The 119,575-nt window shown below is 47.8% G+C and overlaps 1 protein-coding gene, 2 long non-coding RNA genes and 1 other non-coding gene across 8 annotated transcripts in view; 3 read left to right on the plus strand and 1 right to left on the minus strand.

Annotated features, from left to right (window-relative positions):
* The first annotated feature begins 24,358 nt into the window (after positions 1-24,358).
* Positions 24,359-34,638, plus strand: PKDCC (protein kinase domain containing, cytoplasmic). Of its 2 annotated transcripts, XM_035000986.1 has the most exons (7): positions 24,359-25,155; positions 29,546-29,668; positions 30,278-30,549; positions 31,220-31,299; positions 31,542-31,649; positions 33,262-33,435; positions 33,661-34,638. In XM_035000986.1, the coding sequence occupies exons 1-7, from the start codon at positions 24,517-24,519 to the stop codon at positions 33,744-33,746; spliced, it is 1,482 nt and encodes a 493-aa protein (XP_034856877.1). In that variant the 5' UTR covers positions 24,359-24,516; the 3' UTR covers positions 33,747-34,638. The 2 variants fall into 2 exon arrangements, with proteins under 2 accessions (XP_034856877.1, XP_034856878.1); XM_035000987.1 differs by lacking the exon at positions 29,546-29,668.
* Positions 34,639-41,059: 6,421 nt separating this feature from the next.
* Positions 41,060-72,352, minus strand: LOC118007811. 2 transcript variants are annotated; one of them, XR_004678495.1, is made up of 3 exons: positions 72,230-72,352; positions 66,770-66,865; positions 41,060-44,593 (listed from the first exon to the last, which is right to left on the minus strand). It is a non-coding gene; the product is annotated as an uncharacterized LOC118007811 (long non-coding RNA). The 2 variants fall into 2 exon arrangements; XR_004678494.1 differs by lacking the exon at positions 41,060-44,593 and adding an exon at positions 59,240-59,324.
* A 23,082-nt stretch (positions 72,353-95,434) lies between these two features.
* Positions 95,435-95,565, plus strand: LOC118008327. The gene has a single exon (XR_004678646.1). It is a non-coding gene; the product is annotated as a small nucleolar RNA SNORA63 (small nucleolar RNA).
* A 9,248-nt stretch (positions 95,566-104,813) lies between these two features.
* The window catches only part of LOC118007812, a 28,940-nt gene continuing 14,178 nt past the window's right edge, over positions 104,814-119,575 (plus strand). The window contains exons 1-3 of one of the 3 annotated variants that reach the window (XR_004678496.1): positions 104,814-105,453; positions 106,162-106,230; positions 108,444-110,842. This is a non-coding gene — a long non-coding RNA (uncharacterized LOC118007812). The remainder of the gene's footprint in view (positions 105,454-106,161; positions 106,231-108,443; positions 110,843-119,575) is intronic. The other 2 variants (XR_004678498.1, XR_004678497.1) reach the window with 2 other exon arrangements.

The following is a 119,575-nucleotide window of genomic DNA, read 5'->3' on the forward strand; positions in this document are numbered from 1 at the left end:
CCTGCTTCTCCCTCTGACCCTCCCCCCTCTCATGTGCTCTCTCTCTCATTCTCTCTGTCTCAAATAAATAAATAAAATCTTAAAAAATAATAATAATAATAATAATAATAATATCCAAGACTGAGGGAAACTGAGTAAAAAGTACATAAGCCCTTGTACATTTTTCTGCAACTTCCTGTGAATCTATAATCATTTCAAAATTAAAGATTGAACGAATAATAATAGCACTAAAATGGTGGAGAGCCCTGTTGGCTTGGAGTTTGATTCGCGAACCCTTGCCGTCAGCCATCATCCCACGGCTCACAGGACATTTTGAAGCCATTGAGCCGGAAACCTTTTCTTTCCGCAAGGTTGTTATCATTCCAGTGGGCAATGTAGAAATATAGCCTCCAAACAATGACTCCACATTACAGACGTTTGCAGCCATTCAAAATTTGGAGTTTGTAAAATGTCTCCTTTCCTTCCATTTGAAAACTCCTGAGAGGGGAGAAATCCTTTTGGAAATCTTTCTCCCCAAAAGTGATTACACTGAAAGCCCTGGTCTTGCTCTACATTCTGTGTGCATTTTTGGTTCCATTTACATCAGGGAGTAGATTTTTTTTCCTTCCATAACTATGGTCATAGCACAAGTATGGAGATTTGTTAACAAATGTTCGTTTAGACAGTCTGAGTTTGCAACTGAGAGGGAAAAAATTTCTGAATATTGAAAATTTGCGAAAAATTGTCAAAAACGGTGCCATGTTTTTCTTTGGGGGCCATTAGCAGGGGACGGCCAGGGGGTGCCCTTAGAGTCCCTCAGGGATGCCTTCAGTTCATTCAGTCCCACAGGAAAGAGTCTCAAGTGCCATCCACGTGCAAGGCGCTGGACCCACCGCCAGGAGCAGCAATTAGGTTAAGAGACCCTATTCCAGTTCTGGCCCATGCCGCTCAGGACAGAAATCAGATGGTCTTCTGCTGGTCTCTCAGCAGCAGATCCCGATTAGCAAAATTCACAGAGGCAGCTATAGCAACAAGAGTACCAATTTATAAAATTAAGTAGGGGGACGCCTGGGTGGCTCGGTCAGTGAAGCATCCGCCTTCGGCTTAGGTCATGATCTCAGGGGGGTCCTGGGAATCGAGCCCCATGGCTGGCTCCCTGCTCAGCAGGGAGCCTGCTTCTCCCTCTCCCTCTGCCCCTCCCCCGTGCTTCTGCGTGCTCTCTTTCTCTTGCAAATACATAGATAAAATCCTTAAAAATAAAATTAAAAAATTAAAATAAAATAAAATAAAATAAAATTGACTTGGGACTGATGCCTCACACCCTCACCAGGGACCAGGAGACTCAAACCCCCATCCAAAACCACCAGCTGGGTATACAAGTGCAAGGAAGAAAGACTGAGCCCAGCTGCCTGGGTGCGAAGCCCAGCTCTCACTACCTATGTGACATTGGGTAAATGAATTAGCCTCTGTGGCCCTGTTCTATCATCTGTAATACCCAGATAAGAATAGTAACCTGTATCATTAGTTGTCAGGAAAATTAAATGAGATAACGCACGCAAGGGCTTATAAGAATGTTCTCTGTTATTGTTCTCGAAGTACTGAGAAAGGGCGCTCTCTTCCCCAGAAGCCTGTTTGGAGGGCCCAGAACCAGAAGAAAGGAAGTTTCCCTTCACTCAGGAGATGTCAGTGATACATCCCTCACCCCCAAAATAATGGGCACTCTCTGCTCACCAGGCTGCTCATGTTCTTCGCAGTCTGTGTTGATGTCCCCTGGGCCAAGCCAGAGAAGTTTGACACATCCTGCTTTCCCCAACCCCTCTTTCTATGGGAACGACCTCTTGTCTGGTGGCCCATTTTCTCCTTCTGTTTCAAGTGCAGTAAGATTGTTCTTCCCACAGTCCTGGCAGACATTATATCTCTACCCCACCCCCACCCAGCCCAGTGTTGACTCAATTAGAACCACTCTCCAAACTCGGGCTGGGGCGCCCAAGGTCAGAGCCCATGTGCAGAAATCACATTACCTTCCCTATGAATCACAGCCCATCATTTCATATTGGTGTCAGCAAGATTTAAATCTTTTAATAACAACCACCCATGCATGTTACAGTTGTATAGTTCCTGCTTTTTTTTTTTTTTAGCATAATTAGTTTAGGGCACACGTAATTTTATGTTAAGTCCCATTATTTTATTTGCCTCTCACAATGGAAACTATATATGTTTGTGTATTTTTTAACATGACAGATAAAGATGCTGAGGTAGCCCATGTTCACTCCTTTGATCTCAGTCTTCTTGCTTAGTTCAAAATCAACAACCTCCATTCTGAACATGATGTTTTCAGAAGACTGGCTTTGGAAACCTCCTGGCCTGGGCATATAACTACTGACTTGACATTTCCCCTCAGATTGCCAAAAGCACCTTACATTCAATATACGTGAGACTAAACTCATAATATTACCTCCCAAACTGGATCTTCTCCCAGTGTCCCTCCTCTGAACAACAGCACCTCCATCTATGCATCTGGACAGGCCTAGAACCTAGAACCCATTCTTGATGCCTCCTCTCCTTGCCCGCCATATGCAACTCATCTCAAGTTTTTAGCTCCTGAATATCCCCCAAATCCATCTCAAATACCTCAACCTGAGTCGAAGCCACCATTGTTTCTGAGCTGGACTATATAACCATAGCCTCATGATTGGTCTCTCTGGGTCCCTTCCTGATTTTCTTATTGATGAAGGAAGCACGTTCTATTTTCCAGATGGTCTAGCTGTAATTTCCAACCCTGGTGCACATCAAATCACCAAGCATCCTTGCTAAAAATGCAGCATCCACCTGTGGAGATTCTAATTCATTAGGTTTTATGTGTAATTCCAGGATCTGTATATGTGACAAGTCCCTAAAGTGATCCTGATGTGGCTAGTGTGTGAATTAACATTTGGGGATCACTGGCTACAGCTCACCAGCACCATACCTGACCCATTTTAGACATGACCAAATATGTCTCCAGCATGAATCAAGGGATGAGTACCCATCCGACATATATTTCTTTTTTTTTTTTTTAAGATTTTATTTATTCATTTGAGAGACAATGAGATAGAGAGAGAGCATGAGAGGGGGGAAGGACAGAGGGAGAAGCAGACTCCCTGCCGAGCAGGGAGCCCGATGCGGGACTCGATCCCAGGACTCCAGGATCATGACCTGAGCCGAAGGCAGTCGCTTAACCAACTGAGCCACCCAGGCGCCCCCGACATATATTTCTTGAGCCCCTACTATGTGCCAGGTTCTTCGAGCACTGGGGATACAGTAGTGAATAACTGACAAAAATCCTGTCGTCACGGGGCTTACCTTTTGGTTGGTGGGGACCAACAAAACAAAACAAAACAAACAAAATATATGAAATGTTAGATAGCAATAAGGGTCATGGAGGAAAAATAAAGCAAACTGGAGGATGGGGTGGAAAGAGCTGTGGCGAGGGGGCAGGTTGCCATTCAGAACAGGCTAGTCAGGCAAGGCCTCCCTGGGAGGAGGGTAACTGAGTAACTTGAAGGAAAAGAGGCAGATAAGCTACTGGGGGAAGGGCTTTCCTAGCTGAACTCCAGAAGGAACAAGCAATGTTTGCTCTTCTAGTGTCCTTCAGAGGAAAGAAATTCTCCACAGATTCCATGTTCAGGCTCCTAATCCTCAACTCCAAACTGGGGAAGATACTCCCAATAAAATGTGATATTTCTCACCTCACCATCATTGCTCAAATATCCCCTCTGCCTGAAAGCCTGCTCCAGACCCCTTAGCTCTGAAGCTTTACTAACTCTGCCTTTTTATGTTCCACTATATCTGAACATCCTTCTATCACAGCACCTAAGATACCGAATTGCTTTGTCTGGTTTATGTGCTTGTCTCCCCCTTCCCCAAGATCAGACTTCAACCTGGTGCTCTTTATCTACTATGGTATTTTCAGTGCCTAGCACAGAATTGGGCCAGAGTAGAATTGTAGATTCTTTTCTTTCTTTTTTCTTTTCTTTCTTTCTTTTTTTTTTTAGAGAGAGCAAGTGTGCGCACAAGTTGGGGGGTGGGGGAACAGAGGGAGAGGGAGAGAGAGAATCTTAAGTAGGTTCCATGCTCATTGCAGAACCTGAGCAGGGCTCAGTCCCACAACCGTGAGATTATGACCTGAGCTCAAATCAAGAGTCAGACGCTCAATAGAATGAGCCACCCAGGCGCCCCAGAGTAAATTCTTGATAAGTGGTAAGTGCAGAAAAGAAAGAAGGAGGGAGTTGGAAAGAAAGAACAACTAACTTCATGCTAAATGCCAGGATAGGTATTACATAGTGGTAGACGGGCAGACCAGGACACCTGCCAAGCAGTCCTGCGGAGAGTATGTCCTCAGTCTTCTACCGTCCCTCAGCAGTCTCTCTGGAATTGCCTCCAGGTGCAGATGAGTGATCACAAGACATGGTAATAATAAGAGCTGTCACCTGTCAGATGTGTGCTCTGTACCAGGCCCTACACTAAGTCCTTTACATGCATTCCAGCATTACCTGGCTTAATCCTCACAACATTGGGCCCTGCGCCGTAGATACAGTCATTATCCCCACTTTACACATAAGGTGTCCAGTGTCTTGCCCACTTCCCAGCTGGTGAATGACAGAACGAGTATTCAGCCCCAGGAAGTGTGACACCAGGGCCTATATGTTTAACTTCTGTCTGAGTCAACTGAGCAGTAACTTGAAGGGAACCCAAGTTCTGGGCTGGGAAGCCGGGGAAGGCAGGTGAAGAAGAAAGGAGGAAGGACAGTTTGGGCCCCGAAGAGAGGCCTGCTTTGGAGAGAGAGGGTAGGTCTGCGGGGTAGGCAGAGGGCTAGGGCTTCAGAAGCCCCACAGGCCTCTCAGAAGCTGAGGGGCTCTGTGACAAAGCTCTACCAGAGCAGAGGAAAAGAGGCTGAGAATCCCCTGAGGGAATTTGGGGAGGGTAGCTGGACTTGAGACTTGATTGAGCAGGGATCCAGAAAGCAGGAAGTTCTGAGGGAGATGTGTCTCTCGAGCTGGCCACAAATGGACCTGGGGTTGCTTGGCCCTCTGAGGCCACCCTGGGGAAGGTCATCAAGGCTGCCCACTGGCCAGGGCCACACTATTGCTCAGGTCCAGGAGCATCATCCTTACTGGGCTGCAAGAGGAGCTGTTTCTACTGGGTCAGCAGGCCTGAAGGGAAGTGGATTCAGTCCCTGTGTCCACAGGACTCCCTCACCCATCCCCAGAGTTACAGCCGGCACAGCAGCCATCCGTCCCCACTCTACCCCTCTCTCATCCTATATGCCCCCTCCTCCCGATAAAATCTTCCTTCCACGGGATTCTTCCACCACCTGAAGAACAAAATTTTACTACAGGGAGATTGGGACACAGGGTTGAAGGAGAAAAGACGCAAAAGAGGTGACATGGAGAGAGGTGAGGGGTCCAGCTTAAGCCCAGGCAGGGCCTCTGATTCTGGAAGCTCTGGCGAAACTTGATACCAAGGCCAGGTCCCAAGCCAGGGCGGGGGAGGGAGTAAACCATCTTCCCGGAGCAGGAAGTGAGGGAGAGAGCTGGAGTGAGCTGGGGCAGCACTCTGTTTTCTTTGGCCTCTGCCAGCCCCGGGAGGGCGAAAGGCAAGAGAGGAGGATGGGGCTTGTGTAAAGATCCAGCCTTTGTGTCCTACCTGCCCCCAGAGGTGGAGGTTGGAGGAAGGTGGGGGTTGGGGTGGGAGATGTGTAAGGGAGGCCAAAGAACCCTGGAATCAGAGGCCAGTAGGTGAGCACATGGGGAGCGGGGCAGGGTGGGGGGGCGGGGGGGGGGCCAGAGCTTACTATGTTGGAGCCATGGAACTTACCCAGAAGGCCACAGCGCATTCCCTACATTCTCTCCAGCCTTGATCTCCCTGGGCTCCCCTGAAAGGCCCCGACCTTGTATACTGCTCTCTCTACCCAATAGAGCCTGAGGGGGTGGAGGTCAGCCTGCTAAAAGCTCTGGGTCTCCGCAGGCCAGAGCACCCCCTCAGGAAGCTGGACTTACGGAGCCCCGCTGTGTCTCCTGAGTTCATGCTGGGAGGTAGTCATTCTACTCTTGATAAAAAGGCTTCCTTAAGGGCCACTCCATCCCCAACCCAAATTTTCCAGGAACTTCCATCCCAAACGTTGTCTCAACCCCAAGCTCAATCCTAATGCCCATGCCTCATGGGGACCCCAAACCAGCCTCAACCCAAACACTATTCAAAATCACTAAATGTAATCCCACCCTGTATCCTCATCCCAAACCTTACTGTAGCCCCAGCTCCACATTCTCACCCTGATCTGTGTAAATCATAAGCCTGGCCCACACAGAGGCTTCAGTGGTGGAGTGGGGATTAACAAACAGTAAGAGTTAACACACAGTAAGCACTGATGAGGTGCTAGGCACTGTAATAAGCTTTTTCTCTGTATTGCTGTATTCAGTTAATACCAGCCCTATGAGTCAGGCATTACTAGGACTACCATTTTACAGATAAGAACACTGAGGCTCAGAAAGATCAGTCTAGTTACCTAGTAAAGTGCCACCAGTCCTGAATGTGATTGATGGAGTCACGGCTCCCATCGGCTAGATTTCACGGGGTGACTGTGGAGCCTTACCAGGGATGTCCTCTGTCTGCATGGAGACCCTTATGGCTGCTGTAGAAGCCAAAACACACTCTATCAGACGAGATCCAAATCCAACTGAGAGCTGGCTCTCAGGTCACAGAGCCTGGAAAGCTATTGCAGAGAATCATAGCAGGGTTGGGAGGTTTCCGATCCAGAAGAACAACCCCACACCTGATAAACTCCCAGCAGAATCACTGAGGACTCCACCACCATGGCCCTCACCCCGCCACTTTGGGGTACACTTTCTGATCAGCCAACTCTAACTTGGGCTCAGCTGATACTCTGATACATCCTGGGGAATGCCATTCTAAGTCACAAGTTCCCGGAGCCTTGCAGAACACAGTGAAGGGAGTCCTCAATCAGGACAGGGATGACAACCTTCTAAACAAAGTGGTTTATTCTCCCCCCACCCCCAACACACACACACTTATAGATGGGCTTGTTTATACTCTCACATACAGCCCCATTCAAGACCTCTCCAGTTTCTTTTCTCTGCCCCAAGCCCTAGTTTCCTCTAGGCCAGTGAGGGAGGCCAAAGGGGGTCTACCTCCCTCATCCTGGAGGACCTCAGTCAGGGGACACTGACCTGCAAAGTTCCCAGGACACCACAGGTCTGGGCCAGTCCAGAGGAAAGGTACGAGCTCTCTGGAGTCCTCTATCCCTTCCTGAGTCAGGCTTTGTGGCAGGGTTTCTATGGCCAGGGTATCTGTCCAACCATGAAGGACTACATCAAGAATTGTTCAGTACGCCGCACCGCCCCACACCTCCACCACTCTCCTACAGTCTTGAAAAGGTAACCCAGCCAGGGAACTCGGGACATAAAGAAGCCGAATCAGAGGCTGGCTGGGACACCCAGCCTATAGCCCAAGGTGCTCTGGCTTGAAAGCCAGAAGTCCTCTCATGGGTCCTCCTTGCTCTGCCTGGAACCCAAGAGCCGGGAATCCATGACTGCAGAGAGGTGGGAGCCGTGCCCTCAACTGAAGCCCATCAGAGCAGCTCCTCTGGGCCTAGTGACATGGGGTCCTCCCCATCTTCCCCTAGAAACTGACAGCATCTGGGGCTGGGAAGCCACCGTCCACAGATCCCCTCCAGATTCCACAGATGCAGATAAAAGTCAGGATAGAAATAATGAGCTCCGAGAGGGGCGGATGCAGATGTGGCCATCAGAGCCCCAGATGTGTCTCAGCCATGGCTGCTGCGGGGCTGCTGTGACTATGAACAGGAATGCAGCCCCAGATGGGGATAGGGGGGTGGGGGGGGAGGAGACAGTGCACAATTCTGTACATTCTAGGCTCCAGGAGGGGTGCAGCTCTGAGGAGGAGAAGGGTCTAGCGTCTGACTTTGTGAAAAGGCTCAGCCTGGTCCTGGGGAACCTGGATTCCTACAGATGAATCCTCTGCCTTCATCTACCCAAGATTCATTACACTCTCTGCCAACTCCTGCTGCCCGGGGCCTCCAGCCACAGACTCAGCTTCACTGGGGCCCTTCTCCGCTGGTGGCCCTGCAGTTCTCCTTGAGCACCTCCTGCCACAGAGGGGAGGGTGGTAACGTGCTCTGCCTCCACAAAATGGAGGGAAATGCCAGTGTCAGCCCTGCAGGTCAGCCCCCGTCCTAAGCCCTGCTAATACCCAGCATTCCGGGCGCCATAAAGATGAAGGGGCCCATGGCCCTCCTCAGGGGCCCCTGCGCATAAACACCCCCAATGATACAGCTCCCTACACCATCGCTCATGAGGCCCATTTACTTTCCACTTTGTTCTGAATTTTCATCTCAGGAGGTTTGCAAATCGCTAACAGCAGGAACTTTCCAGAAGTTGCAGAATATAATCGGTGCATTCTCAGCCTTGCCACTCTCAGAGCACGCTAGGCAGCTGCCTACCACTGAGTGGAGGACGTGGGAGGCTGAGGGCAGCCAGCAGAGTCTAGGTAGGAAGAGGCCACGGAGGACCACCTTGACCAGCCTCCGCCTCTGGGTGAGTATAGCCTACACTCCAGCCAGCCCCAATCCCGGTCCTATTTGTGAAAATAAGATCAGCCCACACTCGACTATTCTGGGAAGATTAGCTATCACAACACAGAACTTCTCTCCTGGGCAGGAAGTTTGTCTTTAAATACACCTGAGCCCCTCCCATTGCAGAATCAACATTGCCTCTGGTCAGGCCTCCGAGGACGGGGGAGGGCAGATGGAGGAAAACAGCTGAGACCGTCCTCTGGTAGGGAGCCTGAGCCTCAGAACCAGGATTGCCAAGTCCCCTAACCGCTGTACTTCTCTCGGTGGAAGCCCTAGGACCAGGTTTCTCAGGGTCACCCTGTCCCATTGATGATCTCTAGGGATGGCCTATTGCATTTCCCACAGGAAACTAAACTTCTTTTAGTAAAAATCAACCCCTCCTTCAGTCTCCTCCAAAGAGTCAAACTAATACCTCCTGAGCACCTACTATGTGCTTCACAAGGTTTAGCACATCGAATTTCATCTTTACCACCCTACAAGTGTGTAAATACCACCATCCTTCTAAGACATGACCTAACGGGGCACCTGAGTGGCTCAGTTGGTTAAGTGTCTGCCTTCAGCTCAGGTCATGATCCCGGGATCCTGAGATCGAGTCCCGCATCCGGCTCCCTGCTCTGCGGGGAGCCTGCTTCTCCCTCTGCCTCTGCGGCTCCCCTTGCCTGTGCTCTCTCCCTCTGTCAAATAAATAAATAAAATCTCTTTAAAAATAAATAAATAAATAAATAAATAAAAATGACATAACAGCCTGAGAGAGGATAAAGAAATTCCCCTGAAGTCACATTGCGCACAGACCCCAGGACCAGACCAGGACACAACCCAGGGCTGAGTCTTCAACCTGTGCTTTCTCCTCCATGTCACACTCCACCAGAGAAGACAGGAGGCCGGACCCTGAGGGGGCAGAGGAAGCGCCCCAGCTGGGACTCACCTGGCTGCCTTCCTGACGGGCAAGCAGCCGGCCTTCACACCTGCACTCACAATTTCCCACGGACTGGACGCAGGATTCCCAGCAGCCGACAGAGGCCAAGGAGTAGCCGCAATCATTGCTTTTCCCTCTTCCGTCGGAGGAGAGTGGAGAGCTTCTAGAGTTCTACGTGGAATTAGAGATGGATAAGGATTATCAGGCTCAGGTGAGTGAAAGTCAAGGTGGACGCCTGGGAAGAGAGGAGATCATGGCCAGTTTCACAAGGAAATGAAATGCTTTGTGCAGAGAGAAGGAAGAAAACCCCAGAGCAGAGAAGAAACCGATCAAAGTTTGGAGAAGTGGACTGACCACCATGGGGAGTGGGGTGGTGCGGGGGGGAGCCCCAGGAATGACACACTCTGGGCGGCTCAGGGGCTGTCTGCATTTCTCCCATCCAGAGCTCAGAATCCCGGATCCTGGAGGGGGCTGCAGCAGCCCTCCTCATGTGGTCTACTCCACATTCCTCACATTCTTTACGCTCAATTAAGGAGAAATAATCAGGGGAGCAAGCAAGGCCGCAGCCGGGCAGCCATGCCCCACGTTGCCGGCATCACGTGTGTGCGGAAACAGCCCCCCTCGGTCCGGCCAGACCAGGCCTCAGCTGAAGGGGCCTTAGCGGGATGAGGGACACCGGCGGCCAGGACAAGAGTATCTCTCTGTGCTCCACAGAGACAAAAGAGTGTGGAGAAGGGGGGTCGGGGGCTGGGATCAGGAGAGAAAAGATAAGAGGGCGCCTGGGTGGCTCAGATGGTTAAGCGTCTGCCTTCGGCTCAGGTCATGATCCCAGGGTCCTGGGATCGAGTCCCGCATCGGGCTCCCTGCTCCTTGGGAGCCTGCTTCTCCCTCTGCGCCTCTCTCTCTGTCTCTCATGAATAAATAAATTAAAAAAAATCTTTAAAAAAAAAAAAAAGAAAATCTTTAAAAAAAAAAAAAAAAAGAAAAGATAAGAAGGCCAGGTCAGAACAGAGAGAAGATGTGCAGCCTGAAGGCCTCAGCCAGCCACTTCTAAATCATGTTACCGCTTTACCAAAATCACAGCATTGTGTCGCCATTACCATCCGCCATCATTATCAAATGCACTTTGAGACCCTCCTGGACGCTTAGAGTGTCCTCACCTTCATCAGTTTGGTGGCATGTGTTGATTAAGTGAGTCATGGGAATAGTACCTCTCTGCGGTGGTCCAAATATACCCGCGTAGTCTGCAGGGGGATGCCATTCTTCACCCCAGGGCAACGTGCGTGTTATTTCCTCCCCTTGGACCCAACAGGCCTGGTCATCCAAGCAAACTCCTACTCCCTCTAGCCTCTACCCAAGGGCTGCCTCCACCCCTACCCCCAAACCTCACCCCCACAAAAGCCTTCCCTGCTATCCCCAGCAGCCCCAGATCTCCTCTGGGCTCCTCCTTCACCTGGTACCTGTAACCAGGACAGATCTTATGCTGTTCTGTAATTTTAGGTATATATGTCTATATCCCCCCCAGAATGAGTAACAACTACATGAAGCATCATTATTTAATGAGCATGTTCTATGTGCCAGGCACTGGGTTAGCACGTGCTACATGACCTCCTTTAATCCTCTTAACATCCCTAGATCCCTAGAGGTCACACTCTGTGCCCAATTTACCTACGAGGAAGTCAAGATTTAGAAAGGTTAAGTGACTTGTCCAAAGTGACCCAGCTAGTAAATCAAGGTGGGGGGGGGGGGGGGTGGGAGGACCTGAACACAAGATCATAAAATGCCAAAACCCATGCTATTAATCTAACAGAGATGTTTGAGGACAGGGCCCATATTTGGCCTTGCTCACCACTATACTGCAAAGAAAGTAGGTGATCGATATAGGATGAATGGATGGACTATGTGGGCTTTGCAGTTTCAGCAGTGGAACTAAACCAAAAGCTCTCTCTTCCCACCTCCCTTATCAATGGATCAAACTTGCAAGACGATTTGTTAGACCAAGGACCCATTCCATGCTCTCTCTTGGGTCTACTGTTAGGACACACTCTGTGACCACTCCGGGGTCTCAGTCCGTGGCCAGAAGTACGGACCACTTTATTCTCAGGGCAGGACTCAGTCTGGGCCTAGCAGAGAGGATCGTCTGTGGCCGGTGTATGTTGGAGAGAGGTGTGTGTCAGAGGAAGAGAACACCTCTCTGCCAAGCTGACTTGCAGCTGAAGAGATAATGGACGGTTCTCGAGCCAGAGCGCCTTGTTGCTCCGCACTTAGAGGGGGAGAGATAATACGTGTGAGAGGAACTGAGTGGGTGTGTGGGATAGTGCAGACTGGAGAGTCCTGGGAACGGGGGTGAGGAGACGTGCCCCCTACACGAGCGTCGTGTACACTTTGTGAGTCCCACGTATGTGGGAGTGTGTGGTGTGTGCGGGGCGACAGGGGCTGGGTAGGGTGTGGGAGAGACAAGCACACACACCTGTAATAACATTGGCTTCAGACGCTAGGAGAGAAGAAATTCCCCCAACTGTTTTATCAGAGCCGAAGTTACTAAATTACATTGTTGTTTTAAATTTGAGCTTCTCTGCCTGCAAACGAGGGGATCTCAGGTTCACAAGCTTAATGCTTGGCTGGGCCTGGAGCTCCACTTCCCCACCCAACCCGGGCTCCCAGAGCTCCCAGGCCTGAAGAACAAAAGTCTTCTCTCCCAGGGCTTTGAAGTAGAAACACTAACTGCTCCCTTTAATTAGAAAGAAACCCCCTATTGTTCCTGCTTTATTACTGATGGATGAAGACATTGTGGGGGGGGGGGGTTCTGAAGAGCAAGGGGGGTGGGGGAGGAGTGGAAGGGAGACAAAAATCTCTATTTAGAATAGACAATCTCCACACTCAGTCTCCATGCACCAAGGCAGACCTCTTTGTCTACACCATCAACCAAGACTTTACAGGGCCTCAGCCTTTGATTAGATGTTACGGGAAACAGGCAAGATAGGGTCTCAGCCCTCAAAGAGTTTATAATCTAGGTAAGGGAGGGAGGCAGGGGGACAAGAAATAAAAGAGAATCAGTACTGCGAAACATAGGCAAGAAGAATTTAGGATACATGGAACGGAGAGAGAGTCCCATGAGACAACCTCCTAAGAAACTTCTGGGGAGGGGCAGTGGCCTACAGACTTGAGCTGGATGCTACAGAATGGAGAGAATTGACAGCGAGCAGGGGAAGCTACAGGAGAAGGGGTTCCCACCCCAAGCAGGGAAGTGGGCCCGGGAAAGGCACAGAAGCAGGAACTGGGACAACTTCTTTGGAGGACAGTATGGAAATGGGTCTGTTGGTAGAGGGGGCTGCGTGCAGGGGGACTATGGGAAATCAGGTGCATAGAGCAGATGTAACAGAGGAGTGGAAGACTTTGAAAGCACATAAGGGAGCAGGGCCTTGATGAGATATTAGGGAGCCATTGAGCTTTCTTGAGCAGGGGAGTGGCCTGATAAAAAGTGGCCCTTGGGGAGATTAATCTGGCAGCCCCTCGTGCAAGAAGGCATGGAGGGAAGGAGAGCAAAGGAGGGAAGCCAGCTGGGGAGCTCCTGAGGAAGCCCAGTAATGATGGCTTAGACGAAGGTGATGGCAGTGGGATCAGGAAAGAAAAGGTGAGTCTGGGATAGATTTCAAAGGAAGAAAAAGATGTGTTGACAGAATAGATATAAGAGGATAAAGGAGTGGGATGAGTCAAAGACACCTCTAACATCTCCAGTCTGGGAGACTAGGAGGGTGGTGGAGGGGAAAGAGGGTAGAAGCCCTCTAGGGGAAGTGTGGGGCCAGAGGAGTTAATAAACAAAACCCCCAAAAGCTTCATGCTCCCTTCCAGAGCCCAGAGATGTCCTGAACCTGGTAGTAACTCCAGGGCAAGAGAGCCCTGTTCTCTGACAATGGGAACACCATTAATGAAAACAACAACTTTTGTACAATCTTTTTTTCATGCACTTCAAAGCGATTCACACTTGCACCTTATTTGATCCTCAAAACAATCACAGTCAGTATCATTTTCCCCATTTTGCAGATGAAAAAACGGAGGCACAGAAAGACTAAACAACTTGCTCTAAGTCACACAACTAGTTAAGGGCAGAGCTGGAAGCAGAAGCTTTCTGGTTTTCGGCTCAGAACCCCTCCCAGTGCCTGTTGGCAGCCCAGGAGAGGGGTGGGGCCTGGAGCTGCATGTGCCCTGAGTCACTGGGGGCAAGGAGTCTGGGGTTCAGAGACAGGGTCCACCCCGGACTTCAACAGCACCTCCAGCCTGCTCCTCACACTCACATAGGGCGTAAGTCGGGAGCCCAGGGTTGGAAACGCCAAGTCTAATCAGACCTCACAAGCCCACAGATGGTTTGAATCAATGTGCTACCTTGATAGGAATAATGAGGAGTCCTGAAGACAGTCTTATGCCAGATCTATCCATCTGGACAGAGAACCATATCTTTCACAGGAGTTTCCCCATCCAGGGTCCCATCACCCTCCAGGCTGGGCAAATCCTTCATGGGGATGTCCTCTGGTCCCACATCATACCTGCTCCTCAGCCCCCACCAACAGAACCACCCACAGATTTTCCAAAAGCTTTGGCCTCAGGTTCTGATTTGACAAAATCTGAGTTCTCAGGCTTTTCTTGAGGCTGAAAATGGTTCCTAGGGAGAAACAGGTGACCACAGGTTACCAGGATGGGCAGGGGTTGTGAGGCAATACGGTAGGGTGGATGGACCTGGATCCAGAGAAATGAAGAACCAGACAATTGTCCCACCCACTCCCTGGCAGAAAGAGTATTCCCAATGTGCAATGTTTCATTCAATCAACATGATGGGATACCTGACCTAGGGCACCCAAATCTCATGGAGTTAATCAATCTATAAGGTCACAGACTCCCAGCAACAGAACCAGACCTACGATCTAGAAAAACCTCTCCTCTTACTGTGGGAGCCCATTGGAGCCAGGACCCCAGAATGGCAGCAGTGACCATTCCCCAGGGAAAGCTCAGGCTTAAGATCTCAAGCCCCCAAGGGTGGTCCTGTGGGCAGGGACCTACTTTAATGTAATTTGGTCCTGCCCCACCCCTTGCCTAGCAAAGCTTAATTTGAAGCTTAAAAAACAATGAAGTTAATTTTTAAAAACCTTTCATTGAGTTCCATGAGACCCCTATTAATTTTATTGTTTCAATAAAGCATTTATTTAATTGTCTCCAGAAGGGCCCTGTTAAAGGCACAGATGTTACCTGAGTCAGAAGGGAGGGGAGGGAGCTGGGAGCTTTTTTTTTTTTTTCACCCTCTCCCATTAGCACATTAGCAGGATTCTGTTATTGGATTAACTGATTGTCACCTTAAAAGTCACAAAGTAGAGCCCTGAGGGAATGAGACAGGAGGCAGGTAAATTCTGGGGAGCAGTTTTGGTCACAGTTGCAGAAAGCAGCAAGCCAGGCTCATGATAAAGAGGCTGGGTTTGGTTAAGACAAAAGGAGAGCATTTTTTTTTTTCTCTGCTGATGAGGAGACACTTGTTACTTAGCCTCTGGCACAAGGCTGATAACCCTGAAAAAGATCAGAGAATAAGCACATCAGTAGATGTGTGCTGTCCAAACCATAGGAGGGGATGGGCTCAGCTTGAGTCGACGGAGGATCAGGGGAACATCACATTCAGTCCCTCCACAATTATTTACTGAGTATCCACTATATGCTGCTACTACTTGGAGCTTCGAAGATACAGCCGTGAACAAAACAGGTCCCCTGCTCTCGTGGTGCATACATTCTAATGAGGGGACACGTGGACAACAGAAAATATAACAGACATATCAAGATCATTTCAGACAATAAGTGCTCTGGGGACAAAACAGAGTAATGTGGTAGAAAGTGGTCAGAGGAGGCCTGTGATAAGACATTTGAGCCAAGACCTGAATATAGGAAGGAGCCAACCACAGGAAGGTCTGAGAGAAGAGCTTTCTGGGCAGAGGGAACAGCAAGTGCAAAGATCCTGGGGCCCCATTTTGAGAAGAGCATTATGAAATGGTTAAGTAATCGAAGGAGCATGATCTGGGGAGAGACCCAGGAGACCCTCTAATGTCAAGAAATAATCTCAGAACAGAGAGTCCATCATTATCTTTTGTCCCTGGTTATTGCTTAGTGTTTAGCACAGAATAGGTGATCAATACATGTAGGTTTGAAGGAAGAAAGGAATGAGAGGAAGGGTAAAATTGAACATTTAGGCTTCATTTAGTCAGATTATTCTTTTAGTCAACAACCAATTAAAACAGAAAGAGGAGGAAAAAAGAGCTGAGTCTACACACTAGGTCATTCATTACCGAGCCAGGGAGTGCCCAGGGGAAGGAAGGCACGGGGCGGGGGGTTGGGGAGTATACATCTGCACCCATCGAGGAGATCAAAATGTAACTGAAGAAACAGTAATAGTAATCACTCATTATTATTATATTATTATAGGCCCTGATTATAGCTTAAGCGGTGCTTTTGTACACATTTCCTGTTTCTCACAGACTCATGAAATAGAAAATAACACTATTAGTCAATATTTAATGAATTGCCTATAGGCCTTGGCACCGTGCTAGTTGACGGGGATATACTGGGAACAGAAATCAAACAAGGCCCCGCTTTCATGGACTATATAGCCCAGAGTCGACAGACTTCAACCAAATGACACAAATGAGAGAAATGCCAACCATAATGAGTATTGCAATGGATAGGTACAAAGGACTGCAAGCACCCATACTGGGGGTGCTCAGGAAAGACTTCCTTGGGGAGGTGTCTTAGGAGCTGAGCTCTAACGAGGAGTGGAGTCAGTAGGTAAAGAGGGCAGACAAGAGTGTTCCAAGCAGAGGGAACAGTAAGTGAAAGGAGAGAGCAAGGTGCAAACGAGAAGCAAGGGAGGGTAAGTGTGTCCTGAGCAGAGATAAGGAGGTAGGGCACAGTGAAGGGGGTAGTGGGAGTGGATAAGGCTCTAGTATGGGGGGCCTCAGACAACACAGAAGAAAGTTTGTCTTTGGCCTACAGGAAACCAGAGGCCAATGGAGGTTTTAAGTTATCTTCAAAGACTCGAAGGGCTGTCCTGAGGAAGATGGTTTAGATTTACTACAATCAAATAATGTCTTGGCCCCCCGTAAGAAAGCGAGCTCATCCATCACCAGAGTGGGGCAGTGGTTGGCTATTTGAATGTCAGGGAGAGGTCCTCCTTTGGCCAGGAGCCTGGGCAGCATCAATGACTTCAACCTTCTCACTATCAAGGGTCCTTTTTACCTATCTTGCTGCCCCCACAAACTCCAGATTTTTTAGAGTCTACCTCCCAGGATACATTAACATAATTTCCCCCCATTTTTCTTAATAAACAACCAATGTCATCCAGAAGGACAAGAAACGCAATGCATGATATAGTTCTGGCCACAAGCAAAGAAATTCAATGTTTCCTTTGGGAAAACTTATCATGAAATATGTATAATTCCCTATAGGCTTTCTGAAATATTGACAATAGCTCCCCACTCCCCAGTACACTTACAGACTCTAGGAGATCTTCTGGCTCCAGGCTAGGAACCTACTATTCTATGGTCATACCCAAGGTCTCTTCCAACCAGGGTACTCTGAACCACAAGGTATAGCTTCCTTGTATTCAGGCATTTGGGGGAAGGAGCAATAAATGTGAATTAAAACAATCAGGGAAGGCTTGCAGAAACAAAGAAAGCCTTGAGATGGGCCCTGAAGGATGGGCAAGCTTTGGATAGGTGAGGAAAGTGTGTTGTCAGGCAGGAGCAGCAGAATGTTCTCTAAGAGTGGTGAAGCGACCAGCCAGGCTGCAGCATGGAGTCAGGAAGTATTTGTGGATACAAGAATAGAAAAAGTCGGTCGCAACTGACTTTAAATGCCAAGCTGAATTACCCTCCAAATGACGGGGAGTCATCAAAGATTTTAGAACAGGAAAATGATGTGTTGGAAGCAGTGTTCTTGGCAGATGAATCTGGTGCCCATACATGCTTCGAGGTGGGAGGGGAACTTCGAGGGGACCCGATCAACAGACCAGATGTGAGAGGAAGAGCCTGAACTGGGTAGGATGGCAGTGAGGAAATAAAGGAGCAAATCCAAGAGACATGGCTTTTTTTAAAGCCCAGGACTTGAATCTGAGTTTAGAAGCAGCAGAGACTGCGAGGCATCTTGGAACCTGCTGGTAGAAAAATGAGACAGTCACCAGGGGAAGCTCATGGGTCTGGGGGAGATGATGAGTGCATGGGGCATCTTAGGGAGTTTTTACTCCATCCTTCATAGCAGCTACCCCTGCAAGTGGGGTTGGAGGGGCAGGCAAGGTGGCTTTCACATCTTATGATATATAATCTCCTTTAATGGAGGGATTTTGTATAATTTTTACTTCCTTTTTGTGTGTGTGTGTGTGCTTTTTGAGATTTCTCAAATAATTATTTTAACTTCCAGAGTCTCGTTAACCCTTCGTAAAACATCACTCGTGATGGAATAATTCACAGGGTCTGCTGGGGTCTCTGAAAAACACATCAGAGGGGTTTCGTCTCTACTCCTGAGTCTGTGGGTTTCCCTATGGGTGAGTGGTGAGGACTCTTCCACGTACCTCTTTCTGCGTCTCCCTCCTTCTCTCCTCACTGCCCCCTGCCCCAGCAGAGCCTACCTCTGTCCTTTAAAGGCTCAAAGATCATCAGACAGCCGTCTTTCCCGCCAGATAGCAATGCCAGGCTTGGAAAGACTGACCTTGGCATTTTTACAGCTGAAATCAGCCCAGCCTGGCCCAGCCCATGAACAAAACTACAGGCAACAGGACCGAACCTAGAAGGCACGAGTTCTGCACGCACATCAGACAGCTGTGTCCAGATCCCAGCTCTGCCACCGGTTACCTACCCCATCAGTACGTCAATCTTCTCATCTTGAAAATTGGAGATAATGATAGTATTTATTTCCTAGAGGCATTAAGTGGATCAAACCACGATGAAAGGCATTTAGTAAGCGTGCTGTATCATTAGTATTAATATGAACAATAAAATAATAAAACTTTATGACCAAACTCTGTTGCCTGGAGGCAAAGATAACCTTAATACCCTTCCATCTCGGTTCCCACTGGTGGCATTTATTTGCCTCTCTCCATCTCCATGCCAACTGGAATTTTCTTTTCCCAAACCAACCAAGAGCAGAGAGAAAACCTAAATCAGGGCCCGAGTCGCTGCTTGCTCATTTCATGGTGGTCTGCTCTGCCCCTTAAAGATGTGTGTGACATTCGACAAATTCCTTAATCTCATGAGCCCCAATCCCCTCCTGTATAAAACAGGTGTGGCGATACGGACCTCACAGTGTGGGCCAAGAGGCTAGACCATTCCCGGCACACAGCAGGCTTTCAGTTCAAGATAGTTCTCCATCCGGGTTCCAGGTAGGGGTCAGTTCTTTCCTGCCGGCCCATCCCAGACCCTCCTTGCTATGAGTCCCTGATGGTTTGGAGGGAATCTTCTCAATTACACCATAAGCTCCTGAGGGCACATGCAGGGCCCAGGTCTTCCTCCTGTCTTCCTCCCAGGCCTTGGTCCAGGCCAGCCTCCTGGGGGCAGCCAGGGAAGAGGGAGAAGACTGTCAGCCTTCTAGAGGTCCAGAACCAGACACACAAACTCAACAGCCTCCCTTTTCGTCCCCTTTTCTCTCCACTTTCCAAACCACAGCCCTGAGGTTGCTTGAAAAGAACTGGTTCTATTTGACAAGGGCCTAGAAGGAAAGTTGCCCCATGCACCCTCAGGGTATATTTGGCCTGGTTAAAGAAGGTATAATGTGTCAGATCCAATCACCCAGCCCCTATGCTCCATTCCCATCCCTCTCTGATGCAAAGGCCTCTGGACAAAGGCAAAGGTCTCCCTTCACCACCCCCTGCCACCAAAGTCCATCCATCATCCAGTAGTGATCCAATGGTCAACTCTCCATTCATCTATTAGCCTCTTCATCTGCCCCAGGAACAGAGCACCTGGAGTTCAGCTCTAACAGAATCTCAGTTCTGGGCTGGGTCCAACACCAAGGCAGCCCCCTTGCTCCTACCCCCAGGTAATGGCTCTAAACAGGTACCTCTCAGCCTTCTCTGTCGTTCCCCCACCCCTACCCTCCGGCTCCCCCAATCAAAGGAAGCAGTGTAAGAGGAGGACACACATCTCAGCCAACCAGGAAAGGGAGAGAAAGAGAAGCTGCAGAGCATCTCTCTGGGCTGGAGAAAGGACGGAAAAAGAAAAGAACCCTGCCCAGGGAGGGAGACTAGAGGGACACTTGGGACCCCAGACCCAGAGGCCCAGACCCAGAGAGACCAGCCTGGGCAGTGGGAGCTCTGAGAGGCTACAAAGCCTTTCGGTTGCTAGGGTCCTGAAGGGCCTCACCCTCTGACAGGGTCATGGAGTCGTAATGGCTCACGTTCACATCTTGGGACCCACACAGAGGAACTAAGCTCTTTTCCAGAGGAGTAGACAGATCTCTCCTGAGTCACAGCTTTCTGTCTCTTTGTCTGACTATCTTTCTCAGGATTCAGGGCTTTTGTCTCTGCCTCCCTGTCTCTGCATCGTGTTGTCTTATCTTGTCTCTTCTCTTTCTCCCTTTGCCCCCATCTCTGTCTCAAATCATTTCTTAGGGGACTCTGCCTTGGGGCTCCCGCTCTCCACTGTGTAGGAAACCTGACCTTCATCATCTGTTTTTTATATTTTGCAAAGTCAGCTTCACTTCCTACCTGAGGGAAGTGGGGGTGGGAGAGCAGGCTGCCTGACTCCACCCCTTTCCCTCCCCCCTCCTCTTCTGAATCCATCCCCTCCCCCAGCTTCTTGCCCCAGGAAGGCCTATCCTGCTCTCAGTCACTTTGGCATCAGGCCCTGATTCGTGGTCTTCTCTCCACAGCTCACTGTGGGGTGGGGGAGGCAAAGGAGGCCTCTTCTGATCAACTGACCACTGGTTTGCTGATTTGGAAAAAAGTGAAAATTCCAGGCACAGTGAAAGCCCAGGAGGCTGAGGGATTTCACCAGTGGAAACCAGGATGGAAGTAAAGTCATTTCTGCCTCTGGGCAGAGTTACAGCCAACCAAGCAATGTGGTCACAGATGTTTATTTGTTTGACCGTGAATACTAGCAATAAATCACACATACTGAGGGCTTGCCCTGTGCCAGGCACTTTACATGTCTTTGCATATCATCACTCAACAACTTCACGTGGTAGTGACTATTTTCTCCCATTTTCTTCGTGAGAAAACTCGACACAGAGAGGTTACCTACCTTGCCCAAGGTAACTCAGCTAATGAGATTTGAACCCCGATTTCTCTGACTCCAAGTCCCAAGCTCTCAACTCTACATCAAAGTTTCCAAGACCAGAGAAATGTATTTTGTACATTTCCTTTTAAAGGAAATAAATCCACAGAACTCTGAGAATATACCTTCAAGATCCCAGGGACCCAGGCACCCGAGAAGCATTATGTGTAACTCGCTACTTTCCGGAAGACCTAGAAGAACCAGCTAGCAAAGACTACACGGAGAGGCTAGAAGAGAGCATTTCAGGAAGGAGGAGCTGGGAGGGCAACCTGGGAAAACACAGATGATGGCTGCAAGTCAGGACACAGGGCAGGCACAGGGCTGGGGAAGTCTGGCTCCATGCAGGGGCCAACAGGGCTGGGGGCAGGGCTGGGGCAGCTCATGGAGGCCCAACGGCCCAGTTCAGTTTACCCTCCAAGTTTTCAAGCAGGAGCATAATACTCCAAAAGAGGTGTTAAAGGGAGGTTAAAGGGAGCTGGGCTGGAGGTTAAAGGGAGACGACTAAGAGAGCTGCTAAGAGGCAGCCCAGGACCACCTAACACAACATGCAGACAAGAGGTGTCTAAGACATTTCCAGAGAAATCTAGCATTTTGGAGTCTGAACCCTCTGCCTCCTTCCCAAGGAGAGCTATCCAAGTTAGCCTTTGGGGTGGGTAGGGGTGTGGCAGGCAGGGGGAGAAACAGGAAGATGCGGTATGGCTGCAGCACTGAGCCTTCACACTAGCAGAGACTCTGGTCTGCGGGCGGCTGTGGCCCTGAGTGACAGCTGGAGGAAGACTCTCTTGTGAAGATGGCATTCAGTGCTCAAAGCTGGACACTGGCCTGAGCAGGAGGCTGGCCCTGCCGGGTCTCCAGGACAGGGCCAGTGGGCAGACTACGGATCCCGAGCTTGAAGCAGTAGTCTGTCTTTTTCAATTCTTTTGAAATGATGATTCTTCTCCCTGGGTGGCAAAAAAAAAAAAAAAGCAAACAAGCAGAATTTGGTTAAGAACTCAAGAACTGCCAATTCAGAAACTCTAATCTCCAAAAGCGCAATCCCTTTTTTTCAGAGGCCAGAAACCTATTTCCATCAAAGATTGTGTGTGTCTGTGTGTCTGAGACTGGCGGGGGAGACAGAGTGGGTGTGAGGAGAGCGCTGAAATGTCTTCGTTCCTGTGTGGGAAGCTACCGCTCGGTGGGCTTCCACGTGTGCCTTGTATGTACATTTGTGCCTGTTCCTCAGGCCCCTGTGTGCACTGAACTTTCAGACCATAATAGAAACACCGAGCCTTGGCAAAGATATCATAGGAATAATTATCTAATTTCAGAACATGTTATTATAATACCTACTTGATGTGTAACAAACTTAACAATGTTCGCCTTATATTCACCAGCTCTAAGTTGGAGACTCGCAGTGCCAAGTCCTACCTCAGGGGCTTCTCCGAGACCCTAGAGCAGAGCAGGCCCCAAAGAAAGCTCTTTAAGGAATATCCACCCCACCCCCACCCCCCATCCCCCACTCCATGGCTTCCTCCTGGATGCAGAGGTTTGGCTGGGGAGATTCGAGGAGATTGCTGGAAGAGGGGCAGAGCCTAACTTGGTTGGCATCTCTGTTCCTCCCAGAATCCCCAGTCCTCACCAGGAGAGGAGCCCCTGGAACTGGAAAGAGAGCAGCCATATTGGGGTCACGGAGGCAGATAGGCTTTCCCTGACTCAGCAGTGGGCCAGGGGGCCTCAGGATCTGCAAGCCTCCCTTCTTCCCCAGGGGCTGGGTTGGACTGAGGCTGTGTGAGGAGAATGTTTGCTGTTTGCTGCTGTTGACTTTAGCCAGTAGCTCTGTTTACAAACCCAGGTTGGTTTTCCCAGCACAGTTAATTAGAACAAAGACATCTGGTGTGAGGGCTGGGGAGGGCATCTGCTCAGAACATTGCCCCCACACCCAGCAGCAGTGGGCCAGCACCGGGCAGAGCAGCTAAACAGGGCCAGACCGAACCCACCAAACTCAAGGTTCTCAGAAGAACCGTGGCTTTTCTCACTCTGCCTTTCCCATGCCTGCTAAGTTGGACTGGGCCCCAACGCTCCAGCCTTAGGGCACCCCGAGAGTCAGGGATGGATGCCCCTACCTCAGTGGAATCCCAGGCTGGAGATCCAAGACTCAGTCCTCCCCTCTGCCCTTCCATGTCCAAAAGAACTGGGAGAGAGATTCCCGTCCGCTCTCTCATCACAGTGACTCTGCATTCTGTAGGAATGCCAGACCTCTTCAGCCCCCTGGAGGAAAATCTCCCCTCCCTGACACCCCCTCAGAGAGGTGTCCTTCCGACACCCCCCTGACTCCTCTCCAGCCAATCTCTGACACTGCGGGGAGGAAAGAGATTAACCAGTCCAGAACCAGAGGGAGGCAGGAAGGTGCCCAGGAAGGTGAGAGGTTCTGGGTGGACAGTTCCAGGGCTGTGGGGAAGTGGAGGGCTGGGATGGGGAGGGGCAGCAGCTTATCTCTCCCAGGAGGGGGGAAGCTCACTCCAAACAGCTAATGCACTGGCGTGTGAAAGCCCCTCAATTAGCACTAATGATGCAATCAGGGAGGGAGGAGGAGGGACCAGAAGTTCTGGCGGAGTCAGCACCAGCTTACACACAGGGTACACACTCCCTTCCTCCGACACAGTGGCCCCTTCAGACACACCAGTGCACACACTCCACAGACAGCCTGGACCACGCACGTCCGTGGGTACAAATGCACCCTTTGCACAAACTACTAGCATGCATATGGTTCGCGATCCGCTGCTGACTGCGGGGATCCCGGGGAGAGGAGTTCGATCTGGGGCTTCAGGGTCAAGGAAAATGAGAAGCCAGAAAGACTTGGTGGCGGAGGTTGAAGAGGGCATCTTCGATTATTCCTCTGATCCCAGAATTCCCGACCCACGCAGGCTCGCAGGTGCCAGCCTCTCCACGGCCACCTCCCCACACCACCCCCACCCCTTCGCCCCGGGATCCGGGACTGGGCGAGGAGCCTCTATCCCCAGCCCCCACCCCGGAGGGAGGCCCTGGGTTCCGGGAGAGAGCTCTGAGAGCACACGGACCCCCAGCACCCCAGAGCCAGCTGCTCGTCCCCTCCGGAGCCCGTTACCCGCCGGCCTCACCCCTCTATCTTCTCCCCCACCCCGCCCGGCCGGCTCCGTTATCCGCCTCCCGGTCCCGTTATCCGGCAGCCCCGGCCCCGTTATCCGCCCTCGCGCCGGGCCCGGAGCTCCCGCGCGTCGCGGGGTCGCCGCCGCCCCTTCCCCCTTTCGCGGCCCGAGCTCGGGGGCCCGCGGGCTGGGCAGGGCCGGAGCCGCCTCCGCGCCGCTTCCCAGGCCCGGACGGCCGCGGGAGGAGGTCCCGCTGTCAGTCAGCGGGGAAGGCCGGGCCGGGCGGCCGGAGGGGGCGGCGCCGAGGACGGGCTCGGGCCGGGAGCTGGGAGGCGGAGGCGGAGGGGGCGGGGGCGGGGGCGGCTCCGGGCCTTATAAGCGGCGGGGGCAGGGCGGGAGGGAGGCAAGTGTCAGGCCGATGTGCGGCCCGCGAGGGGCCGGGGTCGGGGCCGCCGGGGCCATGCGCTCGGACTGGGCAGGGGGCCGGAGGGGCGCAGAGCGGAGCCGCCTCGGAGCCTGAGCCTCCGGGGCGAGGGAGCCGCGCGGGGCCGGCCGGCTGGGGGGAGGGGAGCGATGCGGCGCCGGCGGGCGGCGGTAGCCGCGGGTTTCTGCGCCTCCTTCCTGCTGGGCTCCGTCCTCAACGTGCTCTTCGCACCGGGGTCGGAGCCTCCGCGGCCAGGCCAGTCCCCCGGGCCCTCGCCAGCCCCGGGCCCGGGCCGTCGCGGCGGCCGCGGGGAACTGGCCCGGCAGATCCGAGCGCGCTACGAGGAGGTGCAGCGCTATTCCCGCGGGGGCCCCGGGCCCGGGGCCGGCCGGCCGGAGCGGCGGCGCCTGATGGACCTGGCTCCGGGCGGGCCGGGCCTGCAGCGTCCCCGGCCCCCGCGGGCCCGGCCCCTGCCCGACGGCGCCCCGAGCTGGCCCCCGGCTCCCGGCCCGGGCTCCCCCGGCTCGGGCCCGCGCCTGGGCTGCGCCGCGCTCCGCAACGTGTCCGGCGCACAGTACGTGGGCTCGGGCTACACCAAGGCCGTGTACCGGGTCCGCCTGCCGGGCGGCGCCGCGGTGGCGCTCAAGGCGGTGGACTTCAGCGGCCACGATCTGGGCAGCTGCGTGCGCGAGTTCGGGGCTCGGAGGGGCTGCTACCGGCTGGCGGCCCACAAGCTGCTCAAGGAGATGGTGCTGCTGGAGCGGCTGCGGCACCCCAACGTGTTGCAGGTACGACGGTGGGGGTGAGAGGGTGAGGGTGCTGGCTGGACGTGCCCAGGTCCGGTCACTCTGACTGGAAGAGAACCCTCGGCCATAGAGATAAAGACTGTGCCCAGGTTAAGTAGGGGCAGAACCCCGACCGCGGCCGCTGCCCACTACACTACCCTGCCCCTCACTCCTGAGTGGGCGTCTCTTTACGGAGGGACTCCTGCGTCTCTCAGCTTCCACCCCATATCCTTTGAAGACAGAGACCAGGACCGAGGGTCCCAAAACTCGAGGTAGGAGTGCGAGTCTGTTAGGACTTAGGACCCTGCTTCTGGCTGGAGCTAGGGTGTTGAGCACCAGGGAAATAACCCCAAGCCAAGACACAGAGGTCATCCCTGAGTCAGGATTCCAACTGCAGTGATAGGGCCCCTTTTCTTGATGGAATCTGAACCCCACTCCTCTCAACGTCCAGTGGCTTGTCAGGCTTTGAAGATGGGATGGGACAACAACGGGGTTGGGAAGGGCTAGAAAGAGACCCTGTATTGGGCTTGATTCCCAGAGAATATCCCCACCCCCTACCCCACCCAGAAGCCACTGGAAGGACTGGAGGGAATTGGGTAGTAGGCCAGAAAATGCACAGCCCTTCCCAGAAGTGACCCCGCCATTCTCCAGGCCTTAAAGACAGCCCTTGGATTATGAAGGAAGCCTTAGGATCTTAGCTCAGTGCTCAGGGGACAGGCTACGGGCCTGAGGGTCTCAGGGTCACATTATCAGAGCAGATGTGGCCAGTGGCTGGAAGACTGAAAAGGCCAGATGCCCAGGTTCCTACTAAATGGGACTCTGTCTCTCCTGTTCACTGAGGAGCAGAGGGGAGAGATGAGACCCCACCTTGTCCCCTCCGGGCTAGACTAAGAGAGTGGGCCACTCACAGCCCCAGCACTGCCCTAACACACCCACTTCCTCCTCTCCCCCAGCTCTCTGTCCTTGAGTCGGCCCTAGGATTAGACAAACTCTTCCCTTGCACATGTCTGAGCAGCCTGAGAGGGGAATCCCTGACTGGTCTTGGCCCGCTGAACAGAGGGTGTGTGCAGACTCCCCAGCAGAGGAACCTCGCCCACACCTTGCACCTCCGAGCCCCCTCAAATTAACCTTTCTGCACCCAGCAGAACTGAAGAGAAATCTAGGAGTCCCTCCGTCCTCTTGTAAGGACTGAGATAGACCCCAGGCCTGGGTGGGTACTGTGGAACAAGAGAGAGGCGAGAGAGCTATTTATATTCCTGCTGGCTCCAGGTCTCCCCAGGCTCCCCCGACTCTGGTCAGACACTTGTGACCAGGTCCTACGCCCTGAACTGGTGGCAGGAGGTCGGGCAGAGCCAACGGTTGTGACCAGCCATGCCTGGATGCCCAGCTGACACTGGGCCTGGAGCTTCAGGGAGTGAGCGACTGGTTACGTGGCCATTCTAACTGGGAGGATCTTGTTCTCTTCGCTTCCAGGGGCTCTTGGGAACTTTTTGGCAACCCTGGGGTGTCAGCCAGATTCTGAGGCAGTGGAGAAGCAGGACATTAAGTGTTAGTTAATTGATTCAAGAGGCCCCCCCACACACACCTCCCTTAGGACAGGTTTGAGGTTTTGATGTGCTCTCCTGTCTCTTAAGGAATTTCTCCCTCCCTCACTCACCCTACCCAAGCTTCCTGACCAGCATCTAGCTAACTGCCCCCACGCATCTCACAGAATGGTCCTCCGCTTTAATGTCAGGCCTCTGCCCGATTCTGAAAGCACCCCCCAAAATACATCTATATTACATAGGTAGTACATATATATTACAGCTGAATAGTTTTCACCCAAGACTGGGTCTGTCTGAGGTCGGCTGTGTGACTTTTACAGGGTCAGAGACTGGGGGTAGTTGCCCTAGGGCACCAAGTGTTAGAAGGTGGGGAGGGTCCCTTTCCATCTGGGGAAAGGTAAAAAGCTACCATGAGCGAGGAAGAAAGGGTCCCTGAGTTTGAGTTTAGGAACTGTTTTGGGGTGACCGCCAGCCAGAGTCCCTCTGGCCTCTTCCTCAGGGCCACCTCTGCTGCCACGGAAGCCCGCTGTGGGGTACAGGGGGGTGCTCAGGAGGCTGCAGTGAGGGTGTGCAATGTTTCAATACCTCTTACTCATTTAAAATTTCAAAACCATTTGACTGCTGAACCAGGGAGGAGCCAAAGAATGTTTCTTAGAGTTCCGGCTCCCCCAGGCCACCCGGAGGCCCCATCCCCATCTCTGGTAGCCCCCAAGTTGGTTCTGTGGATTCTACTAGAAAAGCCCCAGGTAGCATGTCCCACCATGCACCTCCCAGCACTTTCTCTGGTCTCTGGGGACCTGCCTGGGCGAGATCTCTCTATCTTTCTTCTGTCACCCCCTACACACACACACACACACACACACACACACACACTTCTCACGTGATAGATGCCTCTATAGCCCAGGGTCAAAGGGCAAAAGGGTCTTCCCTCCCCCCAACCTCCACAGTTCCAGGATCTCAGGCCTCAGATGGGGCCCCAGCCTGCTTGGGCCCAGATTCTGGCCCTGCTAGAGTATATTTCTTCTCCCAAACGAACAAAAGATGCGACTGAAATGCTCAGCCTCACGCTTCCTGGGGGGGTTAATGGTGTCTTTTTATTTTTTCCTGAGGGGTGTTGATTAATACCTCGTTAACAGCGCATTTAACGACCTCCGGGTGTTTAATAACCTTCAGAAGTTTCCCACAAAGGCTCAGACTCTGGGCAAGAAAATGAGAACCAGGCCCCAGGGCTGCTCCCCTTACCTTCCCCCCCACCCCCCACCCCCCCCCACCGGGGCCTGGGGCCTCCCTGGGCTAATGCGAGGTGGGGGAGCAGAGAGAGAGAGAGGGAAGAAGAGGGTGCCTGGGACTGTCCCCTGATCCCTGGTTTGCAGCCCTGCTGATCTAATGGCGGCCCTGAGCCGTGCCTTCTCTCATGCTGGCAGGCTTGGGGCAGCTGGCTCCAGGAAGGGGGAGCTGAAAGGGCACTCCTGGGACGGAAGAGGGCACGTGAGGCTGGAGTGGATCTGGGAGGGGTGTGAATGATGGTAAGAAGGGTGACAGTATGCAGGGACATCTAACCTGTGGGCTTGGCTCCCCCCTGCTCTGCAACCCCACCCTCCCACCAGCCCCCACATTGTGCAGCTCTCCCCTCTCCCTATTGTGGTCTGGACAGCTCAGCCTTTGTGTTTCTACCCCACAGGGTGCTGGTTGTTTTGAGCCTCATCTGATCCCTGGCTGATGGGCAGTGTGGTGGGGGAGGCTGGAGGAAGCAGGGCTCTCTCTCTGGATGCTGGTTTAGGTGTTAATGACAAAGTCAGGCTGTGCTTCCCAGAAGTCCCTGACTAGATGAGCTGTGCCGAGCCCATCCTCAGGTCCTGTGGAGTGGGCAGGCCCTTGTGAGCATGCCCCCAAAGAACTGATCTTCCGCAGAAACCATCCCTTACTACTAATCCCATTGGTGGGTGTGACCACCCCCACCACCAACATATGCAAAGAACACCCAAGGCTGTGCCCCTTGGATGCTTTGTTCTTATAAATGCTTGTTACCAGTCCGAGGGAGCTTGTTTTTCCGCCCACAAGACCAGAGCTGAGAAAAAATGAAGTTGCCAGAAAGTAGAAATGATAAGGAATAGAAGCCCGGGACACCTGAGTGGCTCAGTCGGTTAATCGTTTGCCTTCGGTTCAGATCCTGATCCCAGGGTCCTGGGATCGAGCCCTGCATCAGGGTCCTTGCTCATCGGGGAGCCTGCTTCTCCCTCTGCCTGCCGCTCCCCCTGCTTGTGCTCGCTCTCTCTCTCTCTCTGTCTCTCTGACAAATAAATAAATAAAATCTTTAAAAAAAAAAAAAAGGAATAGAGGACTGGAGCAGGAGAGGAGGTAGAATACCCATTTGCTGGCTTGTTGATTAACAAATGGTATTCGTAGAAAGAACCAGGCTGTGGAATCCAAGTGACATAAATATGAATGCTAGCTCCTGCATTAGCTGTGTGATGTTACACAAGTAACTTAACTTCTCTGAGTTAGTTTCCTCACCTGTAAATTGGAGATTATAAGAATCAAGTTATGCATGTAGAACACTTAGCACAGTGCCTGGCACATGGCTGACACGTGGTGTCCAGACCTGCCCATTTACCTGAGCAGCAGGAGGTAGGAGGCTGAAGTCGCTAGCAGGAGCTCTGGCTGCAGGGACAGAGGGCAGGCTTCCCTGGGCCATGCTGCTGTTCTCTTCTGGCCTGAGCTGAAGCAACAGCCTAGGGATCAGGGTGGGAGGTGCGTAGTGCAGAGGGAGGGGGGCCTCTGACAGCCCAGCCCTTCTCTGTCCCCACTCCGACCCTGTGACCTAATGACCTGCCCTGGGCCTCCCCCAGCTCTATGGCTACTGCTACCAGGACAGCGAGGACATCCCGGACACCCTGACCACCATCACAGAGCTGGGTGCCCCTGTGGAGATGATCCAGCTCCTGCAGACTTCCTGGGAGGACCGCTTCCGAGTGAGCAGGGCAGAGGGCTGGGCTCTGGGCTCCTTGCTGGGATGGTTTTCCCTTAGAAGGCCAGCCCTCCAGAGCAGCTTGGACTCCTTCTCAGTCAGAAAAAGGAGGGAAAGATGGAGCAAAACTGACTCAGCTGTCAGCCAAGGGGTTAAAAAAAGAAGCAAGACGTAGAAGATCCTGACGTTTTTGTGCTCCTTACACACACACACACACACACACACATGCATGCACGCCCGTGTAGCCTGGCTGCCAGAGGGCCAGTGTCCTAGGACTAGAAAAGACCTTAAAGTCATCTTGACCCTCCATTTCCACGCACTGGACTAAAACCACACTCAAGATGCAACTTCAAGGAGGAGAGCCGGTATCTGCAGACTTCCATGCGGCCTGTTTCCCACCGACTCCATGTTACTTTCAGGGTCAGGTCAGCCCAGGGTTACTAGAAAATCACTGGCTTGCTCTGTAAGGCCCCTGGCCCTCAGCCCTTAGTAAGCACTGGAGCCTTTAAGAGAAAAGCCAACCCCCCCCCCGCCCCAAAGGGGTGAGCCCTGGAGTCTCCCAGGCCCCCTCCCAGGAGAGAAGCCTATGAGCAGCCTTGTGTCTGCCCCTCAGATCTGCCTGAGCCTGGGCCGGCTCCTTCACCACCTGGCCCACTCCCCACTGGGCTCGGTCACTCTGCTGGACTTCCGCCCCCGACAGTTCGTGCTGGTGGATGGAGAGCTGAAGGTGACAGATCTGGACGACGCACGCGTGGAGGAGACGCCATGTGCAAGCAGTGCTGACTGCATCCTGGAGTTTCCGGCCAGGAACTTCAGCCTGCCCTGCTCGGCCCAGGGCTGGTGTGAGGGCATGAATGAGAAGCGCAACCTCTACAATGCCTACAGGTGACCTCCAACCCCCCACCCCCCCAGGAAGGCCGGGGAGGAAGAGTGAGCCAGGGAGGGCATGGCAAGGGGAGAGCCCACATGGGGTCCAGGAGGCCAGCCAGGGTGGGGAGACTCCGCCTTGATCAATGGAGGAGCAGGGGTGGGGAAGGTCTTCTACCCACTCAAGAAGGGAACATTCAGGCTCCCGGCGATGAGGCTAAAAATAGTCATCTCCAAGGAGAATCTGGGGTGGGGGGTGGCAGCTGGAGGCTTCTTAAAATAGTGTCCGATTCAGAGCCTAGGGCTGGTGGGACTGGCACTACCCCTTCGTCCCCTGGTCCTTCAGTCTTGGAAGCTCCTCACTGGGCCTCAGCTATGGGGCTGCTGTCACAGTGATCAGCTCAGGGGATAAGGTAGCACTGGGTGGTGGGGGAGTCCTGGGGACGGATGGGGAAAAGAGACCTCAGATTGCAGCGTGGTATAAAGTTAAGGTGTGGCCTTAGCATGTGTCCTGATCCCTACCCTGAGTCCTGAGTGGACTCCTTCATTCGCTCTGGGGTTATGCCTGGGTAGTAGGCCTGAGGGATCAGGCTCCCTGGCCAGATTAAGGTTCTGTCCCAAGTTGGGGCAGAGGAAGGATGTGTCCCCAAGGCCGGACCACTGAGCCCCTGGTTTCTCTCTGCCCCAGGTTTTTCTTCACATACCTCCTGCCCCACAGTGCCCCACCCGCACTGCGGCCTCTGCTGGACAGCATTGTCAACGCCACGGGTGAGCTCTCCAGGCGCCGTCTGCTTCCCGTCACCGTCCCCCAGCAGGCATGGTGTCGAAAATGCCCCAGGACAGCACAGTATTGCGTTTCCCAAAGTGGCATTCCATGGCAAACCCCCTTCCCAGTCCACTGGTCACCCGGGCCCAGGTTCCAGGGGAAGAGAGGGAAAGGCAGCAGGTTGCAGACCGCGGGGAGGGGTAGGAGCGCGGGCACCCTCTCCTAGCCACACTGCACTCCGCAGGAGAGCTCAGCTGGGGAGTAGACGAGACTCTGGCCCGGCTGGAGAGAGTGCTGCACCTGTTCCGGAGCGGGCAGTATCTGCAGAACAGCTCAGCAGGCAGCAGAGCCGGTGAGTGGCTCCCGCAGGGCTCCAGGGGCTCCAGGGGCTCGGGAGCAGGGGGGAGGGTGAGTGGTCCCCTTAATCGCGCTAAGCGGCTCATCCTCCTAAGGCACACTTGAAGAGACCACTGACTGTTTAGCCTCTACTTGGAGGTCTTCTCTCTGGCTGAGCCAGAACGACTATAATTCTGCCTTGACCTCGGGGCAGGGGGCGGGGGGGGGGGCAGGCATCGACACCCCTTCTCTGGGTAGCTCCAGACCCCACTCTGTATTGACTGTGTGACTTTGAGCAGCTTCCCTACACCTTGAGCCTCATTTTTCTCTCCTGTGAACTGGGTTTAATATTTCCTGCCTCACAAAATGCTTATGGGGATTCAATGCTAGGCGAAGTGTGTGCAAGCAATTAACTTGCTTCCTGTTACACAGTTGTATTACAGAATATATGTTGGCTCCTCTTTCCTTCCTCTGCCCTTCTGGGGCTAGGAGGGAGGCTGGAGGAGGCTGCGATTCCACGCCGAAACCAGCCAAGAAGCCCAGGAGCACGGGGAGAATTGCAGCCCCCAGCCGTCGTCGTTCTGCTGAGGCCCTGGGGTTTATCATGGCTGGCAGGGGGGCCAGGAGTGGGCAGCCTCTGTATTCAAGGAGCTCTGGCCAGTCTTAGGGGTGGGGGAGCCCTCGTTAGCCCTGTAAATAAAGTTTAACGAGGTGAACAATGGCTGGCTCTGTCCCTGAGGACGCCGTTTATGGGGCCATAAATCACAGCCAGCCCTGGACTTTGGTCTAGTCCCTGGTAGAAGAAGGAGGCAGGAGGGCGGGGTGGCCAGAGGCCCAGGGCTTCTGCATTATCAGTCCCGAGCTGGGGCTCCCCAGGCAGCAGGAAGGACTCAGGTGAACGAGCAGCTTCCTGATTGAGGAGCTCGCAGAGCCTCTGGGGGCTCTTTCTGTATAATGGGAAGATTTTTCCTCCAGCTTCCTCCCCCAGACACCAGAGCTGTGGATTCCCCAATGGTCATTTTTGTGTTTCACATTCATTTGCATTCCTCATAACTTCAGAAATCCCCAACTGCTCCCTCCCTGAGGAGCTTGCCTCATCTCTCTCCCTAAGGCCCAAAGGAAGCAGAACCCAGGGGTGCTCTAAACTCTTGCTACTCAAAGTGTGGTCTGCAGACCAGCAGCACCAGAAGCTGGTTAGAAATGCCCACCCCCAAACCCCACCCCTGACCCCCTAAATCGGGATCTGCATTTTAGCAAGAGTCCCTGGAGATTCACAGGCACACTGAAGTTTGAGAAGCCCGGCTTTAAATGTCCAAAATGTCCCGACCTCAAGCTCTGCGTGTGCATTTATCCCACGATGCACCCGCTGTCAGGTGCTGTCCGAACCCACTGTGCACCCTCAGATTTGGGAGCTGTGGGTCTCCCAAAAACCGAACCTGAGCTTTGCCTTTACTGGGTGCTCAGCCCAGTTCCACAGCAGTAGCTGCCTTCATCCCCATGTGAGGGTGACTGGGCTAGCTTTCAGCTTTCAGTTAGGAAATGAGTCTTAGCCCTTTCCAGGAAGCGGCCCCAGCCCTCCTGCCTGGAAACACAGAGCTCTCATTCGAGCTCCATCCCCAACCCCACAGAGTACCAGCGCCTCCCAGACAGCGCCATCCCCCAGGAAGACTACCGCTGCTGGCCCTCCTACCACCACGGGAGCTGCCTCCTCTCGGTGTTCAACCTGGCTGAGGCCGTGGACGTCTGCGAGAGCCATGCCCAGTGCCAGGCCTTTGTGGTCACCAACCAGACCACCTGGACAGGTGAGCCAGTGGGAAGGGAAAGGACGTCCTGAGGGAGGTGACTGGCATTCCCTGGAAGAGCCTGACAGGTAGTGGTCCCCCGTCAGAAGCCAGCTTTGATGAAAAGACAAGAAGGCCGAGATGAGGAGAGACAAGTCTACGCGTCCTCTAGGCAGTCCCATCGGGGAGAGTGGCCCCGCCTCCAGGGAGAGAGACAGTCCCGTTATCTCTCACCTCTGCCTCCAGGTCGGCAGCTGGTATTTTTCAAGACAGGATGGAGCCACGTGGTCCCTGATCCCAACAAGACGACATATGTGAGGGCCTTGGGCTGACCTCTCGGGGGGCTCAGCTGACAGCGGACCAGCCCCGCCAGCTGGGCTCGCCAGTGGAGGGAGGGAGGGACGGACTTGCACTAGCAACACTGCATGTCACCTGGAAACCCCTGCAGACGAGGCTGACATCCCAGACGGTGAGGTGACCAGGACAACGTGCAATAATGCCAAATGTTAAAATGTGAGTTTACCGGTCTAGGTATGGGACTGCTGGCCCCGGGGCCAGGAATCACGGGAGCGGGGCAGGGGGGCGGACTGCCTTCCCAAGCCTCTGGGCAGCCAGCAAGGCTCAGGCTGGTATCCCCTGGGGGGGCTCTGGCCCTCGCTGGGACAGTTCTGTGGGCAGCCCCATCACTGTGTCCGTGGTGTAAGAATGTAGCCAGAGCCCCTGCTGCTGCTGCTGCATGTCACCATCTGGTGGGGGCTGCGTGGGGACAATCAGTCACGGAGTGTTCTCTCAGCTCAGCTCCGGACAGAAGACTTGACGGGAATGCTCTGGGATGTGGGGGATTCTGTACCCGGGGAGGCCACCTCTGGCCACCCAACCGGGGGCACCCACAGGCCAGCGCAGAGGCAGGGACAGAGGAGCCCACAAGGTATGAGCCAAGACATGGGGTCAAGGAGCAGGTTGCAGTTTGAGCCAGGACCTGGGGTGGGGGTGGGGCCGGGGCCTTTCTGCCTCATTTGCTTTCAGTGAAAGCCGCAAAGCAGCCAAAACCAGCCTCTCCCCCCTCCTGGAGTTTGTATATCCAGAAGCTTTTGTACTTCTTGTTCATTAGAATGTTTATTTTTGTAAAAAAAAAAAAAAAGGTCAATCAATTAATAAATGACGTTTCACGGCAAGGACTCTTCCCAAAGCCACAGTTTCTTGGGCTGACTTGTCCTCATTTAATGTCTTTGGTGTTTGTTTGGGGAAGTGGGGGCAGGAGAGGTCATGGGGGATGACCTTTGGAGGAGTGAAATCTCTGTGGCAAACACTGAAGTTGGCAAAATGTGTTTGCAGGCCCTGCTCCCACGGCGCCCACCTCCCTCCATGGCCCTCCACATCCGTGTCCGGACAAAAGACAGGAGGGACTTCCTCCCCTAGGGACGTTCACGCTTTCACACACACCAGTTCTTTATATACAGAGCTTTTACCTAAAGGACTGGTGTCCTAAGGGTGGGATGTCAGCCACAGTCAGGTTGCAGGGCTCTGAGCAACCTGTAGTCAGGTCAGCTTTGTCCCGTTCGGGGTTGGGCCTGGTCATCATCACCACGGCCCACCACAAGCTAATGGGCAATTTGTTTTCCTGAGCTTTTCTCTGAGCATAAAATATATGGAAAGAGGGGAGAAAGGAAGGTCTAGAGAAAGACCAGCTCCCTCTACCTGGGCTTTAGGAGGGAGGGTCTAGGGCGCCTGGGTGGCTCAGTCGGTTAAGCGACTGCCTTCGGCTCAGGTCATGATCCCAGGGTCCTGGGATCGAGTCCCGCATCGGGCTCCCTGCTCTGCATGGAGCCTGCTTCTCCCTCTCCCACTCCCCCTGCTTGTGTTCCCTCTCTCGCTGTGTCTCTCTCTGTCAAATAAATAAATAAAATCTTTAAAAAAAAAAGAAAAAGGAGGGAGGGTCTAGCAAGGGAAGGCCCAAGTGTGTGGAAACCCAGAGGGGAAAGTGAGGACCTAAGGGTTCACAATCAATCACACTGAGGCCAGAAGGAGCCCAACATATCTGATACACATCTTCTAACTTGAAAACCTGCATCTTCTCTCCTGTACACTCATTCTGCTTCTAGAATATTTTCAAAGCACACAAACCTTTAAGGGCTTTAAAAAGTATAACCAAACTTTAACTCAGAACCCGATTTCTCCTCAACAGACGTGGTTGTTGTAAGTTCTCATGCCCAAGATGTCCCTGTGGTTCTAAGGGATTGAGGAGGCAATCTTAGTTCTGGAATCCTAATCATGGATGCTGCTCAGACGCTCAAGGTTGCACCTCCCTACCACCATGCCTGGCCCACACGTGCCACATCTCGCCTTTGGCTTCCTGGATTTGGTGATTGTGGGAAGGTCAGAGCCACCACAGCAACTCATACCATGGCTCAACCAAGTCAGATCCCAGCCGTGCTCACCCCCCTCAGGTCCCACCCTTCCACGGAGGACCTCTGCTTTCTTGAGATCTCCAGACCCCTTTCCTCAGCTGAATTCATGCACTACAACACGTGTAGCCTGCCCCATGCCGTCCAGTGTTAGATTTCCCCTGCCCTCTGTTATTCTCCAGCGCAGACCAGCACATGGGATTTGAGGACAGGAGGATCCACATCACTATGCTGAGACCAAGGAGGTGTCGTGGGACTGGGGCAGCGAAGTCTGCAAGGTCTATGTAGCCCAGAGGGAAACAAAGACCCTGATTACACTCAGCAGACAGGCCCATAGGGCCCAGGAAGTGTGTGGCTCAGTGAGGAAAGAGAATGCTGAAGATGAACCCAGAACTGCCTTCTAGGCTCTAGAAGTTTCTAGAAGTGGCCCGAGGAGAGGGGCAGGCGCTGGCCTCAGCAAGGTACAATTATCATTCCAATTTTATGGACCTGAAAACTGAAGTCTAGATGACAGCTGCTAAGGGATTCAGTAAGCATTCAAATCCCACCATAACTTCCAGACCTGTCCCAGAGGGGAGAATCGCAGCAATCTAAGTGAGACGTAGGGAGCCCTTGCTTACTTGGAGTGGATGACAAACTAAAATGGAGGTCCAGGGGCACCTGGGTGGCTCAGTCAGTTAAGTGTCTGCCTTTGGCTCAGGTCATGATCCTAGTGTCCTAGGATTGAGCCCCACATTGGTCTCCCTGCTCAGCAGGGAGCCTGCTTCTCCCTCTCCCTCTGCACCGCCCCCCGCCCATGCTTTCTTGCTCTCAAATAAATAAATAAAATCTAGGGGCGCCTGGGTGGCTCAGATAGTTAAGCGTCTGCCTTTGGCTCAGGTCATGATCCCAGGGTCCTGGGATCGAGCCCCGCGTCTGGCACCTTGCTCGGTGGGGAGCCTGCTTCTCCCTCTCCCTCTGCCCCTCCCCCTGCTCATGCTCTCTCTCTCTCTCTGTATCTGTGTCTCGAATGAACAAATAAAACCTTTAATATATAAATAAATTAAATAAATAAATAAAATAAATAAATAAAATCTAAATAAAAAAATAAATTAAATGGAGGTCCAGAGCACCTTAAACTTTTTTAGAAAGACTCAGGTACAGGCAGCTGAGGCGATAGTAGATTGCTTCTTCCTCAGCGAGCGAGCCTTGCCTCAGAACCTAGATACCTGGGAGGAAAAATGGCCAGGTTCAGCCCTGCAGAATAAAGGGCATTCGCAGCTAGGAACAGAGAGGTGACAGAGTGCCCTGAAAGGAAAGGGACAGTGAGTAAAAAGCCTGAGGCAAAATCACCCCTCCCCCCAGATGGCAGTTCACCATGTAGCCACCTGTCTCCCTGGAAAACGTTCAGTTCCTGGGTACATCTTGTCCCCTTCCTGCGGAAGCCAGAACCACACCCGCTTTCCCCAAAGTCTATGTTCTTTCCGCTCCGCTGCCTAGTGGAGTGGAATGATACCAGGGGCCTCATGCATGGGAGAAATACATTCACCTAACTGAAGCCTTGGGTGACAGTCCCAGAGGAGGGAAGCCAGAGGTGGGTCCTTTCCAGCGCTGGGGAAGTAGGAAGCAACATGAGAGGGCTCACATTGCCACTGGTCCCCCAAGAGACTCTGGAGGAATTTTGGCCCATCCTGCGTTTTGCTCTCTGTGTCATCTGGGCTGTGACAACTCCCTGAGCCTCCGTCTCCTCGTCTGCAAATTTCAGATAAATAATATCTGCTTCACAGCAGTGTTACAGGGACCAAATGAAATTATGTAAGTAAGGGTCTTAGCCAGTGTCAGCAAACAGTACGTGTTTAGGAAATACTGGTTGATGTGTCGTTGCTATGAGTGAGCTGAGCCCTCAGGGTTCACCTGGGACCTGGCCTGGAAGACTACCCAGGTGGGCTGGGGAGAACCGAGGCACAGCCAGACTGTCCCCACGCCCCACCTCCAGCGCCCCCAACGGGGGAGCACTGCCATCGCGGGGAGGAGGTGGAGCGGGGCTCTCCGGGTCAGTGCCCTGCGAGTTGAGTGTGTGGCAGACAGGAGGAAGAGGATTAACATGAAAGCAGAAAATGGGATTAGGAGGCCTCAGGATAATGTGCCCACCCGCCCGCCATCCATGACAACGGCTTCTTGCTTTCACTCTCTGGCTTCTGGAGCCCAAAGCATGTAAAGCTCGGTCACCCCCTACTCCCAGGGACAGAGCCAGCCAAAGGCTTGGTAGACTCGGAGCATGCAACTACTCAGTCGGCTAGGAAGAGGGCCGGGCTGCCTTTATGTGCCCTTACTTTCTCATTTAATCCCCACGGCGGCTCTGAAACGGTGGATGGCCCAGAAGGTGAAGAGCCAGGATGTTAGCCTCCGAAAGCCTGTGTTTCTTCACCTCTCCCCACTGTCTCACATGGGAGCACAGCGTCCCCCGGCACCCAGATCAGTGATGTCTCAGACCTGCACGCCCCTTAGAAAGAATTCCCAGACCCCCACCTGCCTTTGATAGAAAACCCAAAAGGCAATTTAAGGAGACCAGGTCTGCCTCTCTGGCTCATCCCATAAGGGTGAGGATGTCCCCCAAAGAGCTTGACCTTTTTTCAGGACGCCTTTGAGGTCTATCATGCAGGACTTTTATTTCCCCCATAAGTTTTTTTTTTTTTTTTTAGGTTTTATTTATTTATTCGACAGACAGAGACATAGGGAGAGAGGGAACACAAGCAGGGGGAGTGGGAGAGGGAGAAGCAGGCTTCCCGCTGAGCAGGGAGCCCAATGTGGGGCTCGATCCCAGGACCCCGATATCATGACCTGAGCCGAAGGCAGACACTTAACGACTGAGCCACCCAGGCGCCCCTCCCCCGGTAACTTCTTTGTGAATCCAGGCCAACGCTACACCATCAGGTGGAGAAAGTGCTATATAAGTCCCAAATGTGGGAAGAAGATTGACCACATTATTTCTTAAAATTACTTCTCAAGTTCTAGAGGATCCCCAGTGACCATGTCCAGGGAGTTCATTGTCTCACCCCATTCCACAAATTAAAACAAGGCCCATCTCAGCCTCCTTTTTTAGGACTGTAATCCCTTGTCCTCCTGCCCCATCCTACCTGGCCCCCCACCCTCCATCACTCACCTACCCTCTGCTGGCCTCCTCCCCGCTCCAGGGTGCTCTCCTGAGGTATAGTGATAAGATGTCCCCCATCTGTGAATCAGGGTCCCAACAGGAATAGGAGAGATAGATTTATAAATGTGTAGGTACAGGAGAACCCCAAGGGATAAGGCTGGAACTCAGGCTAGCAGCAGTATAGCTATTACCAACCCCTCCCAAGGGGAGGGAATATAATCTGTTACCAGAACCCAGAGAACCTAGAAGGAGTCAAGTGACCAAGGACACAGGCAGGCGGGGTGACCTCACAAGGAGGGAGCCAGATGAATATGTATGCTCGTGTTACTCTCCTCCCCGCCCCTCTGCCCCGTCCCCGTCTCCTTTGGAGCTCTCCACTGGCCAAACCCACCTGAAGCCATAGGGACCTTGATGTGAGGTCTGTAATTGTCGGGGAGTCCTCTACAGCATGCATTCTCATGAGGGCCATGATCATCCCCAAGGAGAAAAAACTTGGCTCTCGGACGTGAAAAGATCTTAGATATCCCAATGGCTGGTGATCCTCCAAAAGCCCACAGTATATAAACAGATAACACAGTATATGCATGCTATTAAAATTTCATGGGGGTGGTGCAGTTAGGATAAAAGTATCCACAAAAGTACTTGGCAAGGGAGGGGGCAATAATGAAAAATAGATTAAGCGGCACTGGATTATAGGGACCCAAAACTCTTTCTGGGGCTGGCACTGAGAGCTTCAAATCTGTCACCCTCAAAAGTACAGTTTATACTACTCTTCTCGAAACTGCCATATATACCAATATACATCTATATGTATTCCCTGTGCAATGTATAACAACAACCATTAAAGTGCAATTTGAATTATCTTTCACCTAATGCTTTCCTCAACCTACCCTTGCCCATGCTGAACATCAGACCACTCACGAGTCTCCTGCGTCTCCCACAGCTTACAGCTTTTGGTTGAGATTTCTCCACAGAGAAGAGCCCCCCCGCATCATGGGCAAGTCAGGCAATTTCAATGTGCAACTCCCTCCTCTCTCGAGGGCTCAGGCCACAAAATATTTCTCAAGCGCTAATCACTGCAATGAATACTGAATTACCAGACATGCCCCTGCCTTTCAGGACCTCACAGTGTCACTAAAGATGTCAAAAAAACATAACTAGAGCTGTCACAAACTCAACGAGGTGAGAGGAGCTGTCATGATAGGGCAAGGAAGCTGATTTGCTTGGCAAAGCAGAGCGCCTGACGGTCCCATCTCAAATCGCTAAGGGCCAGTTAGCCCGGTTAACCAGGACCCTCAGGAGCATCAGTTCCCCCACCAGAAGCCCTACCATTAACACTTCTCCATCCAGAGAGAGGCTTATTTATCCTTACTCCGTCTTTCTTATCTCTAAGCCAGTTCTCTATGGCCCCCAGACATTCCCCCCATTTCCATGGCGACTCAACAGGCTTTGGCGGGGAGCCTGTCAGAAGCTTCGTGAAAGTGTAAATAGAGTGTGTCTACTGTTTCCCCCTTATCCATACACTTATTTGGCCCTTCAAAGAGCTCTAGTAGATTAGGGAGACACAATTTCTCCTCACCAAAGACAGGCTGCCTTTCCACAGGAGGTGAGGCTTGCTCAAGTGCTCCATAATCCCACCCTGCGAGATGCTGCTGACTGGCTCGGCGTGGAAACAAAACTTGTGGGCCATTTCCCAGAAGCCCTCAGGCACCCTGAGGTTCTTGGGCATGGAGGCCAGTCTTTAGAAAAGGCTCTCCTTTCATCCTGCCCTTCCATGATGTTGATCTTCTTACTTATTTGGGGAAAGACGTGTAGGCAAAATGAAAATGAAATACAGGGTGCTTGCTTTCCACGACTCGGAGATTTAAGACACTGTTAGCCATCTGAACTCAAACAGAAGACAGTGGTAAGGTTATCTGTATCACATTTCATTTTATGACACATCACCTTGTTTACACCCCTCTTCAGGTTGTTTATAGGGTATAGAATACCTTTAAACACTCTGGTCCTGTTTAGCCTTTTTTTTTTTTTTCCCATCAATAAAAAATTTTAAAGGCAGCCATTGTTCTAAGAAATGACTCTTGTACTTAGGGCACAAAGATGCTTTAATGGGGAAAGACAGTTTGTCTTGTATCTTGGCTTCCCGTATCTTTTTGAACCAGGCTTTGATGCTCTGCGGAGTTTTCTGACTCCATCGTCGAGCTATGCAGCATTTTGCAGTTATTAAGAGCAAATGAGTTTCTTCTTTAAACACAGGCCTCTGCTTAGCACATTTAGTCCTATTTGACTTGGGTCTCAAGATAGTGCTATTCCCGGAATGGACTTCACATGCTGCAATTTTTTTTTTTTAATTACCCACAATCCTATCACAGATGCTGAAATGAGCTTTTTTTTCCCTACAGCCTCTCCAACGACTTGCTGAGATAAAGAGACTTATACAGGGTACTTGTGGGTTAGGAATTTCCAGGTTAACTCTTTAATATGCAAGTTGTTACATATATAACCCATTCATGCTACTTCTGAAACTATCTTCTGAGCAAATACCTCAAAATACAAAAAGATCCAAATGCTGCAGATGTTCCTTGAAACATTATTTAGAAAAACAAAAAATGCGGATTAGACAGCAATGGGATAAAATATGTAAATTACAGCGTTCAATGAAAAAAGCAGGATGCACACCCACATAGGCAACTATGTAAAAATGCGTGTGAAAAAAGACTGGAAGGAATGCACACGAGGAAAAATTTTGCAAGGATGACAACCCACGTAGCATTTTTTTTAAATTTCCGGAACTTTTCTTGCATGCTGTAATGTTGCTTAATTTAAAAAAAAATGATTTTAATTAGATAATTGTTTCAATGGATTAAAGGAGTAGCTCAATCTTTTCACCTAAAGTAGGAGCAAAATCTCTCTCTCCCACTTTGTTATATAAGCTTCATTTAAATTGGAGTTTTGGAAAGTCAGCCCCACTAACTCCCTGATCCATAAAATGTGCTTGATGGCTTAATACTAGAGTTGAAATCACAAATGACTGTAGAAGCCAGCAGGGAGGGAAGGGAGTTGTGCTGCCTGATGCCATCTGGAGAGCTTAGGCCTGAGCGCACAGGTATTTCAAGGGAATATGAGGATTTTTTGTTTTTTTTTTTTGGTTTGGGGTGTGTGTGTGTGTGTGTGTGTGTGTGAACGCACATGCATGCATAATTCTCTTGATTGGCACATTTTGGCCTCTAATTCAAATTCAAAAATAAAGGCATTTGTGGGCCAACTAGTACATGTCTACCAACTGGAATCAGCCAGCTGACAGCCACTTTGTGACCTCCAGCATAAAACCCATTTCTGAAGTTACAGCCAACTGCCTGATCTCCGGGCATTAAGGCACCCTGACCTTCCCCATGTTCTCCCGCTCGCTCTTCTCCACTGAGCCCTACGCCACTTCTGGCTGTTTTTATGAGGGTGATGAAGGATAGTAGTCCCCAAAATTACGAAGCTTTGTGAATCGGTCGGTCCCTTGTTGGAAGCCTTTCTCTTTCCAGACCGTGAAAGCTGGTGACATTTGTAATATTGATTTGTCTTTCTGTCTGTCGCTTACACTTAGTGTGCCGGGAGGAGTGGATTCGATGCCGTTCAGATATGGCCAGTCTCATCCCTGAGCCCCGTCAGAGCTATCAGATGCTGCCAGCCAGGCCCGGGCTGTTTCCAGCTCGTGGATCAGACTTGAGGAGTCAGTGTGTATATTACTATGGGACGGCACTGGTTTGCCACACCGTTTTCCCAGTCTTCCCAGGTCCTTGGATATTTGACCCCGGACGCGCAGCAAGGGGCAGCTAACACCTCAGGCCTGACCATCATTCCCAGTCCCTGCTGTACCATGGACCATCTGGCCCCACAAGTTTTCGTGATGTCCATGGGAGCTGCCCCGGGAGCCATGGCAAACGGCACGGGCAGGACCTTCTAGGAGCTTGTGCATTGATCAACTAATTAACCACCCATCAAGAAACAAATGAATTGAGCCTCCGCAAGTAGCCAGCTTTGGCTTTTACATAGTGACCCACCCCTTCCTTCCCTATCCAGGACCTATTGTGGTTACGAATGCCTCCTATTCGTTCTTGGTTTATTTTGAGCATGGCAGATGCTGCCAGATGTTTACTTTTAACGTGAGGAGAATTGCACTGTTCTTGTGGTTGAGGGGAAAGAAGGGGGAGCTCAGGGCTGTGGGCAAAGCTGGCAAGCCCCTCCATGGCCCAGGCCACCGGGGGCTCCTTCCCTCTCCCCTCCAGATGTGCACCAACCCCCACACCCATTTTGCCAAGTCAGCAGATCCAGACTATTCCAAGCACGGAGGACCCCGCAGGTTCCAGAACCCAGGCAGCCGCACACATGGCCCACCATGGGGGGCGCACCTGTGTAACTCGGATAGTGCCTGGGCTCCACCGGCCCTCACGGCACCCTCAGAATGGGATTCCCCACCACGGAGTCCCCTTCCAAACAGCTCCCTCTTTGGCAAAACCAAAAGGCAGAATTTCCTTGTGAACGACTTGGACTATCTGAAAATCACACTTTGGGCAGTCGGGACCATGGTAGGACCCCAAGACTAACTGCGGGACCGCACAAAGCCTGATCCATTTTGCAGCTACAACCCTGTTGCTGGATCCCATCACTGTAGAGTCCGGTAGGACATAGGGGATCTTGTGTTCCTAAGGGGAGCTGAAGCTGGTGGCAGAAGCCAATGCAAATGCAGGTTCTTCCCACTGGGGGCCAAAGTCTTCCAAAGACATGGCAGGCAATTATTTACAATCCGTACCCTTTGAAGGCAAGTTCCTGATTCCGTGTCACCTTCTGCCACCTTCATCTGGACAAAGAGGGATGCTCTATTCATGTGTCCATCCTGTCCTAAGCATAGACCTGTCCAGTCTACCCTCCTCCCTTCTGCTTTCTTGGGCCTTAATCACCTAAAGGCTAAAAACGTCTTCTCTTATTTTTTTCTTCCTGGTGCCCAGAAAGCAGGACCAAAAAGCAGAAGTGCTTAACCCTAGCTTCATAAATTATGCCCTGGGGGACCTTCACATGGATTCATTCATATCATGCAGCACCAGTTTCTTCATCTGTCAAAAGGAGACATAATAATACTTATTTTACAGGAGAGTGGCGAGGTATACATCAAGTTGGTAAATCACTGATCCTGTCACTTCATAAGTCCTCAATAAACATGAGCTGTCATCATCATTATTGTCTTGTACTGTTGGGTTCCACAGCCGACCCTCTCCAAGAGGTCCTGAGGCAGGATGCCCATCTCTCTGGGGGTCAAGGTGTCCGGGCCCATCCAGGCTACTCCAGCAGTATATCCAGCCAGATGTGGTTCAGTACATGCAGCAGATGAGGCAGGCTGGGAGGGCCAGGACAGGACAGGACCACCCATCGGGCTGGGGAAGGTGCTGGCAGGACAGCCTCAGCTGCAGCTGCCAGGCAGCCGTCCAGAGTGACAAGCAGAATGCAGTGTGCAAGGGTGTGGAAACAGACAGCAGGTGGCAGCTCAGCAACTGTCGGCAGCGGGGGCAGGGAGCGGCAGATCTTCCAGCATTTGGGAACAGGGTGTCCCTACCAGCAGATGGGCCCCAGCAATGGGCAATTCCAGAGGGGTATTCTGAAATCGAAGCAGACACACAGCATCATGAAGGTCCCTCAGCAGATCCCAGCACCCACGAGATGCTGGATCTAGTGGGGAAGAAGCCAGAGAGAATAAAGCAGGGCCCCAGACAGATTATCAAGACAAGGCTGCAGGCCCAGAAAAAAAAAGGCAGAGGGGGGAGAGGGGGCATTGCCAGAGGTTGGCCTCCAGCCTTCAGAAGGGGAGAAGGCCTTCGTGGAGCAAGTCCCACCGTGGTCCAGCCTGACCCGTGATCCCTGGGCCCAGGCCAGGCTACTCAGCAGAGCAGTCAGGGCAGGCCTGAGATTGTGCTCTCCCCACAATGAGGATGCAGGCGGGAGAAGCTGAAGGTCATCATGGGGTAACTTCTCTCTCTCTCTCTCTTTCTCTATCCAGCTACCTCACCAGTTTTCCTGATTCTTGCCCCTTTGCCTGTTATTTTTCTCCCCCAGATCCTACTTGCTAATAAGGAAGAACCAAAATAGATAGGGTCAAGCTTTTTTAAATGAAAAACCCAGCCCATCAGGGACCAACAGCTCTCCTGACTGTCATCTGGCCAGTGACTTGGCCACAGGCTTCTGTCATGTACCCAGTGGAGGGAGCTGCAGTGGTAAACACAGCTGGAGGGAGCTGGACCCCAACTAAGGAAGGAAGGTGAAGGTCCCCACAGCCCCTGCCTTGGGTTTGGCTCCCATGTGTCTCTTTCTTAGGCCCAGCTGACAATGCTTCATAAACTCTGTTCTGGACCCACGTCTTCCCAATGACCGTGAAGACTTTGTCTTGGAGACTAAGTGACCTTGGGAGCCATGCTCGAGGTTCCTCTATGCTGGACCCACATCCCTGCAGATGTGGAAACCTAATCCATATTCATCCATGTAGGTCAGTCAGCCTCACACTGTGCATCTATGTTAGCCCCTAAGCTACATTTTTATACTATTTCTCAACCCACACACATACTCTTAGTCACTAGCTTCCAAAGCATAAAAGCACAAGCAATGAAAGTGGAAACCACATCAGAGGACCTCATAAGGGCAGAAAGCAGTGACCAGGGCACACCTCACCCCCACCCCAGTCTCTATGCACTTCAGCTGTACTATCCCTTTCCCTGTCATGGCTGGGCCTCTCCTCCTGAACAAGGTGGTCCAAGGAGCGCTAGTGACCTGAACTTGGTGGGAACAGGCCAACTGTCTTCTCAGTTTGCTCTCAGGTTTAGAATATGGTAACTGGTGTGCATAACATTTGGATCCACCAGGAGCTAAGTTTTGTAGACTCCATCTGGAGCCAGGGCCACAGGACCCTTCCTCACCTCCAGGGATTCCTGGATACATAAAAGGCAGATGATCAGCGTTAGCAGTTGGAGGAAACGTAATAGGTACCTAGTGATAAAGAGCTAAGAAGCCATGCAGGAATGATAAGACAATCCAGACAGGAGCAAGGGCAAGAAGGCTCTTCTGCTCTAGGGCCAGAGGGAGAAAGGAAAGTGAGAAAGTCTGTCCAGTGGGAACTGCAACCACAGAGAGAAGGGTCATCTGATACGAGCTGGAGCCATGAAAAGACCTAGATTCTGCCAAAGACACCAAAGGAAGCAGAGAGAAAGAAATGCCCCACCTTTCCCCCTCCTCCCTCCTTCTCATCTTCTGCCAGGGTACCCCCACCCCCCGCCCGCCATTGAGTGAACTTCCCTGGAAGCCAAAAGGCAGAGACTGAGAAATGTAGATCCTGCAGAGCAGCCCGCCAAGGTAAAGGAACCGTTCTGAGGGCAAATAGGCAATTGACCAGCACCAGCTAAGAACAATGACCGACCAGGCCTTGGATAGGCCAGTTGCAACTGTCTCTGTTTTAGGGCAATATTAGAACCACCTTCCCAAGGAGCAGCACCCTCCTTAGACCTCCCAGTCTCACAAAGATAGAAATGGATCATCAGCCCCGGATGCCCTGGTACTGTGTACACACAGAAGGTTATCTCATCACAGCAGAAAGATACCCCTGAAGGAAACTGGGCAGTGTTTGTAAAGAGATGGTGCCCACCCTCAGGGGCTGTCTGGCTTTGTGTCCTAATTAGGCAATAGGGGATCCTTTGAGCCATTTCCTACCCCGGGGGAAAAAAGGGGGCATGCCCTGTGCCTTGCTGAATGGTGAGGCATCCGGCTGAGGACTAGGAGGGAGGCATTGTCCAGGGCACCAGAGAACTCACCATGCTCCCTCGAGGAGACCAGAGAGCCCCTCTTCCCTTCCCTCTCTCTCCTCCCCTAAACCCTGACCACATTTGGCCCAGCTCCCTTCAGGCATCTTCCAGAGACTCACTCAAGATCTCAGCTTGAGCTGGGCGTTAGGTTCATGTGCCCCAGCGTCTCCCTGTCTCCCTTTCTCCCTAAACCCCACCCTAGGAGCCAGTCCTCAGATGGAAAGCCCCTCCCTGCAAGGCCTTCAGCGCAAGGGTCCTAGGAATAAGGGTAAGGGAGGAGGCAGGGTGGGGAGAGTAAGAGGACATTTCTAAAATTCCTGGAAGAGAAGGAAGGCTTTACCCAACATGGGTTGAGAGTCTGAATATGAGGCCAAGACAACAAGCAAAATAGGAGGATCCTCCCCCACCCCATCTTGGTCCTCCTTTGGCAATCACAGCCTAACTTCTGCTCAGACATTGACATTTACTAGTGTTTCCCATAAGTCTCATATCCTCACCTCTTCTGCAAGTTCTCCACAGTCAGGATCCCCATCTGCAGAGCCCAGAGCCCAGCACACACCTACCCCTCACCATGCTGCAGAAATACTTCACAACGGGTCCTATGCTGGACAAGTTACCTAATTTGCAAGGCCTGTTGCAAAATGCAAAGAGGAGCTCCTTGTTCACAATTATTAAAAATTACGAGATAATGACAACAGAGCATTGAACGAAGCACAGGACTCTTCTAAGTGGTCCTATGGGGTGTGAGTGGTAGCTTGCCTCCAAAGATTCCATCATCAATTCCTTACCTCCCTGTGTCTGCATGCCACTCCCACATTAAGAGGTGGAGTCTAATTCCCTTCCCTTGAACCTGGACTTGAACAATAGAACACAATGGAAATGACACTCTTAGACCTTCAAGACCAAGTCATATGAAGCCTTACAAATTCTGCCAGGGGCCTCTTAAACACTTGCTTTTAGGACACTCCCTCCCTCTTCAAAACCCAGCCAACATGCTGTGAAAACCCAAGTCACACAGAGAAGCCACGTGTAAGTCAACGGCCCCTGCCTGAGTCCCAAGGGGACAGCCAATATCAAGTGCCAGTCATGTGAGTAAGCCACCTCGATCGCCTAGCCCCGCTGAACCTTCATAAAACTGCAGTCCCAGAGACATCTGTCTAAAACCAGATGAGAAACCCCAAGTGAGAACCACCCAACCGAGCCCAGTCAATTCACAAAAACATGAACAATTATCACAAGTTGTTGCTTTTAAAAGCTAAGTTTTGTGGTGGTTTGTCGTGCAACAATAAATAACTGGGACACGCTCCAAGGAATGGCATTCATTTGGAATACGATGTGAACGGCCTAGGTTTTGTGCCCCAACAGCCCTCCCCAGCACACAGTAGGAGCTCAAGAAAGGTTAACCGCAGTTCCTGACCACCAGTGTGTTGACACCAGACATGGGAACCCCCTGGCCCAGGATGTGCCCTCCCACCGGCGGATGTCCTTTGTCGTGACATATTTGCCATCTGGTTTCAATCTGACATCTCCCTGGCTGAGGAGGGCTTGGATACTGCTGTCTCCAGAGATTCATGACCACTTCCTCCCACTCCGTTCCTACCCATCCTACCTCAGGAAATGAAAAGCGATTTTTCCCCAGGGCCTCTTTACCCATGGCAACAGAACAGGATTTCCAAAACCAATCTCACGGCCAGTTCCAATATCTGTCTTCACTGGAATAATCATACAGATGCTGCACCTGCCCTCAGATTCCATTTTCCGCTCTTGGCGTTTGTTCATTTGTTTCTCCAGGTTCTTCAAACATCTGATTACATTTCATACTTCGGGTGAAAAGTTGTGAAGATGGAAGATCATCAGACTTTGTCATTTTCGTCAGCCGCCCTCTCTGCTCAGCCGCTTCTCGCCAACCCTTATTCTCTCTCCTCACCCTCTGCCTCCCGAGACTTCCCCTCGTGCCCTGTGAGCTCCTCTCCCAGTTGTGGGTCATACTGTCCTCTCCCCTGAAACCCTTCGAGGACAGCAGCCCGGGGACGATACCAAGTCAGCATGTGGCCTGAAGCTGACAGAAGCTGCAGTCTGGCTGGGGATGGAATTCCCCCTGTGTCAACTGGACAAAACGGGGTCTGGGACCCCAGGCTAACAGGCCACTCCCTCCCTATGCGGCTCCTGATCACATGGCCCCACTTTTTTTTTTTTAAGATTTTATTTATTTATTTGACAGAGAGAGACACAGTGAGAGAGGGAACACAAGCAGGGGGAGTGGGAGAGGGAGAAGCAGGCCTCCCGCCGAGCAGGGAGCCCGATGCGGGGCTCAATCCCAGGACCCTGGGATCATGACCTGAGCCGAAGGCGGACGCTTAACGACTGAGCCACCCAGGCGCCCCGGCCCCACTTCTTATGACACCAACTCCCCCAAAATTCATCCTTCCCTGAAGTGGGTGGACGGTGTAGGCAAAACTAAGGGGCCAGAGACCCGAGGCATGAGACTGGGATGTGGAACCACGGTGGGGGTCCTAAGCCTGAGTCTCCCACCAACTGCTCTGGGAAAACGAAAGCTTCCAGTGAAACCCAGGCCGTGCTTAGTCCGCACAGCCTGACGTGTATTTTCATTTTGCGAATATAAATCGCCACTTTGGAGATTTTGGTTGCAAGACCGGTCCCCAAGTGATTTTCATTTACTACATTACTTGCAGGTAGTCTCCTGGGCTACCAGGTGGCTGGTGGCCTCAGGACCAACCACGAAACGCAGCAGGAAACATTCTGGAGCTAATGACCGATGCTTTTCCCCTCGGGAGCTCCCTGCTGCCCCCCACGCCCCACCCCCTACTCCAGCTCATTGGCAAGCAGCTTCTGCCTCAAGGGAAGGATGTGATAGGGAGAAATGGAAAAACACAAGCTTTGATGTCTGGGCAAGATTAAAATATTTAGGAGAAACATCTTGAATGAGAGCAGGGCTTCTCTCCACCCTTCCTCTACACTCCCCAAAAATAAACAGTGAAGATTCCTCTGAGACAGTGAGGGGAGGAGAAGGAGGGAAGGTGATAAGGACTGAGAACAACGGAGAGGCTCGTGGGCCCCTGGAGTCTGCTTGAGACTCTCTCTTTCTCTCTCCCCCCCCCCCCCCCGCCCCTCCCACTCATTCTCTCTCTCTCTCTCTCAAATAAATAAATAAAATCTTTAGGGGGAAAAAAAAACTTGGACTCAGACCGGGCCCCCCTGCCAAGCCTTCCCTAAGAGCATGGCTCCACCTCATAGAGCAGCTACTCTTTCTTTGATGTTAACATCTGCAACCTTTCCTTCTCTCTATCAGCCCAGTATTACACAGCATTGTGGTCCTTGACTATATTTGCTATTGGACGGGAGCAGCTTGGGATGCTTTTTGCATTCCTTGTAATTGGCACATAATAGGCATTAAATTAATGCTTTTGTAGTTAAATTGAATTGTCCACCCAATTCTCTTTTTAAAATTAAAAACAGAAATCCTCATTAAAGCACCTACAGAGCAAAGGAGATCGTCCTAAAGAGCAAGCAAAGAAGAAAAACACAATTGGATAAACCACCATCAGGTCTTACCTGTTCCCATTCACAGCTTAATTTTTCCCACAGCAGCTGCTCTGAATCTTCTCAGTTTGATCCTTCTCCCCTCCTCCACTCTCCTTGAGCCCCAGTCTTACCCTCAAACCCCTCATTCTGAGCTCGGTCTAGGATCTTGTCTCTTATCTTATTGAGAACAAGAAGAATGTCTGATATGAACTCCCTCAAATCAGAAGGAAAATCTCTCCAAAATGATTGGCCAAAGGTGTAGGGGCAGAGGGAAACTCACACACCATCTGGGTGAGACTGATAAAATCTTATTGGAGTGCAATTTGGTGATGTGAATCAAAATTTCACAGAAACTTTGACTAGATGGTCAACTTCTACAACTTTATTCTGATGAAAGTATTGAATAAGTGCACCAGAAAGTCCACAAAGTTGTTCTGTATAGTGTTGTTTCTAAAACACACCCCCCTAGGGGCGCCTGGGTGGTTGATTAAAGGTCCGACTCTTGAGTTTGGCTCAGATCATGATCTCAGGGTTTTGAGACTGAGCCTGCTTAAGATTCTCTTTCCCTCTGCCTCTCTAAATATAATAATAAAGAAAATTTTAAAATGAAAAATAAAACACACCCTCCTAGCCTTGTTTTTATACCGTTTTGCTTTCTGGGCTTCAGCTACTCAGGCCTTTTTTTAGCTTCTCTTTCTCCTCTCCCTTTCTCTGAAATCCCAAAAGTCCACACAGCCCACCCTAAAGTCTCCTCCATGTCTCTTACCCCAACCAATTGCTTCAACCTAGCTCAGACACTGCCCAAGCCACCTATAGAATATTAAACCAGGCACCCTGAAGACAGAGCATCCTTGCAGAGGGCACACAAAGTAAGGCTTGTGAAGGACCACTCCAGAGGTGAGAAAAGAGTGCCTTATGGGTGCTTGCCAACCCCTGGCCCCTGAGTTTTCCTGACTCCCACTATGGTTGCACCACTCTGCCTAGGCGTGGACAAAATCCTTCTCTCCTAGTTGATCCGAAACAGACTGTAATTTTTCAAAGGGGACTTTAATTCTCTTTGTGTGTGTGCTTTTAAAGAAGGGAAATAAATTCGATATATGGAACATTAAAAAAGAGAATTTGCATGTTTCTTATCTTAAAATAATGCCCACCTGGCAAGATATCTCTTCCCTGGTAAAGATCACTGAACTCCCAAGCCCTGGCTCCCTGTCCTTCAGTTCTGAGTGCAACCCCACAGCACAGCCCACCTCTCCTTCCCATTGGAACCAAGGGGGGGTGACAAGCTGGACATTGAGTGAAATGGAAATCGTATCTTCCCTTGTGATTTTTGTTCCATATTTTATTGTAAATTTTTATCTTTGAAAACATGATCCCTGAACATGTTAAACATGTTTTTCAACAATACCAAAACATATGTAGTGAAAAAACTTGCTCCCTCTCATCCCTGACCCAGACCCCCAGCTCCCATCCCCAGGGGCAGACACTGTTCTCTGGTGAGTGTAAATGGAGATACATATGCCCTGGCATATTCTACACCCTGTTCTCCTTGTCTTTTTCATTGGATATATCTTAGAAATTGTTCCATAGAGGGGCACCTGGGTGGCTCAGTCGTTAAGTGTCTGCCTTCGGCTTGGGTCATGATCCCGGGGTCCTGGGATCGAGCCCCGCATCGGGCTCCCTGCTCAGTGGGAAACCTGCTTCTCCCTCTCCCACTCCCCCTGTTTGTGTTCCCTCTCTTGCTGTGTCTCTCTCTGTCAAATAAATAAATAAATAAAATCTTTAAAAAAAAATGGTTCCATAGTATACAAATAGATAGGCCTTATTATTCTTATCAGCTTTTTCTCATAATCCACACACCAAATTCCCTGATGGATATTTAGCTTGTTTCCAATCTTTTGCTATTATGAACATGGTACCATAAACATCTCTGCATGTTTCCCTTTGTACATCCCTTAGAAAAATGCTAGAAAGGAAATTTCTAGGTCAAAGCAAATGTGTATTTAAAATTTTGATAGATATTGCCAAATTGCCTCCAAAATTATTGTTCCAGTTCATACTTCTACCAACAATACGTGAGTGTTAGCTCCCTCCCAGTTTTCCCAATCATCCACCAAACTTTTTTATCTTTGCCAATCTGATATATAAAAAATGATGTTTTGTTATACTTTTATTTTGAATTTCTTTTAGATTAGGTGCTATTGAGCAAGAAGTGTAGCATAAGCTTCAGAAAACAAACTCTGGTCCTTGACTGCTTGGGTTCAAGTCCCAACCCAACCATTTATTAATTGGGTGACTTTGGTAATTTACTGCACCTGTGTTTTTGGTTCCTCATCAAAAAATGGGATTCATGGGGCGCCTGGGTGGCTCAGTCATTAAGCGTCTGCCTTTGGCTCAGGTCATGATCCCAGAATCCTGGGATCGAGCCCCACATCGGGCCCTCTGCTCAGGTGGACGCCTGCTTCTCCCTCTCCCACTCCCCCTGCTTGTGTTCCTGTTCTCACTCTCTCTCTCTCTGTCAAATAAATAAATAAAATCTTTAAAAAAAAATGGGATTCATGATAATAATACATTCTTCATATAGTTATTGTGAAAATTAAAGGCATAAGTGAATATAAATGTTAATTATCATTATTATATTTTCATATGTTTAATGACCGTTGTATTTTTTCCTGTGACATGTCTATTAATGTCCTTTGTGCATTTTTTTATTGTTTGTTATCTTTTTATTTCTGAAATACAAAAGGTCTTTATATATATTTGGGAGATTAACCCTCTGTCATATGTGTGGCAAATATTTTTCCCAGTTTTTCCTTGCCTTTGACTTTATTTATGGCATTTTTGAATTTTCAAAGTTTTATGTAGTTAAATATAACAATCTTTCCTTTTATGACTTTTGAACTTTAAGCTGTGCTCCAGGAATCTCACACTTCTTAAAGTAAGAATGAAGAGCAGCTAGAACGACTTCCTGCTTTTACTCCCTGCCTTTCCTCCCCTCCCTTTCTCTCTGTCCTATGAATGAGCCAGGATTATCTCCTAATACCTCCTCAGTGACTTATCCAGGTTCAGTCTCTCCCTCTCCCGTCTATAGTCAAGAGTAAGACCAAACAAGGCACAGCCTTGCTCAATGGTGTTCAATAACTCCCCATTACCACATGAGCTAAGAATAAGCTTCTCATTAGAAGCATCTGCCTAAATGACACCAACTGACTTTCCCAGCTGGTGATTCCCCTAAATGTCTCTTCGATATTCCCCTAATAGTCTTTTTTTTTTTTTTAGATTTTATTTATTTGAGAGAGACAGAGACAGAGATAGTGAGAGAGAGAGCACAAGTGGGGAGGAGAGGGAGAAGCAGGCTCCCCACAGAGCAGGGAGCCCGACGCGGGACTCGATCCCAGGACCCGGGGATCATGACCTGAGCCGAAGACAGACGCTTAACCGACTGAGCCACCCAGGTGCCCTCCCCTAATAGTCTTTCCCTCCTCTCTGATTCTCATCACACTGTTTCATCTTTGTAAAGGCTCTGCCTATCTCTGCCTACCAAACTTCTCTTCATCTTCCAAAACTCATCCCAAACACCCCTCTGCATAAAGTCTCCACTGATCCCCAATAATCAGACGTGAGCTTTTCTTCCCTTGTACAGTCAAAGGTACCTTCTTTGTTCTTTTCCTGAGATGTGCATCTCAATCTGTCCTAAATAAACCAAGAACTCTAGGGGAAATATGAGCTGCATTTCATTTATCTGTGCATCTGCCCATTTCCTTAACCTTTTGTTGAAATAAATTGTAGACACAAGTAATCAGATTGATGGGGGGGCAGTGGCGGGGGTGAGGGAGGGATAACCAAGGAGTTACTATTCTCTGACTAAACCATCACACACAAGCAGCTGGGCTGGAGGCTGCTGGAGCTTCCTTCCCCAGTTGGGTCTCCCGGGCTGTGTCAGATGATAGGTATTGGTTAATCTTCTTTCAGGTGCAAGTGAAAGAATACCTTTAAACAAAAAAGGGACTTGCTGGGGCGCCTGGGTGGCTCAGTCGTTAAGCATCTGCCTTCCTCTCAGGTCATGATCCCAGGGTCCTGGGATCGAACCCACATCCGGCTCCCCACATCCGGCTCCCTGCATCGGGCTCCCTGATCCATGGGAAGCCTGCTTCTCCCTCTCCCACTCCCCCTTCTTGTGTTCCCTCTCTCGCTGTGTCTCTCTCTGTCAAATAAATAAATAAAATCTTTAAAAAAAAAGGGGGGGGACTTGCTGGGTGGAGGAGCAGGTCTCTCTCTTCTCTCTCTCTCCACCCTCAGCCCCATGTCCTGTGTATGTATTGGCTCCATTATTGGAGAGGCTGTCCCCTATGAAGGCAAGATAGTGACAACAACTCTCGTGGTCTATGGTACTTGCACATCCTTTCAAATTTAAGTCCAAAGAGAAGGGGTCTCTACCTCCCTCCTAGCAGCTCCAGCAGAGGTCTCATTGCCTTTCTCTTTCTTTTAATGGGTTAGATGTCCACATAGAGCCAATCACTATGACCACAGCCATGTATTGCCCTGACAGGTAGGGCCTGAACACCTCTCCACTCTTAGAGCTAAGGATTGAGTGGATTCTATGAGCCCACGGGCATGGTATACATCCTGAAATCACTCCACAGAAGGAAATTGACATAATGTTACCAAAAGAAGGAAGAACGGATGCTATTGACCAAAACCACCCAATAACCACTGTGCGGAATGCAGAGCACGGCTGCCCTCCTGGAAGAGGGGGATGGGCCTGAAGCCTCAACCCTGAGCTACTTCTCTCCTGCCTGCCGCTCTCCCCTGCCCTGTAGGCAATGGGTCTAGCTTCCAAACACAACATGGTCCCCCAAGGTTTGTGGCTTAGCCACAGGACCAGTGTGAACAGATCCTAACCAAACCCCAGACCAGGCGATGGCTGGCGTGGTCCAGCCGGCTCTAAGTTATTAGAACCAGGAGTCCCAGCTCCAGTCCCAAGAGTTGTACAATTGTTTATCTTTGTTGGGGAAAAACTGCAGCCAGAGCCATAAATCACTGCCCAGCTGGATGGCTTCACTGAAATGTTTGTTTAAACAATGAAATCTCCTGACGGACTGAAAATATAGGACGGATCACCCTGTCCTTCTCGGGCCTAGTCTCGCAGGCTGGAGCCTGAAGCCTGCAAGAAGGACTCAAAATTGGCTCCCCACCCCCCACCCCCCATCCCTCCCACCCCCAATATCAGCACTAAAGAATGAAGCCACAGCATAGCTAATCTGAAACAGCAGATAATGCAAAAGCCATGTCTATCAATCTTTGAAATGCAATCTCCAGAGTGGTTTGCATTGGACGTGCCTTCCTAATGGAAGTAGCATTTCTTGGCTAATGTGCACAAAGAGGCTGCTTAAGGGGTGGTCCTTAGGACACAGCATGGAGCATGGGAGATCTGGCTCTGCCCAGACCACTGTGAGGTGTGGGCAAATGACTTCTGCTCTCTGGACCTTGGTCTCCTCACTTGTTACATGACAGAGTTACACTTGGTCTTTCCGTTTTCTTCCAGCTCTCACTTGCTAAGTAAGGCAACCATGTGTTTACATTCCCTCAAGAAAGACTAGATAAACAGGAGGGGGCAGGGAAGGGAGAGGGAGAAGGAGGAAAAGAAGGGTGTTAAACTGGATGGTTCCCTGAAGCCCCTTCCAGCCCCGGGGTGCTCCCTTCTTTGCTCTCTGGTCCTTCAGAGAAGGAGGGAAGGTGAAGCCTCAGACTAGGAGCCTAGTCAGCAGACCCATAATCAGGGCCCCGTGCGCTCTGAGGAGGAGGTTAAAGGGTGACCATTCATGGGTGTGGGTGACATAGACCAAGTCAGACTGCAGGACGGGGCCTGTGCCCAAGCAGTACCTAGCTGTGGACGGAGGGAGCCCGTCGGGCCTGATGGGGCTTGATGGGGGCAGGGGAGCACCCAGAGCAGCTTCCTTCCCAGCCCCCGCCTAAAGGAAGAAGGCAGCAGAGACCTGAGCCTTTCCAGTCTGGGGCCTGAGACCCTGGCTCTGTGATAAGAGCTATGACAGGGCTGTGATAGAGTATGTGAGGCAGGGTATCGGACCATCTGGTCTTGGGTTTGCCAAATATTTTCAAGAACATACTATCTGTCCCATACTGTGGGAGGCTTTGAGATGCAAAGCTGAGTAAGACCAGGGTCTTTGAGGGTTTGTGATGAAGTATTCCAAAGGGGCAAGTGGTGGGATTGACAGCAAGAGTCATGGTGGCAATTGGGAAAGAATGGATAAGGGATGGGTTAAAGATTATGTGAGGGGGGGGGTAGGGGGTAAATAGCGTCTCTAATTGCTGTGGAGTCTGTGATGGGATTTTATGATGGGATGGTGTGGGGGGCCCATAAACTATAAACTGAGAATATGATGGAGCGTGTGCTGGTGGGTGTAACGGGGTTTGTGAAGGGGTAGTTAGGACGCATCATGGGTCATTAACACAACAGCCTTTTTCCCAGCAGCCCTAATGAGATCAAATTCTTCCTCTTAATGCGATCTCAGTAACACTTTATATTTATCATTTATAGCACTTACTACAATTGAAAGGAGTTCGTTGTTTGTAATTATTTGCTTAATTCCTGTCTCCCTTACTAGGCTCTAAGAGCTGCAGAAGGAGTAGCCTCTTGGGCTCTTCACTTCTGTACCCCCACCCCAACACATAGCCCAGGGCTGGACACATAGTAAGTTCTCAATAAGTGTGATCAGACAAACAACTCTGTGATAGTCAGGGTGGCCAAGCCCTTCCCCAAATTCTTCAGGGCAGCTGGACGTCCTTGGAATAAGGAACAATTTTGTGTCAAGAAATCAGGCGACTTTGGTTCTGTTTGAAGGGAGGTATTGCCCTCTGGTGGCCAAAAGGGAGAAATACACTGAGAGGAGGCCGCCATCCCTCCCAATCCAGCCTCCACTGTCTAAGGGGCTGGGGGACTGCAGCCACCCCTCAGCTTGTGGTCCAGCCCCCAACCACACAGGAATCAGCCCCAGCTTTCCACTCTGCCTGCAGAATGGTAGGAAATGGAGATCATGCAGACCCTGACCCTTCGTCAGTTCATTGACCCTCCATCGTTTTCACATCATGGTCACCCAGCCCTGCCTGCTTTGGGCTGGGCTCAGCCCCACTTCTCCCTAACTTTGTACTCAGCCCTTCATCCTCGAAAGCAACTAGTCCAGGGAAAGGGGGCCCATGCAAACATCCTTGATGAAAATTTGAAATGAAAATTTGAAATGAAAATTTCTCATCATCTGAGGTTTCACTTGGGACTTTGACCAAAACAGGTACAGAAATAGGATGGGGGTGGGGAGGGAGGATTTTAATCAGGACTCAGTCACCACATGTAGAGTAAAGATGCTGCCATTTTTTGGTGAAACTGGATTGACCCACTCTGGACAGTGGGTGTTGGCAGGGCTGCTGGGAATACATAACTTGTTTCTATGACTTCTCCATGACAGATGAGTGCATTCCTCTGCACTTACTCTCTTCCTCCCCTTCCTCTCCTCTATCCTTCCCTTAAAACCAAACATCCCTTGGCCCACATTACAGTGGTGCCCAGACTTTTGTTTTTCTTAAGATTGTATTTATTTATTTGTCAGAGAGAAAGAGAGAGCACACGCGCGCGCGCACGCACACACACACACGAGCGGGGGGGAGCTGGGGGGAGGGACAGAGGAAGATGCAAGCTCCGTGCTGAGCAGGGAGCCTGATGTGGGACTTGATCCCAGGACCCTGAGATCATGACTTGAGCCAAAGGCAGACGCTTAACCGACTGGGCCACCCAGGTGTCCCATGCCCAGACTTTTTTTTAAAGTCCAACATTCCAACTAAGTTTATAAGACAGAGAAAATGGAACTTTACCTGCAACATAAAGGATTAGTTCCTTTACAGTGTGAATGACTACAGTTTCACTCATTCAACAAATGTTTGTTGCACACGTAAGTCCTACTACAGACACTAGAGAGATTAACTAGGCAGCTCCCCTAAGGGAGCTTAGATTCTAATGGAGCATCCTTTAATTATACAGTTTTACCATGGAGTTCCTCATCCTCAGTAATTAATTGGAGTAATGATTTCCTCTTTGCTACCTCACAAGGCAATATGCATATGAGATATTAAGAGAGAATTGAACATTGAAAGGACTGGTTCACAGAAACACAGTCACCCTATAAATTGAGTTAATCATATGTATGTGTTTTGTACTTGTCTTTTTATATTTCCATGGAACATGTTTTATTTTCCTTACTGCAGTTGGGTGAAGGAAAGTGGCAGCGTCCCCCAAAGCCATCCCATGTAAGCATGCCAACTGAGCACAAACAGTGCATTTGCTAAGCAAACCCAGGTGTGTGTCCCTTTGCCACTCCCCACTCTGACCCCTAACTCATTCTCTATGGGAATGCTGAAGCTATCATGGCCAGGGGTGTTCCCCTAAGGACATGGGAGCACCTGAGCATCCTCAGTCAGTTTCATTCCTTTCATTACTTCTTCATTACTTAATGAAAGACCTGCTTCTGCTCCCATAACACCACTGTCTGTGGAGCCCAGGGGGCCCAAGACAGCACTGTTCCAATGCTACGGTTCTCACCAAGGTGGGGAAAAGTCTCCCCCACTATGTTTGGCTCTTCACGTTACCTTTCCGAAGGGTGGCCTGGTTCTTTCCATTTCATTACAGACCCCTCTGTTCAATAACTTTAAAAATGTTCCCCCAGGGCAAAGTTGAAAGACATATAATACAACCCACTAATGCCGCCTTACAGCTCCCTTGTGAAGCAGCTCTGAATTTGTACCCCGCACCTAAATCCTTCCCAGCTTCAGGGTACGTCTGCACCCCACCCCCAGGAGCAGTCAATACCAAGAAAGAAAGAGAGGCTGCCCACAGCCTTGTCCCCTACCTTCTTCATTCAATTTGGTCCTGACAATTGATTCTGAATCTTTCCTCACCGTTCTCTCGGGAGGCCCACAAAATTCCATCCATGTGTCCTACAATTCTTACCACAGAGATATAGAATCAGTCTCCCAGGGGACACTTACTGTAAATATGTAGGTTAGATAAGTGCAAAGGATCTTAAATTAAGTTATTAATACAAATAAATAAAATACGATAAATCAGAGTAAGAGAAAAATGGATTAATTAATAAAATAACTCTGCCAGGTTGAACCACACACATACTCAGAGCCCTTTCTCTAATCAAAACAACTAAAACATAAAAGTTAATGCCCTGTGTTTGTTCTAAGGTGACAAAGCTAGAATCTTTGACAGGAAAACACTTTAAGGGCAAAAAGAGAGGGCAAAAACTCCATCAAACCATCCTGGGTAGAGTATAATGCGCAATGAACCTTCAGATCTTATCACTGGGTCTACATCATATGCGTGTGTAACAGAATGGAGAAAACTGCATTTCTCAGAACTCCTCTCAAGGAGAATACTAGATATGGTCAGAAAGAATATTCTAGAAGCTGCTTGAATGGAGATACGGGCAGGAGTGGCAGGAGTCAGACCACTAAGGGCAACAACAAATGCTCAAGTGACAAAGGGTGAGGGTTCAACTACACTCTAAGGAGACAGGTTGTTGTCTAACTGGTGGGGTGTGCATTTTGGGGGCCAGAGTGAGATTGCTCAGGACAGTGAAGGGGAGGTGGAGACTGCAAGGAGGGGCCACTGAGGAGAGGCAACTTTATAGACAGAGGAACAAAGATAAGAATTGCAGCAGGTCTCTCATCAGAAACCATGAAGCCTGGAAGAGAAAGAACTGACATATTTAAAATACTGAAAGATTAAAAAAAAAAAAAAAGTCATCCCAGAATTTCATACACAGTGGAATATTTTTCCAAAATGAAAGAGAAATTAAAAATTTTTCAAACACTACCTAAGACAATAAAATATCAGTAGGTCTCTCTTATAAGAAATGTTAAAGCAAGTTCTCCAGGAAAAAGGAATATGATAAACAGAAATCAAAGCTATACAAAAAAATTAAGACCTCCAGAAAAAGTTAAAATTAAAGTAAATATAAAAGGTTTTTTTAATATTTTATTTATTTATCTGACAGAGAGAGAGATAGTGAGAGCAGGAACACAAGCAGGGGAGGTGGGAGAGGGAGAAGCAGGGTTCCCGCCAAGCAAGGAGCCTGATGCGGGGCTTGATCCCAGGACCCCGGGATCATGACCTGAGCCAAAGGCAGACGCCTAACGACTGAGCCACCCAGGCACCCCATAAAAGATTTTTTTTTATTTCTAATTACTATAGTAGATAAGTGACTGCCTAAGCCAGAATAGCAGTAAAGTATTGTAGGTTTAGAACATAAAAGTGAAATGGATGACAGTAGCTTAGAAGTCAGGAGGAAAGCATAGGGATTACACTGTTGGAAGAGAAAAAAATTGAATAAGGAACAGACAAAACAAGGAAAGAACAAAACAAATAGAAAACAACTGGTGGGGCGCCTGGGTGGCTCAGTTGGTTGGGCGACTGCCTTCGGCTCAGGTCATGATCCTGGAGTCCCGGGATCGAGTCCCGCATCGGGCTCCCTGCTCAGCGGGGGGTCTGCTTCTCCCTCTGACCCTCTTCCCTCTCGTGCTCTCTGTCTCTCATTCTCTCTCTCAAATAAATAAATAAAATCTTTAAAAGAAAAAAAAAAAGAAAGAAAACAACTGGTGAGATGTTAAATTCTGATCCATATGAATGGTCTAAAAAATCAGATGAAAAGACAGAGATTGTCATGTGGGATAAAACAGTGAGATCTAACTATATATCTAACTATATGCTGTCTACAAGATAGCTGTTTACTTTTAACCAAGATATACATTGGTTAAAAGTAAAAGCATGGTAAAAGATATACTGTGTAAACACTCATCAAAAAAAGTATGGTGGCTAGATTAGCATCAGGCAAAGTAGACTTCAATACAATAAATATCACCAAGGATAAAGAAGGATTAGTTATTTAGTGATAAAGGGGTCAATTCACCAAGAAGGCATAATAATCCTAAATTTGTAAGCACCCAACAACAGAGCTTCCAAATACATGAGGCAAAAACCAATAGAACTGAAAGGAGAAGTAGATTAATACACAATTACAGTTGGAGGCTGTAATTAAGTTATAAAACAAGTAGAAAGAAAATCAGTAAGGATATAAACAATCTAAACATCACTATCAATGAACTTGACCTAACTGAATTTATAGAACACTCCACCCTACAACAGCAAATTTTGCATTCCTTTCAGGTGCGCACCAATCATTTACTAAGATAAACCAATTTGGGGGGGTATATAAAACAAACCTCAACAATTTTAAAGACTTGAAATTATGCAAAGCACTTTCTCTGGCCTAACTGGAGTTAAACTAGAAATTAATAACAAGAAGATACCTGGAAAACCCCCAAATATGTGAACATTGTCTGATGGGAGTATTCACTAGGTTGCTGCTTGGTGTGAGATATATCCCTCTTCTCTAGCGCCTCATCAAAGTCCTTAGTAAAATTTGTGTAGTTTACTAATGCTTTAGCCAATAGGTGGTAGACTAGGACCCACAGGACAAATCTGACCCTTGGGCAGTTGCGCTCTGGACTGTAAGCTAAGAATGGCTTTTAAAATTGTAAAGGGTTGTGAAGAAGGAAGAGAAGAGGGAGGAGGAGGAGGAGAGGAAGGAGGAAGAGAACAAGGAGGACCAGGAGGACGAGGAGGACAAGAGGATGAACAGCAACAGCCTAAAACAGTCTAAAATATTTGCCAGCCTGTCCTTTAACCTCATAAAATGAGTTGAGAAGTGTTTTCTCTCCTATTTTCCGAAAAAGTTTGTGACACATTGGTATTATTTTTTTCTTGACCTGTTTACCAGAAAAGCCTGGAGTTGGGGTATTCTTCGTGGGAAGGATTTGAATTATAAATGCAATTTCTTTCATAGATACAGAGCTATTCATGTTTTTATTTCTTCCTTTGTCAGCTTTGATAATTCATCCCTCTCTGTTAAAGTTTCCATCTGCTATCATTTTCCTTCAATTTGAAGGATTTCTTTTAACATTTCACATAACACATTATGCCAGTGTTGAGTTCTCTCAACTTTGAGGGTTTTTTGTTTTGTTTTTTTTTTCTGTTAAGAGAAAAAGAGCATGAGCAGGGGAGGAGCAGAGAGAGAGGGAGAAGCAGACTCTCCGTGAGCAGGGAGCCCAATATAGGGCTCGATCCCAGAACCTCGATATCATGACCTGAGCCAAAGGCAGATGCTTAACTGACTGAGGCACCCAGGCACCCCTGGGTTATTTTGTTTTGGTTTGGTTTTTTGTTTGTTTGTTTTTTAATACCTTTGTTTTCATTTCATTTGAAGGATTTTGAATGACCTTTTCATTTTGGAGGTTACTTTTTTGCTGAATAAGGAATTTTAGGTTGACATCTTTCTTCTTATAGAACTTGAAAAATCCCTCTTCTGGCTTTCACTCTTTCTGATGAGAAGTCAGTGTTTGTTCCTATCTTTGGTTTCTGTATGTAATGTGTCTTTCTCTTCTTGCTGCTTTTATGATTTTTCTCTTCATGATTAGATTGTAGCAATGATATGGTGTGTCTTGGTATGGTTTTCTTTGTGTTTATACAGCTTGGGGTTTGTTGAGATTCTTGGATATTTGAATTTTTAGCTTCTATCAAATTTGGACATTTTTCAGACATTTTTTTTTCCAATATGTTTCTGCCACATTCACTCTGTTCTCTCTTTCTGGAACTCTAATTACGTAAATATTAGACTCCTGATATTATTCCCACAGGGCACTGAGTCTCTGGGGGCTTCAGATGGGAAAGTTGCTATGTTTGCACATTCATAGATATTTTCTTCTGCAATTTCTAGTTTATGTGCTGTTGAGTCCATTTAGTGAATTTTTCCCTCTGGGTATTGTATTTTTCCATTCTAGAAAATTTAATACTTTTGTTCATTTTTAGATTTTATATTTCTCTTCTTGCCATATTCATGTTTTCCTTTAAATCCCTGAACATCTTTATAATAGTTCTTTTAATAGTTCTTTGTATGCTAATTCAATAATCTTTGCCATTTATAGATCTAGTTCTTATCATTGATTTTCTCTTGGGTATGGGTAATGTCTTCCTTCCTCTTTGCATGCTAGTAAGTTTTTATTGGATGCTGCTGGACAATGTGAATGTTACATTGTTGAGTGGCTGCATTTTGTTCTTTCTTTGAAGATTATTGAGACGGGGGGGCAGATAGTTGACTTAATTAAAGATAATCTAAAAGCTTTCAAGGTTTGTTTTTGTGCTTTGTTAGGGTGGATCTAGGGCAGTGGTTCTAAATTAGGTACGCTTTTCCCCCACACCTATCCCCAGGATATTGGCAGTCTCTAGAAACATTTTTGGTAATCACAACCAGGAAAGTGCTACTGGCTTCTAATGGTTAGAGGCCAGAGATGCTGTTCAATATTGTAAGATACACAGGAAAGTCCCCCAAAACAAGAATTATCCTTCCCAAAAATATCGATGGTACCAAGAATGAAAAACCCTGATCTGGATTACCTTTACTCTAGGGCCAGTGTTACCCAACTACTAAGATAACCACTTAATGCCTCAGATAGTTAATGTCTCTCCATGCTCCAGTCTGGCTGGTTGGAACTCGAACATCTTCCAACCTGATGTGAGCTCTGGACACTGTTCAGCTTACAGCTTCCTGGTAGTTGTTTTTCCAATAGTTGGCCCTTGCCTGGCTTAGGAGAGTCTTACCCCACACATGCACAGCTTAGTATTTACCCAAAACTCAAGAGAACCCTATGTGAATTGCTGGAGTTCTTTCTCTGCATAGCTTCCTCCTTGCTAGTACTCTGTCCCACAAATTCCAGCTGCCTCAGCCTGCCGGACCTCTACTGTCTGGCATTTCAATTCAATGAGCCCTGCAGACTGTGTGTGGATTGCCCCCCGTCCCTGTGCTGGGTCTGTAAAGGGTACTAGGCAGAAAGCTTCAGGGATCAAAGAGTTCTCCGTGTGTATCTCCCATTTCTGCACATCTTGCGAGCTGAGGCACTGACTTCTTGGCTCCTGATGATCTTTTCAAACATACTGGTACAATGAACAGCCTTGAAAATTAAAGATAGTGTCTCCCTGTGGATCAAAGGGCAGGTTTGTGTACTGTCCAGTGTTATGAAGGTAATGTCTCCCTGCAAGGCAAAAGTCAAGTAGGCTTACTGCCCATAATAAATGACCCTGGTTCCCTAAGCTCAGTGTTCCTCTTGTGTAATGTGACCCACTGGCTGCGCTTGTGTCATCTGGACCTCTTCACATTGCCCTGTGGGGCCTGGGACTCAAGAAACCAGTGCAAATGCAGATGCTCTGGCTGTTACTGCTGTGAGTAATAAAGTCTTTTGTCTTTGACCTGGGAGTCTCGTGTCTTCTGCCAGCATCCATGAAAGAGCAGCAAGCTAACTTGTTAAGTTGTAAGTAGAATTTCAGCCTCCTTCACAGTTCTTCACATACCCATTCTAAACTAGGCACTACAAGAGGCTCTGATCACAAGAAGTGAACCACACACCAAAAACAGCCATAATCTGCCTTTCTGCAGTCTATAGCCTGCAGCAACAAAGATTTTAAAAGACAAACATAATTTTTAAATGGCAATAAGTATCAAAAAAGGAATCAAGAAGTTACAACAAGAGAATGACAAGGGGGATGATTTTAAATGAAATGGTTAAGGGAGGCCTCTCTGAACAGGAGATATTTAAATTGAGCCTGAAGGATGAGAAAACAAGCAGACATAGGACGAGCAGAAAACGAGCTTTCCAGGCAGAAGGAACAGCATCTACAACGGTCTCCTGAAGCAGAACCGAGTTTGGCACATTTGAAGACTTGAAAGAAAACCAACACAGATAGAGCATAGTGAGCCATATGCGTGTGTGGTGTGCTAGGTGAGGATGGAAAGATAGTCAGGGTCTAAATCAGAGGTTCTAAACCGTGACTCTACTTCTGCATCTACTTTAGGAATTTGTAAAAATGTCCAGGCCTCAGACCTCATCCCATATGAATTAAATCAGAACGTGTAAAGTGGAGCTCAGCCACCGATCACTTAAAAAATACTCCCAGGTAATTCTAATGTGAGGATGGGGTTGACGACCACAGATCTGGACCCTTATAGAAATTTGGGTTTTATTGAGGAGTTTGGGCTTGAGTCAAAGAGTAATATTAAAAAAAAAAAAAAAAAAAAAAAAAACCACTGAAGGGATTTAAGCATAGAAAAGACATTTGATTTGAATTATTTTTAAAAAGATCTCTGGCTGATGTGAGAAGAACAGATCAGTAGTTGGAGCAAGGAGATAAATTGGGAAGTTACTGAAATTGACCAGGCAAGAGGTTAGAGGCTGGGGCTAGGATATGGCCATGAAAAGAATATTGGAAATACTGGGAATCCGGGCCAGATGAGTAGAATGGGGCCAGAACATGAATGCTGTGCCTCAGGACCTTTGTAGATACTGCTCCTTCTGCCTGCAAGGCTCTTTCCCTTGCTTATCCTATGTCTCCTCATCATTTAGGCTCAGTCTAAAAAATACCAGGTTGGGATGCTTGGCTGGCTCAGTTGGAAGAGCATGCGACTCTTGATCTCGGCATCATGAGTATGAGCCCCACATTGAGTGTAGAGATTACTAAAAATAAATAAATAAATTTTAAAATTTTTTTAAAAATAAAAAAATACCAGGTTAAGGAAAATTGACTTAATTCTGTGGGTATCAGAGGAAGGAAAAGGTATTTAAAAATCATGAACCAGGATTGTGTCCAGATGAGCATGACAAAAAACATGACTTGCAGTGGCTTAAACAAAGGCTTATATATTTTTTTCAAATAAGCAAGGAAGGAGTAGCATTTGTTCAGGTACTCCTGAGGTGAGGTCAGGAGCAACAGCTTGGTTTCTCCCTCATGGTTGCAAAGTGGCTGCTGCAGCTCCTTTGTAACCACATTCAAAGCAGTAAGGAGGGAGGACAAGTGGCACCAACCACAATTGTCTCTTTTAACAGTCAATGACAAACTTTCCCAGAAATCCTTCCACTCACTTCTTGCTGGTTATAACTGGGAGAGGGAGAGTAGAAAAGAAAGGATTTCGGTTTTTTCCAGATTTTATCATGCAAGGCAACAAGAACTGCCGAGTTTAGTTCTTGAGCTAAAGAATAATATCATCAAAGAGGTGTTTTAGGAAAGAACAGCTTGGGGACCATGGAAAAGTGGAAAGGAAAGAACTAGAAATGGAAAGGAGTTAAGAGGTTCCTGCGGTCAGTCAGTGGGATGAAGATCTGGATTAGAATGAAGACAGGAGAAATAATAAAGGGCTTCACGTAAACAGCATGTCTACTCACAGCTATAGGCATGGGTACATGTGTTTCTGTGCTTTCACGTAAATGTGTATCACTTTTTGCAAGGTTAAAGAAATTTATGTAAATAGATGTTGATTTCTGTGCATTACCTTTGTTTTTCTCCGCGTCTATGACTGTGCCATTTATTCATTCATTCAGCAAATACTTCCCGAGCCTCAGCTTCGTGCAAAGCAACGTGCCAGGCACTATGGGGAACACAAATATGAGTCAAGCACAAGTCAAGTGCCCTTGAGAAGCTTACAGACTAGGAAAGGAGAAAACACGTGTCCCCTTAGCTAAAATGCAAGTCAGTGAAACGATAAATATCATAAAGTTATGGAAGTCCAGAAGAGAAAGTCATTACCTTAGCTAGAGAGGTAAGGAGGGAAGGTGGCATTTGAACTTGGCCTTAAAGAATTAATGGGGGCGGGGGGTGGGGAGGAATGTAGGCAGGAGGCAAGTGACAATCAATTGGCTAGAAAGGGCAGTGAGTAATAAACCTGAAAGAAAGCTGATCTGAAGAATTCGGATTTTATTTTGTAGACTAGCAAGTACCGTTGATCCTCGAATGACACGGGTTTGAACTGTGCGGGCCCACTTACGGGTAGATTTTTTTCTATAAATACAGTACAGACGGTAAGTGTATTTTCTCTTCTTTGATTTTCTTGATAACATTTTTCTTTTCTCTAGCTTACTTTATTGTAAGAATACAATATATATATGTACATATAACATAACCAAAAATGTGTTCATTGACCGTTTATGTTAATGGTAAAATTTCCAGTCAACAGTAGGCTATTAGTAAGTTAAGATTTTGGGAAATCAAAAGTAATATGCAGATTTTCAACTGTGGGGGGATGGGAGCCCCTAACCGCTCCCCCCCACTCCCACCCGGCGATGTTCAAGGGTCAACTGTATTGATTCGAGTCCTACCAAGGGTAAAGTACTGCGCCAGATCCTGAATTTCTACCTGTGATTACGTGTCTATGTTTCCATATATATTTTTGGTGAACACGTATATGTTTTAGGTATGTACACAGCAGTGTTACCCTCTCTGTTTTAATAGTCCATTTCTTTGTGCAGACATTTACACCTCACTTTGGCTGTGTCATATGTGGCCAGCAGATGGCGCCATAAAATCATAACTAGCAAGGACCATTCTGTCTCTTCCAGCCAAGTAGCATCTCAGACCCCATCAGGCCCTGCATGGAGAGATCCCAGGGCCTTCTAGGGCCTTTATCTGTTTCCATCGTTAGCATTATTCACCATTGTGTTCCCATGTCTAGTAGGGAGCCTGGCAAACTGAAATAATAAATATGTATGGAATGAATTGATGAAATGCTAACATGCTCCATGGGAGACATGGGAGATGGAGGGAAAGCAGAGAAGTACAGAGATAGTGGTGGGGATGTCAGCCACGTTCATAGAAGTCCCAGAGGGGCCCAGGGGGGAATTCATGAGAAAATAGTAAACTCAGCCATTGCTGTCACCTGCAAGACTTCCCCTCGTAATGTGGCATCTGACCCTGATTCTTTCCTTCTGCTTTTATTGAGTGCCCAGTGAGTACGAGGACCTGAGGGAAATACCACCTCTGCTCTCTAGGCGTTCACAGTCTAGGAAGATACAGTTTATTTTAAAAAACACAACAACCAGGGGCGTCTGGCTGGCTCAGTCAGTGGAGCATGTCACTACTGATCTCAGGAACTTGAGTGAGTTTAAGCCCCACGTTGCGCGTAGAGCTCACTTAAAAACCACAACAACCAGGGGCACCTGGGTGGCTCAGTTGGTTAAGCGACTGCCTTCGGCTCAGGTCATGATCCCAGGGTCCTGAGATCGAGCCCCACATCTGGCTTCTTGCTCAGCAGGGAGACTGTTTCTCCCTCTCCCTCTACCTGCTACTCCACCTGCTTGTGCTCTCTCTGTCAAATAAATAAATCAAAATTCTTTAAAACACACACACACAACAACCAATACAATTCTCTCGCCTATTGCTGAGAAACTTCCTTCCCATCCCACGTGAGAAGTGCTCTGTTAAGGAGAGAGCCACAGAGCCAGCAGAAGGTCCAACTGGGTCTATTTAGAGACCTTTTGGCCCAGAGACCTCTGCCGAGTGCCCCTCTGGCCCCTAACACCTCCTCCCAGACCCCTCTCCACCCCAGCTGCTTCAGGAGACTGTCTCTCCCTCAGATCTGGGCTACCCCAAGGTCTTGCCCTTTTCAGGGACCAAACCTGTGCCCTCTCCTACTCACCCTCCCCGTGCTAGCAGGAGAAGGAAGGGCTCTGATTGCCCACAGTGATTACTGCCCTGGCCCTTTCACACAGGAACACAGAATCCACCTTCCATACTCACTTTGCTCTCATAGGAGAACTGAGGCTTAGACTTCTACAGCAAAAACCTTTGACCAACAAAGATCTACTCAATGGAACCAATTTCCGGTCAGTTGCACATATGAGGGGCTGGGAATATAAAGCACTTTAATGGTCTGGCTGCTTCCCCTTCTCTCCCCCGTCCTCCCCTCTGCCTTGCTTCTTTCTGAGTGGCCAGCAGCATGATTTGTCATGCCATTGCTGGTCAAGGGCTCCTCATGGCCCTCTGAGAAATCCCACAGACCTGAGTCTGATATTCAGGACCCTCTACAAAGTCCAGGACCCACCTCCTATTCCAGCCATTTCTTCTGTTACTCCTTTGTACCCACTTTTGCCCTATGCTCTCAGTACCTTGGATGTGCTTGCACTTGATCTCTCCTATACCTTTGATGATGCATGACCTTCCCCGCCCTGGATGGTCCTCCGTCCCCATCTCTACATGGCAAATGCCCACTTGCCTTTCAAGGCCCACTCAAAAGCCAACTTCTTCCGAAGGCTTTTATACTCCGCCCACACCTGGTGTGGTCCTCCCTCCTCTCTTGGCAGCCGTTAATTGTCGGCTTCATTCTCTTAATGCTCTCTTATGTGATCCCAACTCCTTCGATTCAGGTCTAACTCCTGCAACGGAAAAGCTGTCTTTGATTCACTCAATACCTAGCAATTTGTCTGACACGTAGTAGGTCTTCAGTCAATGCAGAGGAGGTGAGACACTTAAGGGTGTTTGCTGTACTTCAGGGCTATGAGATACAGGCCCAAGGATCCGTGAGCTCTAAGGGACACACGATATGGATGCTCTTTCCATGAGGAGATGAAATTAACACTGAGCACCTATTAGGTGCCTTCTGGCCCCAACCCATGTCCATCAGGCTCCTAGCCTCCTCGATCCTCAAGGACATGCCACTTTAAAAATATCTCCCCTTCTTCCCTCTGCCATGCCTATCTCCCTTTCCCTTCCTTCCTTCCTCTACTGAATCCTAGGGCTCCTGCCCACAAAACCCTGGGGAGAAAATAGAAGGGCTTAGGGAACCCATCCCCTTCTGAGCACGGAGATGAGGAAGTGATGGTCAGAGGTCACTGTCTTGGTCAGTTCCCGTTTCTGGAGCAAAGATGCCAAAATCTGTTCCTTTTTCTTGTGAAAAATGTAGGGGTTTTGACTTCCAAAATTCCCAGAACCAATACTGTCACTGTGAGCTGTCTGTGTTTCTGTCTGCCTGAGTCTGTATAAAGGGTCTGCCAAGGCTTCCTAAGCCTGCGCCTCACGGGTGAGTGTCCAGGGGCAGCCGTGGAAATGACACCTCATCTCCTATCCCTCCCCAGTTCTGCCGACACCACGAGGCCCGCCTGCGGAGGGGCAAGTGCATTAGGACAGGCCTGTCTCTGGCTCCTATTTCCTCCCAGGGACTTGCAGGAGAGTCCCTCCCCACGCCTTTGTCTGGCTTCTCAGAAGCCCCTGGAGAGGGTGGAAATTTAAGCTGTAACGTGGACTCGGAAGCGATGTGGGTCAGTTTGGGAAACTCTGTCCCTGCCCTGCTTTCCAGCTGGAAGCTATCCCATTCCAGGGGCAAGTCAAGTCTCCACCCATCACCACTCCCAGCCTTGGGCCAGGGCATCACCTTCTGCGCTGTAGACCTCTGAAAAGGTGGACAGCACTGCTCAGTGTGGAATCAGACTCTCCTGAGCCAGAAGCAGAGAAATGAGGAGGGCCAGCATGGGAAGTACTGGATGCAGAGATGGGGAAGGGTAGGAGACAGAAACATGCACATCTCCAACAAAGCCAAACCCCGAGGCTAAAGCCAGGGAGGGTAAGAAAGAGTGAGAGGGCGCCTGGGTGGGATCAGGCCTCATTGGGCTCCCTGCTCAGCAGGGGGTCTGCTTCTCCCTCTCCCTCTGCCCCTCCCCCTGTTCGTGCTCTCTCTCTTGTTCGCTCTCAAATAAAAAAAAGAATGAGAATGGGCATTAGGATAAAGGTTTGGATCACCTTGTGAAGGTCAGAGTGGTTTGGGGTAAGTAATGGTGTCAGGCCCTCTGGACTGGGCCCACCTGGAGGTTGCAGGTAAGAGAGGACAGCCTAGATAGTAGGTTCTCTCTATATATGCAGTGAGCAAAGATTACAGCTTTCTAGCAGGATCCTTATCTCGCCTGCTTTTCCTTTGATCTCTGCTTCTGTCTGTACCTGCCCACCCAATTCCTTCCTCCTTCTCTCATTCATTCATTCACTCATTCAACAAACATTTAAAGTGTCTTTCCTGTAAGGCAAGTACCATACTAGACAGTGAGTCCACAAAGATAAATGAGATTCGATCAATCCTCGACCTTGTGGAGCTATTATCGAACTGGGAGCATATATTTATTAACAAATTGGTCACAATCCCGTGTGAAAGGGGAAATAAGGCAGGCAGTGAAAGAAGATTGAGGGAGGAGAACAGAGTGGAGGGTCAAGGAAGCACTCACAAAGATATCTGAGCTGAAAGTCCAAGTGGGACTCGCCAGCCAGAGAAAGGAAGTGTGGATCTTCCTGGAGAGTGTAGTGAGCGCGCAAGTCCTGGGGGGAGGGGGGGTGAGTTTCCAGTAAGGGGGCAAATGCCATTCTTGATTGGACAGATCCCGAGTCAAGCAGCCCCTGCTCAAGACCCCAGGGGCTACCCTCCTAGCAGAGGTTACCTGGACCCCAACCTAAGGTCCTCCATCCAAATCCTCCCCTCCCCCTCCCCCAGTTACGTTTTGGTCCTGTCCAGGGGAAGCATTGGAGCTATCCCAGGCTACGCTGACCCCAAGAATGACTCCACACTCTGGAACAGTCTGAGACAGCCTCATTCTTCGGGCCAAGTCACTGCTCAGGCCGGCTCTACTAACCCTGCTCCCCGCCTCCAGCTCCTCATGCTATACCACTCAGGGCCCCGCCTGCTCCTGCGGGGTCAGCCTCTCCCTTCAAGCCAACTCCTGCCCTGCTCCCAAGGCCTGTAGTAAAGCAAGGCCTGCGCAGCAAAGCCACAGAAAGCCAGGGCCTAGAACATTTGGAGATACCGGGCCAGGGCCTTCCCAAAGTGTAGGCTGGGACTTGCAGAGGCCTCACTGCGCAGAGCTTCGGCATGTCCCTTCGCCTGCGGTGTGTGCTGTGCGATGCGAGTCACCCCAGAGGCTGGGGGCCCGCTGCCTGATCAGCAGGGGTGCAGTACCCCTCCCCCCCTCCCCCCCCAGACAACCTGAGCCAGGGACAGGTTGAGAGGGCAGGAGGCTGGGCCTGGCCCGCTGCCGGCGCGGGTTCTCGAGCTCCGGGAGCGCTCCCAGGGGAGAGGGGCCCCCGCCGGGGCCGGGCTGGGAGCCGGGCCGCCCCCGCCAGCGCCCCGCAGCGCCTGCGCGCGCTCCCTCGGGCGCCCGCCCCGCCCCGCCCCGCCCCGCCCCTGGCCCGAGCGAGGCGCCGCGGGAGGAATTCCAGCCATTTCCTCTGCGCCGCGCGGTATGTGGCCTGCGCGCTGCCCGACCGCAGCGCGGGCCCGGAGGTGGGGGCCGGCCGGCGCGGGCCCGTCACCAGCCGCGTCTGGCAGCTGCCCGGGCCTCGCTGCCCCGCTCGCGGTTCCCGGCCAGCCGCCCCTCGCCCCGGGCCACCAAACCGGCCTTTCCAGCAGCCCGGGCCTGTGCGGCGCCCCCGGGCTCGGCTCCTCCCCGCGCCGCCGCCGCCCGCTCCTGCTCCCCGCCCCGCGCGGCCGCCCGCCCGCCTCCTGTGTCCCCGCTGCGCCCCCTCCCCGGCCGCCGCCGACCCTCGGGGGTCCCCCAGAATCCGAGTTTGAAACTGACGTTTCAAACCTTCAGGCAAGTCCCTTAGCCTTTCTAAGCCTCAGTTTTGCCATCTGTGAAATGGTGACCCTAAGAATAGTGCAGCCTCATTGTGCCGCCCTGGGGTTAAAGGAGGAAAATGACGTGCTGGACAAATATCAACCAAAAAATGGTTTTTGTTTCTCTAGGTATCCTACTGTCCTTAGTTTTCCTAGATCTTCCTACCCACCCTGCCCATGGCCTCTTCCAGTCTAATTGGCCACGGGAGCAGTCAGGGCCGGCGTTACAGGTAGGCATAGTAGACGGCTGCCTCATATATGTACACAATGCCGGAAGGTCCAAAGGTGGAGTCTTCCTAAGGATTCTTTGTCCTCTGGCTTCTTGAAAAACCTAAAAGACAGCTGTTTACTTTTTTTTTTTTTTTTAATGTAGTCTGAGAGCAACCAGACACATACTGATTAGGAAACGATGAAGAGGAGGACCTGGACGATGGGTCTGCAAACTTGGACTCTAGTTTTGCTGTTCTGGAACAGAGGATGGGCCACCACGTGCTCTCTGGGCTCCTCTTTCAAAGTGCAGATCCCCAGAGAGACAGAACATTCTTTCAGGCTTTAACCCTTTGGAGGAGCAGCCAGGAAACAGAGCCACAGCCCCGGGCAACTGGGAGGCTGGGGTACGCTTCCCCCACCACCCACACCTGCCTCACCCGCGCCCACAGCTGCCATAAATAGAACACTAGGTGGTGTTGGAAAGCCCCGGGTTTAGCCAAGCCTGATCACCGACTGCTCTGCAGACACAGCACTAAAGAGCCATTCTGCCTCGGTGTTCCCCCAGATGGCCCCTTGTTTTGATTTTATAACTTTCATTCCAGCCAGAGTCCCAAGGCCAAGAATCAGCCCTTGCAGCAAGATGTGCCCCCCTCATTCCCCACACATGCTACAGCCACAGACCACATAAATCCAGGTAGAGACAGGTCCAGAAACACAGGTGCTATAAATATCCTAGTTCAGCCAGGAGACTGAGCTCTCAGGCAACCCCCTTCCCACCCACCCTTCTCTGAGCCTGGCACTTCCAGGCCCCAGCCTTGCTGCTGGCTGGTCTACCTCAGTGGGAGGGGTGGACTTCATCCATATCAGAGGCCTGTTTCCCCTTTCTGTCTCTAACAGCCCCTGGACTCCCAACCTAAGGGTTTTCCCTCTACTTAGGATACCTCTCCCTAACTCCCAACTGTAGGTGCTTCTTCTCTCCCCTGGTATTTTTAGAAGGCTTCTCCCATAGAAACTCCATGCTGAGGCCAGTCTTCAAGAAAGGCTGACTCCTCTTTCAAGATGGATGAGATGCTGCCTTTGGCTGGAAGGTGACAACCTCAAGCAGATTTTAGAATTTACAGTTTGATTCTAAATTTTTGGTAGCACTTTTTGTGCGGGGAAGAAACAGGCTGGAGGCAGAGTAGATCTAAAAGAGGGGAAAGGAGAGGCTAGGAGTCTGTGCAATGAGAGGATTAAAGTCCCACTAGAAGAGAGAATTGCTTTCCCAGCAGGCTGGTTCCCAAGAGTTTAGTGGGATGTTCTAAGCCAGTCTCCTGGGCCTGGGACTCCGTGGGGTGCAGTTCACTGAAGCAGAGCCTGTTGCGTGGCAAGAGACTCCACAGGGAGGGGGGGGGTTTGGGGGGAGTTACTAAAGTTCTACCACCTACAGCTAAGGGACTCAGACACCAAAAAAAATGTCCCCAGGAAACTCAAAGGCCCGATGGCTTGGATAGAGGGGAGCAGGTTTGAAGATGATGAGTGAAACAGACCTGAACTACCTGTTTTTAAATGTGGCTGTAAAAAGAAACTTTAACTAGATAACTGCCCATGTTAATACATAGTAGGTAATCCTTCTAAAAATGTGGTCACATTCCTCTTCCAATGTGGGAGCATGCTCTTCAGTCACTGTGCTAAGGAAAACTTTGCCACCTCTGTCTCAACGAATCCTATGTCTATAGAAGGTACTGTCAACTCTTTACCGTGGAGGAAGCGGCTACCCGGCCAGCACAAGAGAGGTGTGAATCCAGGGATCTGACTCTAGTGCTCACGACTTGAACTTCTGCTGTGGGATAACCAACTCTGAAGGTCTCTCTGGACCAGAAATGGAAGCAACTCCACCGCAGTCCCTAACTGCCTTTCACAGTGAGGGAGATGTTCCTGCAGCAGGAACCTAGCAGGCCTGAGTGATTGCAGCCTCGTTGAACTTGATGGCTCTCCTGAGCGGCCCAGGCAACCAACTCCAAGACCCCAGTGTATAGGGGAACAACCTGTCCGTAGGAGCAGGTTTCTGAATGGACTGGATGCAAGTCCCTGACTTGCTGACCCTCATCTCCCTCACTGAAATGCAAATATTCACTAAAGAGGTAACTGTCGAACCTGCCTAGTCACATACCAGTGTGGACATTTTACCATACTTAAAGTATTAGGGAGATTCATTGTGGTAACCTAAGATGAAGGTAGGAGAGAAAGCGGGGCTCCCCCAGACAAGGCGTCGGGCCATACCAGAGCAGAGCAGAGATTTCTGGGGTCCTAGAGGACCACAGGATGAGAAATTGGTGTTCAAACAGCTGTTACGAATGTGTAACAAAAACATCACCTGGTTCCCAGGAGCTCATCCTTTCTCCTAACTCCGCAAACACCAAGTTTTTATTAGCCTCCTGGGCGGCCTTCCCCAATCCTCCTTCTGGAAGTGCCAGAAGCAAACCCTGGAGATGATTAGAGGGCCGCCAACTCAGGCTGTGAGCGAGCCCAAAGGAATGGGTCTGGCTTTTGACCAGGATAGAGCTAAGCCCAGAAGAGAGCTGAATGAAGATGAGGACCAAGTGATTAACTGGGGCCTGGACAGCCAGGGACTGAAGCACGATCTCATTCACCAAGATGGTGAGCAGATGTGTTCTCTGAAACGTGGACCACATGAGGGAAAACCATCTTCCCTGAATTTGGAAGCTCTTCTTGCCAAAGTAGTTTATTGTGCAGGCAGAGAGGGAAGAGGCTTCATACAGAAATGTGAGAATGGATGACACAGCTTTAGGTGGACTGACAGACCTCGAGGCTGCCCTGCCCTTCCCCAGATGCCCATCTGGGAGGTTGGCAGCTCCATGACTGTTAGAACTCAAACCTGTTTGGGGGCAGCAGCCCATGTGACAAGTGTCAGCCCGAGCCCTGGATGTGTACTCTGGGATGGGGAGAGGGGTGGATGTGATGAAGTACTTTTAGGGCTTTTAGAGAAACAGGAAGTTCTGGAATCGGACTTCTTTCAAAACCAGTGGACAATATGGCAGTCAGAATTGTCATAACTGCTGGGTGCAGCCTTTGGAGAAGGTGAAAAATTACAGAGGGTGGGGGTAGTTGCCAGGCTGGGTCAGGGGCATACTCTATTCAGAGAGCTTCCCTAACCTTCCTCCATCATCAGGAGCCCCTGAAATTCCTCCTGAACCCCAACACTCAGTCTTGCCACCATCATCCACTTTTCATCCAACAGGATTAATCTCAATGTGTCCTTGTCCCTGTTTGTGTCAATTCTACGATCTCCCTGGCTCCCAAGTCACCTTGTCTCTAGGCCTCTGATCCCCATGAGGCCCGGTCTTTCCCCTATTCTGTGGCCTTCTTCTATCTTCCCTAACTCCTGAAATTCTTCCCCCATGACTTCTAGAGTTCATAATCTGTCTTGGGGCACATGGGTGGCTCAGTAGGTTAGGTGGCTGCCTTCGGCTCAGGTCACGATCCCAGGGTCCTGGGATTGAGCCCTGTGTTGGGCTCCCTGCTCAGTGGGAAGCCTGCTTCTCTCTCTGCCCCTGCCTCTTGCTCTGCTCTCTCTCTCTCTCTCTCTCTCAAATAAATAAATAAAATCTTAAAAAAACAAACAAAAAAAGCCCCGAACACTACTGTTTTCTCCTGACCCCCAGGGATCATATTTCAATTTATTCTAGATCCTGGTTCACTCTCACTCTTTCCAACACTGTCTTAACTATTGGTGATTGCCATACACACACAGATGACCCTTCCAACACCCAGGCCACTCAGTCCCTTAATGCCTGTCCTCCAATAATTTTCCCTCCATCATTATGATTGTTGTGATTACCCACAGCCACAACCCCTCCATAATCTCAGTTTCACACAGCCCACTCACTGACCCTTCTGCCTTTCCAGCTCACTTCCTTGCCTGATCCCAGCCATCCTCTGACCCCACCAGAACCTCCACAATCTGTTGAACCCACCAGCTTTTGCTATGGTCCATGCCTGTGATGTTCTTACTCCCCTCCTGACCTCGTGTAAGTTTCTGATCAGTCATTATAATTATACCCCCAACCCCACCTCTTTCTTCTACACACTCTCAATTCTTTGCCTCTTTTCTTTGTCACACTCACCTGGCATGACGATAGACCTAATGAAACCCAACTCTGACTACTCCGCATCAGCGGCTGAACATGGCTCGAGAAAAACACACAGCCATACAGCTCAATCTCACTTTAAATCCATGCTCTTGGAACTTCATTGGGTCCTTAATGCTGCCCAGCGGTCATACTTATATTTCCCCGATCTGTTCACTCACTTAGGCTCCTAGATGACAGTTCCATACCTTCTTTTCTCAAACCCTGAACATTTCCTTCCCACCCTCACTCTCAGCTGCTAATTGGGTTCTTTCTCCAGTGGAAAAATACAAGCAACCAGAAGAGAGCTCTGCAGATGCCCGCCATCACATCTCACCTATTCAAGGACATTTCTTCAGCAACTCTTCCTTTTCTCTCCTACACCAAACTGTCACTCTCTGCTGGACCATTTCCGTGGGTACACAAGCATGCCATTGTTTCTCCCAAATCCTAAAAAACAAGAAGGTCTTTTAATGGCTGTATTTCCCTTGGCAGCCTCTGTCTCATTTGTTCGCTCCCTTTTAGAGCAAACTCCTCAAATAATCCTCTACTCTTGCTATGTCCAGTTCGTCTCCTCTAGTTCTCTCTTAAACCAACCCCAAATCAGGCTTATAGCCCTACCACTCCGCAGAAATTGTTCTCGTCAAAGTTACCATGACTTACATGTTAACTAAATCCAGTGGCTAATTCTCAGTTCTCATCTTATTAATAGCATCTGATCGAGCTGACCATATTCTCTTCCTTGATACACTTTCTTCACTGGGCTTCGAGGACACCACACTCTCTTGGTTTTCTTCCTACCTCACGACTCCTACCTTCTTGGTCTCTTTTTCTGGTTCCGCCTCTTTTGCCTGATCTCTAAATGTTGAAGTACCCAGGCCTCAGACCTCAGTCCTCTACTCTTCCTCATCCACCTCTTTTGATCTCATACAGGTATGTGGTTTTAAATACCATGGGTACGCCCATGACCCACATTTATTTCTCTAGCCCAGACCTTTTCTCTGAACTCTAGACCTGTATTTCCAACTGTCTGCTCCATATCTCCAAACTTGGGATGTCCAAAATGGAACTCATGAGTTACTTCCACATACTTGATCTGCCTGCAGCCTCTCCCATCATAATTGATGGCAACTCTATTCTTCAGGTGCTCAGACCCAAAACTGAGTCACTCTTGACTCCTGTCTTCCTATTACATAAACATGAGATCTGACAGGAATTAATTCTATCTCCGGAGTACATTCGAATCCAACCACATCTCATCTCCGTCATTGTTGCCAATTGAGTCCAAGTCACCATCATTTGTCACCTGGAATACTACTGTAGCCTCCTGTCAAGTCTCCCTGCTTCTACTCTAGCCCTCAACACAGAAGCCAGACTTATCCCTTTAAAGTATACCTTAGATCATAGCACTTCTCTAATCAAAACCCTTCAGTAGCCACCCCCTCCATTTCTTTTAGAATAATTCTTCAGTAACTCCCTGTTTCTCTCAATGTAAAAATCACAGCCCCAGAAGGGTCCTGCATCCTCTATCCAGTCCACTCACCCCTTACCTCTCTGTCTTTCTCTCCTGATACTCTTGCCTTTGCTCATTCTGGGAGTCCAGCCTCCTTGCTGTTCCTGTGCCTTGACACACAAGGCATGTTTCCACATGGAGGTCTCTGCTCTAGCTCTACCCCTCGGCCTGAACACTCTTCCCCAGAAAAATACCTGATGAACTTTCTCACTCCTTCAATCTTTATATCTTACCTTTTGAATGAGTTCCACCCTAACCACCCTGTTTAATACTGAAATTTGCCCTTTCCCCTATATCCAGACACTCTGAATCACCCTTAACCTGCATAATCTTGGGGTTTTTTTTTAATCCCTATGGCACTTATTACCTTCTAACATACTGTGTAATTTATATCTGTTATGTTTATTATCCATCTCCCCCCCCACTCCACACACACACAGGAATCTTTGTCCATTTTGTTCACAAATATATCCCAAATGCTCAGAATAGTGCCTCGAATATGGTAGGGAGACTATATATATATATATATATATTTTTTTTTTTTAATGAATGAAAAGAATCCAAACAGGGGGGAACTTATTTCCTTGGCCATCAGAAATGGCTAGCCCAAGAGCAAAGAAGAGAATGGAACTAGCAAGAGCAACTGGACCTGACTAGCAACACGTGATGAAGGAGCAAAATCAGGTCAAGTTGAAATGAACAACCAAGCTGCATGCTTATAATTACAGACAGAAAGAGAGAGAGAGAGGGATAAGATCTCCCACGTGGTAGGTAATAAAGTGACTTTATTTACCTAGCACATATAGAGTAAATACAGGCCTGGGTCAATGACACTGACTTATCCAATTGCCATTCGTGGATAGTTGCTTTTTAGCTGCCCTCCCAGCCTTGTGTGAGCCATTTACACAGTTTGACAGAGAGGCACCAGAAGGAGTAAAAGCAAAAAGAGAGGATCCTCTGAGTGAGGTCTTGGGAAAAGAAACCCTCTCTCTTTTCCTATTCCCCTAAGTGCCTTCTCAGTAGAGGATATTGAAGTATCAGATGTTTCGGGAATTCTCCAGGCCCATTTCACCAGAATTCTGCAATCATTGGATGCAGACGGGTTCACAGTTCTGCATGTCTGGCCCCCACCATGTCTACTGTTAACACAGGCCTTCTGGAGGCCATTCCTTCCTCTCCCTCAGGGATTGCAGCCTCGAGGCTGATGGCCAACATATCCTTTCTCCAAAGATGCCAGTGTTATGAAAGGAGCCTGCGCACTCAGGATAAACCAAGTTAAGTGAGGCTTCTAAGGTCCTTCAGACTATTTGGTTACAGACACTGGAATATCAGCCATGTTGCTGCCCCAGGGGCTTGAGGCCCGAGTAGGGTCTGGGGCAGGAGGCTTTCCCTATCCTAAAGAGAAATAGAATGTCAGAAGCCTTTACAGTCTTGAGACTTCACCTCAAAACATACCTAAACAACCCCCAAGCATCCCTTTGTTTCCAAAAGACTGTGGGCAGAGGCTCTAGAAGATGTCTCTTGACCAGACATGATAACAAGACCCCAGTGCACAGGAAATACTCAAACCAGAGTGCAGTGCCCTTTCCAAAATGGGGACACGTTCACTGTACCTTTCATCGTGTAAAATATATGTGCATTGATGGAGGCCACCTGGTGCTAAGAGAGTGGCCAATAGACATTGAAATAGGGTAAGCCCCTGTCATTTTCTCCATAGAATTCTTCCATTCTTGAGGAATGCATTCATGTTTGTGTAACCCAAGTACAATAGGGAACCCTGTGTTGCTCAGAGTAAGCACAAAAACACAGTAGACGAAACAGCACTCCTGGAGAGAAATGTAATTTAAGTGAGTTAAAATATTTACTCAATCTCATGAGAATAAGTCAAAGGGGTTAAGTATATTCTCAGTAGACAAACTAAACTCTCTTTTTTCCATTCACAGCTGCCCATTTTTTTTCCTCTTCACTCTCCCCAAACTCAACCCACACCCCTCCCCCACACCCCACACCTCCATCTCTCTCTCATTCTCTCTCTCTCTCTCTCTCTCTCACACACACACACACACACACACACACATACACACACAGCTCTGATGCTTTTGCTCTTTCCCTGCCTCCCTGGATCTTTTCTTTTCTCCATTTCCAACATAAGGGTTTCTGGCTTACTCAGGCAGCTTCCAAGTCTTAGCTCCTTCTGGTTATTATTCTGATGAGCACAGGAGCAGAGAGCTGAGCTGGAATCTTAGGCAGTAGTAGGTAAAGCTATACTCTTGTGGAGATATTGCATGATCCTATACCTCTCCTCCATGTCTCTTTTTTAGCCCCCAGAAGGTGGTCCCAACATCCACATCTGTCAGCATTTTATTTCTAGGGGAAAAGAGAATAAGATGGGGAGAAAGGAATAAAAGGAATCAGAACATGTCTGGGGAAGGAAAGAGGCAGAGGTTATTTGATCTCTCTATACTTGGATACTGACCCCAAACAGCATCTAGATTATCAGTGGATTCTGAGACATTCCTATATCAGCCCAATGGCTAGCAAAAAAAGAAAGCCAGCCACAGCCAACAAGGGGTTAAGGCACAAAGTTAAAATAAAGAGGATTCTCTGGGCTTCTGGACCTGACTTGAAACCTTCAGTGTGAAGGCAAGTGCTGGGGAAAGAGAGAAAACATGGAGTTGTATTTTGGATGATGGGGTTTTTTTTTTTCTTTCTTTCTTTTTTTTCTGATTAAGAAGTCGTATACGTTCAATGTAGAAAACCAGAAAAATACAAGAAGGGATTAAAAAAAAAAAACAATACTTGTGATCCCACCACCCAGATATAACCAGTAATAACATATTAGTTCACCTTTCCAATGCTGTTCCAGTGCCTAAATATTCTTTTTAATCCAATTATAAAGGCAGTGTAATGCTTTTTTTGGAATTTTTTCTCATGCAACAATATATCATAAATATCTTCCCAAGTCATTAAATATTCAATATGATCTGGTAAAGCTATTTATGGTTTTGTCCTATGAATGTGCTATATAGATTTAACCAGTTTTATGTGGAAGAGACTTTAGGCTGTTTCTGAGCATGGAATTTTAATTGTGGCAAGGTTATCTTGCACAACCCCCGTTTTCAGGCATGCTGACATCCATCCCTACAAGCAGATAAGGATCCCTTTAAAATCCTATACCCAAGAGAACCTTGCCGTGGCAAAAGTAACTCTTTACAAGCATTCAGTTGTCCTTGTGTTCTTCAGAGAAAGCCTGGCGTGAGGCTTTGAGCATCCTTACCTCTACCTGCCAACGCTAGACTATTCTTGAGCAGATGGAGAGAAAACATTTGTCATTCTGTCAGGAAGTTAGCCTAAATCCTTCAGTGCATTTGTGCTAGTCCCAAACTAGATATTATAGAAGAAAAGATGTGATTTCTGCCCTTCAGAAACTTGCAGTCTTCTTGGGTTGATAAACATACAATTATGAAAGAGTTAGGTAGAAACCCAGGACTATGTATGACTAAATGCTAACTCTGGTTCAAAGCACAAGGGCTTTAGGAGGTGAGGAAGGAAAGTATAGGCTCAATGTGGACTTGGTTGATTTGAGAAAGGTCCACAGTGGAGATGAAGCTCGGAGGTGGAGTGGACAAGGAGCATTCCACACCGGGGGGCCACAGCACCAGAGGCACAGAGATGAAGCACAGGAAGCAAGCTGGTGCATCTGGCTGCAGCTGAGGGAGAAAAGGCCAGTCAGATCAGGTAATTCACATGTGGGGCACATGAGCAGAGAGCCAAAAAGCTTCTGTAGGTATTTCCCCTTGTGCTGCCAGTGTTAAACCAAGAAAGGAAACATTAAATCAAACAAATTCAAGCTGGGGTTTGTTTTTGTTTTTGTTTTGTTAGTGGTGGAGATGATTCATAAGCAGAACTTCTCAGAGCCTTTAATATGCTGATGTATGTGGCAGAGTCAAGAGAGGGGAATCAGATTTCCCAAGAGTCTCCAACCATAGAACAGTTTTTGTCATGGAACATCTATCTCCTCTGGTGTTCCATGAAGCACAATTAGGGGCTAGTGAGCCACTGAAGACGTATGAGCTGGAAAGCAACACATGGGGGGAAAACAAAGTTTTGGAAGACCGATTTCATGGTAGAACGCAAGGTGAACAGGAGAGAAGAGTCTGGATTCAGACAATACAATTAGATGGTTGAATCAAGATTCAATGTAAGCAGAGGGGGCGTTGAAGAACACTGGGGCAAAGAATGGAGAACAAAACCTTGATTGTATGCAAAGTCTTTTGTTGGATTCTGGGGAGATATAGAAGCATCAGAGTGCCTGGGTCTTATAGGAGTTTGAATGAATATTAATCAGGATTTTGATTACAAGGGACAGAAACCAACTTGGGCCAGCTTAAGGAAAAGGGGGGTATTCTTAGGGAAATGGAAATGCTTCACGAAGAACCGGATCCATGTACTGGAAATCTGATAAAAAGTTGTCTATCTGGTCTCAGCTTCTCTGTGTGTCTGCTTCATGTTCTTTATATTCTGTCTCTCTCCTCTCCTCCCTCTTCTCCCCTGCTCCCTCTCCTCCCGTCCTCTCTCCTTTCTCTCATTTGTGGACAAAAATGGCTTTCCTACCTGAGTTTGCATGTTACACAAACTTTGCGTGTAATGGTTCCAGACACACAGGAAATTAACTCTCCATCCCTCCTCCCCAGTTTCGGATTTCCAACAGAAAGAATCTTGTTGACCCAGCTTGGGACTCACCACTCTAACCAGGAGGACTGGTTTTAAAATAGAAACATGGTTGCAGGAGACTTACCCAGTATGGAGAGAATTAGTGTGGAGGCCACTTACCAGGGAAAGGTGTCAGCTGTGGGGTGATACTGTGACCTTTAATTGAAAGTATACTTCTGGAAGAGGTGAGCAGGAACAGGCTGCCATTGAATGGGTGGACGACTATGAAGCTTTGAAGCAGTTTCATTAAAGAATGTATGTCCCTGTCCCTTTCCCAAACTCCTTCAGTTCCCAAGTCCTGAAGGAATCTAAGGAGGAGGGAAGCCGGAGACCACAGTGGTTAAGAGCACATGTTTGGGGTTAAATTGTCTGTATTTTGGATCCTGGCCCTGAGGACTTGAGCAATTTGTGTAACCTGCCTGAGCCTCAGTTTTCTCACCTATAGAATGGGTATCATGGGAATTAAATACTTGATGTTTGTAAAGTGCTTAGCATAATACCCTCAGTGACGTAAGCAACATAATTTTTTAATGACAACCAACTAATGACTGGGGCTGAAATTTCTATCAAGAAATCCAAATATCTTTGATAAACTGGGAAAGGAAAGATGAATTGTTCTCCAGATATCCCCATGTCCATGGCCTCTGCGATGGGGGGTTGGGGGAAAATAATAAGCCACGGAGATCTTGTAGCGCCAATGGGGACTTCAGAGGTCACAGGTCATTTGGGCTAGTCACACTTCCTTTTGTTCCTAGAGATTTAATATTTAACTGCCTATTAAATGATTATGATTTGGAGGAGAGAAGACAAGAAGAGGAATTGCTTTCAGCTGGCCCTCGTCTTTAAATAACCCGGGTACAACATCTTTTAAACACAAAGGAGACCATGTGCAAAACATTAGTTAAACTCAGATATAAATCTAGTCTTTGACCAGTCCAGAGCTAATCAATATGCTTTCCTACTCTCTTTGAACTTTTGAGTTTGCTGGCAACAACAAAAATCCCAAACCCCATCCAAAACCATCGTCCAGACAGCCCCGCTCCTCTGCTCCCCTCCCTCGTGTCCTGTCTTGTTGACAGAGCTACTCTCGTTACCACATTCATTCCAGTGGTGATTCAAATTCTTCTGCAGAAATGGACTTGAAAGACAGAAAATTGCTCTTGTAATCAGCAAATGAGGAATCCTGGACAAGGAATACAGAGCCATGAGTATGGATTCACTCTTCGCTTTCACAGACGTATTTTTCTCCATTATTTTCATTGAAAATTACAATGAACTTATTTAAATAGCAAGGTAAACGGAGATGGAAAATTACCCATAATAAGAATTTTGATGAAAATATAGGGTGGGCGCACCTGGGTGGCTCAGTCGTTAAGCGTCTGCCTTCAGCTCGGGTCATGATCCCAGGGTCCTGGGATCGAGCCCTGCATCGGGTTCCCTGCTCGGCTGGAAGCCTGCTTCTCCCTCTCCCACTCCCCCTGCTTGTGTTCCCTCTCTTGCTGTGTCTCTCTCTGTCAAATAAATAAATAAAATCTTTAAAATATATATATATATGTATAGGCTGGCCTGGTTTCAAGCACATCAAGGATACTTGGTTTAAACTGCAAATGCACATCTATTTGAAATGTGTTTGTTTAAATGTGTCAGTTTTAGGCACAACTAAATTACTCTGTTGCTTTCCAAAAATCAAGAATTTGCTTTGAAAAAAATCGTGCAGTTTGATGTACAAAGCAGAGGGGGAAGAAAGTAAGTAGTGGGCGAGAAAGACCCACCCAAGGGCTACAGCCGGCTTCCCTAGGAAGATTCATGACTAGGCCTCAACACGGTCCTGCAATTCATTCCAACAGATTTTACTCTAACTCTAAATCAAGCAGCAACTGCTACTGTTACCAGAACTGTCTTTATCTCAAAAAGAGGAAAATTCAGGATATGTAATATAATCCTCCAACTATCTAAGAGAGAAACCAGCCCATTTGTCATAAGAACTGAAAACATCAACTCTGTAGTATACTACACATTCAAGTTTCGTACCTCAATATTATATATCTTCTGTTAAAAAAAAAAAAGCAGAGGGAGAGGAGCATACACAGAGGTGATTGGATGCATCAATGATAAAGTGGCTTGAGTTGGTTAATTATAACATACAAAAACCATTCTACCTATTGCAAATCCTTTTCAGAAGAAGATAAGAAAATTCAATTGAAAACACTTTGAAAACCTTCTGAGATACTCACAACAAATGCATCCTTGCTCTTACCAGATGTATAAACATTTAGGTAATGCAGGGGTTTCATAACTGGGAGCATGTCATCAAATGCAGTGCTAATACTTTGTTCCTCCCTTTGACTTGAATGACATCTTCCCTATTAGGATCATTATTGCTTCATAGTGTAGGAGGGAAGAAAGGACTTTGAAGGGTCATTTGCCTTGCAGCCCAGCTAGCAGCATTGGCGTTACCAGGGAGAAGCTGGTTAGAAATGCAGAATCTTGGGGCGCCTGGGTGGCTCAGTCATTAAGCGTCTGCCTCCGGCCCAGGTCATGATCCCAGGGTCCTGGGATCGAGCCCCACATCGGGCTCCTTGCTCTGCGGGAAGCCTGCTTCTCCCTCTCCCACTCCCCCTGCTTGTGTTCCTGCTCTTGCTATCTCTGTCTCTGTGAAATAAATAAATAAAATCTTAAAAAAAAAAAAAAAAAAGAAATGCAGAATCTTGGGTCCACCCCTGTCTTACTGACTCAGAATCCGCATTTTGACAGGACCACCAGGTGATTCGTATGCATGTTGGAGGTTAAAATAGGCTACTGTAGGTCATTCCCTTGCCTCTGAGCAAACTGGACACAGTGGACAGACTGGTCTCATTCAGCCAATTTCAGGTCCTTTATAGTTTGTCCTATTTGAGTTATTGGGTATATGTGCTGCCGAAGCGAGCACCCTATTTGAGTTATTGAGAGGAAAGGGGAAATATACTCATTTAGGGAAGTCTTACATAGCATAACAAAGCAATTTTTTTTTTTTAAGATTTTATTTATTTATTTGACAGAGAGACACAGTGAGAGAAGGAACACAAGCAGGGGGAGTGGGAGAGGCAGAAGCAGGCCTCCCGCGGAGCAGGGAGCCCGATGTGGGACTCGATCCCAGGATCCTGGGATCATGACCTGAGCCGAAGGCAGACGCTTAACGACTGAGCCACCCAGGCGCCCCAACAAAGCAACTTTTTCGGTACATTCAAGTGCCTCTTCTTGGAAGCCCTGCAGATGAAGTCAAAAGAAAGAGAAGCAGAAAATGGAATGGGTTCAAGTAACAACGTCTAATAAAGTAAGGGTAGTTCAGAAGCTGAGTCTGTAAGGGATGGGAGGAGCAATTTCATCAAACTACCAGTTCCAAAATTGTCTCTGCACTGTGGGTGATTTATAGCCCTGGAAGTTTAAAGGCTTGAGTCTCTCACTGTATTTCATTCAGATTAGTAATTTTTATCTAGTACTTCCTTGCAGCTTTAAATGAAGGCTCTGGAGCTACCAAAATGAATCTATCTGATGATTTGTACACTCATTCTGTGGCTATCCTGCAGGTTTCAGATTTGTAACTAGCTGGAATCCGGAAAACAAAAAACTCTGTGGGTTAATGGTAGCCCAGCCTCTAAGCCAAAGGCTGAAGACTTAGGATAGTTAAATATGCGTTCAGTGGTCCTCAAACTTAGCTGTACATTAGTCACCTGGATTACATTTTTTTAAACAGCTTTCGTGAGGTGTAAACAACATACAATAAGCTGCATATGCTTAAAATGTGTAATTGGGTAAATTTTGATATATGTTATTTACCTATCACCACGCTCAAGCTAATCATCCCTAAAATTGCTTGTGCCCCTTCGTAATCCCTCCCCCCATCCTGCAACAACTTGCTTTTCTGCCACTATACATGAGTTTGCATTTTCTAGAATTTTACATACATGGAACCCTGCTTTTATCTTTTCTTTTTTGGTCTGCCTTCTTTCATGCAGCGTAATTATTATGAGATTCATCCATGTTGTTGCATATTTTAATAGTGAGACCTTTTATTGCTGAGTAATACTCCACTGTATGGAGGTACTACATTTTGTTTAACCATTCACCACTCAAGGACATTTGGGTTGCTTCCTGTTTTAAACAATTATGAATGGCACTGCTATAAACTTTAATGTAGAGGTATGAATATATAAGTTTTTACTTCTCCAGGCAAATGCCTCGAAGTAGGTGTGGCAAGCATACATTTAGCTTTAAAATAAGCTGCCAGGGCGCCTGGGTGGCTCAGTCGGTTAAGCGACTGCCTTCGGCTCAGGTCATGATCCTGGAGTCCCGGGATCGAGTCCCACATCGGGCTCCCTGCTCGGCAGGGAGTCTGCTTCTCCCTCTGACCCTCCTCCCTCTCATGCTCTGTCTCTCATTCTCTCTCTCTCAAATAAATAAATAAAATCTTTAAAAAATAAAATAAAATAAAATAAAATAAGCTGCCAAACTGTTTCTCACAGTGGTTCTACCATTTTACTTGTCCGCTAGAAATGTGTGAGAACTCCAGTTTTTCCACATCCTCTCCCGCAGTTGATACCATCAGCATTTTTTATTTTCGCCATTCTAATAGATACGTAATGGTATCTCCATTATGGTATTAGTTTACACTTCCCTAACGACTACTGATGTTGAGAATCTTTTCATGTGTATATTTTTCATCCGTATTTCTTCTTTGGTGGAGTCTTTCAAATCTTTTCCTCATTTTTTTTAACTAGGCTTCACCCAGTGTGGGGCTTGAATTCACGACCCTGAGATTAAGAATCGCATGCTCTACTGACTGAGCCAGCCATGCCCCTCCTCATTTTTTATAATACATTTTGTTTTGTTTACTTAATTGTTGAGTTTTAAGAGTTCTTTATACATATATATATATATATTTTTTTTTTTTTTTTTTAAGATTTTATTTATGTATTTGACAGAGAGAGACACAGCGAGAGAGGGAATGCAAGCCACCGTGGCTCAGTCATTAAGTGTCTGCCTTTGGCTCAGGTCATGATCACAGGGTCCTGGGATGGAGCCCCGCGTCAGGCTCCCTGCTCCGCGGGGAGCCTGCTTCTCCCTCTCCCGCTCCCCCTGCTTGTGTTCCCTCTCTCGCTGTGTCTTTCTCTGTCAAATAAATAAATAAAATTTGAAAAAAAAATAATAATAATTTTAGAATAAGTTTGTCAATTTCTGGATTTAAAAAGCCTAGTAGGATTTTGATTGAGATTGCATTGAATCTATAGATCTATTTGGGGAGAACTGGCATCTTAGCAATATTGATTCTTCCAATCCATATATTTAGGTCTTCTTTTATTCTTCAGTGTACAGGTTTTATGCTTCTTTTGTGAAGTTTGTTTTTAAGTATTTGATATGTTTATGCTCTTATAAATGCTAATATTTATATAATTTCAATTTCCCACTGTTTCTTGAAAATGTTTAGAAATACAGTTGATTTTTAGTATCGATCTTGAGTATCCTGCAGCCTCACTAAACTCACTTAGTAGTTCTATAGCTACAAACATTCCATAGAATTTTCTACATAGATAATTATGTTACCTGATAATAAAGACAATTTACTTCTTCTTGTCCAATCAGGATTCCTTTTTTTTTTTTCTTGTCTTATTACACTAGCTAGAAGCAGTACAATGTTAAATAGAAGTAATGACAGTGGACAAGCCTTCTTTGTTCCTGCTTTTAGAGGAAAAGCAGTCAGTCTTTCCCATTAAGTATGATGTTAGCTTTATGTTTTTCACAGATGCTCTTAAGTTGAGAAGTTCCCTACTTTGCTGAGAGTTGCTTTTTTAAAAATCAGAAATGGAGCTTAGATTCTGTCAAATCCTTTTTCTGGTTCTATTGAGATATTCCTATGGTTTTTCTTTTAATTATATGCAACTGTAAGATATTCATATGTTAATATGGTAAATTAAATTGATTTAAAAATGTCAAACCATCCTTGCATTCCTGGGGTAACTCCCCCCCCCCCGCCGATTATTATCTATTCTCTTTTTTATATATTTTTAGATTCTATTTGCTAAAATTTGCTTAAGAATTTTTGCATCTGTACTAATGAGGAATTTTGGTTTCTAGTTTTCCTGTAATATTGTTGTCTGGTTTTGGTGTCAGAGTAATGCTGGTCTCATAGAATGAGTTGGGATATAGTCCCTCCTCTTCAATTTACTTGCAGTGTTTATATATAGAATCAGCATTATTTCTTCCTTAAATATTTGATAGAATTCACCATCTGGGACTGAAGTTTTCTCTGTGGAGAGATTTTTAACCACTAATTCTATTTATTTGATAAATATAAAACTATCCAGGTTATCTATTTCTTCATGAATAAGCGATAGTAATTTGCATTTACCAAAGATTTTTTCCATCTTCTCCAAGTTGATAAAATTTATTGGCATAGAGTTGTTCTTAATATTTTCTTATAATACTTTTAATATTTGTATTAATATTAAAATATCTGTAATGATATCACCTCTCTTATTTCTGATACTAGTAATTTATATCCTTTCTCCTTTTCCTGATAAACCTGGCCACAGGTCTATCAATTTGATTGATCTTCCCAAAGAAACAGTTTTCAGTTTCATTGATTTTTTTTCTCTAATGTTTTTGTTTCCTATTTTGCTGACTTCTTCATACTTATTATTTACATTTTTGTGCTTAGTTTAGGTTTAATTTGTTCTTTTTCTAGTTGCTTAAGGTGGAATCTAAGATCATTAGTTTGAGACCTCCCTTCTTTTCTAATATAAGTGTTTAGTATGTTAAATTTCCCTGTAAATCTATGTTTTGGCTGAATCTCAAATTTTGGTAAGTTGTGTTTCCATTTAGTTCCAAATATCTCCTAATTTCCCTTCTGATTTCTTCTTTGACCCATGGATTACTTAGAATTGTGTAAATTTGTTCCCAGATATTTGTATATTTCCCAGATATCTTTTTGTTATTACCAGGTTTTGCCCCAGATTAATTCCACTGTGGTCAAAGAACACATTTTGTCTTATTTGAATATTTTTAAATTTCTTAAGGCTTACCTTACAGCTTAGAATATGGTCTATCTTGGAAAATTTTCTGTGTGCACTTGAAAAGAATGTGTATTCTGATGTTGTTAAGTGGAATGTTCTTAAAATGTCAAGTAAGTCAAATTGGTTGATAGTATTATTCAAGTCTCTCATATCCTTAATGATTTTCTGTCTACTTGTTCTATCAACTATTGAGACAAGAGTATTAAAACCTTTATTATAATTGTGGACTTGTTTCTTTCTCCTCTACACTTACAAATATTTCACTGCCAAGTCCACATATGATACCAGTTAATTCAGAATCTCTGGGAGTATGATTCAGGCATCAGTTTGGTTTTTTTTTTAAACCTCTGAATGATTCCAATGTGCCGCCAGCTTTGAGAACCACTGCCTTATGCAGTCCACATTATGGATTCAACAGATTCTCAAATGCATTGTCTTATTTAATACCTTTGAGGTAGGCATTATTCATTCCCATTTTGAAAATGAAATTAAGCCAGGGCACTTGAGTAGCTGAGTCAGTTAAACGTCGGACTCTTGATTTCAGCTCAGGTCATGATCTCTCAGTCATGGGATGGAGGCCCACATCAGGCTCCATGCTGAGCCTGGAGCCTGCTTGGGATTCTCTCTCTCCTTACCCTCTGCCCCAACCCCCTGCTCACACTCCCTTGTGCATGCGCTCTTGGTCTCTCTAAAAATAACAACAACAACAACAAAAATTAAATTTTTTTAAATTAAATTAAGTCTTGGATACTTGTCCAAGATGACACAGTTGATCAGAGAGTCTAGCTGGGATTTAAACCCAGGTTTTCTAACTTAAAGTTGATCACTTTGAGCTACTTGTATTTTATTCTGTGAGGTATGTTTATGGACTTGAATTCTATCTGTATTTCTATTCTGTCCCTCTAATACACTCTTTGGGGTTGTGGGCCGGAGCCATGTCTAACCCAAAGCTTATAATTTGCACTGGACCTACCACAGTGTCTGTACTCTGGAGATGATTCTAAGGTTTCTCTTTTTCCTCTTGAAATATCTAAGTGTCTGGGGTCATCTGACCACAAAATGGTCATCAATCTGCCTTTTTCATGGTCCATCCACAACCTAAGGTTTAAACCAGGCTGTAATTAACCCTGACATACAGGCTTGTCTCGGAAAACCTTCTCAGGCTGCAGACTATCAGCCTGCTTCACTCCATTAATATATGACATTGGCAACCAGGGACCAAGTTTTGCCCCCAGCCACCCATACAAATTTGGGGCAAGATTCTGAAGGAAGAGCAGGTTGGAGTGGATGCATCTCCTATGTGTAAAGGCTGTCTGAGTGCTTCCAAGTGCCAGCACACCATGATTAATTATGTTGGCCAAGGATTAATATTTAAAATCAGGAATGATTTGAATCATTCCTCCAGGTGAGTTGCTCAGCTGCCCCCAGGGAAAGGATCAATCAAAAAAAAAAAAAAAAAAGACCATTAATGCTTTAGAGACAATGTGCATTCCAGAGAGATAAAGAGAAAGACTAATGAGATAGACAAGGACTAAAGCTCTTTGGTGTGCTTTCTCTCTCTTGTTCATAGGTATGTCAGCTTTAGTATAGACTAATGAGTCAATGTGAGTTTGTTCCTTCTCGTAAATATTCAACTATGCAAATCATTTTCCCCAAACTGCCTTCTTGGACCTATGTTCTATATCTGTTATCTTCAGATCCCCTTACCTGACTTCTCTCGTTATCAGTAAGTCACATTCTGAGTTCAAGACTTGGTAGTTGCTAATGTGACTTTTTCTGTGTTCTGAATGTTTTCTCCATTATTGCCCAAAGTAAAAGACAACCACAAAAAGTGAGGGAGCTTGGGTATTTTTTTAAAGGATTATTTGTTACCCAAACAAGTCTACAATATTAAAGGTATTTAAAAAGAAAAACATAACTCATTTTTCCACCACTTTCTCTTCTCCCAAATTTCTTTCCAGTCTTCATTTAGATAAAGAACCTCATGATATAAGGTTCATATAATTCCTGTGTTCTACTTTCTTGTTTAACGTCACTTAAACACTTTTCATTGTCCTTGTATAGTCTTCCTAATTTTCATTTTTTGTGGCTGCATGGTTTTCCATAGATATACCACAATTTGTTTAACCATTCTCCTGCTGCTGTGCATCACGTTGTTTCCCAGTTTTCACCATTATAAGTGATTATTCCATAAACATCTAAGTACATATAAAGATTTCCTCTCTTCTTCTTTTGAATTATTTCCTTTGTAGAAGTTGCTAGGACTGGGGGCGCCTGGGTGGCTCAGATGGTTAAGCATCTGCCTTCGGCTTGGGTCATGATCCCAGGGTCCTGGGATCGAGCCCCACATCAGGCTCCTGACTCAGCGGGGAGCCTGCTTCTCCCTCTGCCTCTCTCCCTGCTCATGCTCTCTCTCTCTCTGTATCTCTGTGTCCCAAATGAATAAATAAAATCTTAAAAAAAAAAAAAAAAGTTGCTAGGACTGGGCGCCTAGGTAGCTCAGTCGTTAAGCGGCTGCCTTCGGCTCAGGTCATGATCCCCGGGGTCCTGGGATCGAGCCCCACATCGGGCTCCCTGCTCAGCGGGAAGCCTGCTTCTCCCTCTCCCACTCCCCCTGCTTGTGTTCCTGCTCTCGCTATCTCTGTCTCTGTCAAATAAATAAATAAAATCTTTAAAAAAATTTTTCATTAAAAAAAAGAAGTTGCTAGGACTGCTATTGCTATGTGGAAAGGTTTGAATGATTTTAAGGGGTGATGAGCCCTTAAAAAGGCAGTACCACCAGGTTCATAGCCCATGCCATATCTTGATTTATAAAATTAATTACGACACGGAAGGGCCAAGATACTTCCTAAAGCATCACTTACTTCAGTCTTATCCCACACAGTGGTGCAAGTAATAGAAGATGAATGTATCTCCGTTAGCTTATTCCTTACTCCATTGTAACCTACTAAAAAAAAAAAAATCAATTCCTCCCACATTTTAAGTGATGACCTTTGCAATAAGTCTTAAGAAACTCCACAACAAAACCACGGGACAAATCAAAGATGCACCTCCTGTGATAAACCCTAGAAATGAAATGAAGGCATGCAATGTGTGCAGCAGGAGAGCGGTGGGGAGGGGATGCAGGTCAGATATGATTGGAACGCCAGTGTCACAGTTGTCCCCTGCAAACTGGTCTCTGGGAGCTGGGTCAAGGCAGCCACGTTGAAAGCCAAACACAGACAGCAGCTGTTGAGAATGTAAAGTCTCTGGCCAGAGTGGGTAGAGAGCTGGGTGTGGTTGCCCAAAGGCCGATTTCCACCCCACCCTATAGGCCAGTGACGGGATGAGAGGAGACAACTTCCCGTGGTGTGTTCCAGTCCTCCTTTCGGGGCTTAGTGGGAACATCTATGAGTGCTGGAGAGGGCTGCAAACTGCCTGTTGCACCACACAGCTCCCTCAACATCATCATCCCTGGAAGACACCCAGTTCTGAGAATGCCAGCGTCCAGAGAGCCAGGATCCAGGACTGACCTGCAGCTACCACACAGTCCCAGCTATAGCCCTGGTATAAAGTACAAGTAAATCCCACCGAGGGACTAACTGAGACTTCAGGGAGTATGTGGGTCTTTCCTACATTGCACAAGTAAGTGCTGAGCTGCATGGGCCGCGCCATCCCCTTCAACTATTTCTCAGAATGTTTGACTGGGAGCCCCTGCAGGCTACATCACTGAGCAGAGAATCTTCGTTATGCATTTCAACATCACTTTTCTTGGAAACTCTGACTGCTCCACTCTCCAGAAAAAATCCGTCAAATTTTTCGCTTTGTTCAAGTCATAATGTGAAAACTCCCATAATCAAATTCCCCACATTAGGACCCCTGCTGATGTTACATAATAATTGAGTCAAGAAGGAAAACAGGAAGTCAGACACTGACATCTTTTCTTTTTCTTTCTCTTTTAACTTTTTTTTAAAAGATTTTATTTATTTGAGAGAGAGAGAGAGAGCACACGAGCAGGGGGAGGGGCAGAGGGAGAGGGAGAAGTGGGCTCCTCACTGAGCAGGGAGCCCCATGCGGAGCTCAATCCTGGGACTCCAGGATCATGACCTGAGCCAAAGGCAGACAGACGCTTAACCGACTGAGCCACCCAGGCACTCCCTCTTTTAACTTTTTAATCATGAAAATTTTTAAACACACACAAAGCGAGAGAGAATGGAATAATAAACCCCCATGTCCCCACCACCCAGCTTGAATAATCTCCAAATGTGCCAATCTTGCTCCATCTGTCACCCCGCTCCACTCCTATACCCCCACAAATATGCACATTTTTCTTCTTTTTTTTAAAGGAGTTTTTCTTTTTTTTTTTTTTTTTTTTGACAGAGAGAGACAGCGAGAGAGGGAACACAAGCAGGGGGAAGTGGGAGAGGGAGAAGCAGGCTTCCCGCCGAGCAGGGAGCCCGATGCGGGGCTTGATCCCAGGACCCTGGGATCATGACCCGAGCCGAAGGCAGACGCTAAACGGCTGAGCCACCCAGGTGCCCCTTAAAGGAGTTTTTAAAAGCAAGTCCCAGACACAGTGTCATAAATACTGCAGCATATATCTCTAACCAGCAAAGACTTTGTTTTTTGACGTAACCTCTGTGGGCACTAGTATTAATTTAAGAACTATTGATATTTGTTAGGCATTGAGTATTTGGTGCAAGATATTACAGTAAGATCCTTTACAGTTTATTTCTTGAAATCTCTCAGCTCAGCAGAGAAACACCTTGGAAATTCACAAGCTCCCCAGGAGGAAGAAATGCCCTGGCCTGGAGAACATTACTATTTGCATTTTACTCATGAAGAAAACTGCTCAGCCAACTCAGGGTAAGCTGTGGAGAGGCTGCAGTCCAGGAGATGGCAAAGCTTGGAACAAGAGGCTTGTCAGAGCCTGACCTACTCCATCCCGCCTTGATATTCAGGGTATTAGAAGGGCATTGCGATGCAGGATCTAGTTACAATGTAGCTATAAAGTGCTGCCTTGTCTTTACCCCCTGCTCCAAATAAAGCTGTTACCTTTCTAGCCCTGTCTGCCATGGTGCTTAGCAGCCAGGGATGCATGGTCTCAGACATGTTTACCAAGTAAAACACTGACTTGAGGGGCGCCTGGGTGGCTCAGTCATTAAGCGCCTGCCTTCGGCTCAGGTCATGATCCCAGGGTCCTGGGATCGAGCCCCGCATTGGGCTCCCTGCTCAGCGGGGAGTCTACTTCTCCCTCTCCCACTCCCCCTGCTTGTGTTCCCTCTCTCGCTGTGTCTCTCTCTGTCAAATAAATAAATAAAATCTTTAAAAAAAAAAAATTAAAAAAAAGGGCATTGCTTCTCCATCTGAAAACTGGCTTTTTTTTTTTTTTTAAACTACCTTACACCTACCACTTGAATTTACATTGTGAAGATAGAAACACCCAGGCTTCTTGAAAAGGTAACGCCTTAAAAAAGAGCAGAAGACTTTTGACAAATCCACTTTACTTATCAGGCACGTATGCATCAAGAGCACAGGAGACGTTGCTTCATGCAAAAGCAATCTCAGTGTAAGTATTTCTGTTTACTATATGCTGTTCCTTTGCAATCCTGCACCTAATCTATGTATCTATACTCAGGAGATTTAGGCAGAGTAGCCACATTGGGTTGGCTTACTGCAGTAAGGATGGAGACTGCCTAAGCATAGCCTTGCGGGGAGTCTTTGACTCAAGGACAGACTGATAAACCCACTCTCAGTCACGAAGATCCCACACTGGCTTTGGGCTTCTGCCTGCCGCCAGGCCTTCTAATTGAGTCTCCTATACTAGAAACCCCGGGTCGGCTGACACAGGCAGGCAGCATACTGCTGATCTCCCCTTGTTGTTTTTTTTTTTAGAACATTTTTTTTTTTTTTTTTTTGACAGAGAGAGAGAGAGATACAGTGAAAGAGGGAACACAAGCAGGGGGAGTGGGAGAGGGAGAAGCAGGCTTCCCGCCGAGCAGGGAGCCCGATGTGGGGCTCGATCCCAGGTCCTGAGATCATGACCTGAGCCGAAGGCAGACGCTTAACGACTGAGCCACCCAGGCACCCTGATCTCCCCTTGTTAATGCCCTCCTCCACCCAGCTCTCATCACTTTATGCAATTTGCTACCACAGCATCTGTCCTGGACTCTGATTGTCCCAGTTTGGACAGGATGCCCTCTTCAGGTCCAGGCAACTGTGGCTGGAGATTGGGACAGTTATACAAAGGAGCTGCTGGGAGCTACAGTTGTGGGTGAGGGCTGTGCCTAGAGAGTGGGACGAATTTTGTAACCTGAGCCAGCACTGTACGTAATGCCCACGAGAAGCTGAGCTGTTCTCACGTAGTTTGAGAAATGTTCCCTCCGTCTAGACCACCCTTCAGATGCCTGAGGTATGTGACTTGCCCCTTTGCCACCTTCCCTTCTTTCAGGTCTCTGCACAAGTCCCCATTATCAGACAAGCCTTCCCTACCACCCACGTCCAATAACACACATCCACTGCCGCTAGCAACCCCTTTATTCTGCCTTGTTTCCCCTTATCACAACCTGACACATATTTATTTTTTTTTTTCTATTTTGGCCACTACTGTATCCCCTCAACTTAGAACAGTGGCAGGTATAAAACAAGGGCTTGACACATTTATGCTGAATGAGCAATCTCCTCAACAACAAGGTCTTGTGGGGCGCCTGGGTGGCTCAGTTGTTAAGTGTCTGCCTTCGGCTCAGGTCATGATCCCAGGGTCCTGGGTTGAGCCCCGCATCGGGCTCTCTGCTCAGGGGGAAGCCTGCTTCTCCCTCTCCCACTCCCCCTGTTTGTGTACCTTCTCTCGCTGTGTCTCTCTCTGTCAAATAAATAAATAAAAATCTTTAAAAAACAACAAGAACACCCTCTCTCCCTCTACCCCTCCTTGCTGAGCATGTGTGTACTCTCTCTCTCGTTCTCTTTAAAAGAAATAAAGGGCACCTGAGTGGCTCAGTCGTTGAGCGTCTGCCTTTGGCTCAGGTCATGATCCCAGGGTCCTGGGATCGAGCCCCACATCGGGCTCCCTGCTATGCGGGAAGCCTGCTTCTCCCTCTCCCATTCCCCCTGCTTGTGTTCCTGCTCTCACTTTCCCTGTCTCTGTCAAATAAATAAATAAAATCTTAAAAAAAAAAAAAAAAAGAAAAAAAGAAAGAAAGAAATCTTAAAAAAAGGGGGGGGGGGGCGCCCGGGTGGCTCAGTCGTTAAGTGTCTGCCTTCGGCTCAGGTCACGATCCCGGGGTCCTGGGATCGAGCCCCACATCAGGCTCCCTGCTCCACGGGAAGCCTGCTTCTCCCTCTCCCACTCCCCCTGCTTGTGTTCCCTCTCTCGCTGTGTCTCTCTGTCAAATAAATAAATAAAATCTTAAAAAAAAAAAAAGACTATATCCCTCTCAGAGCTACACCACTGAAAGGTGTTCCTTCAACAACAGAAAGATTTATTACTTTCTTCCCCCACAGAAAAACCGCAAAAATATTTCCAACTTGACTCTAGTAGTGAGTTCCAAGTTTCATTAAAGAACTGGCCAGATGCTTCCTCCTAGCTCGTGTGGGAAGAAGTTAAGATAAAGAGCATTTGAAACTCTACCTCGACACACCTGCCTCATACCTTATTCCCTTCTGATACGTCTTCCTGTTTCCCCCAGGTCGGGGATATAGACCTGCCTCCCCAGGCACCTGGGGCTCTGGAAGCCCCCTGACCCCTCTCCACCTGGTATTAATAACAGATGGCTCTTATTGAATTGCACACCTGCTGTAAACCAGGCACTGCACCTTACAAATTGTCTCAAACTCTTAACCCCCAAACTGGAAGAAGCTGTAACCTGAGTGCTATCTGGACAGCCCCTGTAACCTTGACTTTTTCTTTTTCTGCCTTTGTTACCAGGAATCACTTTCTTCCAGTGTATTTGCAGAAAGGGAGTTGGTCTCTCAGCTCCAAAGCCGGTCCAGGCTGCGGCCTGTTCCTCTGCTTTCACCTGCTTCTAAATTCCACATTCAGCCAAGGTCTCCGCTCGCTCTGGTGTGGGTCCTAGCCTATGCTCTGAGGCTGCCATTCTTCTTCAACGTGACACTGACCGTGGTCTCAGGGGTGTAGTAGACAGAATAATGGCCCCCCAAGAATGCCCATATCCTGGATCCTGTGAATGTGTTACCTTACATGGCAAAGGACTTTGCAGATGTGATTAAGTTAAGGACCTTGAGATGGGGAGATTATCCTGGGGAACACGGTGTAATCACAGGGTCCTTATAAGGGAAAGAGGGAGGCAGGAGAGTAAGAGTCAGAAAAGGAGAGATGGTGAGGGAAGCAGAAGTCAGAGATGTGAGGAAGGGGCTGAGGAATGCAGGCAGTCTTCAGGAGCTGAAAGGGGTAAGAAAACAGATTCTAGCCTAGAGTCTCCAAAAGGAACACAGCACTGCCAACACCTTGATTTTAGGTCTTCTGACCTCCAGATGGGTAAGATGATAAATCTGTGGTGTTTTTAAACCACTAAGTTTGTGGTAATTTGTTATACTAGCAAAAGAAAACAATTCAAGGGATGACGCAGGGAAACCACACTTGTCTTTGTTGTCTTATACACACATGTGTAACCCACTTCGTTGTAAGTTTGGGATAAGTACAAGGGGAAAAAAAGGTGGATATTAAATATGATTGTTCCCAGAGCCCAGTGGAAGAAGGAAAAGCCCTTCACAAGGTCCCTTCATCATCCCCCATTTCCTAGCACTGCTCACCAGTCCAAGGCCCACCCTCTTTTTCTTCATTTCCTCTGTAAACCCACTGTTCTCTTCTCCATGGTGAAATTCATTCACTCAGCAAACATTTACTGAGTACCTACTATGTCCCAGGCACTGTTCTAGGTATTGGGAATAGAACAGTGAACACAACAGAAAATAATATAAGCTATCACAGGACTTATGTTTTAATGCAACCCTCCTTTCATGATATTCCCACCCAACAAGGTCTACCCAACCCTTACCCTCTACCCCAAATATGATCATCTGTAAGATAGAAATAACCCACAACAATATACTTCTCCAAAGTCTGAGTTACTCCATTAAGGATCATGCCATGTAGTTAGATGATTCCCAGAGTAATCCATGGTGCGCTTCATTTCCCCAGTTCTTGTTCTCTTCTGAGTCCCTCTGCCAACACAAAGTCAAGATACCCCTCCTTATTCTTCCTGTGGTCTTCTTATCTCCTGTGAGTAATTCTTAGATCACATACACACACACCCCAAAGACAACCATCAGTCTCAGTCTAAATCCATGTTAAGGAGGCTGCCTTCCTAACAGTAACATATTCTGCCCAACTAAATAAAGATATGGCTTTACTTTTTTATGCAGAGCAGCCCCAATCCCCCCTTCTCAGCTTCCACCTGTAGACTGCCTATGTGTGCACCAGAAACACCACCTGTCACTGTGTCTTTCTAAAAGGAAAGACCTTCAATTGTTACCATCATCCCCTGCTACCCAGAGAACAGGTAGAAGTTTGATAGATGAGCTTTTTTGATACATCGAACCATGTGAAATTCCTACCCAGGGCTTCCTCTACTAACAGATTCCATAGGAAGTGAATCCGCACCCTGTGGCCCCCATCCATAACAAACCCTGGAGCGTTACGAGACTTTTCTTCTTCCAGTTCTAGAAGGAACGCCCAAGGGTAAGTACTTTTTTTTTTTTTTAAAGGTTTTATTTATTTGACAGAGAGAAAGACAGCCAGAGAGGGAACAAAAGCACAGGGAGTGGGAGAGGGAGAAGCAGGCTTCCCGCGGAGCAGGGAGCCCAATGCGGGGCTCGATCCCAGGACCCTGGGATCATGACCTGAGCCGAAGGCAGATGCTTAACAACTGAGCCACCCAGGTGCCCCAGGGGTAAGTACATTTTAATCACTTAAAATAATCCTCCCCTCTTCTCTTATGGTCTTTTTTTAAACAAAAATACACAGGTACCGTCAGGCAAATACTTTTGATTAAAGCAAACGTTAACTCTCTGGGCATTGAGAATTGCAGAAGGAAAGAGTAAGCTATCGATTCCTATTAAGCTTACCACCATTAGCTCTATAAGGCTGGTTGTGGAGTAATTATTGCAATATAAATAATACACGGATTATGTGTTTACTTGGTGCCAGGGACTTTACTAAGTTTACTAAGTAAAGCATTAACTCATTAGTCCTCACCAATGAGTCACCTCACCTGTCCATATTTTACAGATGAGAAAGTGGAGGTCAGGAAGGGTTAAGAAAATTGTTCCAAGGTCACACTGCTCTTTGGTGGCAGAGCCAGGGCTCCAATGCGGGCTTTCCTGCCAGCCAGACCCTGACCACTATACGATACTGCTGTTCCACGCTTTAATACCCGGGAGGCTATTATCCAGGATAGTACCTTCCCATTACAGTGGAAAACTTCCAAGTGAAGATAATAAAGGAGGAAAGGAAAGACAGCTTTCATGAGCCAATACGATCACCCCGAGAATTAAAGATAGATAAGAAGAAACCTGAAGCCAGGAACAAGAAATGCTTTTTAAACAGCCAACTGGGGCTCCTGGGTGGCTCAGTCAGTTAAGCATCTGCCTTTGGCTCGGATCATGATCCTGGGGTCCTGGGATCAGCCCTGCTTCGGGCTCCCTGCTCAGTGGGGAGCCTGCTTCTCCCTCTCCCTCTGCCTGCCGCTCTGCCTACTTGTTCTCTCTCTCTCTAGCTCTCTGTCAAATAAATAAATAAAATCTTTAAATAAATAAATAAATAAATAAATAAATAAATTACAGCCAATTGAGCACTGGTCAGTTGGAAAACTTGTGGTTTAGGGTAGTGGTGTCGGGACTGGTGGCAACATTTATTTTGAAAGTGTCAAGGACTGCCACCTCTATTTAGATGTCTTTAATAAATGAGAGTCTAAAATACTCTAAAGAGAATCCCAGCAGAGACCACAAGCCAAAAATCCTTGGCTTCCAAAATAACGGGGGCTGCCTCTTCCCAAGTTACCATGCACAGAAGCAAAACTTGGCAGGGTCTGAAACAAAGGATTTTGGTCTTGTTCCTACCATTGCTTCCACAGAAGGAAGCAAAGCAAGCCACTGGGTTCTATCTATAGCAACTCCTGAGCACCCAGACCTTGCCAGGTGCTGCTCAGAAGAGGATCCCACCCTGCTCTTTGCCCAGGGAAATCGGCCCTTCTGGAGGCAGCTTTTAAAGACCTAAGTGCAGGGCGGGATTCTTCTACCCTTACTTATTTTCTGCAGAGTTCTGTTTCTTGGGGAACTTTTCCACATATAATCGAGCTGCTACTCTGACACCATTTTCATTGAGTAATTCATGGTGATATCACACCAGCCAGGCACTAGGGGAAGCCCTGCTTTTATGGGTTGGCTCTTAATTTAGGAATTTTTATTTTCTGACTTCCCTCCCTTTTTTGCTGGACTCCACTGCTTTTGAGCAAGATGCCTGAGTGGTGAAGTGTTGCCTGCTTTTGAGAAAAGGAATTCCTGCTGGTTGAGAGGCAAGTGATTGAGTGAAGGCAAAATGTGCGTCCTGTAATAGTACATCTTAATTGGAGAGTTGGCAGGAGAGGAAGGATGTGTGGGCCCAGTGTAGGCTCTGTGCTCATGATGGGGTTCATCAGGCCAAGCCCAGAAGGCTGGCTAGGGATTCACAGTTGCTCCCTGGTGGGTGCCACAGTCCTGTGTACCCGGGGAGCCAACGGGCTCCTCTCCGGCACCTGGGCAACCACATCTAACCCACATCCCCACCTTCCTTCCTCACCTCTCTGCTGTTCTGTGCAGCGAGCTGAGCCGGCAAAGGCAAAGGCGAGCTTGGCAAACCTCGCCTGTAAAAGCCTAATCCAAACAGCATGTCCGCTGAGCTCAGCGGGGTGACTCATGCGCAGTGATGTGTGAGGCCAGCGAGCAGAGATTAGGATCTGGCCCGCCCGCCAGCCTACCCTGCACTTCCTTTGATCAACTCTGATGGTTTTTAATTCTGCAGAAGTGGCTTCCTGCCAGGGGCAAACACTTCTTGGTGGAGGCTGGAGCCCTGTCGCTGCTGACCTATTTGTCAGTGGCAAGGCCGGTCTGTGTGATAGCGCGGAGATACCCTGGGCTGGCAGCCCACTGAGCCCAGAGGGGAGCCTCTCTCTCTCTCTCTCTCTTTCTCTCTCTCTCTCTCTCTCTCTCGGAGGTGCCCAGGGCGACATCAGAAGCTGGCTCCTTAGCCAACACCGGCAGGGCCACGCGTGTGAGCAGCCGGGGCTCTAACCCTGGTGCTGGCATTGGTTAAGTCACCCGGTAGTAAAGAAAAGTGGGGCTCTCTCTAGGGGATTTGTTTTTTCTTTTTTGTAAACTGGGGCATCTCTAAGGACAGTATCTGGCACAAAATGGAGCACTCTCTGGGTTCTTCAAAAGTTCTTTTTTCACATCTGTTTTGCTGGAAATGGAACACATTTGGAGTATAGGACTCTCTTGAACTTTTTTGGTCCCCAGCTTGAGTGGAATGGGTTTGCCTCTGGACTCTTCCAAATCCCCTCAATGACCGATGCCAAGCAGAGCACCTGAAACCCAGGTCTCATTCTCTCTCTTTCCCTCTCATGCCCTATCTGGCTCTCTCCTTTTTCTCTCTTTTCTCAGAAAGTGGATGAGTGATTCTCAACCTTGGCTACACGTTTTAACCACCCTGGGGAGTGCAAGGGGGTTCCAAAACATCCCTATGCCCAAGCTCCACCCCAGAATAATTCAATGAGTCTCTGAGGGTAGGACCATACATCAGCCATCTCTAAAGCTCTCCATTGTGCCGGCAAACTTGGGAATCACTGAAATTTGGGGGTCTCGTGGCATCCACCATAAGCCCTAAGAATGGTTCTCATCTCCCCGTCTGTCCTCCCCACCACCATTCAGTTTGAGGGCCTTCTGGAGTCTGGTGTGTACTTTAACCACGTTAAGGTAAGATGGTATCTGGTTATACAAAATATTGGCTATAATTTTGAATTATGTGTATACCGGAACCAATTCCAAATACGTCTTTGCCCCATAGATTCTTTTCATTTAATACAAATGTTCGTGTAATTTTTTTTAAAGATGTTATCTGGTTGGGATAACTAGTCTACATATTAAGAATTTGCTCATCTGATTAAATGTATCTACCATCCCACTGAGACTTAGAACAGAGAATGAACATGAGGAACTGAAATGCAGAATAGATGGGTCTCACAGGGAAGAAGTAGGGGATGGTTCAACACACAGAGCAATGATCAACCCAGTTAGAATTTCTGGGAGGCAGGTTTGTTAGTGCTGGTGACAGGCTGTGAGTAGGGCTTCCAGATAAAATAAGGACCTTTAGTTAAATTTGAATTTCAGATAGGTGGCAGATAATGCAATATTGGGGACATATTTATACTAAAAAATCATTTGTGGTTTATCTGAAATCTGAAATTTAACTGGGGTTCTCCATTTTGTTTGCAAATCTAGAAATCCTAGTTGAGGATGGCAGGCTAAAGAGGAGAATCTTGGGCATTTGAGGGAGTGGTAGGCCTCACCTGGGTGGTTACCGCCCTCCAGGAGGCATAGGGAAAGCGCGCAGACACATGGGCCTGTCCCAGTGACTGGGGATTGCTACTGGCATGTAGTGGGTGTGAACCAGGGTGCCAAACATACTGCAGTAGGCGGAATAGTTCCAATGGAGGTTTGTCCCGTCTAAAACGCCAATGGTACCCAGACCAGTGCCACCTATTTCGCCATTTTACTGAGAACTGACCCTATCACCTTCACATAGTTGCTCCCTAGAAAGCAGTGCACTGGCCACTCAGAGAAGTTCAGAGAGTGCCCCCCAGGAAAGAGCCAACCAGACAAAGTCCCAGATACTTGTCCCAAAGCCTCCTTTAGTCCAACCCAACCATACAGCGGGTCCAACGAAATGAATCCAAGCCTTCAAAGCTTACAATAAGTACTGCCTCCTTCAGGAAGCCTTCCTTGACTGCTCCAATCTTCACTGATCTGTCTCCTTAACCCCTAAAATCTTTATTCTTCTAACTTAGTACTTGAACATATTCTTATAATACTTTCATGTGTTCTGGCCTGTGAGTTAGTCTCTCTAACTAGCCTGGAGACATCAGAAAAGTGAGATCAAGTTCTGGGTGACTTCGATCATGTTACTGATTTGTTGGTTGGCTTTGCTATTTGTTACTCTGGTGGCAGGGGCGCCACCTGGGTGGCTCTGTCAGTTAAAAAGCATCTGCCTTTGGGTTGGGTCATGATCCTGGGAGAGCCCCACATCGGGCTCTCTGCTGAGCAGGGAGCCTGCTTCCTCTTCCTCTGCCTGCCGCTCCCCGTGGTTGTACGCTCTGTGTCAAATAAAATAAATAAATAAATAAATCTTTAAAAACTCTGATGTAGCTGAAATTAAATGTACAAAAAGGTGAGGCAATTAAAGGAAAGATAAAAAGGGAGATGAGAAACCACATAGAAGAAAGGGAAGAGCAGGAACCGGAGAGAAGATAATTTTGTCAATGGATATTAAATTTAAGTCTGGGCTCCCTGACAGGCAAAGCAAAAAGGGAAACAAAATTGGTTACATCACTCTTATTGTCTGAAAAAAAAAGGAAGCAATATCAGCTCATGAGGAAACGTAATGTCTTTCCTCATGCTAAAAGCTAAGTGAAATTTATCAGATCTTTAAAAGGCAGGACTCTGAGAAACATAATAGATAATGTCTTCACTTGAGTTTTCAGAAGATACAAAAAATGTGGGGGGGTTTTCCTATCTCTTATGTTTCCTTTGTAAGAAATTTGGGACTATACTAATGAACCTTGGCTCAGTGAAGGCATTTTTATTAACGAGCTAAACTAATATATTCTAAATGTATTAATTTCCAGTGATCTGATTAATAAAGGGGTACTGAGAAGTTTTCAACTGCCCAGAGCTGTTATGACGCCTTTATGTGTGGCTCCCCTAGCAGCTTCTGACAGCCTTAGGGAAAAGGTGAGGATGCTGTAGAAACTAGGCTGTGGTAGGGGGTAGAGGAAGGATGGCTGGGAACAACTACATTCCACTTCCCACGCGACCTTGCTCCCTGCGAGCCAGAATCAGACTGTTGGAATTACCCACCCTGCCTAGAAGGTACTTCCCAGCCACATCCCCAGGAAAAGGATAAAGGAAAACAGTGTGTCACCAAGGGCCCACCCCAGAGCAGGATCTTGGGAATGGCTTGAGACCCTCCCTGACCATGTGTATCATCCTTTTATGAGTGCTACATTTGGGGATTAGTTTGCCGCTCTTTAAAGGCAGAGAACAAATAATTAGATGACTCAAAAAAGAATTTCCTTTTTTGGTTTTATTTGGGTCTTCTTCTTCTTCTTTTTTTTAACCAACTCCCTAAAACAAACAAAAAATAAACCATAGATTAAACCGCCCCTCCCCTCCCCTGGGCTGCACAACATCAGGAGAGGAAACTGTGGCCTGGGGCCTTGAAGGCTGGCTGATTAGCACACATGTTCCCCCCGCCCTACCCATCACCCCCATCTCCGATGCACTAGTCCTTGTGCTTGGTGGCTAACAGTGACAAAACCAAGATGCATCACCGTATGTCAAGATTCACAGATTATCGAAAGACTAAGTAGCAGGTCTGGGATGGGACGTCGAAGCCAAAGGTAAAACTCTCTGACCTAGGCTTTGCTCTTCTGTTTTTAGATGGTGGCAGCTTCGATTTCCTTCCTGCTGGCCCAAAAAGGATGGCTGGAGCAAGCAGAGCTAATCTAGGTACAGGTGGAAGGGCTGCTTGAGCCATCAGGAAGCCTCCCCACCACCCGGTATCCTCTCCCCACTGGAGGCCGGGGAGGGAGAGGGACAGCCTGGGAGACGTCTTTCCCTCCTTCCGTGAGAGGAGGTCAACTGGGTTGTGCTGACCTTGCTTCCTAAAGGGCTTGCTTCTCAGGTCAATGGATACTGCCCTTAGTGCTAGAACGTGTATACCGGACTCATTTCCAACTCTCTGGTAGGCCAGCAATGTTGATCCAGGCTCTCCCCTTCACTTGGGATTAGAGGAAGGGGGGTTAGTTGGGGTCATTTTTGGCTACCCAGCATCTGAACTCCTCTCCCAAGCTCAGGACATTTACTGCCTCATGAATCTTAGTACCTTAAGAAAGAGCCCCAAAGGCCAGATGCTTCCTTCTCTAGTCTCCTTTGGACATGGACCCACAGCGGGACTTGGTCAAACAGGTGTACCTACTTCAAATGGAATCAGACATTAACTGGCACCGGGGCACCTGGGTGGCTCAGTCGGTTAAACATCTGCCTTCAGCTCAGGTCATGATCCCAGTGTCCTGGGATCGAGCCCCGCATCGGCTCCCTGCTCAGCAGGGAGTTTGCTTCCCCCTCTCCCTCTGCCCGATGCCCACCCCCCCAATCTCCGCTCATGCACACACTCTCAAATAAATAAATAAAATCTTAAAAAAAAAAACAGAAGAAGAAGAAGGAGTTACTGGTACCAACAGACAGGGACAGGGGAGAATCCTTTCTGGGGGATGTTGCAGGGCAACAAAAATATCCAGGCTCCCAGGGCAGTGGTGCCCGTGGTGGTGTCCAGTGTCCAGGGCTGAAGGTGGTAGCAGGGCGATATGGTGCGGAACCACTGGGCAGCAGCTGCCGTGGTATCCTCATCTCTCCCTTTCTATGCTGTGACCGTGCCTGTGGCCTGGGGTATGATCCTGAGTTCCTGGGCCCTGTGTTTTCTGAGCCTGTTTCTCCAACCTTCTCTGTGATTCCGTGAGTTACTCGATAGCCTTTCAACGAATTCCTTTTCTGCTTAGATCAGAGTTGGTTTCTGTTGCTTGCAACTGAGAACCCTGACTCTGTCCAACTACAACTGGTTTCAGTCAATCGTTTGCAGATGCTTTTTTTTTCCCCCTCACTGCCTGCATTCTTCATGTCTCTGCCCTCCTGGCAATTCCACAAGTAATCCAGAAAAGGAGGAATAAGCACGCAGAGAATTTGACCACAGCTGGGAAGTAAGCCAAGAGAACTCTGAAGAACGTGAATATTAGATCTCTCATTTTGTCAGGTGGGGTGGATGCAGGATTAAGGAGACAGAAAGCTGTAGGCTGTCCATCATATTTTATTTTTCAACCGAATTTGGTTTTACAGTGATTAGCCATGGCACTTAAAAATCCCATGAGGGTATGGACCAAGTCTGTCTTGTTTTCTCTAGTACCTAGGTCATACTGGATACTTAGTAAATACTAGCAAAGGGGTAATGATAGAAGTCTCGGAAGAGAATTCAAGGAAGAGAAGCTTAATATATCCTTAATGCCTCTTAAAAAAAAAGAATTGTCTCAACACTGTGGGAGCTGAAGATTAAGGCCTGTGAGTCGAGCCAACACTGCAGATATTTGATTGTGTTGACTGAAGAGCAGGAGCCTGGAGCTTTAGCCATCACACTGCCAAAGACAGAGAGACAACACACTCCCAGGCAAGGAGAGCCTGACATGGGTCTAGCCCAGATAGAATGCCGGTCTATTTCTTCTTTGGAAGGGGGCCTGCAAAGCTGAACTGAGATGGTTCTCCGAAAAGCATTTTGAATCAACTTCAGGTGTATTGACAGTACTTGGTTGAAACCCCAGAACGGGGTGGGGGGTGGGTAGAGTTAGTTTGAATCTAGAAAACCAAGGGCAGGTTTCCCTATCAGCTACCTTAACTGTGTAAGAACCTCAGTCCGTCTGTTGTAAGCTGGTTTTAAGTGACACTGACATTTGGATTTGGATCCACAGGATGCATTTGCTACAAACTGACTCTGATTCTAATTCTTGTTTGTGACATTAACCAATGAAACCTTACCTTAGGTAAGTCTCTTAACTAACTTGGTCTCAGCTTTCATTTCCCAATTTCAAAATCCCTGGTTTTAAAACAGAGGGTTTGGACCATCTCGTTCACCCATTTCCTCTCTAACATGTGACCTTTCTATTATTTTCCTTAAGGACAAGAATCATGTGTTCTTCTTCAATATACCCTTCCGTCCAAGTACAAAGCTGGACACGGCAGGCACACAGCCTGCAGTATGGCTGTGTTCCAGAGAGGCCTAGGCCAAGACTCCTCTAAGAACTTTCTCGCGCCGGGACCTAGGGCCAGCAGTGATAAAGTTCGAAGAGGAAGAGCACTGGCATCCTTTGATCTGTAACCAGTACCAGAGCCTTCTAAACTGCTCGAAGTGCTCAGGTTTGCTTCTGGAGCTGGACTTCCAAGGCCCCCACTTCGAGGCCAGGCTCATCTTTAAATTCACATTGAACAGTAGAAGATGGTTAAAGCCAACACTTCCAATACGGTCTGGGGCTGGTGGAGGAGAGAACGGTGAAATATCATACACATGCATCTATCTGTTAAAGCTGTGCTCTAGAACTTGGTTTTAACATGCGGAATCTGTGGCCACCCTGTCTGCCCGGGGAGGGTGCTGCGATGCTTTCCATCCTGGGCTTAGAATGGTGAGTTATAAGCAACAGCAGACAGGATGGTCATCTTATTTCCTCTGCTTCCTTCCGGGGAACAGGCAAGCGGACTGCAGAGAAAAGAGAGAGGGGGAGGAAAATAAGTAAATGCCAGCATGCAGAGCAGGGAGGAGAGTGAATGGCAACAGGCGTGGGAGCTCAGCTGCCAGCAAAAATCTGATGCTCTGCATTGCTCTGAGGAGAGGAGGCAAGTCTTCCCGAATCCAGGCGCCCCAACATGATTGTGAAAGCCACACCCGTGGGCCCACAGACAGCCAACACTGCTGTAGAACTAGTGAGACACCTTGGGAAGCTGCTCAGGTTTCTGGAGACATCTCTGTAAAAGCTGCCCTTCGTTCCTGGGGGATGCTTGGAACCCCAGTGGGAGGCGACCCCAGAGCTGCCCCCCAGAGCTGAAAATCCTTTTTTTTTTTTTTAAGGCAAAGTTAATTTCAGAAAATTTTGTTCTCAATTTTGTTCTAGGGCTCAGAGCCAATTCCTTCGTTCCCAGTGGCGGCCGGCAGGGCTGACTGAGCAGGCACAAAGAGCTTTGAAGTCAACAGAGGTAGGCAGGGCAGGCCCCAGTGGAAAACTGTGAAGTCAGCAGAGTTATCTCCGGCACTCCTCCCTTCCCCCTTGCTTCCCCTTTCTCCACCCATTTCCCCCTCTCGGCTTCCAGCTTCTCATTTCCCAGGGGACCCTGGAACATATGAAAACGCACCCCTCCAAAGATATGAGGGGGCCAGCTCATGGCTCCAGCTATCAAAGTCTGCTTTTTTCTCCCCACGTCTAAAACAAACAAAGGCGTGCATTCCATACATTTCCTAAGGAAAGAGAGTGAATACAGAAACCTTGTCCTTTGTGCTCTCTTGGTGAAACCCCAAGAGCCTGGGGCCTCAAGTTTGAAGCTGTCTTCCTGCCTCCTGGGGCTTTAAAAGGAATCAAAAGTGCCTCAAACCAATACATCTGCTTGGTTTATGGCTCAAATTTAAACCACAAATTATAAAATGATAAATCGCTGTTCGAATCTCTTCCAGGAAAGACTATGTTGTCAAGATTAAGTTACAGCCTCATGGCCCTATGAGTGAGCCTCGCTGCTGACTAACTCTCTCACTCATTTTCCTGCTGGAGATGTTTTTTCTTTGTGAACTTTCACTGTTTCTGAGTACTTTAAACAAAGAAAATGACCGAAGGCAGGAAAAACATCGGGGACTTCTTAACCCATGGAGCCTTTTTACAGGCTTTATTATGTAACGGCTGCTTTCGTTTTGTGAGTACCAAAGGAAGTTGAAGAAATCTCTTTCTTCTTGAGCACTTAACTGCCAGAGAACCGTGAGACAGGGCTTCACTCAGGTGGGCAGCGACGCTCACTTCCAAACTCCAGTTGGAACGCGGAGTGTGTGGTAAATCAAAGCTGCCTTAAGGAATCTGGGTCTTAAAGGGTCTGTTCAGTGATTTGGGCAGGACTGCAGCACGAATTACTGTATTTCGGCCCCACGAAAATCAATTCTTTGGAATTCTCTTACGGGGCCTGGTCTAGCGACAGAGGAGTGTGACAAATAATGGGGCCCCATGCATGCTTTCCCATAAGGATGCTCCTCTCCGCCAGAGCTTTGGCAGGCGGAGGGAGGAGAGATGAGATCCTTGATCGAGGCCCCTACCTTGCCTGCCTGTGGGTCTGTCACGCTGACCTCAGTTTGATGACCTGAGGCTGCAGGAAGCAACTGAGCATCCATGGTTGTTTCTCCAGCCCAGTGCCTTGGTTATACAACCCCGACCCGGTTTCTCCAGGAAGCAACTGAGCATCCATGGTTGTTTCTCCAGCCCAGTGCCTTGGTTATACAACCCCGACCCGGTTTCTCCAAGGCCACTCAAGTCCTGAGGACCATCAGACGGTGAGTCAGAATCACTGCACCATTTCCTCCTAAGCTCCTTCTGGTTTAGTTTACACCTCAGCCCCTTCGGTCTCTTTCTTGGGGTCCCCAGGCCCTGCGTGGCAGCTTTTGTCTCTCTCTTCCTTGAGGTCCCTGGGTCCTCGAGGCGGTTTTCGCTTTCTGACATAATTCCACGGGATCACCGGCGCCAGCCCCTGCAGGCCCTGCCCCAGCTCCTCTTGTCTCCGCTTTTCCTGAAGTCGGCCTGCTGTCTTTACTGCTGCTTTTTCTGGGACACTTCAAGTTGTGGAGAGAGGTTTTTTTTTTCCCCCTGTGATTATAGCTCTTTCTTCCAGTTTTGACTAGTCTGGCGTCTCTCTGATTACAGCTCATTAGGACTCCTGAAGTTAGAAGGCACTTTTTTTTTTTATGCTGCCTTGTTTTAATTTTTTTAAGTAACATGCATTATAACTTATTTTTTGTTTTTTTGTTTTTTGGGGGTTTTCTAAGATTTTATTTATTTGACAGAGAGAGAGAGATACAGCGAAAGAGGGAACACAAGCAGGGGGAGTGGAGAGGGAGAAGCAGGCCTCCCGCCGAGCAGGGAGCCCGATGCAGGGCCTCGATCCCAGGATGCTGGGATCACGACCTGAGCCCAAGGCAGACGCTTAACGACTGAGCCACCCAAGCGCCCCTATAACTTATTTTTGCAGGGCAGTATAAAGATGAAAGCAATCATAGTCATGAGTCCCACAGTCCACACAACCCCAACAGCATTAAAAATAATAGTCATAAAAGTCGTGAATAGGTGGGAAGAAAATAAAAACAATTTTAAAAAGGTATAAAAGGAAGAATAAAAACTTCCCATTCTGCCTGCGTCCCTCCCCCCAAATATAACCACTCTTACTATTTTTTTATTCTTGGTACTACATATTTATGTATGTCCTTTAACAAAATTTTACATAAAAGCAGTCTTACTATACTTATTCTGCATTTTGCTTTTCACTCAAAATGCAACCTTAGAGATCTTTCCACATGTGCACTGCAGATATACTCCCTTTTTTTTTTTTTTTTAAGATTTTATTTATTTATTTGAGAGAGGGAGAGTGCACACACAAGCAGGGGAGGGGAGAGGGGAAGCAGACTCCCTGTGGAGCAGGCAGCCGGAGGTGGGACTTGATCCCAGGACCCTGGGATCGCGACCTGAGCCGAAGGCAGATGCTTAACTGACTGAGCCACCCAGGTGCCCCATATACTCCCTTCTTTTAATGTCTGCAGAGTGTTTGTTAGAAGAGAAAGTGCCTTCCAAATGAAAGGCACTCAATTAATGTAATTCCTGCCCCCTTTCTGTCCCTTTACTTCTTCTACTCCCTGAGGACAGAGTGACTTACCTGACTAACAAGCTTGGCAGAACAACCTAGATGTGCTGGGTTCAGCTCTGCCCTTTCTGCTCAGCACCAAGTTACCTGCAGGGAGTGTGCCTTCTGCTGCCGTAGAAGTAGGCAGAACTGGCTGAACGGCTGCTCGATTCTGGGTTTCAGTGGCACGAAATGTCTCTCTCATTTAATGTGAGATTTCATATGGTACCACATCCAACTTTGTCTTTTATCAGAGTTATTTAAGTCTTCATCTGCCAGTCCTTTGTTTTATTTCTCAATTCGTTCAGAACTAGAGCAGGGAAGAAGACTGCCATTTATTGGGCCTACCTAGGGTCCCCAAATATTATTCCTTATTTAGATATATCAAAATGTATTTGATCAGTTTCCTAATGATGAATGTTTAGGTGGTTCCAGTTGATGGCTTAAACAGATAACACCTCAGCAAACATCTTTATGCATATACCTGGGTGTACTTTGTGCAAGCACATCAATGGGTAAATTCCTTATATTACAAGTGCTGGGTCAACAGTATGTGCCATGGTGTCCCAAATAAAGATGGGAGAAAAAGCCTCCCTGGAAAGGAGGTACCAAGATAATAAACTAATAATCATAATGGCAACAATTAACATTGAGTTATTTCTTGTTGTGTGCCAGATTCTGGGCTAAGCACTTTGTATATGCTCATGTTTTTTGATCCTCCTAACAACCAAATGACCTAGTGACGATTATTCACTCCATTTTACAGTTGAAGATCCTGAGATCAAAACTGTTAAATGATTCGCCCAAGGTCATAAGACTACTAACTACTAACTGGTGGAGATGGAATCCAAGACCTTGTTTGTGTGATTGTCTGTACCTCTGACCACCTGATAAAGGTGTTGCCTATGACACAGAGTGGGTGGAAGCCTGGCCAAGCCCTTGAGAATGTGTGAGGACCATTGATTCAGGGCTCAGCTCACACATGTATACATATGTAGTAGAGGGACTAAGAGTACAGAATCTGCAGCCGGGCTCTGTGGGTTCAAATCCCAGCTTAGCCTCTAACCAGCTGTGTGATAAACACCTAGCTTTCCTCATCTGCAAAATGGAGATTTTTAAGAGAATTAAGTTATTTAATATTTGTCAAGCACTAAGAACATTGCCTGGTATAGAGTAAGGCCTTCATAATTGTTTAGGGTTTTTGTTTGGTTGTTTGTTAGTAAATTTTTATTTTTTTTATTTAAATTTAATTAATTAACATATAATGTATCATTGGTTTCAGAGGTAGAGGTCAATGATTCATCAGTCTTATGTAATACCCAGTGCTCATTGCATCACGTGCCCTCCTTAATGTCCATCACCCAGTTGCCCCACTCCCCTCCCCTCCAGCAACCCTCAGTTTGTTTCCTAAGATTAAAAGTCTCTTATGGTTTGTCTCCTTCTCTGTTTTATTTTTTCCTCTCTCCCCCTAGGATCCTCTGCTTTGTTTCTTAAATTCCCCATATGAGTGAGATCATATGACAGTTGTCTTTCTCTGATTGACTTATTTCGCTTAGCATAATACCTTCTAGTTCCATCCACACCATTGCAAATGGCAAGATTTCATTTTTTTGATGGCTGAGTAATATACCATATCTTCTTTATCCATTCATCTGTTGATGGACATCTGGGCTCTTTCGATAGTTTGGCTATTGTGGACATTGCTGCTGTAAACATTGGGGTGCATAATTGTTAAGTAAAATAAATTCAAATAAAATGCAAGTATATGTAATAAAAAGTGAAAGTCCCCCTTGTCCTTAAGCATCTGCCTCCACCTGACCCCATTCAATCCTACTTCTCTCTTTAGGGGTTAATTGTTAGTGTCCATGCCTCTAGACTTTGTTCTGTTTGGTTTTTTATATGTATTTATCTTTATACGTATATAGTTTTATTTGTGTGCCTATGCTATCGGAAGAATACTTTACCATAGTGATTAATAAATGGACACTGGAACAAGACCATCTGAATTCAAATCCCAGCTCATCTACCTGCCAGCTGGATGACCTTAGACAAATTACATAACCTCTCTGAGATTCAGTTATCTCATAATCTCCACAATAGGGAAAAAGCCAGTACCTTCCTTGTATGGAGACGAGATGAATTAATATATACAAAGTGGGTTTTTTTTTTTAAAGATTTTATTTATTTGACAGAGAGAGAGACACAGCGAGAGAGGGGACACAAGCAGGGGGAGTGGGAGAAGGAGAAGCAGGCTTCCCGCGGAGCAAGGAGCCCGATGCGGGGCTCGATCCCGGGACCCTGGGATCATGACCTGAGCCGAAGGCAGACGCTTAACGACTGAGCCACCCGGGCGCCCAATACAAAGTGTTTTTTTAAAGACTTATTTATTATCTATTTTAGAGAGAGAGAGTGTGTGCACAGGAGGGAGGGGCAGAGGGAGAGGGAGAGAGAGTCCGAAGCAGACATCGTGCTGAGGACAGAGCCCAATGTGGGGCTCAATCTCAGGACCCTGAGATCACAACCTGAGCTGAAACCAAGAGTTGGACACTTAACCTACTGAGCCACCTAGGCGCCTCTGTATATACAAAGCTTTTAAAACAATGTCTGGTGCATAGAAAATCGTCCTCAATAAGTGCTAGATCTAATAATTATTCCTACATATGTTGTATTGGGACTTCTGTCTCCCTTGACAATACATCTTAGGGATTATTCCGCAGCAGTATATATAGGTACACCTCATTTTAAAGTCGGTTAGTACGATGTTTCATAGTACAACCACAATGTAGTATATTTAGATGTGTTCTAATGCAGGTTGTTTCCAGCATGCAGCCTTTTCTCATCTGAAAATACAGAGTCCTGGAGCCAATCAACACTAGCTTCACCAGCCATCCGTATATTTTACTTCTTCTACTTAACAAACGTGTACAGTGCTTACTACCGGTTGCACAATGCCCTAATCACCTTCAAAATGTTAACTCATTTAATAATCATTATGGTGCTTCTAAAGTAGGGGCTACTTAATCCCCATCTTACAGATTGGGAAATCGAGGCACAGAGAGGTTAAGTAACTTACCCAAGACTGCAGGGCTAGGAAAAGAAGGGCTAGGATTCCAAGCGACACAGTCTGGCTCCCAAGTTCATACTCTTGACCTCTCTGTCCACACTCCGCACCTCTCTTCTCTGTTCTAAAATCCACAGCATCACTTCAGCAAGACCCTTAGCCTCATCTTGTCACATTTTCATCCATACTGTGAATGGGAATCCAGCCTCTTTGGAATATACTTAGGAGCATACAGGTACTCTAAAAGGGCAATCTGATGGCTACATCAACGAAACTCCTTAAACTACCAACAGCCAGCCTTACTAAGGACTGTTCGGACAATAGCCAGACAGCGTGGAGAAAGCCCTTCAAGTGATGATACCAACACTCGCCTTCAGAGGCCCCAGGTCTGGGCTCTCGACTCTGCCTCTCTGTGCCACACTGGCCTGCTGAGCAAACTCACAATGCAGGTCAGCAGACAGCCTTAAAATAAACAAATATGTTTGTGTTGTGCCCAGTTATGGAACGGTGCGTATCCAATTAGGTAGTGCAAAACTCATGCAAATCATCTTTTCTTTTTTCCGATTCCTGCTGCATATGAGTCTTTCACAACTGACTTGGCCAACTCAAATTGCTAAAATGCTGAGGTTCAGAAAGTCTGGTCAAAAGTTTGCTAGTAAAAAATGAAGTCCTGCCTCCTCTGTCCTCCATCACTGCCCCCATCCCTACCCTCAAGCTACTTTAGCTTTTAGACATGTGGATACTAAATGCCTTTTTCCTTAAAGATATGGGTGAGATATTTCTTTTGGAGTATGTCCAGACAATCTGGAAAACCCATACTTGATATTAGCTACAGGAAGCTTATTAAAAAAAAATACAGATGAGGAACAAGAAATAAAATTAGGGCAAAATATGGGCCTACCCTCTTTAGAAATCAGTATATCTTTCCAAATGGAAGATTTTCTAAAACTGAATGGGATTTTAAAATTTTTTGGCTTTGTTAAGGAAAAAAATATGTATACATACCCTTGAAATTTAATATTCTGGAAAGTACTTATTTTAATGATAACAGTTTAAGTTTTCATCTCAAAAGTTATTGCTCATTCTAACATACTAAAATCTGCATTTTCCTTTTATAAATAAACTTCTATCTCTGCGTTCTGTCTTTATAGAAAGAAAGTACTTAGGGCCAGTTTTCTACCCATCCCGATGCTTAAGGTTGGCTCAAGGAGCTTCCTGTTCTGTTCCAGCTGTGACATGTTGAAAGTAGACCTGACAATTGCAGACAATTTGCTATACTCTTTGAGCCTGGGCTGTGGCTCTAGCCCATGCTGTTTTAGGAAATAAGGTGAAAGACAGAGAATGGGGGGAGCTCTGTTGGGAACAGGAAACAGGGTCTTCTCGGGGACTCCTTTCTACTCCTTTACTCTTCACACCATTCAGGGGGACAGAATGTCTCTATCACCTCTGCCTAATTCGTTCCTTTCACAGGGAGGTACTTGAGCCTCAGGATGGGACCACGGGCTCATTTTACCCTTAATTACAATGCATAAAGCTGGAGATTGGATACAAGAAACTATATCCTGGCAGAATTGATAAGACCAAAGACAGAAGCTTATTGAAAAAGCAGTGATCCATTTTCATTCTAACAAATTAATTAATTTTTTAATTAATTAAATTTTTATTAAAGGGATTAATTGCCATGCCCTCCTGTACTAGTATTGTCTAGTGGGAACTGCTCTAGCCCCTAGTCCCTGCTAAAGAAAAAGTTAGGTCCACCGGTCATGTTTTGTACCATGTGATCCAGCTCTCTGTTCTCACAGCTGATTGGGCAAGAGGTGGGCACCTGATTCAAGGACAGTCAATCCATAAATTGGCTAGATTCCCTTGACCTGTAGCCAGGTATGAAAAGAGATGCTGGGCAAATCAGAGCCCCTTTCTCAGAGAGGTGGCATGAAAGCAAAGAGCGACGTCACCAGTTAGTAGCAGGGCAGAAAGGAGTACAGCTGACCTATATTTCTAATGATGAAATGCTGTGAACACTTACGGATTTCTATGGGTGAGGTCTGAGGTGCCACCTCAAACTGAGAACTGGCTTTTAGCACTGGTTTCTCTGAAGCCAGCCCATTCTGGTTCCTGATCTTGGGTTTCTGAAAACTCCCATTATCTTATCATGTATTTTTCTTAACATACTTGAGCTGAGTGGAATGAGTGCCTGATACTTGGAGCCAAAAAAAAAAAGCCAAACTAAAGCACTATCAAAAAGGCAGGCAAAAGTAGAGCCAAAATAAAGGGGACTGAGGAATCAGGAAGGTCTAAACCAGAAGCAACAGGAGTAGGTGACTTTGTTAAGGTTCTTGAGGTTACAAATAATGTTACTGAAACTAACTCAGGTTGACTAAAGAAGAGAAAGAAAAAAGAATTCATGTATTTATGTGAAGGATGCTAAAGGGCAGCCGAAATTTTTAAAAACTAGTGTCAGCTCCTCAAAATGTTAATCCATAGGGCTGTTACCATATGACCAAGCAATTCCACGTCTATGAAAAGGTATGTGCACACAAAAATCTGTACACCAATGTTCACAGCAGCATTATTCATAATAGACAAAGAATGGAAAAAACTTAAATGCTTACCAAATGATGAATGGATAAACATATATTCATACAATGGGATATTATTTAGTCATAAAAAGAAACGAAATTTGATACATACAACATGGATGAGCCTTGAATAAGTGAAGGAAACTAGACACAAAAGACCACATACTGTATGATTCCATTTATGTTAAATGGCTAGCATAGGCAAATCCATAGAGACATAAAGTGGTATAGTGGTTGCTAGGGGGTGGGCAGAGTGGGAAATGCAATGACTGCTAATGGGCCTGTAGTTTCTTTTCTTTTCTTTTCTTTTAAAGATTTTAAGAAATCTCTATGCCCAACATGGGGCTTGAACCCATGACCCTGAGATCAAAAGTCGACTGCTCCACCAATGAGCCAGCCGGGTACCCCTGGAGTTTCTTTTGCAGGGGATAAAAATGCTCTGGAATTAGATAGTGATGATGGTTGCACTCCTCTGAATATACTAAAAACCACTCAACTGTGTAGTTTAAAAGGCTTAATTTCATGGGATGTGAATTGTATCTCAATGAAACTGTTATTACAAAAATTATGTATGTACAAAAACAACAAAGCAAACCAAAAAAAAAAGGAGTGTCACAAAATAGAAAGCCAGAAACCATACAATTCTCTCCCTCTCTCCCCGCCCCCATCACCTCTGCTTCCATATGAACGTTTGCTTCATACTTGTCTTCTACAAATCAGTTTTCTTAGCTTTTTCATGCATACAGCAGACAGACTATGAACTCCGTAGTTCAAAACTTGTATGTCGTGACAGAGACTAACTAGATGATCACCTACCCATTTTCTCTTCTTTGTGGGCATATGACTGGACTACATTTCCCAGTATTGTTTGTAGTTAGCTGAGGTCATGTGATGAGTTACTGCCTTTAGAATGTGGGCAGAAGGGATGCATGTGATTTCCAGGCCTGACCAACTAAAAAACCTACTCTGCACTCCTCGATCCTCTCCCTCTTCCTTTGACTACAGCCTTAGAGAATAGTTGAACCACTAGATGGAAGGAACCTGTGTACTTGATAAAATTTGTGGAGCATAGCATTTCCCCATCTCCATCTACCTACATTGCACAGTGATATTATGGAGAAATAAACTGAAGCTACTGAAATTTGGGGATTTGTTGCTGTAGTAGGTAGCTTCTTCTGACTCTATATGTCCTCTGTATGAGAGACTATCCCAGTTTGACTGGCTGGCTCTCAATTCCAATTTGAAATCTTTAAGTAAGAAAATTGTATTGGCCTGATGTTGCGTCAGGTAGTCTCCTAGTTTGGTCAACTGAAGCCAGAGCATGAGGTCACAGAATATGAATATAGTCCCTTGGGGGCCTACTCATGGAAGTGAGCAGCATTTCTCAGAGAAAAGATGTCAATTGTCATGATTAAGTCGGAGGGGTGGGCATGAACCATGGAGAGGAATACTCAATGCCTAGAGGGGCTTTTCGTTTCTCTCCCCAACACATTCAGAGATACAGACCTAGAGACGGCTATAGATACAGATATAGATGATATAGATATATTCTAGTTCCTAATTCTTTTTTTTTTTTTTTTTTTTTTAAGATTTTATTTATTTACTTGAGAGAGAGAATGAGAGAGAGAGAGCACATGAGAGGGGGGAGGATCAGAGGGAGAAGTAGACCCCCTGCTAAGCAAGGAGCCCAATATGGGACTCGATCCCGGGACTCCAGGATCATGACCTGAGCCGAAGGCAGTCGCTTAACCAACTG

This window comes from Mirounga leonina, unplaced genomic scaffold (genome assembly GCF_011800145.1).
Source record: "Mirounga leonina isolate KUSES-001 unplaced genomic scaffold, KU_Mleo_1.0 Mir_125, whole genome shotgun sequence".
Taxonomy (NCBI): Eukaryota; Metazoa; Chordata; class Mammalia; order Carnivora; family Phocidae; genus Mirounga; species Mirounga leonina.

Coding starts and splice junctions, on each gene's coding strand:
- PKDCC (XM_035000986.1), top strand. CDS start 24,517: ATGCGGCGCCGGCGGGCGGCGGTAGCCGCGGGTTTCTGCGCCTCCTTC. Junction 29,669..30,277: donor CCTGGGAGGACCGCTTCCGA/GTGAGCAGGGCA, acceptor TCTGCCCCTCAG/ATCTGCCTGAGCCTGGGCCG. Junction 30,550..31,219: donor AACCTCTACAATGCCTACAG/GTGACCTCCAAC, acceptor TCTCTGCCCCAG/GTTTTTCTTCACATACCTCC.